Source organism: Centruroides vittatus, unplaced genomic scaffold (genome assembly GCF_030686945.1).
Source record: "Centruroides vittatus isolate TY-2023 unplaced genomic scaffold, ASM3068694v2 contig_786, whole genome shotgun sequence".
Classification (NCBI taxonomy): Eukaryota; Metazoa; Arthropoda; class Arachnida; order Scorpiones; family Buthidae; genus Centruroides; species Centruroides vittatus.
The window spans coordinates 209,758-353,936 of NW_027122506.1; the positions used below are offsets into that span (position 1 = coordinate 209,758).

The window sequence follows — 144,179 nt, forward strand, 5'->3', positions numbered from 1 at the left end:
TAAACTTAAAATCTATCATTAATTTCTAATGAATCTACATTGGCTGCCACTCTAAACTACACATCCCTAATTAACAAATTTGCAAAAGTTAAAGTTAGAAGAGTAAAACTGTAGTAGATTGTTGTAGTTGATATCAATATTTCATAGTAGTTTATATTTTCAAAATAAAAATAGGATTTGTACATTTTGTGCAATTTTTTTAAAAAAAATCACAATCGAAGGTTATTTTAAAAGAAAAAACATTTAAGGGGCGGCATTTTGAAGACTTTCGAAAAATGCATCATATTGAGAAAATCTACCACACGGCCCCGAATGTGAAAGGATAACCAAAATCGATAATGCACTTTGTAAAACTCATGCACCCGAATCACAGCCATTGTTATCTTCTAAAGACCCGACAACACCTACGCAGTCAACCACCGGAACGGGCATTGCGCACTAATGTTTCACATCACCACAAGTAAGGCAACCAGTTATCCTTACACGTCAAGAATGGAGTCGTTTAACAATACTTCTGGTCAAGACGGCTGGCCTAAACTTGCTCAGATGGATTAATCACACACGGATTTTGGCCAGAAGCGGTCGACGATAGACACCCCACCCTATTCTTTCAAAGTGTCTGAATTGACAAGTAAGATTCTAGCTAAATTATGAATGGGGATTTCTATCCATCATTTAGAACTAGAATCTTAACTTTAAGATGTTTCAATGTCTTTATGTAATTTAAAACAAAGAAGAATCCAACTTACTTACATCAATTAATACATTAATAGAAATCAATAAATTTATACCATTGTATAAGCAAACCTATTACTAGAAATCCTGATAATTACCAACAACAAACTGATGCGTAACAAATAATGTCGAATTATATTTAATATTAATCAAAATAACTTCTAATTAATTTAATTAGTAAATACAATAAACAAGTTTAAACTTGGTAAATAATAATTAAGAATTAATAGTAACTTGGCAAATAAAAAGTAAAATTCAGAAGAAACTTATCAACAAAAGTTCGTCTGGTTTTGTATTTAAATACAAATAAAAACCTTTCGATAGGAAATAAGACAGTAAAAGACTATTAGATAATTAAGTAAAAGTGCCATTTATTCCATAAAGCAATATACTGGTAGTATAAAATGAAAAAACAACTTACGAAAAATTACACCCTGCGTCATTACACTTTGATCCTTATCCAATATGGCGGACGACGGAATTGTGTGGAGTCGAGAATATATTTTGAAAAAATATAAAAATATAAAATAGTAATTATTCATTTTTGAATGTATAAAATTTGATTGCTTTAATAATTTATATTATTAATTTAAATTAAAGTTTAATATTTTTGAATTTTTTTGAATTTAGAATTTAAAATTTATATTTGGAAATTATTTAAATTATCTACGGAAGTAGCTTCTATTGTATATTAAGCCACAAAATAAGGAAAACGAATTTAAAATCATCAACGTATTATAGAACTGATTTATTTATTATCACGACTCTCATCAAGGAATCTATTCACTTACCGAAACGTCTTCGGGAAGAACGTCTTCGCATCATCGGCGGTTTTCAAAAATACAAAATTTTTGGAATGTTCAACGATTCAGTTACAAAAATTCAAATTCCTCATTTTAAAAAACGTTGGTTTTATGTTCATTTGTATACACTTCAAGTTTTTGAATCCCAGAAACAGTTAACAATAAATACTATTATATTGTATTTGTATTGTATAAATATATATATATCTATTGTGTCTTCACCCAACCCGCATTCCTTATAACGCGTCATCTACACTACCTCAATCAATCGCTAACCCTAATTAAACCTTAACTAATTTATCAACTCCTTCCTCTTCGTGTCAATCGCTGGTTTCCGAATTCCGAAACTGCATCCGCATCATTTTTATTCAGACTATGACATTACTCCTCAATAATTTAATTTCATCTTGAGGAAAACGTGTTTTATGTTTTCTTTCTTGCGTAGACACAATGCAGTATAGAAACGGCAAATATCATCATTGGAGAGAAGAACATGGTTCAACATCAAGATAACGGATACCAAGAAAAGATAAAAGTATACAAGATCTTAACACTCAGGAGGTAACAACCCCCAACAAATGCTGCGCTGTTTGTACACATGTATTTGTATCACGTACAGACAATTTTAAGTTGGCTGAAGAGGGGCATCGGCCCGAAACGCTCAATGTAAAAAGCGTTCCAACCGAATAAAGGATGAAAATTTGCCCAGTGTTTTAAATCAACTGTCACTGCATTGTGTCTACGCAATAAAGAAAAAAAAATTACTCCTCAAGCTTGAGAAGTAAATATACATCAAGTTAACAATTCTTAGCCAATACTTATATAAGTATCTTCCTTGTATAATGTCTTTTTTCCTCCCATAATATTTTCGCTCCTTTCATTCAGTAACTTCCTTTCAAATTATTTTGGTTAAACGAAAAGCTAAAATCTAATGACAGATATATATCACAAAGCACTAAGAAAAGATTTTCTGTATCAAAAAGAAATTGGAAAAATAATGAAAAAGAAGACAGATTAAAACACAAAGAAAACTACTTAGACAACTCCCAAATTTTCGATATTGATAATAATATTGAACCGTTTAATGATATTAGAAGAGCACATAAGAAACCTTTGATAAACAAATATTTATACATTAAAAAATTTGATCCGGTTTGGAATAATAATGGACATAAATTATTTTGGAAGAAATCAAACAGGAAACAAAACAAAATAAGTGCTCGTTTGTTAAGGAATTTGAAAAATGTCGCAAAGAAAACTAAATATAGTAGTCCGAACACATCTAATATATTTCAAGTGAATGAATATAAACGTACGAAACGTAGTACTCAACTACTATATATTGTCGAAGTGCTAGCAATAATAGTCATGGCAATTTTTGTTGTTCTTTATATTTTAGCACTGATCATATTTTTAGTACAAAGAACTTTAAGACAATTACGCAAAATAAAAGGAAAGCAACAAATTATGAAAAAAAGACAGCCTCTTAAATCCACTACTAACATACAACCTACAGAAAAACCTTTACTTAGAAGCTCGAACACGTATCGAACTGAAATGCCATTGTTTGAGATTGACTCGCCCAGTAAAAATGATAAGGAAGAATTATTTATATCTAAGAAGGGTCCAGCTAATAATTATGTATCAAAGAAATATAATGTTTATGAGAATCTTTCCAATGCATCGTCGTGTGAAAAAAATACAGAAGAGCCTGTTAAAGTCACATTTGAAGTCAACTACTTAAATTTACCTACAGAGGATGATCCATTATTAATTGATCAAGATGATGATAAATTAGGATAAATAAAATAAAATAAATAATTTTTTAAATTTAGTAATTTGTAATTTTAATAAAAATAACGACGACGATGATATTTGTCTGTATTACTTAACAGTAGACCCGGGTTCACACGGTACTATACTGAATATTTTTCCGGTTTGGCAGGTTTCCATTTTGACCAGATTTTTAACGCAGAAACTCGCTGAGTTTCGAAGAATTTTTTCTGTTTTATTAATTAAGATTCCGTTTTGAACAGGTTTTATTATATATATGTTTTTTTTTTTTTTTTTAATTTTGACTCTTCGCTCTGTGGATAGTAAGATGGTCTTTTTTCCATACCCATCGTGCGTTAAGTCGAGCTCACGGGCGCCGGATGACCGAGCTGTCTAGGTGGCAGCCTACCGCTCTGGGGGGGCCGGGATCGAATCCAGACGGTCGGAAAATCTCCAGAAATTTTTCAGGGTGTTCAGTCCGGATAATGTCAGAACCGTTCCTCATCACCCTGCTGCCCCATTGTGAGCCTGGCCTAATCCCCCTGTGAGCCCTTTTAGTGCCCACAGGGCGGAAAGAGTTTTTAAAAAAGGCCGGGCTCACGATGGGAGAGACCGGATAGTAAGAACGAGAGCTAATACATCCGGGACAGATTACCCCGAAAAATTTCCTGTGATCATCACTCGGATGCGATCCCGAGTCCCCAGAGCTTGTAGGCCATTCGGCCGTCATTTTAAAAAAGTAATAAACAAGTTTCAGACGAAGAAATTTTTGTACCGCTTCGGCCATCTGGCAACAACAACATATTAGTATTAATTAATTAATTAATTAAAATATTTGCGAAACTTTCGAACTAAAAATTAGACATAAAAATCAAGTACTGTATTTATATTTATTTAGCATATCGATCTTATTTATTAGATAAAATTTTATGATTATGTCACAATGACGTCAAGTGGTAATTTTGAATTTATGTTTACGTTTATTGAAAAATAAAGAAGTTATGGATGATTCTATTGCTATACTTCATTCGAAAACTAAACTGTATTTATTATATAACTAGCTGTTACCCGCGGCTTCGCTCGCGCGGATTTTGCAAGCAAACCGTATTTACATTCAATATTTCAACAACCATAGTAATTGTTATATAACACCTACCGCTGAGAATTGCCGAGAATCAAATCAACTGTTTTTAAGTTGAATAAATTTCTGAACGTTTACAATCGTCCTATAATCGAACCAATATGCAATAACAAATTCGAATTTAAAACGGTTCGAACATTTGGTAAAAAAGTCGAAATATATATAAAAAAAAAATATTTATAACAATGTCTGAAATGTTATCAATTTAATACCCCTAAGTACTCAATGAAGACTAAACGTAGTTAAATACAAAAATTCGCATCTAAAATAGTACAGTAGAAGCCGTTTCTCAGGTTAGAACTTAATGCTCTCCCTCTCCCCCCGCGGAGGAAATTTCGAAAAATCCCTTCTTAGTGTAAATTTTCATGACGTACCCTAACTGAGTACCAAATTTCACCTCTAGGTTCTGGAAATTTTTAGAAAAAACTGTAACATTCTCATTGAAGTGTCATACATTTTTGTAGTCAACCACTTTCAACCCCCACATCTCCCACACCTTTATAGCTATCGAGACGCAACCACCATAGTGCACGATGGGAGACTTGGGGCTACTACCACACACAAACACTATTCATGTGCGATATGTAGTTTTGGCTGCAGAGTGAGATATATGCACAAACACGTCTATATCTATATATATATATATATATAGATAGATATAGATATGTGTAAGGACAATCTGTAACAGAGGGGAAAATGAACGTTACAAGATAAATAATGACATTAACGTGGTAATACGCTGATTTAAGTATGATACATTAAGCTTTCATTTTTACTTTTACTATTTATTGCAATATTATGTACTAGTTATGTTTGAGATCGTAATGGGATATTTTGTTAATTGGGTTAAATATTCAGATGTAATAAACATTGTTTTAAACTTTTCATTGTCTAAAATTCAGTGAAGTAACTGATATAGTGTTAACAGTGTGTAAGTTAAAGAAATGCTACATTTTGATCTAATTAAGAGGCCATCTATAGTTATGAATGGATATAAGGGGAATGCCAGTACCAGATAGGAAAGATTGGAGCGCACTGGCATTGAAAATGTTGGCATTTCTTCAATCTTACTCATTGTTAAAGGTATATTGATTACTTCATTAACTTAATTACAGTGGTTACTTTAACATTATTGTCTAAAATTCAGTATCTAATTATATTTAAGCTTCCATAAGATATTTTTTATTATTACAAGCAATTGAAATTCAATGTAATTTGTTACAAAAGAAAGATTCTGCATAATATTAAACATAAATGTTAAGTTTAAATAGCTTTGTCAGCTGAGAATCATCAGTTGTTGATCAATAACTTATTTATATATTTTCATTAATGTAGATTTTAATATTATTATCTCTTTATCGTGATGTACTTTCAGGTGGAAAACTTGTTAAAGACAAACTGTGGAAAAATTTCAAAAGAATTTCTTAAAAATTCAGAAGAAAGTGCTGTTTTAATAAATATAGAATTTATCTTGAAAGATTTAAATGCCATCTGTGATCTTAAAAATAATTTGTGTGGAAAGTATTATATTGTAATATATTACATTACGTTTGATGTTTATCTAAATTTCTATTTCTTCTTTGAAACCGTGTTTTCGTAATTGTTGGACTATGAACTCCAAAGTTGAGTTTAATTAAACACTTGGCTTTATTTCCATCTTTATTTAGTTGATACTCAACTAAATAAAGATGGAAATAAAGCCAAGTGTTTAATTAAACTCAACTTTGGAGTTCATAGTCCAACAATTACGAAAACACGGTTTCAAAGAAGAAATACCACGCAAACCGCATTTCATGATTCTTCTATTCGCCTACCTGTATATTTGTTACCGGCCAAACTAGTTTGTCCTAGTTTGTTTATCTAAATTATCAACACATGTTACTGTTTCGATCTGTTGGTAAGAGTATCATGACACTCTCCTAGATTCCAGATGATGTCTAGACATTTGTTTATATAACTAGATTCTTGTACTTTGTACCTTATCTATCTTCGTTTTTAGTATGTGTAGTTATGTGTAGTATATACAGCTTAAATTAAACTCTGTGTTCTGACCCTTTCACATTTTTGGAATTGAAAATGCTACTCGCCTCGAGGAAACATTCAGCCATCCTGACAACCTGCACTTTGCAGGTGCGGGAATTGTTGCTTTACAAAATTGTGTTATAGCTGTGTTGAACATTTGTTTAATAAAGACATGAAAAACAATATTTTTATTCTCATTTGCCGTGCTTTTATATCTCAACGCCACTTATCGGTGACTTTTGGAACTAATTTCCCGTTAACAAAATGCAATATTCACCACGCAAACCGCATTTTATGATTCTTCTATTCGCCTACCTGTATATTTGTTACCGGCCAAACTAGTTTGTCCTAGGCCGAACTGATTTAGAATTATTATTCAAGTATATTAATGAAGATTTTGGAAAGGTTTTAGACGGAAGGTTGAGAGCAGAGGTGACCATTGCAGGAGAGCAGTTTGGATTCATGCCAGGACGGTCAACAGTCGATGCCATTTTTGCCCTTCGGCAAATGTTGGAAAAATATTGGGAGAAGCAAACCCAGCTGCATATGGCATTCATTGACCTGGAGAAAGCTTATGATACGGTGCCTAGACAAGAACTCTGGAGGTGTCTAAGGGAAAAGCTAGTTCCTGAAAAGTATGTTAGATTGATACAGGAACTGTATAGGGATGTGGCCACAAAGGTTAGGAGCTGTGTTGGAATGTCCCGGTGCTTCAAGGTAGGAGTTGATTTACATCAAGGGTCAGCACTGAGCCCCTTCTTGTTTAACATGCTGATGGAGGTGATCACGGACAAGGTCAGAGAAGAGACGCCTTGGACCATGTTGTATGCAGATGATATCGTTCTGTGCGCCGAGACTAAAGAGGAGCTGAGGGTTAAATTGGAAAGGTGGTTGGGCACGTTGGAAGGGAGGGGCTTGAGGGTGAGTAGGAGTAAAACAGTGTATATGTGTAGTGGGGAGGTGGATGGTGCCCGGGAGAGGGATCTGGAGTTGAGGGGAGACGTATTTCGCAGAGTCAATACCTTTAAGTACCTGGGGTCAACTGTGGCGGAGGATGGAGGTGTGGATAAGGAGGTGCACAGGCAGGATTCAGGCTGGCTGGAGGAATTGGAGGGATATGTCAGGTGTGTAATGTGATAAGAGGGTGCCGCTTAGGTTGAAAGGGAAAGTTTATCGGGTGGTGGTCTTTTTTTTTTTTTTTTTTAACTCTTTCCGCCCTGTGGGCACTAAGAGGGCCTCTTTTAGTAGGCCCATTATGGGTTCGGCCAGGCCCACAATGGGGCGACCGGGTGGTGAGGGACGGGGCCCGACATATCCGAACGGACCACCCCCCGAAAAATTCCTGGGGATTATTCGACCCGTTCGGATTCGATCCCGGGTCCCCCAGAGCGGTAGGCTGCCACCTTTACCGCTCGGCCATCCGGCCGTCTATCGGGTGGTGGTGAGACCAGCTATGCTGTATGCTATTGAGACTGTGAGCTTGAGGAAAACCCATGTCAAAAGGATGGAGGTGGCGGAGATGAGGATGCTCCGCTGGATGTGTGGGGTTACGAGAAGGGATCACATTCGAAATGAATGTGTGAGGGGGACTGTGAAAGTTACGAACATAGAAGCAAAGATACAGGAGGCAAGGTTGAAGTGGTTTGGTCATGTGGTACGAAGAGAAGAAGAGTATGTGGAAAAGAAGGGTTATGCAGATGTCAGTGAGGGGGAGGAGGAGGCGGGGACGACCGCGGAGACGGTGGATGGATCTTGTGGCGGAGGACTTGAGAGGGAGGCATCTGAATGTGGAGGCAGCCCAAGACAGGGAGCAGTGGAGGCGACTCATCAGAAACAGCGACTCTACATAGAGTGGGAAAAGCTGAGGAAGAAGAAGAAGAAGAAGATTCAAGTATATTAATGGTTAAAATAAAATTAAAAGGCAATCAATTAGATGAACAATATTTATTCAAACATAGTCTACTTAATTATAAAAAACGGTATTGATTAGAAGTGACACAACACTTGTACAAAACTATAAAATAAAAATAAGCTAATCAGTACTTATCTGTTTGTATTTCTTTTTAATTAAGCCATGCACTTTTAAAGGTAATTAACTTCAGAAAATATTTTCAAAAATTCAAACGAAATAATGAAAATAAGTTTTAGAGTCAAACTAAAATTAAAAATGAACTTGTTTGTGTTTCTCACTCAGCAAAATTAAATCACAAACAACCAAACACCTTAAGTTGCTGAGAAAAATTTTAATAAATAACAAACGTTTTCAGCCAAATCTGTTGGCCATCATCAGGTTAAACAAATTCGAATGCAAACACAAAATGGAACAAAAAATTTAAATACAAATAAATAAAATAACGGATAAAATATACATATAAGAAAGTTTAAAAATTAAAAATTAATTTTAATTAAAAAATTCTAAATTAATATTTATTAATTAATTAAATTAATTAATAATTTTTAATTAAAAAATTAACAACATTCGAAATCAAGTTCAGATATCAAATTTATATATTTTTGTTATTTATATTTAATTTTTACTTTCTTATATGTATATTTTTATCCGTTATTTTATTTATTTGTATTTAAATTTTTTGTTCCATTTTGTGTTTGCATTCGAATTTGTTTAACCTGATGATGGCCAACAGATTTGGCTGAAAACGTTTGTTATTTATTAAAATTTTTCTCAGCAACTTAAGGTGTTTGGTTGTTTGTGATTTAATTTTGCTGAGTGAGTTCACTTCAATGTTAAAATGGCGGCACCGGTGGATTATTACAAGAAATATAGGAAGATTGCGTTAAAACTTGTCAAGGCAGAATGCAAATTTACGTTTTTGAAAGAATGTTTGAAAAGCAGGGTATTTCCGATGTCGATTTATAGGATCAGCATCCCTAAGGAATGTGCTTCATTGAAATTTAAGTTTTGTCTTATGTGCCTTCGTAAGTCCATTAGAATTGCTAGGAATAAGAAATATGGTGTCCTGCATGAGCTCATCAATCTAGAAAATGTTATATACAATGAGGATCCTGAAATGTTGGTAAATATCAACCGAGGAATAGTTAAGTTAACGGATGCGGTACATGTGAATTTAACGAATAAGTACATTAAGAAAATGAAATGGATCCTTAAAAAACAGGCATCAAGAGCAACTAAGGATAATCCTTCGACATTCGTATTATGGGACAAGGTAGAAGTCCCGATGAAGATCATGGAGTTTCTAAAGTGGGGACCGAACTATGTCCCTGAAAGTTCAAACTCTTGGGACGCGTCAATTCAAGAAATAGAAAGAGGAATATCTGGGCTAGATCCTTTAGAAAAAGAATACCTCCGATGGAAAACTGTCATTAAAGACCGGATGGCTTGGAGGAAAGGATGTGATGCCGGTAAATACATCAAACTTACTAAATGCTGGCTTAGAGAAAACGATTTGGTTACTACTAGAGCGGACAAGAGCAAAACATTAGTCATCATGAAAAGGCAAACGTATAATGACGCTTTGGATGATTATATTAAGAAAACCGAATGCGAGCGTGTTGACGAAAAGATTATCGATAGCGTCGACAGAAGAGTTAAGAAACTTGAAAAAGCTAAAATCACTAATTTATTACCTTTTCTCAAAAATTGTCGGAATCCTAGGCCAGGTATGCCGAGATTATTTGCGTTTGCCAAAACCCATAAAGAGGGCAAGGAAGTAAGACCCATAGTTGAAAGATGCAGAGGACCAACCTTTTTTCTTGAAAAGAGATTACATAGGTTTCTCACCTCTCAGCTCGAGAATAACGTATATGTGGCAAAGGATCCTAGGGATGTGGTTAATGAGATACAAGATCTAATTTTAATGGATAATGAGGTTGGAACCGTAATGGACTACGAGAGCTTATACCCCTCTATAAAAATTGAGTCATGCAAGGTAGCGCTTTTGGATTTCATGCACAGCAAAAGCCCAGGTTTGGCAAATTACAGTAATGATTTGATAGAGCTAGCTAACCTTGTCTGCTATGAATCTTTTTTCGCTTTTAATGGCCGTCAATACAAACAAAAAAGGGGAGTCCCAATGGGAAGTCCTATGTCAGGATTGTTGTGTGAACTTGTATTGAGAAGGTTAGAAAAGAGTGTTATTTGTGGCTTCATGAATGACATTATGTATTTTAAAAGATACGTAGACGATGTCCTTGTAATATGGAAAAATGACCGGAAAATCGAGGAATTTATTAATAGAATCAACAACAACGATGACGGCCTCATGCTAAAGATTGAACAGACGTGTTCCTCACGGATACATTTTTTAGACATTGACATCGAATTCAAGGAAGGACATTTGATTACTAAAGTGTACGTAAAACCAACGCATAGCCCTTTGTACATTCCATCGCGTTCGAATGATCCTTACCAATACAAAATGGCTGCTTTCCGTGCCCTTGTTCGCAGGGCTTTTCTCTACTGCAGTAGTGTGGTTGATAGACAAAAAGAAATCTACAGGATATCGCATATCGCTAGAACTCTAGGGTACAGGGCGGATATGATAACCACACTAATCAAAAACTACAAGAATAACAAAACAAAAGCTCAAGGAAGGGATTTCCGCAAATTCACAAAGTTCACGTATGACAGAAAGAAAGAAGCTATCATGAAGGAAATCTCAGCTCGCAAAAATACCAAGTTAATTTTCAAGAGGGCTCCCAACTTGTACAAATTATTAAGGAACGACAAAGACCGTATTGATAAAGAAAGAATGGCTGGAGTGTACAAAATTCCTTATGAAAACCAAGAACTAGGCATTAATAAAAACTACATTGGAGTTACTAATAGAAGCTTAGGGATCAGATTGAGGGAGCACAAATACAACATCAGCAAAAGATCTAACGCCACAATTCTATCTCAGATGGCACAGGTTGAAGGCTCGGTAGTCAAGTGGGGTGAAGCAGACATCATTAAACCTGTACACTCACCGACTTTAGCGTTTTGCGCCGAAAAAATTGAAATATTTAAGAGCAGATTACATAATGCCTGCATTAATGCCAGGGATGCCGAAGGGTTGCCTTCGGCATGGAAATATTTAATTAAGAGGTTTGATAGCTCTTAATTTAATGCCTTGATTTTGTTATCACTGCATATCTTGTATTTGTCAGAATTTCGTATAATTTATTGATAAATGCACTTCTTGCATTTATTAGAGTTTCGTGTAGTTTATTATTTAACCTATACATATTTTTTTATATATTTTTGTTATTTATATTTAATTTTTACTTTCTTATATGTATATTTTATCCGTTATTTTATTTATTTGTATTTAAATTTTTTGTTCCATTTTGTGTTTGCATTCGAATTTGTTTAACCTGATGATGGCCAACAGATTTGGCTGAAAACGTTTGTTATTTATTAAAATTTTTCTCAGCAACTTAAGGTGTTTGGTTGTTTGTGATTTAATTTTGCTGAGTGAGTTCACTTCAATGTTAATCAAATTATCCTAATCGAAGCACCGCCATTGGGATTACCTAGGTACACTTTAACCACAGGGTGTACTGTGGTGACATTTCGAATTACACAATTTTTTATTTTTTACACTGGCACCTATTTGTAGTACATAAATTAGTTCGGCCTAGGACAAACTAGTTTGGCCTGAATCGGGTTTGGCCGGTAACATTCAACATTACAACTTTATGCTAACATGAATATTTAATATTTTAACAGTTCCTATAATTTGACGTAAAAGTTGTGCTGAGTGGTTCTAATCTTTGACTTATTTCGAAACCGTGCCTTCTGTTAATGTTTTCTACTTCACAACTGGGTGCATAGGTAATCACTGGGCATCTTTAACATCACTCTTTATTCAGGAATAATCGGTGTGTAAGATATTTCTGTATAAAGAGCAATGTTAAAGATGCTCAATGTCTACTTGTGCTCCCAGTTGTGAAGATAAAAAAGTTCCATGCTCAATTTTGGTACAATTTAAAGCAGCACAAGAGAAAATGTATGTAACCTCGGTAGGAACGAATAATAAGCAATTTTAACATCATTCTTTAAAGGTAAAAACACTGCGATGTGAACTTGCAACAATTTGATCGTAGGCTAATGTTAATTTGCTTTTAACACTTAAAATTTTTGTTTCGATCTTAAAACTTTTTAAGGTTAAATGAAGAATCCAATTTAAACGAAGAAAATCGGTTTGTCTTTTACTTGGTAAAAATAATTTTAAGTACTTTTTAAAAAATCAAACACAATCTTTTTTGAAATTTTAAAAATTGCGGTCTAAAAGAAACTTTTACGAAAAAATTCGGTGTAAATGTAGAAAAATCGAATCGTATTCGTCAGTGGCGTGCCGTCATTGGAAGCGATGGAAGCGCCGCTTCCACCTTCCAATGACCTTCCCTTGTATTTTATAAAATATAAATTTTCATATTTTAACCCACTTTGCATTAATTAAAAGTAATATTTTATTATAACTGCATTATGTACCTTTTACAAATTTTTATACTACATGTGAAAAAAACGATAAGATTGCTATTGTATATTCGAATAACTCGGTGGCGGAAGGAATGTCGAAACCGGGTCAGTTTCCAATCAGCCAGATTACATAGGCATTGGCACATGCGGTTTACAGAGCACCAACCTCACCCGGTTTAGCTGGTAGATGCTATCACACATAAAGCTTCTAATTTTATATCCCGGACCGGTTGTGGGCTGTTAGCCGTCCGCCTGCTAGATATTCGGCCGCCCTCGCCCGATTATGTGAATCACGAGTAGAGTAGATCAACGGCAGGCAACCCCCGGCCCGCGGGCCAGCTACGGCTGGCGAAAAAGTTTCTATCCGGTCCGCGAGATCTTTAATAGATTATTAAATTGGAAAAATAACTAATTAATAGTTATTTTTCCAATTCTTTGTAATTTTCGATAACGATAAGGGAAATAAATGTAGTAATTAACTTTTTACTTATTTATTTCATATTTGCAGACTAAAAAAATTACAAGTTACAAGAAGGCGTCAATTAACTACTACGGCTCGCAGAAAAAACGTAAAATTTATTCTGGACCATGTTATAAAAAAGGTTGCCCACCCTAGACTAGATTTATAACAACCCAACCGATAGGAGTTTACTGGCATGTTTTTTTATGATAGTTCTGTATAATTGACAGGAGTTTTAAAAAAATCCATTAAAATATTTAATATATTTATTCCGCGTTTATTCTGCTCTCCCATCTTATATTACTTACGGATTTCAATGTTAAACCGGTGATATTACGATTTAGTATGTCCCATCCGTAAGGGGATGCAGAAAAAACGTGTACAATTCTAGTACAGTGTTAAAAAATTAACTGTTACTTTGGCAGCATCATTTACAACCAAATTTAATGAATGAGACGTACAATGGTGCAAAAAAAGCTCTAGAATTTATTTTCCTTAAATTTACGATTTATGTATCGGTTGTCATAAAAATTTCTTTCCACTTCTTTCCCAAGACTACAAATATTCGAGTACAAAGTAACCGGTTTCGACTTATTTCTACTTAAGTAGTAGTTAAATAATTAAGCGATTAGGGAATTAGAAACATAAATAAAACCCTGATGAAAGAGCCGAAATTTTACTTAAACAGAAGCTTAACCGAACCAATCTCTTGCCGAGTACAGTAGGGTCTGTTCTCTTCATAATATTAAATGTAATAAAGACAGAAATTTTTCCAGTTCAATGAGAGTGACCGAAAAGTTGTAAATTTTGGAAATTTCCGCAAACACTCGGTCCTAAAACGAATTAGTTAGAAAACGAACGACGGACAATCTGCTAAGTTTAACATATTTAGATTTTTACAGCTATGGTGAGAAACGTTTAAAATCTACAACATCCCTGTCGCGTCCTTTGATGTATACTAGTAATGCGACAAAAGAGGCATTTGACATTGACCGGTATCGGCACCCTCGGGATTTGGCACGCACACACCTACCTGGACCGTCTCTGATTCCATTCATTAGCCACTCGTAGGGAGCTATTTCACTAAGTGGATTGTTTTAAGATTTAAAAAGTAAAGAATATTTTGTTATTTTTATGTACGTTTCTTCACAAAGTTATATTTAATTATAAGTTTCTTTAAAAGTATATTCATACAATTGAAGAATTTTTTGTACTAGACATGTATATTCGTCACACATTTTGTTTTACCAAGTAAGTTTTTTTTTATAATTTTAATTTTAGCCCTTATATCGTGGCTAGTGATTCAAAAATTTATTTTAAAAAAGTTTTGGCTCAAGACCGTATAATGAAAAAGAAAACATTATTAAAAGAGAAAGACCAATGCCTAAATTAAATATAAATACGTCGACAAAAAAATTTCGACATTTTGACGATAAAATTTATGACGAATGACGATTCTTTCGTAAAATTGAAGCAATTTGGAAATCAAACCGGAATAGAATTTAACATTGGTAGACAATATAAAATAAATATTGAAAATTATAACGAGATAATTACGCTTAATAGATATATCTAAATTAATAGATGTTATATGTTTTTTCTCAAAGCGAGAATTTGCATTTAGAGGGCGTAGGGAATTTATCGAATCTAATAACGGAGGTAATTATATTGAACTTTCTTATTTATTAAGTACGTCGGATAATCTATTAAAAATGCATTTAAAGAAGTATATGGTTTTTACTGGCTTATCGAACAAACGAATACGAACGGGCCCTGACGCGCAATTAATTGGTTGCCTCTGTAAGTCGGCTTCTTACAGGAACGCAGCTTCCCTATCATCGAATGTCACGGCACGCCACTGGTATTCGTGTTTACTTAGTACAAACACTTCCAGAAGCCGATTTCACAGGCCTTATAAATACGGAACATTTTTCTAGGAGGCATTTTCCTTAAGGAGATTTTTTTTATACTCTTTCCGCCCTGTGGGCACTAAGAGGGCCTCTTTTAGTAGGCCCATTATGAGTTCGGCCAGACCCACAATGGGGCGACCGGGTGGTGAGGGACGGGGCCCGACATATCCGAACGGACCACCCCCGAAAAATTCCTGGGATTATTCGACCCGTTCGGATTCGATCCCGGGTCCCCAGAGCGGTAGGCTGCCACCTTGACCGCTCGGCCATCCGGCCTGTTCCTTAAGGAGATTGTCAACTGTTGAGTGGCATCATCTCATAATTCCATTCAACTATTCAATTGGCTCCGAAACATAATCTGACATCATTAATAAACGAAATCAACTGCCAATTTGAAAAATATAAATATCATGCAATATTTTTAAGAAAAAAAGTCGAGTATACACAAAATAGATATTCATTGTGTTGAATAATAAAATTTATACTTTCGAAATAACACGTAGCAGAGAAAAGGAAGCCGTATGATTATATACACGAAAAGTATTTTAATAATGTTTGACTTTATTCTGTTGTTTTTTTCTGATGACTATTTAAAATTTCATTTATTGATTCAGATGTGATATGCAAGATTATTATGGAAGAATTGGTGATTTGAGCAAATATAAAGAAAAGAAAGTGTGGTTTGGAAGGAGAATTATTCACCCAGATTACGTTTTAGGAGAGAATCTCCATGATATTGCTCTTCTGATTCTTCAACAATCTGTCGAAGATATAAGTTCAATTGCTTTACCTGGAAGAAACGTAAAGTTTACTAACGGTTTGGCGAAGATTGTAGGTCGGGAAAAAAATAATTCCCGTAAGTATTTCAATTGTCTGTATTATTTAAAATTTAACACGACAATAAAAATAAAATAAATCTTCTTTTCTGCAATGTAGATACAGAAAATGATAGAGATTTTCTTCGGGTAGCGGAAGTGAAGTTAATTTATCCAGAAAACGTTGCTGATACGTTTAGCATAACTGTAACTGGTGAACAAATTATAACAGAAACACATGGAGTAAATGCAACGAAAGTAAAGCAGTTACCATTTTTAACATTCACTTTATAGTAATGTTATCCTGTTAATTTTAAGAGTTTATTTTTGTTTACAGGATGATTCTGGTTTACCATTGATAGTCACAGATGATTCAGGAAGACGAATTCTCATTGGCATTTTGACTATTCCAAGCAATGATACTAATAAACCGGATATATACATATCAACCAGTGCTCATTCTTATTTTATAAAACAGAACAGCGTTGGACGCCTCATATACGTCAACGAATCTAATTAAAATATTTGAAGAATATTTCAAAATAATCAACAATTTATATATTCCAATTTTTATTAATTTAAAAGATTTTTGACAGGGATAATTTTGTTTATATATTTACTGTTTAAAATATGAATGTGCTTTCTTTAAATAAAATGTGCTTATTTTAAATAAAACGTGAAAAGGATCCACGTTGAATTTGTGAAGTGAATTGGACTTATGTTAAATATTTACTGCATATATAAGTAAATCAAGACTTGCGCTATTATACAAATTTGTTATTATGGGCATAGAAACTGATTTGTATGTATTCAAAAACATAAAAATATAAACTGTGTAATTTTTGGTATATTTCTCTTAGCCGATGTTTCATGACAGCAGATTAAAAATATAAAACACTAAAAATCCAAAAATTAGAAACTGAAAAATTTTTCCGTGCTACCTCCAATTTTGCCAGTTTTTTGCAGCTCTCCAAAAGTCGAAAGGACAAAATCACCAAACACTAGTAGTTAATGATGGTTTTTACAATAATTGACCAGTGTTCATCCAACTATGTGTGATTTAGTGTTTGATAAGTCTAACACAGAGCCAAAAGTTAGCGCTAATGTATTCAATTCTAGTAATCTAAAGATATAAAACTAGGCTTACTAGACGTCCCGCTTTCACTGGGACTGTCTCTGTTTGATGATGTGGTTTCTGCGTTTTGGCCAATTTGTCATTCTGTCCCGGTTATTTGATAAAATTTTAAAAGTGTCGAATAAGAAAAAGTAAAAATAGTGCATCCTCGGGTAAAATGGTAATTTGGCAACCAAAACATTCCCTGATACATTTACTGTTGTCAATCTATATATTTCGTATGTATATCTTAGTACTTTTAATGTTGTCTAGATGTTTTTCCATAGAATTTATATTTTGTAGCCTATGACATCCAGATATTCTAATTTCACTTTTTAGATATTTTGTTTCAATTAGAGTTGCCAACACTGAAGCTACACTAGCCATGTCATTGTTGCTCATGTCCTATCTTAGTCGAGTTTAAATTGATAGTCGGCATTTGCCATTATTTTGTATTGTATACATTAAATTAGTTTAATCTCCAAAATGCCAAAAAGAAACTGTGTTTACTGATGAATTAAAAAAAGATTATCCGTTTTCGAAAGAAGCTTGTAATCGTATTGAGAACGTGAAATGTAAAATGTGCTTTTCAAAATTTTCAGTAACTCATAGTGGGCGTTTCGACATTAAAAATCACTTGAAATGTTTGAAACATAATGCAAGCCTAGTAGCAGCGAAAGGAACTTCCTGAAATATATAGTTAGTTATATTTTTAAGGTACCGATTTAAGTGACAAAGAATTCTTCAAGAAAGTGATAAATATTAAGACAGGATTTATGATGGCTCCACGTTTGTCTGGAAGTAATCCTTCTGCATGACTTGTGGTCTTATGATGGCAAAGTTATTTTTAGCTAGATGTACTGTACCGTGCATTGCATGGCTGGTTACCCATTCTCTTCTTAAATTTTCATCACGTGGCAACGAATATAATTGGAACGGTTAACGACTAGAAGTATCTTGATGGCTGACAAGATATAAATTTCTATTAATATTTAAAAATTCGTTTTCAAACTGAGTTTTCAATCCACAATTTTTTTTATTTAAACATAATTTTCTTTATCCGTGAACACTGATGTCGCTTAATTCATTTAATTTATGCTCTCCACTTTAAATTTATAATGTCTTGCTCCCAGGAGCGGATCTACATAGAGACTAATAGGGCTTAAGCCCTGGGCCCCCAAGTATCAAGGGCCCACAAAAATTGAATTATTATTATAAATTTTTAATACTTTTACATTAACAATGAGCACTCATCATCGTATAGTAAAATATAGTTAATGTTAATGATATAATAATAATGATAATTTATAGTATTATTTGTTTTATTGTAATCAATGTAACGTAATTGTCAGTAATTAATCAATGTAAATATTTCTTTATATATAAATATGTTTTTTTTATATATAAGATATAAAAAATGAATTATAAACCCCAATCTAAAAATTTTTAATTAATCACAAAATGGGGTCCCATTGGACTTCAATAAGCCCAAGGTACCGAAAAACCTAGATCCGCCTCTGCTTGCCCTTAAGTTTGCCGTTCCCTAAGTGTAAACGTGTTATAATTTTGGAGATTATTTTTGATCAATTGCCATTTTTTTACCCTTGTTATATGTAACAGGGCCGGGAAAGTACAAATCAAAACGGATATGCATCACTATCCTGGGTGCTCAAAGTTGTAAACTGTTGTTTTAACCGCTCTGCCATCCTCACCGTTAAATACCCCGTAGAATGAATTGAAAATATCTGAAGTTTTAGCCGGAAACGTATCACATGTCATATTACAGAAATAACCAATGTGACACAAATGACATACTGTATATGGATAATATTGAATATCGTAACACTAAACTTAAATTGCTTCTTCTGAAAAGTTATGCATTTTAAATCGTATCACTCTTTTTAAAATAAACGTCATGAATTTTCTGTGGTAAGAGAAAAAGAAGTTGAGATTTTAAATATTGAAAAGTGTGAAAGCAATGCTAATTATAAAGCAAGATTGTGATTTACAATACGATAAGTTGTATGAAAAAATTTCGAGTCATCAGAACTTATTAAACGAAATAAGTTTACTGGAAATATTGATTTGATCCTAGGAAACCTTCTACATGAAGATAACTATTACATTTAACTCTTTTCGCCCTGAGGGCCTCTTTTAGCAAGCCCATTATGGGTTCGATCAGGCCCATAATGGAGCAGCCGAGTGGTGAGGAAAGAGGCCCGACATATCCGGACGGACCCCCCCGAAAAATTCCTGGAGATTTATCAACCCGTCCGGATTCGAACCCGGGCCCCCCAGAACGATAGGTCGCCAGCTTGACCGCTCAGGCCGGATAGTCGAGCGGTCTTTTGTCCTTTTTTTTAAAACTCTTTCCGCCTCCTGGGCATTAAAAAGGCCAGCAATCTTTATTTATTGATTACTAATCGACATTTTCCATTTACAAATTGATTACCGTAAGAGGGAAAATTTGATTACCCCCTGGTGGCCTATTCCAACATAAATTCTTCCGACGATTTAATTAATTAAAAAATTAATAAATGCTTTAACAATATAATTTATTATTTATTAATTATAAAAAATTTATATTAATAAATAATACAGAAATAATATTTAAAATCTAATCGCATATTTTTTTCTCCCTTCGATATTTCTGATTAAGCGGGACATACGAACTGTTGTTTTGGTAGTGTCGATGTTAACGATTCTTTCCAATAGGTAATTTATTAATAATTAATTAAAAATATTATTATTTAGTTTGCTTTAAGGTTATGGAACAATTTAAATTCATTGTTAGCCCGTGTTGTAACTTAAATATATTGGAAAATTGAGAAGAAAGCAAGAATATCGCTTCATTTTGTAACTGTTGATAGGCCTAATTTCTAGTAGGAATTACCTTTAGTTAATTTGTATATATGCTTATATATACATAAATTACCTAAAAGTAACCTACCCTAATATCCCTAATGTGATAAGTTAACTGTTTATAAGTTTGAACTGTATGATATTTAGTATATATTTATGTCTTCATGGTTTAAGATAAACATAAATATGTGCCAAATAAGGGTAAAATTTCAGTTCTGAATGAGAAGTTTGGATTTCCTCCCCAAATTTTGGGCTCCAGACGTCTTGGATATTCTGGATTGGCTTATTTCGGGGCTGTATCTCGTGAAGGATAATGGCTGTGTTCAGCAGAGTTGACAGTTGTAACTGAGCAAAGGTGCTGTTATTTAGTTACATCTGCTGAACGATGAGTGACATATGTGTTGGAACAAAAAGCAGTTGTTGTTGGTCAGTTTCAGCTAGCAATAGGTAGCGTAAATGAAAGATGCTACTAAATGTGATGTCAAAATACCAAATGTGTTCTTAAACAGTGCTACTGTAGAGGGCAGTCTTCTCATTGGCTGCATTCAGCAGACTCAATAGCTCTGGAGCTGTTGAGTCTGCTGAATGCAGCCAATGAGAAGACTGTTTATTTCTTTGACTTTTTTACTCCTCAGAGCATGGTCTACACCTCTGATAAGGTCGCAACTGCTTCATTCAGTGATGTATTTGGGTAAGATGTGAAGTCTGAATGAGGGATTTTCCATCCCCCCAGAGTTGTACCAGCAAAAACATCGAACGAACCGTACCCGTGCGTGCAGACCTTTGTAAGATAGCAACCCCCAAAGCTTACTTTTTATTGTGTACTGGTACTGCTGCCTATTCTTTGTGCTCTGCAGGCACAAGTCCCCACACCTCTTAAAACTATATAGCATTGCATACTTTGTGAACACTCGACTGGGATTCTCAAAGCTGGCATAGTTCTGTAGGCTAAATACTTAAATGTGATAGTCTTACTCCTGTATTTACCAACATGAGTTAGAGTTAGGGTTAAATCTTGAGTTAACCAATCACCGTTTGCTTTACTTTTAGTATGTGAATGCTCATTGGTTAACTTTTAACTCTAACCTTAACTTGTGTTGGTGAATACAGGGTTAGTGGAGCAACATGACTCTCGACCGACTGTGACCTGGAAGTGGCCCAATTTCGGGGAACTGTATCTCGCCAAGGGTTGCTTGTAGAGGTATGGTTTTTTTAAAGCTTTTCTGCTCTTCTAAGTATGGTCTACGGCTCTGGTAAGGTCCCAACCACCTTGTTCGAAGGTGTAACTATACCTGCATTTGTACCCTAAATAAGAGTTTGTTATATCTTTAATCAAGATTCTTTTTTATACATTGATATTCATTGCACAAAGTGGCATTTTGGTTTTAAAAAGATTTATTTTCTTAAATGAACAATTTTCATTTATTAAAACATTTAGTTTGCATAGCTGCTCTTTTAAAAATTGAAAACAATAATTTGTTTGGAACATCTAATTAAAAACACTAAGTAGATTAATTTATGGAAAATGTTTACTAATTTTTTAAAAAATTATTTGTGTTTACCATTTCTTGTATTGTACATAGAATTTTTAAAAAATGGATTCCTGTGGGTACAGGTACTGTACCTGATGATTAGCACTAGTATATACAGTACCTATAAATAGTGTTATTTTTTCTAAAAAATTACTGCAAGTACACATGGTGACAGAACATGTAATGGATGAAAGAGTGTAAAAGGAAGAGCTGGTGGATGGTATCAGTTCACCAAAGCAGAAAAATATGAACATGAAAAAGTAAAACAATGTGATAAAACTGTATTGTAAATAAAGACCAGAAAAAACTACATAAAAAATACAACTAAATCCAAAAATAAAAGATTAGATCTAGTTTTAGGAAGAATTACCGTATTTTATGGACTATAAGATGCATTTTTTCTTCAAAAAATTGCCTCCAAAATTCAGGTATGTCTTATAGTCCGTAAAATACAGTAAATGGAAACACTGATGACCAAATCCACACTATTTGCTGTTTGCCGAATGCCAAGTAATGCGGATGGACAATACAAATGCTTGGAAGTGAATATTTGTCTCCTTTGATTTGGCACAATTTAGTGAGAAGAATTGGGAAAAAGTGAAAATCAAACGTTTGTCACAATTAAACCATGTGCATTTCTATGTATTCACCAAATGTTTATTCAGCATTTGATGAATAGTGAATGTGTGAATGCACTCTAAGCATTTTGTCCAGCCACAACGAAGGAATCATATGTAAGCAAATGTGTTAGGGAAATTGCTTTCTTATTCCCTTCTTGCTGCTGTGTCAGAGCAGTGGTTGATTAGGTTTTTTTTCACACAACAGCCATATTGGTTAATCTGTTCCATCATGGACAGATTAGCCTATATGGCTCATACCTAACAATGAGAAGGGAACACTGAAGGGACTGGCAGTTGTTTTGTGGAAACTCACATTCATCACTTCTGTTGCCAATTTCAAATTGTTATTGCCATTTCTTTACCATTTTTGCATTTTGCAAAACTTACTTAACAGCTGGAACACTGAATACAATATTTTAGAATAAGTATTATATCAAGATTGAACTTTTTCATCTATATAATGGAAGAACTGTGTTGAGACAAAAACAAATGCATTCTTCATTCATTCTGTCTTACTTTTCTTAATCACTCGTGCAGCTTCTCATTTTAAATCTTTTTAATAACTTACTCTGTTGTCTGTCTGTTTATCCAGGTAAAAAGTTGCAGTTCATCTACTTCCTAATTTCCAATCTAGTTGAAACTTTGCACATATGTGTATTGCCAATGACAGTACATTTTTTAATAGTTTGCAAACATTTTTAACAGTTAGCAAATAATTAAAATCTGTAAATAAAATCTGATAACAGATGCACTGCAATGTGTGACTGTTATTTGCTGTCCTACAAGTGGGAACAAAAGTGAAGACAGAACCACATGGTCTTCCTGTTACAACAAATCAGGCTCTGAAGTCCAAGCATTGGCTGGATAATTATAGTAATATGTAACTTTAGTAGGAAGTGGCAAAAGGTAAAGATATTAATATGGTTATTCTGCCAAATATGCTAAAGTATGCCTTTGATCTTTAAGAAAATATAAAAAATATACATAAAAGACGTCAGTCTTCACTACTATTATTAACCACCTTATCATTTTGCAGACTATAGAAACTATTGTGTTCAAGGTAGCATTCTACCAACAAAGTAATTAAGAGGATTAATCACTTACTTCATCAAATTTAAATGACTTAAAGCTTTGTTTGAATCAAAACAAATGTTGAACAATATATATAAGTGTGGGGTGTTTCTGTTTAGAAATATTCTATGTCCAAAATTAAAAGTGCTCCATTCTTTTATTTTTTGTTGCATAATACCAAAAATACTGTGAAAGCTGGAGAAAATTTATTTTTTACCTTTTAGTACATTTATCTGAATAAAAAGTGCTACTTTAAAATGTTTTTTTTTTATTTCACTCTATACTCATTCTCACTCACATTGCTAGAACTGTAATATATTAGTCAGTATGGTGAGATTTTGTTTGGAAGGATCAAAAAGACTGTACAGAGAAATCATTTAACCCCTACATATAAGAAATACCTGTACTTGAAATTATTCAGTCTATTGAGATCTCTATTCTATAGAAACATAATAAGAGTATGTTACAAGATTGTATATTATGCCGTAGCTGTGTGCGATAAAGCTGATGAAAACTGTAAAAGCAAAAAGAGGCAAATTACGTACGCTCATTAGTACTTCAGTTTACGATTTATTAGATAAAACTCTTCCACCTTGGTTTGTTTTGATGTTTTTTTGACAAAATTTTGGCACTATACTTGGACCAGAGTCAGAATGTTCACTAGATGGCTCCTCTCTCATCAGTGTGCTGACTCTCTTAGTAGAATTCTTCCATCGTACTATACATCCAGATGTAACAATTACATCATCAAACTCTACAAATTCTCAGAAATACTCAAATATTAACTAAACATTGAAAAAACATGAATTTTACAATAGATGGAGCTAGAAAAAAAAATTATTTATTTTGAGTTATGGATCTGCTAAAAAGAGGTAAAATTACATTGATTTGGTAGGACCTGGGGAAAAAATCTGATATTATTATAAATCTGTTCTGTGATCTGTTAAAACAAGAATGTACTGTCTAACTCATCCAAAAACCTTTCACCGGTAAAAGGTTTTTGGATGAGTTAGTGGTTTCAACCTGGTGTTTTTAGGTGATTATTCAAGATTGTACTGTATTTAGCTATCCTAAATCATAACAGAAAATTGTATTTTCATTTATTGTACAAATCATAAATTTTACTTCTTTTTGGCTCACTCATTTTCTACCTAACTGAAACTATTTACAGCCAAGAAGCATAACCTAGATATGACCATGAACACAAAGAATACGTTCCATTTCTTAATTTGTTTTTTAATTTGTTTAAATTAAATTTCAATAGTAATTTTAAATATTTAATTTATGTATTAATTTATTGAATTTTTTTTATCCAAATATCGTACGGGGAATGGGCTTTTTGTTTAATATTATACAATGAAAAAGAAAATTGTTTTAAGAAAATAAAAAGTTTAAAATATTCCTAGAATTAAGATTTTTTTTGTTTGAAATTAAAAATGCAGTAAAATATTAATTTATTATTTTATCTTTGCAGCTGACAATGTCCAATCAAACTGCAGATGAAACAAATATTGGTAAATATATCATGTTTAAAATGATTAACCAAAATAAATAAGCAAAAATGTAGAAGATAATATAATTTATGAATTTATGCTTAGTTAAAGAAATTTATAAAAAATGTAAAATATAACAAAAGAAGACAAATACAAGTAAAATTTGTTGAAGTCTTATAGTATTAGTCACAGAAACACAGAACAATAGCAAATAAAAGACAACGGCCATAAACTAAGTGTTTAGCTAGAGGAAGAAGGGGAAGGAGAGGGCAGAAGAGAAGAAAAGGAGGAAGATGAAGAGATAGAAAGAGGAGAAAGGAAGGATCCCCCTGAGCAGCATATATAAGATTAATATTCCCTCTATGTTTAATGTTGGCATGCAGTTTTAGGCCGTGAGGCTGTGGGTCTAAAAGAAAACCTGAGTTTTAGCTTACACCAATAAGTAGTGCAGCTACATAAAAGCTAGAGTAAAGATTAAGGCTTAAAACTATAGTGAAAGCTTAAATCTAATACTAAAATTAATACAGAACCTAAGCTAGCAACTCTTTAGGAAGCTGAATAACAAAACTGAAACAACTAGGAGAAACACCCAAAAAACTGATAACATAAATTTAACTTAAGTAACTTAAAATTAACTTAGTAATAAATTAGATTTAAGATAACAGTTAAAACTGATTATACTAATTTATTACTAAACAAGAATGCTGGCAAGGACAACAACTCAGACAGATAAGAGCATGCCATGACAAAGACCTATGAAAGATGCCAATTTTTTTTTAATATATATATAAGATGACAAAAGACATCAAAATAAGGCAATGGAATTAAACCCAAGGGACAACAAAGAAACTAGGGACACAACACTAAAGAACTACAAAAAGTATAACAGGAAATAGAGTAAGCAAGAAAGGAAACCTGGGTGTTGTGTGTGCCATGAGGGAGAGAAACTTCAAGAGCTTTGATGTGGGATATGAATGAAAGTAAGTGGTGATAAATACCTTGTTGAGGCGAGTTCGATAAATCCGTTGGTGTGGAGGGTGGCGTTTCTTCTACTGATGACGAGAGTCTTAGTCCTGGCGTAAACGGCAGCGTTAATCCAGCTATAGACACAAAGGAACCGGCACATACACACTGTGAAAAATGGCGCACTAGGTAATTTTGTTACTTGGCACGAGTTGATCAGGGCGGCAACTGATGAAGTCTGGAGGTACTGTTCTTCTTTCGATGCAACTTAGGGCGAAAGTGATGAGAAAGCGTCATTTAAGCGTTTGAGAACTAAACAGATGGTTCGTTCTCATGTGTAAAAGTTGACAGTTAGTCGTTAGGTAGTTGACAAAAGGCGACAACTATGACGTCATGGCATAACATGGAAAATACACTGTAGGTCCATAATTCAGATACTCACATTAGTTAGCTGAAGAGGGGCGAAGGCACGAAACGCACATGTAAAATAGCGTATTAACTAAATAAAGATGGAAAGCTCGCCCAGTGTTGATTAAGTGCCACTTCATTGTGCCAGTATACCAAATATAAATAACAGCACGGTTTCGATTGTACTAATAATATATTGTTAAATAATAATAAATAAATAACAACTATACATTATTTAACAATACATTTATATTCAAATTTAATTAATTGAAAGAGATTTTTGATTACAATTAAATCATTATCAGCTAATGCATTAATTATTTTTAATAAAAGGGAGTTATTCCTTTTTTTTTTAATATTAATAATCACTTCAGTCCAAATAATTAATTTAGAAAATGTTTTAAAAATATTTTGCAGATTCTGCTCAAGATGACATGCATAAATTGCTCGATTATATTCCGCAGGTGGATAAAGTGTTCAATTTACATGGAAAAATTGGAGAAGGTAAATATAAATGAAATTTTCTATTATCATTACTTAAGAGATGCAGACACTAAAAATGAACTTTTTAGACTGAAATATACATATAATATTGAAGGTAATTACTGTACTTTTTGTATCTTGTGGATAATCTGTGTTTAAAAGGCACATGTAATAGTGTACAGGATATATGCCAGTTTTAAATTGCAGTTATGAACTTGTGTTTGCAGAACAATGACTGTGGGTTACACACCTAAAAATATCCAAATATTCATATAATTTTCTGATATATATATGTTATGGACAGTGATTAATCGGGCATTATGAATAATGACCAAAAAGGGCGCGCAGTGTAATAAATATTGATTAATTTATCAAATTGACCGGTCATTATGAATATTGCTATCACCTAGTCGGGCAATGTGATAATAATAAGTTGAGGAATGATCATCTGACATACGCTAGCTAATCTGCACTCAGTTGCGTGTGCATATCGTGTTTAGTACCGAATTTAAAATTTGATTAAAAAACCTCCACTTATTTCATTTAGAAATGTTTATTTTTTGTGAATTATTTCAAAGTATTTTAAAAAGAACATGTAATCTTTTAAAACTAGGTACTATTAACTATATTAATTAAATGGCAAAATTTTACCTATGTGCACCATCTTGGTGGTGGTCGTGACTGTTTGTGCTCTCGACAGACTTCTCCTGAAGGGGAGCCGCCGGCAGGCTGCCGATTTTTGTTTAACGTTACTAGATATTGATACATACTAGTTATTGATACGCGTGTTCAAGAACTACTGTGAATAAATAAATAGTGATGTCAAACAATCGGTGGCCTGCCAGCGGCTCCCCTCTGGGAGGAATCTGTCGAGAGCACAAACAGTCGCGACTGCTGCCAAATTCGGTGCTAAATGCAATACGCACGCACAATGGAATGCCGATTGGCTAGCATATGTTGTATGATCACTCCTCAACTTATTATTATCACTTTGCCCGACTAGGTGATATCAGTATTCATAATGACCAATTTGATAAATTATTGAAATTTATTACAATGCCCTATATTCCTATGATAAAGAATAAACTATATCTTTGGATAGTTTTATAATGATAATTACAATTAAAATGAAGGGAACATTTTTGGAAATAAAGTTTGAATGAAATTTTAACTTCTGATAAGATTTACTTATTTAAACTATAGTCAAACCTTGGTTTTTGAACATAACTTATTCTTAAAAGTTGTTATAAAACCAATTTGTTTAAAACTGAAACAGGTTTTTTCATAAGAAACAATATAAAAAAGACTAATTTGTTCCTGACCCGCAAAATAAAGCCTTTTTTTACCTTTTTAACTGTAATGTAATAATATAAAATGAAATGTAATATTATATAATATATAATATTACATTGCATTTGTAAGCATTTTTATACATGAAATATTATATATAATATAGTAATATTACATTGAAGGTGCTTGAAGGTACAGTATCTACAGTACTCTTTAAACACAAATTCTTAAATGCTATTTATATCACATGAATGTCAAGTAATGTAGTTGTTATTAATTAATTTGATTTAAATTCAACTGCAGTGTACCAAAAGATAAATGTAGTATCTTTCCTGCTTGTGCATCAAAATTTAATTTAAATAGCAATGTCATCAATGATTTATGTTGTGACATCTAATTACACGAGACAATTTCGGCACCACTAACTTCTGAACCAGTAGTCCTGTCAGTGATTGGTTGGGGTGTTGACTTTTTTTAACTATCCCATATTGAAATGTTTTTCTGTTGCGTGTGGCTGCCATGTTGAATTTTTGCCTAATGAAAAATTATTTTTTTATTTTGCACAAACAAAATAAATAGTCGAGTCCGCATAAGTCAACACCTCGAGGGGAAGTGAAAATGTGTCAAGTTATCCAATATGACGACTAAAGTGAAGTTGAAAATACAGTAGTGCAATGTATACCTCTCTGATCATCCATCACTGGCACTAAAGTTGGTTTCTACTCCAAGTACCCCAGCAATTTCCATCTCCTTTTGTTTCCGTATCAGTCCCAAAACAGGAAGATTCAACGAATGAATTTGCTTTAGCCAACGTACCAGATCATCATTGATATCTTTGTACAGCGACTTTCTCTGGCATTTTCGAGACAGCCGCGATGAAAATCCAAGAATAAGTTTCTTAATTTCCTCTTTTTTCTTCAGGATTCCCACCAATATTGTTCTTGGAAGGTTTTTTTGTTTTGCAAATTCAGCTTGCAAAGTTTTCTTACATTCAAATTCAGAAACAAGTTTGTATTTTTTCCTTCAGTGTAAGCGTTGTTAACTTTCAGACACTCATTTCTAACAGAAATGTGAAACATGTGCTACAAATAATGCATGATGTGAGAAAATGCAAAATCAGATTCTGCTGTGACGTTGATATAGATTGTATATTTTCTTTTTGTTTGTCTGTTATTATTGTATATAAAAATACATAAAATGTTAAGGCATTTTTATTAATATGTATATATTAATAAATGAGTCGACTCACCACCTGAAAAAAACGAGTTCACCCCACACAGTTTACTTTAAGATGTGAACTCATTTTTTTTCAGGAGGGGAGTTGACTTATCAGACGTCTAAATGAGTGTGGGACAGCAAAAGTGTGTCGTTTTATCCAGTGGTGTCGAGTAAATTGGAGTTTTTTAACATTATTGTCTATGTAAGTTGGCCAGGATCACAGAAAACTGACTACTTAACAGGCGGTGTCGAGTTATACCTACAACGACTGATGCAGACTCAACTGTATATTGAAAAAAATAAAAACAAAAAGAAATTATATTTCGAAAATTCGTTTTAATATAAAAATTATGACACACAGCAACATCTAGTATCAAAAACATTCTGATGCAAAAATGAGTATATTCGGGGTCAACGGGTTAGGTCAAATGAGGTCAACATGAAAATACTTGGAAACAACATGGGATAGATTAATATAGATTAATATAGAAAGTATAGTGGGGCGACCATTTGTGTCTGTAATCTGTGTCTAGCTATTGCCTAGTAGCATGTTTGACAAACAAGTTGCATATAAAAACAGGAAGAAATATGAGTTTGAAATTCTGTTCGTGAACTGATTTGTTTGCGAAGTGAGTTTTTTGAAAACCAAGGTTTGATTGTATTTAAATTTCACTTCGTGTAATATTAATATATTTTTACTCATAATCATCCAGGTACTTTTAGTAAAGTTTATAGAGCAACTATTAAATCTGATGATTCAAATCTTTCCAAACAAGAGTATGCATTAAAGTATTTGGTTCCAACAAGTCATCCTTCTAGAATTGCAAATGAATTATATTGTTTGAAAGAATTGGGGTGAGTTCTAGTTCAAACAGATTTATTCTTTCATTAAAAATGATTTATATTTATTTTTTTAATATATATGTTCATATAGTGGAACCTGCAATATCATTAACGTTGAAACTTGTCTAATGGAAAAAGGCCATGTAGTAATAGTTATGCCAAATTTTTATCATGATAAATTTCAGGTAAGATTGTTTATTAAGATAAACTTTGCATCACAATCAATCAATATTTATATATTATAAAATTTAAGTTTTAAATTGACAAACTGCTGGATATTTATCAGGCCATTACAAGGCTAATTTAGTGATTAGATACAAAGCAATTTGGCTACAGGTAGGTGTTTAGACTGCCATATAATGATAAATCTATATATATGAGGATGTTTGTTTGCTTTGCACTCCTATGCCATTTGATCTATTTCTACAGAACTCAACAATTACATTAACATACTTCTAACTTACGATGGGACAGCATGATGTTTGGGCCACCAATTTCGATCAAACTCTGTGAGGTTGCTTCCTCAATGATTGACATATGCCAAACAGTAAGGCATAATACTCAAAATTAAATGAGAAAATTGAGGTTAAAAATTGCAAATCATTTAAAACCTTTAGAATTTTCACTATTTGCAGAGTGGCTGCTGGCTCAGTGGGGATGTGCTGGTTTTGTAACCATGAAGTTGGTGTTTCGAACCTTTGGAGGTATCAATATTTCCCCCCAAACTATAATTTTCACTTTATTCTTGGTATTTTTAAATTATATTGTCAAAGAGAAAAACAGGCAAATATAAAATTTTTACAAAACCACAAATTTATTTTTACTGAGTTATTTTTAGAAAACTACAAATGCACAATATACAGTGTAATAAAACAATAAAATCCATCCCTTTCAAGTAACAAGTCAATGTCAAAAGCAATTAACAAATGCTACCTAAAAATATTTATTTAAAAACAAAACATTTTCTGTATACAGTGGGTGATCAGTTAATTAATTAACCTAAATATGTGTATAATTGCATCTTTGTCTGCTAAAGAATGAAAAGATGGCTTTGATATTTTGCGCTAACATTAATAGCATAAAAATATATTCTGCAGAAGAATTGCTGCATGACAATATTACAAAATTTATGTATTGTGAAAGCATTCTTCCAAATCAAGACCTAATTACAGCCGAAGGTTCTTCATCAATTTCAGAAGTTGCAAAGACATTAAGCGCTCTGATATTTTTCAATGTGCTATGGTAGAAGTGATTCTTCTCCAAATTAGTTGATGATGGAGAAGTGTTTTTACAAATTAATCAAGTTTGTTTTTTCAGTGACATATAAATCTTATTGTAAAAATCTGAATTTATTCAATGCACACACTGCAGAAATGTTTATTCTTTCATGTGCTACAACAATTATCATCCACAAAATTGTGCTCCTGAAAAGCAGGTTGAATAATGTTAATTAAAATGCCTTTTATTAACAAAATTGGCCTTGAAGAATAATAATTTTGTTTATATCTAATCCTCTTCCCAAATATGTGTTAGTACAAATCCATTATGTACATGAATCTTTGAAAATAATTTTTAAATGAATATAATAAATTTTAAAGTATCGGGAATAAAGTGAAAATTATAGTTTTAAAGGGGGGAAAAATAATAATGATACCACCAAGATTTGAAACACCAACCTCACAATTATGAAACTGGTACACCCCCACTGAGCCACCAGCTACTATGCAAATGATGGAAATTCTAAAGGTTTTTAAGTAATTTGCAATTTTCACCACAGTTTTTTTTGCCTTACTGTAAGGCACAATACTCAAAATTGTGCCTTACTGTTTGGCATATGCCAGTCATTGGGGATGCAACCTCACTGAGTTTTGATCAAAATTGGTGACCTGAACATCATGCTGCGACCCCTTGTTAGATAATGTACATAACACTCCAAAATATTGATATAATTTTTATATACAGTAGTCCTGCTAGTCTGAATGTCCGTGTAATTCAAACGTTTCAGTCGGTGGAGAGGAAATTTTTTAACTCACAAAATATACATTTTTGTATTTTCCAGTTGAATTTAAATGGTATTGATAGTACAAAAAGATTTAGAATTCCACAACAAAAAAAATTGTATTGTAGTACGGTATTAATTCTGTACAAAATTAATAAATTAGTGTTTGACATAGTATATTAAAACAGCAAATCTGTACTGTATTTACACACAAAAACAGAAACGAAAGTCATTGATGGTGTTGGATCTATATAAACTGGACCTGTTTTACTGCTTGCTTCTGCACTATTTCAATTATTCGGCTAATCCGAACAGGGCTCAGTCCCAATTAGTTCGGATTAGCGGGACTCTGCTATATCAATTAATTTCTGTCTGCTTTTGATTTGCTGGCTTTACATGTAATGCCATCTGTTGGCAAAAAATTTTTTAAAAATAATAAATTAAATATGATTTATACAAAAAAGGATATAATTAGAAAAAAAAACAAATATTATATTAATTACTGCGACAATGATGTAGTGGGAAGTAGACACACTATATCATTACTGTGACAGGTAGCGCACAGCACTCGTGTCGAGTGGAAAGTGTTACACTGTGAAAACTATATAAGTATTAAATTATCCACATCAAACAATTCTGGTATTTTCATTTTGGAATTGTACTCTCTTAATTTTGATAATTTTTCTATAAATTTGCTATTTACAAGGACATATTATCTACATAGTTTATAGGCATTCTGATGATATTCTTAAAATGGGTTTTACCACCAATTTTTTTTTTTTTTTTGAAATTTACTGTTTATAACGCCAAGTGTAACAGTTATTGTACAGGTACTTTTATAAATCTGGGCAATGCCAGGTGTAACAACTAGTTTAATATTATTAACCAACTCACAACAGAGTTTTACGACACCTGCCAGTTGCCACAGGCCAGCTTTATTTTTAAATTAAGCTTTGCGTTAAACATTTATTTAGAAAAACTATTTTTTTGAGTTATTTTATGAATGAAAATACACCAATTTTTATATACATTTAATGTGTCATTACAAAGCTTTGTAATAGCCTGATAAATAATTTGGCAGTTCATTTGGCATCACTAATTGAATTGGGTTGATGTATATGCTATTATATAGACATACTGCATTTTATGCAATAAAAATAAAATTATTGTATTAAAATTGTATAAAGACAGTTACCCCAATGCAAATACTTGTTTATTAATACATGAATCTTCGCTTATCTGACTACCTAGAATTATATCCTAAAATTTTATATGAATATTTGATTCAGATGCATGGTAAAACTTCAATAATTAAACTAGAAAATACTGACCACTTAGGTAGAGAAATCACTTCCAGGGCTTAAAGTGACTCTCTTTTTTAGCTTTTTTAGCTTTTTTTCATAGCTCCTCTCTTTTTTAGCTTTTTCTGAGAAAAACTCACTTTTTTAGCTTTTTTCACTTCCCGTGTGAAATTTTTTTTTTCATAAATGCGCTCAGGAGCGAAATAGCGACCAGCACGTCCCCGTATGCCTTATGGACCATGCGCGACATGATAAGGCACTGTCGTATACACATGTAGTGTACTACATTTATATAGACTAACAAAACGAGGAGCTTCCCAAAGCTTGATACTCTGCACATGCTGTAGGAATTTGCACGTGGGTACTCCTTGCTTGTATCCTTGTGAAATACCGATCTCCGCGGCACTTCGATATAATCACACTGCATTAAGACATAAGTACACTTCTAGTTCGGTGTTAAGAGTGATTTTTATACAGCATTATTTTTAGCATTTGTATTTATTTAAGCGCAGTGGACAAAAGAAAGAAATAGATTTTATTTAATACTAACAGTAGAAACTCATATTTTAGCAACAGAAAATTGTGTAGGACCCAATACTTTCTGAAGTAAGTTGCTAAGCAAACTTCTTCCCAACTGCCTGCTATTCTTTAGCTTAAACGATGACATTACTTGTTTTTGACTACCGTAGCGATAATAAATTTGATTTCTACTGTTATTATTAAATAAAACATTGTAGGACACTCGTTTCAAAGCTTGTATCTTTCTAGCACTCTGTAAAATTAAAGATTGAGTGAATCTTGTGCCAGGAAATACAAGATTTTAAACTAATATCCTAAATATTAATAACTTCTGTAGAGACAATCTTTAGACAAAGACAAAAGTTTGGTTTTAAGTGGGTGCTTATATATTTGGCATGCACCATGGTTTTCTGCATTCTAACGGTGTCCTTCATTTTCCATTTCAACAGAAACTATAAAACTCGTCATGCGCGTGCGCATTCGAATACAGCTGCGGTCAATCCGGCACCAAATTAAAAAATTAATTTGTAAATATTTAGTGTCAAAAAACCGCTATTTTCACTTTAATCTAGCTTTTCGATATGCTTCTAGTCGAACTCAGTCAAAAAATTAATTTAATTATAATTTATTGAAGATTTTAATTTTTTAATATTAGAAAGTAATTAGCATAAATTACATGGTGTCATGTCTCATCTTCGCTCCCGTTCAAGTTTATTGTCCTATACACGCGCTGATGTTTGTTTTTACTTCTGCTGGGGTTTTATTTCAACCTCGACCGTTTGGTTACGCAAAGTGGGGAGACGGGCGTCACGTGATCGCGTACCTGACTTTTTACAAGTTTCCTTACCTTGAAAGAAACTTATATTTTTTCTCAATTTTAATTATTATTAATTAACTTTTTTGATGGATTCTTATATCTTTGTATTATCTAAAGTTGCAGATATAAATGCGTAAAACTTTATTTAAAAAATTGTTTTTCTTATATTTTAAAATTCAAAAATAAATTAAATATCGGAAATGCTAAACTATAAGTACAGTGTGTTTTACATTATCATTGCGAACAGATACAGCCAATTATTTTATAAACGTATTTATTATTTTAATTTTTATAAATTATTTAATTTGATGCAACGTGATCAATTAATTACTGTGGCGCATTAACATGGGCATAGTCAGGAAGGGGCATGGGTGGGCACGCCCCCCCAGTTAACCTGGTGCCCCTCCCCAGAAAATTACAGCCTCTACTAGGCCTCCCATAACAAACTCTGGCTACGCCAATGTGCGTTAATTAATATGGAGGCGAGACTGATTCAGTTACTGTTACTTTTTCATTTCGGACGTTAATTACAGTGTTATTTTAATGTAATTTTATACATAATGTATGTTTATTATAATTAATAAATCTATATAGGAATAATATCTGTGTCTAATAAAACAAAGCGATTATAAAAATAAAAAGTGTGCGTTCCATCTCGATCTTTTGTAAGCGAAATTTTATGATTTTAATTTTTAAAAAATGAGATTTTTATTTATAATTTCTGTAATTTGATCTATAAGAGCAAAAAACTAAACTTATCAAATATCAACTCTCTGTAAATAATTTCATCATTTACTTATTAATGTCAGATTTGTTAAATTTCATGGGATTGTATTATTTTTCAACTTCAGGGTAGTAGAAAGCTTTGTATATTTTCTCCCGTGAAAGTAATAGACTCTGCTAATAGACTCTGCGGATTCACCACTGTGAAGGACAACAAACTGCTAAATGTTTAATTACATTGTTTTCATAAACTCTCTTCTCTGTCAGTTTTGGGTCGAATGACTAACAAATTATTTTATTGTATTCAGGGGAATAGATTTGGAGACTAGTATTACCAGTAATGAATTCTGTAATTTTATTTTTAATCATTTAAAAAATATTGATAAAATTACCAAATAAATGATTGGGTCACAATTACTAGTGGTATTGCTATATAACAGACATGGGCAAATGCGACTCCGAGAGTCGCATGCGGCTCATTTTGAGTTTTATGTTGCTCTTGCCGAAAGTGTTAATTTCTGCTTTTTATTATTATTTTTACAGTTTTATTTCCACAATTTTGTGAAAATATGTTTATTAAAAAAATTCATTACTTGTTTTATATTATATAATAAAATCAAAATACAGAACTGCAGTACAGAATAAAAAAAGTACAGAACTGTGGCTCCCATGCATTTTGCAAAACCTACATTTCGGCTCCCACTGAACTTTTGCTTGTCCACCCCTGCTATATAATGAACATGCAACCCACTGATTCTACCAGAAGTTGTTTTTTTTTCCTTCTTTAATTACATTTTTTTTATGAAGAAATCAAAAATGTGCCTTGAAATTTGGCATGTTATATGGAAACACATTCTGGTAGTTATGTTACTATTCCATTTGCTTTGCTGTGTAACGGTGGGGAATTCTGTACGGGGCACATGAAAACTTAATGTGGGCCTGTTCTGGCTTAATGCAGTCTTACTGGTCACTTTTCTGGAGTATAAACTCAGCCCAACTATTTTCATATTTAATCTTATCAGTCCACTTAATCAATCTAATATCATATGCAATGTTATTGATACAAAATATGTGTGCATTTGTGTGTTTTTTTAATAACGCCTGTTTTCGTTCATTTTAACACTTAGCTTTTTTTCAGTGTGAACTCTCTTTTCTCACTTTTTTTTTATTGCCATGACTGCTTTAAGCCCTGCACTTCTTAACTACAGGCAAAATATTTTCTACATAGATACAGTACTCTGTCTTCAGATATATAGTTATAATTATCTGTTAAAATAATATTTATATTATATAATAAAATAAATCTACATTTTTAATTTTGATTTATATACTTTTAATATTCTGATTCTGAACACATGACTGCAAGGAAAAAAATCTCTTAGTGCCTATACAGCAGAATGAGTTCAAAAAATATTGAGATAACATTAGAATCCTTAGCTTACAGTCTTGTACTTTTGTTAAAAGCATACTATCACATTTTTTAAAAAATCAGCATAAAAAATATTGATTGATCTAAAGTTTTGTCAGTTAACTAGATTTATGATTGGTTCTAATGATGAATTAATGAGGATTTAATTATATTAATCTTTATGATTACATTTGACCAGTTATCCGGATGACTAGTTATTGGAGTTTAACCGTACTAACTCTTCTAATTTGTAACTGTTTTCATGTTTGACAATATCAATTTTTATACTTGCAAATTATTGCACTGTAACATATAATCAGTTTTCAAAGAATGATATGAATAAACACCACATTTGTATGAATTCAAGATTGTAGTTTGTTCAGCGTATGCTTTATATGTTATCTAAGATGGAAATGGATAGAAGGGTTAAACTAGGACATATTCTCAAAATAAAGTTGGATATTTTGGTTATATTGAATAATGGGAACAAATATATTATATATTTTTTACAGCAAGTCACACACACATTTTAGGGTCTGTTCAGAAATGCTTACCAGTTCAACTGCAAAAGATTTCAACAATTTACTGGTTGTTACCGGACTTCGATCTTTCCAGGCCAGTCTTTGAAGATGGATTAGAGAATGATCAAACAAATACTGACGACATCATTCGTTATCAACCAACCGACCGAAAAGTATTTCTGAACAGTTGATAGGTTTTCTCGTGTATAAATTTCTTACAATAAGTATGCATAATTAATGTATCTTCAGATTGAAAGCCTTATTGAATGGCCTTATATCAAATGGTGATCTAAGGCTTTTTATCTGAAGATGAGACAATTAGTCTTGAAAACACTTCATTGACTTCAAAATATGGACTTCTTAACAGTATAATGTTTTATGAATGAACTATTACCTGTATTTTTCTACAACGTATTAAATGCTGAAAGGATTTTATGGGGTTTAATAACTGTATATTGTTCAATAGCAATATCAATGATATTCTGTGGATGTGTTTATGAATAATTTTTCACATATTTTATACCCATAACAGGATTATGTTAAATTGATGAATGTTGATGAAATGAGAGATTATATGAAGAATTTATTTATTGCCTTGGAGAAAGTTCATTCTCATAACATCATTCATCGAGACATAAAACCTAGCAACTTTCTTTACAATCGTGAAGAGAAAAAGTAAGCTTTAATTTGTTTTATTTTTTAAAAATTTTTAAAATAACATATAATAAATGTAACGTACCACTTAATTAAAGTTAATTGTTGGTGTCAACAATTTACGTATATGGTTAATATAGGCTACATTATATCAGGGCTGTTCAATAGTAAAGGTACAGGTATAGATTACACATGATCTATGTGCACAGCCTTGATGTTTTGGGCATGTATGGTTATGCAGTGGAGAGTAATAGTAAAGATGTAATCAAAAATTATTCCAAGTTTAAGATCTGCACACTTATCAGATTTTTACAAGCAGAAGAAGTTTTATTTTATTTGTTAAAATATTATTGCCTGTTAAATAAGATGTACTGTAAATAAATTTTTTATTAAATTTAAAAACACCTTACAATTTATAAATGGAATAAAATAAATTCTAAAACTTATCTTTTATGAATATAAAAATTGAAACCAGTGTTCTAAAAAGAAAGAATATATGAGGGGTTGATTGATAAATAAGGTCCACAACCAAAGTGTTTCAAGTACGGGAATAGAAACGCATGATGATCACTATCTAGTTGTGTGTGCAAAGTCTCTGTTCGTCAAGTTTTTTATTTGGGAAAATACAAAATAATGATCTTATTTTAAGGCAATTATTATATACTTTTAAATATATACAAAGTTTGTGTATTAAATTATAGAGTAAAAAATCTATATTAATTGTTTAATGATGATGATATGTTTTCAGATATGTTTTAGTAGATTTTGGTCTGGCTCAACGTTTGAGTTCTTCGAGATTAAAAGAAAATTGTGCCGAAGAGGTCATAAAGAAAAAAAGGAAAAGAACAGAAAATCAAGAAAATGAAAATTTGGTATATTTGATTTTTAATTTGAGAAAAAAACTTTTCAAATACATAAAATTATTATCATTTTTTAAAGATTTAATTTTTTTTTTTTTTTTTGTTTTGCAGAAAATGAAATCGCCGGGTAAAAAACGTCAAGTAATGCATGATGTCAGCAATACGTTCCTTCCTCTGTCTCAAGTAATGCAAGAGGTTGGCAATAACCAACTTACTCAGTTGTGTTCACTTCAGAATACCAAAAAGTTTCAAACTCATCCAAAATTAAACAGAACATTATTTGTTCATAGCTTTGACAGTAAAACTACTAAAATAAATTGTAGTAAAACAAATGATTTGGCAAAAAATAGATGTTCTTGTTATGGAAAACAGGAAGTGTGCAAAATCTGTTTAAATAGGTATGTAATATATAATATAAAAATAGTCTATAATAATCAAAGATTATTGAAAGGAACAAATTTTTTATGTCGGGTTGGTCAGATAGTTACATAGCAAGGATAACTTTGTTCTTTCATTTGGGCCAGCACTACAAGGTGTCTTGATTTGACCTGACTCAGATTTTCATAGTACAAGATTATGATTCTTACAGTATGAGTTCTCATCTCTTACCCATGCCGACTGACTTACTACAGATTAGACCTATTCATAATGAGTGCAATTTTATCTAGCCACGTCGATGTTATACTAGTGCTTTATATTAACTAAATCAACCATTCAGTCAATCATTTTTACATAGAATATATTCAGAAAATTAGTTAACTCTCTTTTGACAGAACAACTGCTTTTTTCATTTTATCTCAGAATTATTAATGGTCTTTTAGATATTACGGTAAATGGTAAATACATATAAAACAATCAAATCCTAGGTTAATCAAATGATACATCCAGATTCTTATTAGGCTATAATAGCTAATTTGAACTAGAGATAAAATTTTAACACAAATGGCAACTTAACTGCTTATATCTAGTCCAAATTACTTGGTACCTTAATAATTAATTAGCCATATTATAGCCAGATAAGAATTTGACTGTATCATTTGATTGCAATAAATAATTAAACTATTATTTTGATGATATATTATCACTTAATGAAGAGCGCGCTCTACTAAGTTCTATGTCCAATTTTATTTCTTGACGATACAGTAGTTTGCTATCATTTAGTACTGATGCCTTCCAAGCTGAAAAAAATAACTCGTGTGCTAAGTTTTAGTATAATTAATTAAAAGAAAATTGAATTAAACTATATAAGTTGTTCTGTTTTTAATTGGGTGTTTACAATTACTGATAATTTCTTTAATTAAATGCAATTTACAGGAAGTTGTATGTTGTTTTTTTTATTCTTAAAATGCAATTGTCATGTTTTATTGCATTTAAACGTATGTGATAACTTTTCTTTTATTAAATGTTAATTGATTGTTCTAAATGTTAATTCGTTTTAAAATTAGACCTCCAGAAATTGCACCACGTGCTGGGACTCCAGGATTTAGAGCACCAGAAGTCCTTTTGAAGTATCAAAGTCAGACTACAGGTAAATTCTATAATTTTAAGAATTTTTAAAAAGAAAATTAGTTTGTCTTCCACAAACAAGTTGATTTTAGTGGATACTATATCTAAAATGTATTATAAGTTGATTAAATGTACTCAATTAAACAATGGACCTTTTAACAGTAGTATAAGATTGGCAAAACACTAATATTTTTGATCCTGTTAAGTCCCTCCATGTCTGAGGATGGCCCATTAACTAGGTCAAAATATTAGTGTTTATATAAATAACATCTCAAAGCCCGAGTAGTATATAACTCAACACTAAACGATTATAGCCCAATATTTAGGCAATTGTTTGGTGTTGAGTTATATTAGTGTTTCTCGAACTTACCCATAATTAAAGGTGCATTGCTTAACTCAGTAGATTAACTAGTTCAATTCAAACATTTTCAAGATTAAATACCATATTTACCCAATTGCAAGCCAACTTTTTTACTTTTTTTTTGTGATTTAAAAAAATGTCCCTCAGCTTAGAATCAGTATTATTAATATGATAAAGTAGGTGATACCCTTTACCAACGTAATCAAAAGTTTGGGAAAATATCACCAGAAGCTGCCACAGATAAGTTTCTGCAAATTTTGTATGCATTGTAGAGTAGGTGAAAGTTGAGTTACCAAGTCTGTACTATTAAGTGGGAGTTTTGGCTGTTTTATAATGAAGTGCTGTCAATTATACTGTTGATTTTAAAAGGAAAGTGATTTTGTTTGCTGATGAGACATTAAATCTTGCTGCACAGTGGTGATATAGGATTGATAAAAGCAATATCAGATGGTATAGAAGACAGAGAGACCAAATATTTGCATCCTCCATCAAAAGAAAAACATCTGATAGGCCAAAATGTGGTTGCCACCATGCAGTAGAAGTTGTTTTAAATAATTTCATAAAGAAGCAGTGTAAGAAATGTCTCCCAGTGAATGCTGAAATAATTTCAATTAAGGCTAACAAAATTTTTTGAGCAGAAAATCAGCAATTTCAAGGCAAGTCAGCATTGGGTTCAACTCTTCATAAATCACTGGGAGTTCTTGCATCTTAGGCATATGTCAATTGTGCAGAAGTTGCCAGAAAATTATGAAGAGAAATTGATAAAATTTCAGTGCTTCAAGATAAGATAGAGCACTAAAAAGAACTATCTTCTCAGTCAGATAGGAAATGCCAACCAAATTATGGTGTATTTTGATATGATAGAAGAAAAGGGAATGAATGAAGTAAAAATCCTGTCAACAGGAAATGAAAAACAGCACCTGACTGTTATGTTCACATGTACCGCTAATGGAGCATAAATTTCCTCTATTCATTGTTCAAACACAAGATATTGCTGAAGTCAGAGATATTTCCTAAAAGTTTAATTGTATGTGTGAATGAACATGGATGGTTTACTGAGGACATGGTGATGGAATGGATTCAGTTTGTATTGCAACGATGCCTTGGTGCCTTGTTGAGGTTTCCTAGCTTCCTTGTCTTGGATTCTTATACAGGCCATACAACAGAGGCAGTAAAGAGAAAGTTAAAAGAGGAGAAAATGGACTTGGCTATTCAATTCCTTAATTCTTCACCTGCTCAGCATGTTCATCAACAAACATTCAAGGACAAGTTGAGAAAAATATACACAGACTGGCTCCAGAGAAAATTGAATGCGCATGTCTACAGTACAAGTGATACAGGCTAGTCTGTCTCAAGCATGCACATGATTGACAACATGTGGAAGAGTATTTGTAAAGTAGTCATGGTGTGTTTAAAAAGTGTTTAATCTCAGACGCACTTGACAGCACAGATGATGATGCTCTGTATGAAGACAGCAACAAAGAATCAAGTGACAATGAGTCTGAATCATTGATGACAGCAACTGAACAATTAAATGGGGTAAACTTTATTCCTTACACTCGATAAATAAATTTTCATTTTTTAGTTTACTTTTTTGTTTTCGATTTCCCGGGATTAGCTTATAATTGAATAAATATGCTAACACAGTTATATGCAAATAATTACACTTAATCAACAAGATTAATTAAATATAATTAAACATTAAATGATGTAATTGATTGATTAAACATAGTTAAATAACATAATCAGGGGTCATGGCAGTGATATCCCGCCAAGTAAAAAGGTGACTGACTGACTATATATATACAGGAATCAGAGTTGCTGATTTTTGGGGATCAATTTAGCTGCACCCAAACACCTGAAGTAATTCCGAGTATCTTGTTTGAAAGAAAATTATTTTTTTAGGTAATGTGCAAAATTTCAAGATTTTCTGTAATGCGATTGCCAAAATATAAGCAATTGAAAAATGCAAAAACTTGTCAAAAAAAGCTGTATTTTCTTCTCTTCCTCTTTCTTCATCTAGCACTGCAAACACTCATAGAGAAAAAACTACTGGGTCTGGAATGCTCAAATTTTAAACTTAAGCTTTTCTTGCTATCAGTGAGGTGCTTGTGAAACTTCCAGGTTGATAGGTCAAAGTTTTTGGGGATTTCCCATAGAGCTAATTCAGTTTGACAGCTTGCTTTTATGCCTATAAGCATAAAATTGCATTGAAACAAACAAATTTTATTCAAAATGTTACTCAGAATTACAAAAGTTCAAATTTATGCCAGTTAAAACTTTTTATAATGATTTTTCTGAATGGCATATTAAAAGTGTTGGTCGACAACATGTTCAGTCAGCACCGACTGAAATGAATATTGAAAGCATTTGGTCATTGGTGCATTTAGTTGCTGAGCACCAAGTGAATTGTACACCATTGTCTTATGTCTTGTTTAACAATTGTACGATAATGACAAGAACATCTGAGATGTAAAAAAATTATGCCAAGTAAAAATCTATGACATTTAGACAATGGTCAAAATTTTTCTTTGGTAAGATAAGCTTGGCACATGGAAGTTACACCTGAAGATTTTTACTTGTATTATTGTTTTCTACATTTTGCCTCCAAGCGTCAATCTTATCTTTACCATAGAAAAACTGCTAAGAAAAATAGTATAAATAAAACATGGCTGACGGTAATTTACATTTAATAAATATACAAAAAATATAAATACAATGTTTTTCACAAAAACCTTTGCCATCGTTTGTCTTCCATCCTTGCATTGGTGTGAACGACAGAAGACAAACGATGGCAAAGGTTTTTACTTTTGTGAAAAACGTTGTGTTTATATTTTTTGTATATTTATTAAATGCTAAGTAAAATTTTGACAGCCATCTAAATTGGTGTAATTTTTTTACATCTGGGATGTTTTTGTTTGGATTACAGTATATGTAAATAATCTTCAATATAAAAATTACCTGTGAAAGACTGAATACATTTTGAATTTTAAAAATTACAGTGAGTGTAAAAGTTTTGTAGTGTTTTGAACAAAACTTACAATGAAATAGATTAAATAATAGAACATATATAATTAATTATTAACAGTCTGCTCTTCTCTGACAGTTTAAGGATTTTTCTGGTATTGAATGAAATAGTTTGCACACCTGTTTGAGTGCCATTGGAGCTTTTAATCAATTTTGTATTGATTGGAAGAGAAAAGTTTGGAAAATAAAAAAATTTTGCAAAATTTTTCTCTGAAAGTCTCCATGCAAGCACAGGTTAGCATTGTAAATGATGAAAGATTACCTTCCAATGAATTAAAACTATCAAAAATGGGGAGGACTGAAGGAAGCTCTCTCTTCAAAGCAATTAATGTTAAATGTTTGGTAGATTGGTAGAGTAGAAACTCATGATTTATCTGTTTTTCTGAATTTCATCAAGCATATCATTACTGTCTTTTGATGAATGTTTTCTTTACACATGTAGTTTATTTATTTATTTATTTTGCAAAATAACCTTTCTGGTGATTACTGTTACCATATACAGTTCACTTTTCATCACCAATGATTAGTCTCTATAAGAAAAAGATTCATTTTCATGTCTCAACAAGTAAAACATGAAATATGCTGGTTCTATACACTTCTATTATGCAGTTTCTTCTGCAATTTGAGACATTTATTTTCATCAAAGCACATAATTCTATCCAAAAGGATATCTGCAACAAAAATGTGCCACAGATATTTGTATAATTTAAGTTCTGTTTTTATGTTTCAGTATAAAAATGTTTTCTTATATATTTAGCTTTTATATTTATTTACACATATTTTACAGCCGTTGATATGTGGCAGCTGGTGTGATATTCTTGTCGTTACTAACAAAAAAGTATCCTTTCTTCAGAGCTTCCGACGATTTAAGTTCCTTGGCCGAAATAACTTGCATCGTAGGAAGTAAGAGACTGCAACAAGCTGCACTAAGTATTGGTGAGTGACAGATATAAAATTCAAACTTGCCGTTTCATTTAAATTCGTAATTTAACAGTTAATTTTTCAATACTTCAGGCAAGAGGGTGTTTTTGAGTATTCAAAAACCAAAAGTAGATTTTAAATTATTGTGTCAGAGGATCCAAAGCATACAAAGAAACAGCGAAAATGTGCCAAACGAACAGGAAAATACAATACCCGAATCTGCCTATAATTTACTAGGCAGACTTTTGGATCCAAATCCACTCACTCGTATAACTGCGCAACAGGCTCGCGCCCATCAGTTTATAACTACAACAAATTAAATTGTATTTAAAAATATTTATAATTATGTATATAAAGTAAATAAAATAAAATTTATTTTACTTGAATCGGATTCTCCTCTGTTTATTCAGAAATATTACTCGTACCAAAAAATTATTATTCGTGAATACGTATAATGAATCTTATTTAATAATTAGTTACATAAACATTTTTCATTCCTAACAAAATTCTGAAAGACCACACAAACCGGAGCTGCAAATAAATTTATGTGATGTTATATCATAAAAATAGCAAAAATGCATAAAACTTTGTTACATAATATAATACATTTTGTTCAGTCTGAAGTGAAAGAATTGTAACAGGTTTCCATGTTACGAGTATGAGAGCTTTTCATAGAGTATTAACTCTCAAGCGTATGAGAGCTTTTCATAGAAAAGCTCTCATATGCTTGAGAGTTTAAAAATTATGACTTGAAATAAATGAAAAATTTTTTTATTCATTTGTGGCTAGAATTAATCTTTATTTTTAAGTAAATTAGTCAAATTATCAAGCCAAAAGAAAAGTAAAAATTAAATTAGCTTTATAGAAACATATCAGTGTGAAAAAGTAAAACTTTAATGTACAGATATTTAAAATGCTATGCTTCTTGTGTGTGTTGCTGTTTAAATTTTTTATTAAAAGACAATATTTAATTATTAAAAACAATTACACTTAAAATTATGGAGAGAATCGTATATAAACTGCAAAACTAATCGATTGTTACATGCAAACCATATTTAATGAGAATTGCGATAGGAATAATGGAAATTATGAATGATTTGAATGTAGGTCTTTAGAATTGTGGGTGATGATTACTCTGATTATATACACAACATATTAAAAATTCAGGAATAGGATATATCCAGCAATGATAATTTTTATCATCTACATGTGCTGGGTGTCTTGTAATTCATGACACATTTTGATTGACAAACTTTCTGACGAAACAAGATAATTTGTACTGTTAAAAAAAACCTCCTTCCCATTCTCCACTGCAAAGTCAAATTGAGTACTGCAAACAAAGTGAAACATCTTTGTGCCTTTTGGAAGAGATTGACACTAATTGCTTTGAATTATCATATCGCACAATTCATATCCTACAGCCTTAAATTCCCTTGCGAAAAAAAAAGTCTAGTGGAGTCGAGACTGCCGAGAGTTTTGTCCAACAATGCCTCCAGAATGTTTTATGTAACTAAAAACAAGCAAACTCATTGCATTTGCTGTTGTAAGCAGTGACACTGACATTGTTCATAAGCTGGATGGCATCTAGAAATTAAAAGTGACACACTGTCTTGTTTCAGTCAAAATGCCAATACAAAAGTATTGATACCGGTATCACGAGTGGTTTTAAAGTATCAGTATCGGTCTTAAAAGTATCAATCCTGATGCCAGTATCGGCATCAGGTATTGAAATTGGAAATCTTGCTGGCTGTCGCATTGCCTTCCAGTTTTTTTTCCTGCTGAGATGGAACATCTATCCTTCGTTTTCAGTGGTGGATATGTTCCAAAGAACGCCGTGTAAAAATAATTGCGTAAAAATCTATAGTACGTGCATCGCGTAGAAAAATGCTTTTTAGGATTCACAACTTCAATAGAATAAAAAAGCTTGTATTTTTTTTGTTTCTTCATAATTTATCATTAGCATTATTTGTACATCAATATAGCAAACACAAAGTAGCATAGGAAACATAAAATCAACATATATGCATCTATATATATAGTGCATATAACTGATTGAACAGAATGTTCTTGCACTTTTGGATGCATTTTATTTAGCCAAGAAAATTTTATATAATCTCTGTAAAAAGTTCACTGAGTACAGCGTTAATAAGATTCCTCTATCGCAAGTACGTTCGATGAGTGTATAACCGTCGTCCTCAGGCGAAATGAACAAATTTAAATAAGCAAGCATGCAGAATGTTCCAAAAACAACAGAGTTTCTTAAATTCAAACCAAGCATCCGGTAAAGACTGTTAAGAACGCGTGACGAGTTTTTAACTTGTTCGAAATTATTGAAAAACTACGGTGCAGACGGCGCATACATGGAATTAAAACCACATTGGCAATTCGATGTTTGGCGCATTTCGCTGCTTAAACGCTGATACAAAGCTACCCATACACCGGGCAATTCGAGGGTGGGAGCGTTGCATGCATCCACAGTTGCTGTGAAAAGGGCCTCCCAAATGAACACAAGCCTTCAATTGTTGCAGCATTTAAGGTATTAAATGCTGCAACTTATTAATGCTGTACTCAGTGAACTTTTTCCAAAGATTACAAAAATTTTGGCATGAGTTTTTTCAGTTCTATTTCTAAATTTTATATACAGAATTGACTTCAATCATCAATGTAATCACTATTGTTGTTGACTCACTTCCTGCCAATGCTTATGCAAGGAATGGATACCATCTCGATAAAACTCTGGCAGCCGCGACTCGAAGAAGTTGGTCAGGCTGGCCTCCAAATCTGCTTCATTGTTGAATGCCTTGCCCGCCAGGTGATGGTCAAGCACGGCGAACAGGTGGTAATTGGAAGATGCAATGTCGGGGCTATATGGCAGGTGGGGCAAGACCTCCCAGTTCAGATCCAGTAGCTTCTAGCGGGTCTGTCTAGCTGTATGTGTCCATGCATTGTCATGCAGCAGGATGGTGTTCCGGGCGGTCTCTGCCAGTTTCTGCTGCAGACGTAGAGTCATTTGCAGTAAAAAGTTGCATTGATGGATGTATTTTGCGGCAGCAACTCAAACATGAAGATTCCTTTAGAATCCCAGAAGAGAGAGAGCATGATCATCTTGGGTTAGGGATCTCCACTTTTGAAGCATTCGTACCAATCATATGCAGTTCTTCTGGCGACAGTGTCAGAGTCTAATGCGGCATTTATGCCAGTGATAGAATTGGCTGCTTTTTTTGTTGAAACGATAGTCATAAACGAGGAGCAGGCAAACTTGCTCTTTGGTTAGCGGATGTTGGTTGGTCATGGTAAAGTAGAATGAGAGGATTGGATTTGGTATTTTCTTATAGCACGCATCCTGATCTGTTTATATACTAACATGGAACATTCTAGATTTTTCCAGAAAAAAGTTATTCTAGAAAATTCCAAAAAGTGCAAGAACTTTCTGTTCAATCAGATATTAATAGTACTGTACTATGCTTACAAAAGAATAAAGATTTTTTTTAAATACTGAAGGTCACAAAAAAATAAATCGCATGAATTTAATTTATTTCGTATTTCCTTAAAAATGACCAAAGAAACATTTTTTCCTTATATGTGATAATTAACATTTCAAAGGTATGATGAAAGATGTTATAAATCATTGAAAAATATCAGTCTGGATGCAAAGAAATACAATTTTTCAATATTTTGCCTTTAATTTTTTTTATAGAAATTAGCGAGGTTGAGGCTGAAGTTTTAAGCGTGAAAATGTGTACGTCAAACGTTTGGCACTGCTCTCCCGTAAGCCTAGAAGTTTGACAATGGTGTTTGGAAAGCCAGTGGAATCGTGCTCGACATTCCAAACTCCATTGTCAAACTTCTAGGCTTACGGGAAAGTGGCGCCAAACATCCTCGGCCTCAACCTCGCTATTATTTAGAATTATATTACTTGAACAATCTGCCAAAAACATTACGAGCCACACACTTAAAATTTTGGCTTTATGGAGAAAATTTTGCCAGATTGCCATTACTATGGTAAAATGTATCGAGTAAGCTCGTAAGTCTTTGAAGAGCTAAAAACTTTGCAAAGTATAGCACTCGCTTAATTTAAAAATAATAAATTAATTAATTTAATTTTGAAATTGGAGATAATTTTCTTGAAAAAAATAAGTAAAAACTGCAGTGTACTATTTGTAAATTTGCTTAAGGGTGCCATTCCTGCAGATTATTAAAAAATTTTAATACTTTACTTACATTAATTTATTTTTAATCATAATGCACAAATTACAACATAGAATGTAGAAGCATTTATTGTGCATACATTTTTAATTAAACAACTTAAAATTTATGAATTGTTCTTATAATTTATTATTCTGCGCATCTAACTTACCCACCGATGGTTGCATGGACGAATCACCAAACACTGGGATCCGGTCGTGGGGTTATGCCCGATCTGTGGGTCAGTCACGAAGTTTCTGAGCTTTCTCCACACACAACACCTAAATGGGCCAATTTCCCATAGAAGCAACTCCAAAAAGGCACTCCTCTCTTGACAGATTTTCTAGGTGTTGCGTTGCTCACTAGTGACCACCAGATAAAACTTGCCAAACACACTGGTAGTCGGTCGCAGATTTTCACCCGATCGATGGGTTGGCCACGTGGAATTTTCCAGGGTTTTCTTAATGTGTAACACTTAGAGACTTCCCCCCATAAAAAGTACTCTTGGGAGAGTGCCATGTGTTGTATTGTCTATGCAGATATATCTGCAAAGTTCACGCTAATGCCTCGTGCCTAACTATGGCCATACTTACACTGAATAAGTATTATAAATTATATGTTAGTAAGGTTGCAATAGAGGGTATATGGTACACATCCTACATTTCTCTTTTATAGAAAAATTGTATAACCAGAGTGCAAAAATTTTGCAGAAACAAGTTAGAATTAAAGATGGAAATCTGGGCATTATTATAACGTTGGAATGAACAAAAAGTATATTATCTTTCCACCATACCACAAAGGACCATACCTCACTCTCTCCATTAAACAGTGGTTTAATGGAGAGAGTGAGGTATGGCCTTTGTGGGTGTGTCAGGCCCCGCCATTTGTCACCGGGCTACCCTGGAAAAATGGCCCTCTTAGTACAGTAGAGCATTGATTATCCGAAACAATTAGGGACTGGGGTTGTTCGGATAACTGATCATTTACGAAAAATATACACAGTACAGTTTTGTGTTTAATATAATTTATGTCACATGTCTTACAATACATACCTTACATTAAAGTAGGCCTACAGTTTAGGTTGGCAGGGAGGGGAGAGTGCTGCAGTGCCATAGCGCTAGCGGAAATTGGAATGCTTTCGGTTAACCGATGCTCTACTGTATGAACTTAGATTGGTAACACAAAGGTAAATACCGATATTGTTCAGAGCGGTATATATTAGATTCGCGTGAATAATCCGTTAGAATTAAAATAGTGTGATTTATATACACGAAATAACAATACAAATCTTTGGACTGAGTTTAGATTTTATTGCAAAATAACAGTTTAAAGAACTATTTACAGTTTTCCATAGAGACGTACACAACGTGAAACAGAAATTTTTCTACAGTACATTTGTTCTTTACATGCTCTATTATTATAAATCAGCTGTGAACATAATATATAGTAATATAGTATCATATGAAATCCTGAGCAATGCCTCCAAAAATTCGACGAGGCTAAAATATAGTTTAACCGTATATGGTTGACATTCTTCCATCCTCAGATGCGATAATTATTCATTCATCTCACGATACAAGAATGTGCAAATGCTAATATTGGAATATATACACATGCACACACACACACACATGGGAGATAATTTATGACAGACTAGTTACAGACTGATCATTTGCGCTTGTACTATAATATCGAGATTCAAATTCTTTGTGACGTACGGATTATTGACTAGTATTGTTTTCGTTATTAACAATGGATTTATACTGTTAAACAATAGTCGAATTTTACTAAGTTCGCTATTATCGATAATACTGTTGAAACCAACTGAGTATTTTATAACGTTAGGATCGTTAATCGTATATACAGCACATGGTAAATGCTAAAAATATCTGAAAAAATGTGTGCAGTGCTTACACTCGATTCTGCACACTGCGGTCGGGCGTCGTTAAAATTAGATAACGGAAGTCGGATTCGCCCAAGGTAACAAACGTATTGCGGGATTTTCTTTTACGTAGAAACATTAAATACTGATTCGGATGTCCGTGCCCGACCGTGTCGTACAGAATGAAGTGGAAGACTCGTTATTCAACAACCTAACTAAACATATTTTCTCTCTCGTTACAGATAATGAAGTACGTTTCTGGACAAACACAACTAGGTACTTTTAAGTACTTCACAACACAACAGACACATGCTAATAAAGCCACAATTATAGACCGATTGGTTCCTCTAAACTCAAGGTCGCGTTAGACCAACATATCGATATTTTTTTTTTATCTTACTAAGATAATCTCTATCATACAAATAGTCTCTCTTTAATCATTTAAAAAACATTGAGGTAATACGAAATATATTCAAATTAAGATAAAGAATATATGGTATATTATTCTATATATCGTACACATTTAACGACAAAACATTATTCTCAAAACGACGCAAGAGCTATCGGAAATCGAGAAAGAATGGCTTTATCTAATAAAGAAAATGGCTATGTAACATGGAAGCTCCTTCCTACAACAAAGCCACGTTGCACGTGACCAAGTCTCGCACTCGGCAGACGGGTTAAAATACCTAAATTTATTTTTAGCGTCTGCGACAGACGGCATAAATAGGTGCCAAAAAAATGAGATGCTAAATCGATTTAAAACCACTTTTTTTCTTTCCAGATTTCATTGCACAAGGCTGTTAAAGATAATTGTAATACCTTTTACATGCCATGTTACTTTAGCCAAAAAAAGGTAACAAAACCTGGATCCAACCATCAGGTGTTATGGCATGGTTGAGTTTTCTTTGGGGGAAAAGTTAACGAAAAAACTCGCTCCACACAACATTTTTCTCGAAACGCAGTCGACTTTTCGCAGTCCACTCGCTCCGAATTACAATTTTTTTTCATCATAATTTTCTTTTTTATAAATAAAATTATTTAAATCTACAATGCATGTACATTAATTATAGCTTTTTTTTTATTATAATAGAGTTGCATCTTTTTAAGTTAGAGAAAAAATATTTTTTTTATATTTATATTTATTTATTTATTTATATATATATATATTCCAGCCAATGTTGGAAGACTACCATCTAAGCTTAGCTTTTAAAAGCTACGTTGAATTGGACAACAGTAGTCGCACGCTACTCCTCTACTGTTGGGAACTAAATTAGTATCGGGTAATAGTTCTCGACCGTTAGAAAGGGTCTATTGCATTAACAGTACGACTGTATTCTCTGTTTTCTTTTTTAATCTGGTCCTATATCACAATCTCCGGTCGGCACTACGAATTCAACCAACTTAAGAACTGATATAGAAGAGGCACGGGAAGAAGACTGACTCGTAATTCGGTCGAAAGACGCCAGAGCGCAGGCTACATATATATATATATTGACATACGATAGTGATGTGTATGGCACAAAGGTTTCTTTGTTTTTTAAGTACATAAACATAATGAGGTTAAAATAACTACACAAACAGTTTTTTTTCTTTTCGTTTTCTTTCTTTAATGGAATTTGCATTTTTATTTTCAAGATTTGTTTATTAAATTCTTTGTTTGCAAATCGAGGAAAAGCATTATAATTGTGCGTTGTGATGGCAAAATGTCGCTCACGTTCAAATTAATGAAATTTTTGGCTTCCTTAAAAATAAAGCTGTCGGGATTTTGTAATGGCAACCGCACAGTAGAGCTCGAAATATCCGATCGGAAATAAAATATTAAGCACTTGCTTTGCCTGTAATTTTCTTTATTAACTGCAGTCGACCTTCGTTTGGTTGTAAAACTTAAAAGTTGCTTTTTCTAAGAGATACGCGCTTAGCAATAACTATTCTTTTTTTCTTCTTTTGCCGTTACATTATCTGGCTTCCCTGACTTAAGCAAATTTTATAAATAATAAAATGCCAAAATAAAATCTAAAGTAAAATTTTAATTTCTTTACGTATCTGACGATAGATGCGCAAAGAAATTAAACGTCTCAAGTAACCGAGAAACGATACGATAATAAAAAGGATGCAACTTTTTTTTTTTTTGGCTTTGTACTACAAAATTGGACGCTCGTTTATCTACGGGATTGGAATCTGCGAAAAGATAATGGGTTCGACAACAGTCGGCTTATTGTATTTTGCGTGCGAATCGGACGACGCATGGATACTAAGGGTTCTACTGCATATATATATGGCAATATGTAGACAAAAAACAAAATGTTTTTTGAGCAGTTTTATGCATTAGAAATGATATTTCCACTACGAAACTGCTTGGTAAATAAAGCGATGAAACACTTTATAATTAAAAACAAATTTCCAGGTACTCTGATGCCTTATTACGAAGGCATTTAATGCCAAACTATGAAATATTTTTAAAAAGTAATAATAATAATAATAATTAATAATAATAATAATATTAATATAATAATAATAATCTCTCGAAAGTAAATACTCATCTGTTATAACGAAAAGATAAATACGATTTGAAATTCGACTGCAACGTAAGGGAAAAAAAGTATTTACGGTTAAGTCAATTGTACAAGTTTTGTAACAAAATACCTGAGAAACAGCTGCCGTACGAGCCTCTACCGGCGACTCTATACGCTGCTCTTGGAACAAATAATGTTAACAATGGTGATTTAAAAAAAATGGGGGCATAGATAACTATTTTATATACAAAAATTATTGGAATGAGACAATCTTAGAACCATTTTTTATCATCTTTGAGTAAATAGTAACTGATATGCTTCTATTGTTTTGCTATTATGTTATCTAATATAGTCCTGACAATTATTATGCACATGCGTGGACTGTCATAGGTGCTTGAGAACTTGGAGTTGAGCTGCCACTGTGACCAGATAAGTCGTAACCTGAGTGATGATGGTGGTGTGAAGGAGGATGAGACATATGTTGTGGAGGATTTCTTCTCTGTCTCATTGGATCTATTCAAAAATAATCTGTCAAATATGGGCAATTCTACCGAATATTCGACGTTAGAATAATTTCAAATACAGAAATGTTACCTGTTTGGAGATGTATGACCCAAAGAATCGCCATTAATCCAGCTCCAATGACGAATGATGCAAAAGCGATGCCGACAATAGCTTCCGTCGATAAGCCAACTAATATTATCTGTTGCGAGACATCTTCCTTTCCTCGAGACCATTCATTATTCTCTACAGAAGACATGCCATTTTCAGAATCTGCAACGAAAATTTAATTTATCAAGATATAAAATACATAAAATCAAATATACTTTATGTATATTCAAGAGAAGATGGCACGTTAATAAAGAAGTATTACCTTTCTTATCGGAACGAGGTCTCGACACAACGTGAAACGGTCCTCCCACTTCCAAACTGAAATGTCGATTCGGAGGACCGTCCAAAAATGGTTTCAAACTTTGCGTCACACAATAATCTTGAGGATCGAAACACTGGATATAATATAAAAATCTATTAGCATGTTTTTTTATTACAAATTATAGACGATTTGTTCCCACGGTCTGAGTATATATTTTAAACATTACCTTTTTGATGCCTCCGAGTTGAATATTTGACGAGGTGGTGCAGACGGTTAATCGACAATGGAGGTATATATCTTCGTTAACAAAATCCTCACTCAACTGAAAACTGAAACGCTGTCCCGAAGGAATTCTCCTGAGAGAAATGCAGGATGCCGCTTGAAGTATTTCAACACTCAGATCAGCCGGACAACTATAAAATAAGAAAAATGTCATAAAGATAGCCACACATACAGGATCTTCCATTTTAAATTACTGTAATTATGTTCATTAATATTTGAGATGTATGCAATGTATACCAGTCAATACAGTAACTGTCTGAGTTTAATCTCTTATCTGCATTTAAACATCTTATCGTCTAATGCCTCTAGGAAGGACCGTAAATCACTCGTCTGCAGGAGCTTTAAAGTTGTGGCTGTTATGGGAGGAGCAACAACAGATATGCTGTAGTAAATATAGGAAGAATTTAAGTATTGGTTGAATGTGTGCCGTGTGAGGGGAAGTGCACACATTGAGAAATTGTAATGGGCAAATGTGAAACTCGCACAGTTTTCCGACGTTCTCGGATAATAACATAATTACAACAATTTAGAATGACAATTCTTTTTGGAAGACCCTACATTAAACAAATTTTGTGTGAGAGAGACAGGACATAATATAAATTTACCTATTCCTTATGAGTATGCTCTTTTTAGCTGTTGCGTGATAAGGATCATTTGTCCGTGATAACCAACACTCGTCGACCAAAACACACATATGTGGTCCTAAGCGGGAAAAATAGAACATTTTAGAAGAAACATTTAAAATTATCATCATTAGTAAACTGTAGATACACACCTGCTTCCACCGAGGTTTCAACAAATACATAATCATTGGCCGTTATTGTTATCGGAAATACATGACTAGGAAGAGGATTGGTAAAATTTTTATCCAGAAATAAATTCATCTTGTAAATATGTGGATGTGCCATCTATAAAGTTAAAAAATATGGTTAAATATAACCGAAAGACTAAAAGAAATTTAATTTTAACTTCAAAAACCTACCCCTTCGCTATATTTATATGAATCACCCATCCCACTGATATTATATATACATTGGAAGCTAAGAGGTACTAATATATGTGCATCGTGACGATTTATGGACTTTGCTGATAGAGTATCAGATCCCGATCCATCTTCCGGTCCTACGTCCTCATCGTCGATTAAAGTCTCTAAGGCATGAGGAGGTTGAAGACTGTTAAGAATGGCTTTACTCCTTCTTTCGGCCCAAAATATTACCTGAAAATATTTAACAGGTTTGTTAAACATACTCTTAATAATAATTGGACTTAACAGAATATTTAATAATGATTTACTTGATTGTAATACGCTCTGTTTCTGCCTTCTGTCACTAATTTAGCACCGCATCCGTTCCATGTAGATTCTAAGATAATGTGAGTCGAGTTTCGAGAAGCACCGCATTTTGGATCCGAGAGCGTTACTTTGAGTTTTCCGTCGTCTCTTCCTAAAAGCTGGTCCATTATGTTTTCGACTCTGTCGCGTGGAAACGACACTCGCACTCTGTCGCCGAGACAATCCATGGCCATTTCTCGAATAAGTTGCATACTGGGCGTTCTCTCTAGATCTATAACAAAAATATTTCGTTACGTAATTCGTAATTATTGTTATCGATAAGTTTTAATCACATTTTTATATTCTTATACCTCTGTTTTCCCACTGAGTTTCAAACTTGGGAAATAAATATGGCGTATTGTCCGCGGCTTTAATTCCCGGTAAATCTCTCATTTCTTTAAGCAGCTTTTCCTTTGATTGCAGAAAGTGATAGGGATGAGTAGGAGTGCTAGCATCAGGATATGGTTGAGGTGATACTGAAGCTGCGGACTGAGGTAAGTGTGGCGGAGTATGACTGAGAATAAGACTGCTGTCACTTTGAATATTATATTCGTTTCCATCTGACAATAGAAAAAGTTACTTTAATCCAAAAACAATTTTCTAAGCAGAAGACTAAGTAATTTAATCATAAAATTCACTTTACCTGCTTTTCCAACAATGATCATATTTACACGATTAGCCACGTGAGCTTTAGTAAATGTAGTAACTGTGCCGTAAGCGAGCTGCACGTCTTCCATTATACCCGGTGTGTCGGCAGCCAATTGCTGAGTCTGGACCCGTAGGATTTGATACTTTGGAAGCGATACGCCTTTAACTTCGTGCTCGGCCTGTCGACAGATAACATTTTGTTTGTCAGAAAGTTTTATTTTAAAAATATATCTATCGACGTTTTATTTAGAACATCAATTACCACAACATCCAAAGTTCCCTGTATGCCCCAAGATTCAATTAACCAAGTTAAAGGGACATGACATTTCAGAACAAGTAATAAATTTCTGTGCAGAACAGGTGCATCAATTGTAGTTTGTACATGACCCTGAGGTTGAAGATGTACAGTGACTTCAGAGGTAGCACTAGTGGAAAGTAATTCCACAATATGAATATCCCTGTAAAAAAATAAATGTAATTATACTTTCAATTAAGTAAGATACATATAAACTATTATTTTTAATCAGATTAAAATGTTGGTATTTATAATAGTATCATATTGGGGTGGATTTCCCACACTAACTCTCTTCTGTACATTCAAGTTTAGCGAGAACTTTCTCCGTGCCTGTACTTTCTTTATCTTTCATGTAAATATTTTATTTTTTCAGCTTAAATTTCTAGTATTTACACGATACATATATAAATTTATAAACACAAGTAAGACAGTTACTTCTGACCTATTAAGAAGCCAATAGATCCTATTTAGTAAACAAATATCGGAGGTTCTTAAAATAATCTTCAATGCTATTAATGTATACGAGTAATATCGACATTGCGAAAAAAGTTTAATAATGATAAAGTGGAGAGAGTTCAAGCTTGTTGGTTCGTGTTTTTTCCTCCGTAACCGACTCGCCGAAATTGATGACGATTAAAATAATAACAAGTTAATCACACTGATTAATTACTTAAACTTGACAGATGCATTAATTATATAGTTTAAAAGGTTATTAATTTTAATCGTGTGTTTAAATTAGAAAAATAACATTGAAATCACAATTTTTTCGTCGACTTTCGGTGCAAAACTCGTTAAATTTTATTTTATTAATATACAGGCATTCAAATTACCTTACGGATAAGTACAATAACTTACCATTGGATACCGTTTTATCATTTGTGCATTGAACATCTATCCCTTTGCGACTATTTTCTATTAATTAATGCATTTTATTTTTAATTTTATACATTAAAATGATAAATAACTGCTAAGATTTGGTCATTTATTTGATAAAACCTCCTTTACTTCTCAATAAATTTTAAAAATTGTGCGGTACAACCTGCGTTTCCTCGCTAGCTATAAAAATCTCTCTACAAATAGTGAGGAAAATTTATGTAAATTTTAAATCTTGTTGCCTCTAACATTTGTATAAACATTTCTACTAACTTAAATCAGTTATTTATGTTAGGGCTTAAGTTAGTAGAAATGTTTAATGGAATTTAAGGGCAAAAAGCAAAAGACGACATTCGTATAATTGCTTTATACCTAGACAATCGCTAATAATTTCCGATCTACTTACACGTCATATAGAACAATTGAGTTAATACTTAATTAGATAGTTTCGAAGTTACCGATTTCGTAAAAATTAGTAATGCATCATTAATTTCGTAGCCGGGATTATAATTATGAAAATTTATATAACTTCATTATTATAAGAAAATCAATTGCAAAGTGGGCATATCGGACGAAACGTGCAATTGCCGCAATTAACAGAGCAGAACGGGATCTCATGTAGAAGATTATTTCCAGAATAAACCACCTTCGAGTGATATGAACCTTGCTAAATATATGTTAAGCAGAATGTTACATTTTAATACATATCATTCTGACAGACAACCATTTATATATTATCTTCGTAATAGGAAACTATAATCAGAAGGTAAATTTATAGGAACTGCAATACATTTGTTAATCCGTCGACGATTTTTGTTTTAATTAAAATAAAATAACTAACGGTATTTAGGATGTACGAGGCTCTAGGCAAGCGTGTACTCGCGGCGTCCTTTCGTATAAAGACGTGTCGGGTTCCTAGATCTTATATAGTATCTAATACCGGTGCGCGGATCGAAGAGCGAATGTCGACAAGCATACGTTAGGGACTTTCTGTACCTTAAGAAAGCTGCAAAAGCAGATATAGCTAGAAAAACTACAGACAGAGTATTCCTATTGTGTCGAATAATAAATCAAGTATCACGGCACAATTCCAGAATCGACGAGCTTCCCGTAAGAACTAATTAGTCGAAAACAATGCTTGCCTCAAACACCTTTATTCATAAATTACTATTCAATAGCCGCATTTATCGTTTATACTCCCGAAAAAAAAAAAAAAAATGTATTTCTTAGCCATACCGAGGAGGAGATAAAAGATCCCGAAATGTGTCTATAGCTACTGAACTGTAATTTATAAAATAAAGGTGTTTGACAAGGCAAGCATTGTTTTGGACTAATTAAGAAACTCAATAAAACATATATCATATCTAAAGGTCCTAAAAGTGCAAGGTCGTAGACAAAAGCTTAGGTTGTTGATACCCGAGTCATCATTGATGATTGATAGCATCCACACTATAAGTTTTTCTGTTTGTAATTAAAGTAGATGCCAATGACAATCGTTAATTACTCAAAACATACTTCACTTGAATCGGAATAAAACAAAAAAAAATTATTTCGTTACAATGCAGCTAATGTTATAATATAAAAACGACTTACGTAAGCTGTTTATAAAGTCTGCTTAACGTCTTTCGTGCATTGTTTTACATACCGAGTTAAAAAAACGCTCGGTTATTTTTAATTCGGTTTAAAAAATGCCACGTAATTCTCCTCGGCAATAAATTTAGGAAATATTTATCTATTCGTTTAACGTTAACTCGTCCGAGTTACGTCGGACGCGACGTATTAGATTTCTACTTCGTGCGTTCGATATATTTCCCTTAAGGACGTCTTTATTTATAACTACGTATGAATATCGATTTATATTTGCTTGAAATGTTTATTATATTTAAAAGATTGTAGTTTAAATGTTAAAAAAATGCAATTTTATTTTCATTAGTATGTGCTGTTTGGTATAAAATAAATCCAATATGGAGAATTTCCCACAGGTGATCAATTATCCTGACTGTTTTGGGATTTGTCGGACAAAATAACTACCGAAAGTCATTTAATATTTAAAAAGAAGGAAAATTTTAATCGTAATTTGATGTTTATTTTCAGGTTTTAAACTAAATTCTAAAGCGAGTAAGCTTTTATAAAAAATACAATTAATTTTAATCATTTATATGATTAAAATTAATTGTATTTTTATTTACTACATTTTATAATGTAGTAAATAAAAATTTAACGAGTAAGTTACGCTACTAAATTTTACCATAGGATTAATGACGGCGACAAAAAAATTGCCAATCGAATAAACCAATTATTTAAGAATCTAGTCCGATTTTAAAGATATAAAATAAACAATTGTTCGGATTACGTATCCAAAACGTCAATCAGAAGTTTGTTAAGAAAATATTTATTTTAAAACATTCGAGAATCCAGTCGGTGAGTGACGTATACCGAGGTTTACATTCGTGTATCTGAATGCCAATTGACAAATTTAAGTTTCAAAAGTATCGTATGTAATAAAAAAGCTACTATAAATACCTATTTTATAATTAAACACCTAAAAATATCCTAAAATATTGTTTTTTTTTTAAATATATTTTTCATAAAACTGACATTTTGTAGGATTTTTTTTAAAAATTAATGTCAAAATTAAAATAATAGATAAGTATTTTACTTTATTTGAATGATTTCTACAAGTTTATCAATATTAATCAAGCTGTATATGTACTGTTGCCTATGGAACTTATTCATTGTAGACTACATGCTCCAGTTACAATATTTATTCAAACGAACCAGTTAATTTGCTCTAATAAAAAATGTATTGCTTGTATTAATTTCTCTTATTAATTGAATTTCTATACGGTGACGACGCTTCCTGATCATTCTGACACGTCCTAGAATGGTTTTTCTGGGGCGTGTTGTAGATCAAACGTACATTTTACACATTTCTATTTAGTTTAAGTATGAATAATTGTCGTTAAGCTAAGCAGATCTTTACAATATTTTAATAACGTTACAATTTAAATTAAAAACAGGGCCAGATTTTCGTGTAAAGCTAAACGAGCTGCAGTTTAAGACCTCGCATTTTTGCACGAATGATTATTTGGGCACGTTACATGTTATAGCTTAGAAATTTTGTGGATCTGAGCCCAACTCTGATTAAAAATAATATATTTTAATATGTTAAATGAGTCGGCATGTATAATTTGGCAATAAATTGATTCTCGTATATTGTCGTCAAAATAGCGCCGAATATTTAATAGACGCTACGGAAACAATACCTATTAAATAAGATGATAGTAACGACAGTTGTTTTATTAAACGGAAGCATTTTCCGTAATTTGTTTTATGTAGTTAGTTACTTATTTACATTTGAGGCAAATAAATTTTAAATGAGTGGCTTGGAGCTAACCTATTAGTTTCGATTATGCTTAGCAGTTAGTTAAAATTGTAAGTTTAGTTGACGTTATCTAAATCGAAATTTTACATGTAAATTAAACAAAACTGTGCCGAAAAAGTAAAAATACAAGCTCCAATGGTCCAAGTGTTAATGCTTGCATTATATATTTATGTGGATTTATAATATTGTACAATCAATGTGTGTGAAGTGGATCCGGTGGAGAGTTTCTCATCCAGCAAGGAATAAACTCGTACAGATTAGTATATAACAATGTTACTAGACGTACATACCATTCAAACTCAATAAAGTGTTTTGATGGTAGTTAAAAAAACTAGGAATTAATGGTATATTTGTACTAATTCATAAGGGGCACAAAAATAGGACTCGCATGCAGATGCAAGTTATCATCTTCAATACTGCTGCTAGGGTGAGGGTCAGGCTGATGTCTGTGATACCTCACACATTCAGTCAATATATTTTACAGTTAAAAATTACGATTAAAGAAATAAGTAAGTTGTTGCTATTAATGGCACGTGACTGAATGTTGTCTGGTCCGCCAATACTGTCGTCACTTCAGTTATGTATATTGATAATATTGCAGGTATTGGAATTCAATTAATATTTGGATTATATGCACCTAAAATGTCTTCAAAATACATTACGTTATGACACGACATTGAAATAAAATCATTTTATGTATTTACGAAAGTATAGATGTTTTGGAGCGTAACCAGATATTATTATATTCATTTACGACTAAGTATATGCTATTGTAAGTTACTAAAACTGATAACGAGCTTTATAATCTATGGTAACTTAGAATTAAAAAGATATAGTAAATACGGTAGGCTCTCGACTTAATGGACTTTGTGCTTAGCGGACAAAAGAATTTCTGTTGCAAAGAAGTTGTTTTTTTATTTGTGAATAGAATTCATTAAAATATCAAGTCGACGAGTCGGAATTAGTAGTGACGAAAACACTATCGGATACAACGAATAGTTTTTGACATTCGATTAAAATAAAGTTTGGTTCCTGTCGTATAACATTGTTTTTAACAGATTAGTGATGCGTATAAATTACTCAATGTATATTACACAATAATATACCATTCGTGCTTACGTGCTATAACAATATTTTAATACATTGCATACATTGTAAGTTCGTTAATTTATTCGAACTAATGAAGGCGATGCTCCTTTTCCCCAATTAGTCCATTAAATCGAAGCTCTACTATGACTCGATAAAGATAAAAATGTAACACAATTATTTCTTAAATTATAATTTATACAGTAAAACTTCTAATAAAACATATAATACAATAGAGTTTTATTTGCATAAATTTTCTGAATTTTCTCTTTCTACAGAGAAAAATTAAATTTTCTCTCACTTACCTGATGATAAAGTATATGCGTATATCTCGTTCTAATATGATTTATAAGAAAATAAAATCATATAATAATATTTTATCTTATTATGTAAAGATTTTTAAATTAGATTTTCGATTCTTCCCGCCGAAAGAATAAAAATTGATTAAAAAAAACCTTGACATCTTATACGGAACGTGTCGTAATTCGTATGTGCAAAAACAATGCGAAAAATATATAAACAAGCTTTTTTTTCTTATATCTTAAGTTCGACTAATTCAAAATAGAAGTTGCTTCAGAGTTGTAATCAAGACTTGGATCAAAACATCTTATTAAATTAAAGATGTCAAGGTTGCAGAGCTTTCAATTACGACACAGAGTTAGTGGAAAAAAAAACAAATAAAATAAAATTTGTTATTGTTTAAACTCATTAAAAATGGAAATATTTTTAAATTATGTAAAAATATATTTTTATTTCTTACCGATTAGGATCTCTAATGCTTCTATCTGTTACACAACCTGAGGTTGCTTGAGGTTGAACGTGAACAGCCCTTATGTTTCCTGATGGAATCGTACTGCTTGTATTGCAGGTATCTGCAGCTTTATCATCTACATAATAATGACGATACGTTTATAATTCATAATATAAATCAAAATCACATATTCTAATGCTAATTTTATGCTTTATAAATGCTATAACGTATGCAAATTTAATGTATAAAATGAACAATTTCCCGGAAAAAGTTTTTACGAATTAAAATAGCGTCGGAGTCGAATTATTTTAAAATATTCGGGCGTTTATTAAATATTGTACGCAAAGTACGACAACTTTATTGTTTTTCTTTTTTATATTCTATAAAACTTCGACTGTTTTCTTTTTGTATTTTTAGTAAGATGGAGTGCATAATTTTAAAAAATAAGTTTTTTTCTTACGTATTTTAGATTGAATTGCCTCACACCTTACTAAAAAACTCGATACCTTTTACTTAAATAGAAACTATAAATTAGCCGATAATGGAAAACCAATTTTTTTAGGTGTCGTATACGTTAATGTTTTTGACTCTACAGATAATATTGGATGTAATTCAAACAAGATAATCAGTCACATACTGCAAAACTATAATCTTATATAAACAAATAATGTACTTCAGATTCTTCTTCCTCTTAACTATCGTTTATCACATTAATCAAAATCATAGTAATTCTTTGAGAATTGTAAATATGACACTTGTAACATGTGTCAAATGAAAATTTTTTAAATAATAAGGTAAATTGTTTACTAAAATCTGACTGAACAGATTATATATATATGCGTAAATATAAGGGAGAGATAAAGGATGACAACCTCTATGTTTTTAATTAAAAATTCACTAGGATAGAGTTTTGAGGCTCTTCTCAGAGCCTCAAAATTATTCCACTGTATGGCTGTTTTGTTCCAGAGATATGTAGCTTGAAAAAGCAATTATAAAGACACTTATAAGTGCATGCATGCATGTGTGTATATACAGTAGAGCATTGATTATGCAACCCCCGATTAACCGACTGTGTTCTAGTCGGCAAATTCAAATGTCCGCTAGTGATGTGGCGCTACAATATTTGGTTGTCTTGGCTACTTTAATATTACTTTTGTTAAATTTTTGCATGTTTTAGCTGGCAGCACTGGCTCGACCACGAAAGGGAGGCTAGTATTTAAACCAGGCCTAATACACTATACTAACAATGTACTTTTTCATACTTTTCGGTTATCCAACCAACCCCAGTCCCCGATTAAGTCGGATAAACGATGCTCTACTGTATATATATATATATATATATATTTCTCCTGGAGTGTTTTTAATTTTAATCGCGTATTCATCCTGGATATTTGTTACACTTTCTGTCCATCTTTTCTGGTATATTCTATAAAGTGTATGATACATACATATAATATAAGTATAAAACTATATGTTTAAATAATAGAAACAAATTTCAGACATTTAAAATAAGGTTTATGTAGCTTTTAACGTGGAAATTTATAATTATAATGGATAGATCTTGGATAAAATCTATGTTTATATCGTTTGTTATCACACAAATGAAATATTTAAAAACTACAATTTGATAATCTATACATATAAAAAAGTTGCATAATACTTTAAAGTTTAAAATGATAAATTGTTTTAGAAAAAACTATGTCACCAAACCTCTCCCAATGCTGATTTAGGTCAAATTATTTCATGAATGTTTAGAAAAAGTTTTACGAGAAGAAAAAAAACAAATAAGTTTCAGCATATTCTAATTAACGTGCGTGCAAGTAAACAGATTACGGTACTTTATATGTCTATATTAAATATATATAAATAAAATTAGCATATTTATTAGACGTGTGGACGTATGTTAATTTATTTTAACGCCACTAATTCATAAATAAATCATCTTTTACTATATTTTCTAATATTGTTACATAAATGTCAGAGGAACGTTAAACTTTTCTTTATCATTTTAAATATTTTTGAAGTTTAAGAACAGTTAATGGCCGAATTAATTAACGCACCTTTAACAGTGCACGAAGTTAAAAGAAAGCTAACATTTCAACCCGGTTAAAGGCCATGTTCGGGCAAGAATCAAAAGGGGGAATGCTAGCGTCAGAAGGAATAAACTCTAATAACGTAAACAAGAGGGGCGGTGGCTACCATACACGAGGATGGCCCATTAACTGGGTTGAAAATGTTGCCATTCTTTTAACTTCGTCAATTGTTAAAAGGTGCATTAATTTACTCGGCTGTGTTACAGAAGTGGCAAGCTCATCACCAATATTTAACAGATTGACTCATAATACACAGGCATTCAAACATTTAAATGATTTGTTTGAAATTTCCAAATGCTCAAAGGATTTTGAACACTTCTTTGATGTGTTTGTCGCAAGTCTGCTATGTTTGGTCGCAAAAACAAATCTCAAATAAATCTTGGCCTCCTTCGGTTATTTTAGAGTTGTACTATTCTTTTTTAAGGGCGTTATGTATAATTTCCATACATAAAATCTCACTAACCTCAAAAATTAGTCCTAAATTATCACCTTTATAATGTTTTTACCTATTCCGAAGGTGTATCGGGTGATCGAGATTAGTGAGATTTTACGTACTAAGTCGTCCGGTTAGAATTTGAGGAAGTGTTAATATAATTTCCATTTTAAAACATTATTATTTGCAAAAACTTTAATTTAAGACTTATTCCCTGTATTTAAAAAGAAAAATTCATAAGGTCATTGTCCATAAAAAATAAACAGGTCACAAATTAGCCATTAAAAAAAAGATTTGTTTTTCTAACCATTACTGTTTACCTTGTTTTTATGGCATGCATTTCCTGTAAACAGTAATATCTGATAAGTATTTAGGTACAATCTAAACGACATATCAGATATTAAATTTATATATTTCTATTGTTACTTTTACAAATATTTTACGGATTAAAGTAATTATTATTATTTAAAATGAATACCGTATTTCCTGGTGTATAAGACGACATTTTAACCCAGGAAAATCTTCTCAAAAGTCGGGGGTCGTCTTATAGGGCGAGTATATCCCAAACTATATTTTAACTGTAAAAATTTGCAGGTCAAATCTAAATCCTTCAGAATGGTAAACAGAACCTTTATTATCTTGACTATCCGGCCAATATTATACTATTTATGAGACATGTCCAAAAAATAAGCTACAGCTTATTATGTGATAAGTGTAAGCTGCCAAGATGTGTCTTAAGAGGTCCAAAACGGTAAAAATTAGCGAGTGCTACGTTAGAACTATGTACAGAATGGTCCGTTACTTCCCATCCACACTTTTTTAGTCGATCTAACGTCTGGAATGCAATATGGAAAGTTGCATTATCATGCAGCAAGTGTACCATTTTTCACATAGTCCAGACTTTTTTGGCATTTTTTGACCTATAAAGACACATCTTGGTAACTCGCGCTTCTCAGATGATGAAGTCAAAGATGCAGTCATGGATTTGTTCAAATCATTAAGCGGAAAAGCTTTCCAGAAGGAAATTTTTGCCCTTGTCTCCTGCTGGGAAGAGTGTTTAAAAAAGAATGGAGACTACATAGAAAAATAGCTTGGACTGTGTACTTTCAAATGGATAATTCAAGTTTTTAATGTAATTTGTTATAAAAGACTGTATCTTACTTTTAAGACGTACCCTGTATGATAATATATCAAGTAATAACCAAGACACTCGAGAGCTTGTAGGAGGGTCCAGAGTTGAATGGTCCCTATTGCTCTTTTTTGAAAAAATGAAATATATAAAATGTTTCTTTATTAATTTATAGTGGGAACCCATAAATTTAGGGAAATTTCCCAGCCCCAATATTAATTAAAATAAAATACAAGTTTTCCTTATAAACTTATGTATAATATTTAACTCAAAAAACACATTTAATACATAATGTAAAACTGTAATTATAGTCAATTTAAAACATTAAAAACAGAAAAATAAGTCAATATATTAAAGAATTATCAATAGCCTTTGTACGCCGAGTCGTTTATAAAATTTTTCCGTTGTATATCAGAATTAAAGTACCGATTTACGATGAAAAATTTATACGAAGATTTCGGAAACTCGATACGTTAAATTATTTATTGAATTCGTAGAATTTTCCGTATAAATTTTTCATCGTACGATCAAATATTTACGCGTATGCATAGTTATATACGGTACGAAAACTATACGACCCTCCAGACTAATAGCATTTCTTTTTCTTGTATTTGCCGAAAATACGAATTCTTAAACATTTGTATTTTCGACGAATATCTAAACATTTTATCAGAAAAATAGAACGGTTTACGTCCGATCACGTCGGCTCGCAATTAACGTGCAAGTTAAATTTATAGATTTAATAGATTGTTATCTGTCATGCGATGTAGTATATGATTTATCGCATAATTTATTTTTAATTCCTAAATTTATTTTATTTATTTGGGATAAAATTTTAATAAATTAATCGAGTAACGTATCGGGAACTCGGTATTTTATTACCATAGCATTTATTCGAATTTTAAATTTTACAAAATGTATTAACTTGCGTAAGGTATAATGAATAATAATATTTCTCAAATTTATTACAAGTTTAAGCTATACTGCTTGTTATTTACTGCTATTTTACTGATTTATATTATTTAGATGTATAAAGCAATGTATCGAAAAGTTATATAAAGTATACTAAGGAATATAAATTACAAGCATTTCTTTTGTAAATTATTCTAGTTATTAATGCGCGGATCGGCGTCTAATCTCATTTTTTTTTATATATCGTCATTTTTAGTAGGTTTCTTATTATATTTATTCTAAGATAAGATCTAAATTCTGTGAAATTGAAACTTTATTATACTCTGATTGGTATCTAAGCAATGACAAAACAGCCAGGGTGACTGTCCTATAATGCCGAAATAGAAGAGGCATAAAAACTTTAATTTTTTAATATTTAATTATTAAATTTTTGCTCTGAAGTTGCTACATTTTTTCAAAATTATCGATAATGTGCTATTGATGTCATTCGCGTGTACGAGAACGTACGTTATGCCGTTAAATTACGGCGGCAACGATTTCCCATCCGCACTAGAGAACGGCAAGGTCTTTATTCGAAGCTACGCCGCAGAGGAGATTATAAAAATACTTAAAATATATTGTTATTTTTTTTTTTTTTGTAGATGCACCGTAACAATGCTGTAAACTCATTATCGCAATGGGATTAATTTTTTAATTAATTATGATTGTAATCAAGATATTGTAATGAGTTTTTCATTATTAATGAACATTATCATTATCTAAATCATTTACATCCATTTTGTTTGTTTAATTTGATGAATTTTTTTTTTTCTTTCTTTAAAAATTCTAAACAGATATCGAGCGGTCGTATTAACCCTGTTACAAAAACAAAGTAATTAGAATAATATTAAATATCGTAAGTAATAAGTAGAAGTAATATCACATGTGATACTGTTGATTGGTTTGTTTAAGTAGAATTTATTTCAAATTTATATGCATTGCGACGCAATAATTCAAGTGTCGAATGCATTTACGTAAAGGAAGTTTAATGGTATTGGCAGTTTAACTAGAATTAACATTAGAGGGTTCACATTAGAAAATGCTAAACCTGCATTCGTCCCTGTACTAAAAACGGACCTTTAGATATTGTATACGTGTGTGTGTATAAGTGCATTTGTTGCGTTCGAGTATTCTTTCTTTATTTATTAACAAAGGTAAATGGAGGGTCCTCTTCCCGGTTCACTATTAACAGAATTACAAGAGAGTAGAATTTAAAATAAAACTTCTAAAATCAAAATAAATACTTAGTTATTGCTTTTAGATTAAGCAGTCGATATAAAGGAAGAGGAAGCGATTGTGAAATCCTGAAAAACATTTGAACAATTCGTTTTTTTTTATAATTATCATTAAAAATAATAAAACTGTAATTGGTTAACTGGAAAGGATATATAAAAGGATAGTGCTGAGTAAAAATGTTTTTTTTTTCTTTTCTGCTAAGAAGCTAGGGGCTATGTATAATATTAAAAAAAATTCAAATCATTACATAAATATTCATTAAAATTGCATATTTGTTAGAAATTTACGGATATTTTTGCTAGTGTTAATTCGTTAAAAACGTCATCTTTACTTTATTTATTCGTGTTATAAATATATATAGATTTTAATATATAATATATACACGTTCGTGCGTGTATTTTTGCTTTAAGAAATTCATTATTTTCATCCCTTTCCATTTAAAGAAAATAAACATTTAAAATAAAAAGACATTTATTTAAGAAAAATACATTTTTCAATCATCAATTTTTATTTGTAAAGTCAAGCACAAGAGGAGGAGAAGAAAAAAAAAAAATGAGAAGTGGAAATTCATAATTTTTACTCACTTGAAAATTTACCTCAAGTGCACTCAACTTTCTCTGCACGTTGAGGCAAAGATCTTTATCAAATAAATATTCTAACACATTAATTTTAACATGTAATGTGCCTTTCATTAAAAATACATTTATTTAATGAGTGTTGTTTACGCATTCACACGATAGCAACGATATATATTTTTAAAAGGTTTCAATGATTATTAAATTAACGTCTATGTAATACAGACTTTAATCCTTCAATAAAATGTATTACGTTTTGATTATTTGTATATAAATCGATAGCAAATTTCGTGAGAACGTTTTTAAATTGAATTAAATGATCCCTTGGGGCAAATTACGTAGCATATTCTAGACAATATACAGGGTGTCGTAAGTCTGAAACCATAGGAGTTACGTTGATCTTTGTCTATTCTTTTACAGATAGGTGTCAAGTAAGGAGGAACAAAGGTCTAGTTATTTTGATCACGGGGACTCGTTTTGACGGCGAGTCTGTTCAACTCTTTATACATCCCACAGTTAGTACGAGCGTGCCGAAAGAGTTTAACAGACTGCATCCAGACTTCCGATTAATCCGGTGTAGATGCAGCCCGTTAAATTCGTCGGCAACTTCTCCCGGCTGCATATACCCATTATGAAAATAACTTAAAAATTGTTCCTCCTTACACTGTGCTTTACTTCTGAAAGAATAAACAAAGATCAACGTAACTCCTATGGTTTCGGACTTATCGACACCCCGTACGTTACGTTTAATTATTATTTATTAAAATTATAAACAATATAGAAAACCAAGCAATTTTTTGATAGATATAAATCAAAGTAAGAGGTTTGTGTACTGAAGACGTGTGTAAAATATTTGATCCCGTCCGTATCACGTTTCGTATATTTAAATTATTTACATAAATGAGATGTCTAATACTAAATGAATGTACAAAAAGTTTACTTGAGAGGAGTCAACTTAGCAATGCAGTTGGCTTTCTATACTTGCTGCTGCCTTGGTGTACATCACGAAAAACATGTAAACATTCATTTACTATTGACTCGAGAAGTAAAATTTCCAACTTTTTGCAGACATTACCGAGTCTACTCCCAAATAAGCTTCTCATTTAATCACCCTTTCATATCAAAAAACCTATCGACAGCTTAACTGTTAAGATTCAACGAACTAAATACAAATAAAAGCATTAATATTTTTATAAGTTTTCCCGTAAACAACTCCCGAAGTCATAGAAGCACTATCAAAAATTCTTCGCACCAAACTGTATAGGATGATTTAACGATAAAATATCTTAACATAACATTAGAGCAATTTAGTAAATAATTTTCCAACCGTAAACTGTGTACGGTCGACGACACAGAAGAGCATTTCGGTTACTAATACAGAGTTTCTATTTGAGAAACCCGGACCGAACCCTTCCAAACTCGCGACCGAAACGAAAATCGTGGACGACTTTCCGTCGACGTGTCGCAAGAGTTAAAAACAGCAAACAAATTAATTCTTTCCGAAACGGCGGTCACGATATCAAACTCGTCTCTTCTTTCGGTAGAGATTTAATCAATCTTTAATTCTTCTCCTCCTTACAGTATTTACTCTAATGAATGAATGGAGTAGTATCGACCACTAAAAGCGCTAGGCAATTAACATGACCTCTACGAATCCATCCAATTAACTTTTTTCGAGAGGAAACTTCTATACAAAACATTAATGACGCTTGTCTAACAGTGGGGAAAAATCTTAAAGAAAAAAAAGGGGGGGGTGGAAGAGAAGAATTTACATTAAGAAAAAGAAAAAAAAAAATTTATATATGAAATTATTATTGATTAAACAGAAAAGAGAGGAGTAAAAATATATATATATATGACGAATATATCATCATTATTATTACATCTTTTTATGAGTTATAAATGAATTAAAAACAAGGAAAACTGAAGCAATTTATAGTTTTACACAATAGCGATAAAATTAACTTGTATGTACCAATATATATATATAAAAAGGTACAGTACGCTGGGATATATAATAATTTACTAAGGAAAATGGCGAAGAAACAGAAATTTTATTAATTACGTGACAAAAGTAAGCAGATTTTGATAATTAGAAAAGCCTGTTAGGCAATTTGCAGATGGTCTGTTGAAGAAAAACTCCACAGAACTAACGCTATTATATTGAAATATAGGGGGGGTGTGAGAGAGATCGTTCGGCGTACGTCAGTTTCTCATTTACGACCTTTCCGCAGATTAAACTAATTAAGATTTTCTTATTAGAATAATAATTCTTTCGCTACGATTACTTAGTAATTTTTCTTTTCTTATCCAAAAACCCCGTTATTAGGAAAATTCCAAGAAAGAGCGCTCGGCAAACTATAGGATCCGGGTGAGTTACCTTCAGAAAAAAGGGGGGGAAAGCATTGTTTCGACACTTGTTGAGCTCGTAAACAATTTGAAAATTAATATTTTAACCGTCGATTAAGCTTTTAACCGATTCTACAGGCTTTTAACTATATTAAACCATTGCAAGAATGGATCTCACGTCGCCATCTGTAGAGATTTTGGCATTTGTAATGAGGCATTACGGATAATGTCTCTTCGTTCACTTAAACCTGCATTAAAAACTTTAAAAAATAAAATAAAAATTCTCATTATCGATAGAGCGCAATTTGATAAGGAAGTAGCCTTAACAGAAACGGGTTTCTATACCAGAACAGGAGGAGTTATGGACGAATGCAAACAATATATTAGTTAAATAGTAAACCGAATTCTATGCTTGAGAATGTTAGAAGTCATGCTGAGAGGTTACTAGCACGAGTAACGATGCGGAAGCTGTTAAAATTCCTCTTCTTCTTTTCCTTTTAATTTTTTCCTTTTTTGTTCTCACCGAGCAACGTATCCTTCTGTGTTGCAGGTTTTTTTGTTAACTCCTCTTCACGATTATAAAAAGAACAAACATAATAAACAGATATAAATCGCCTTTTTTTCCGCATAAAGATGATACTCGATAGCTTATTAAAGCATTAAAATGGGTTGAACGAAAATTTTCAGTTGCGTAAAAGCGTGCAGAATTTACATTCGAATTTCTTTGCATGGTCAATGGACTGCAGGGGGGGGATTTAGGGAAAGTTAGAAACAAATTTATTTGCATAATTTATTGCATTGATGACTAAGCATCCGAGGAATCAAATTTTAATAGTGTTTCTATGGTATAATCGGCCTTAATTTAGGCGAAACTTCGTGCAACCCACGCGTAAATTACCATCTCGCTTTATCCATAAAATAATAATAATAATATTCTAGAGCAACTTTTACGCCTAGAAAAATTCCGTTTCGGGTTCTAGTAACGATGTATCAACTATAAAAATATTATTACTTCAGGCACGCAACACGACATCCTATTGGTAGGAGAGTTTTCTAACTGGGTGGCCCCCATTAGACAATTGTCAATAGGATCCCGAGTGACTAAAACAACACGGCTCGGTCATTATGCACGTTGTGTTTACATAATTTTCAACGCAACGCTGAATTCTTCACTTTGCAAAGCCGTAAAAATCGGTAATAACGAACTAAACCAGAGTCAAAAAAAGGAGGAGGAACCGGTTGCGATTTAAAACAAACGTTATTTCGGGGAAGATTACACAAACAAAACGGTCCACTTACCCAATCCAACGTATAGATTAACACTGTTGGCCATGCTAATTCGCGATAACGACGTCAGAGCTCCATACTTGTGACGTACCCATCCTAATAACCTTCCAAGAGAAGGCGGGCGTTTTCTCTGTCGTGATAAACGTGACACAGCAGAAACTACCTGAGACTGGTTTGTTACCTGGAAGAAAAGAAAAAAAAACAATTTTTTTTTGCCTATTTTCAGTATATTTACACAAATATAAACACGTATGAATGTAGCAAAGATGGGGAGGGAGAGCGGAGAGAATTTAAAAAAGGGGAGAAAAATAATAATAAAAATAAAAGCACACCACGCTTTTTAATGGCATAGTAAATTTCCGGTCAGCGAGATTGTCGTAAAAATCTAGCCCAAGGATGAAAATCGATAGATTTATGCTTTACTTCTTACACTTTTTTCGTTCGTGATTCGCCGAAGAATCACGAACAAAAGAGGATGTCCGGATAGCCAAATCGGTCATGCAACAGAAATGACCTTTAGCGTCGGGCCCTGGGGGTTACCTGCAAGAAAATTGTCACGATGCCAGTTTTTCTCCTCCCCTCCACTCCCGCAACGCATCCCCCTTTTCTTTTTTTTGTAGAAGTGTGAACACGTTTAACTCTCGATTATCGCAGAAACTGGGACGATTCTATCAATTGCACAATTCGAACGGTGTCAATATAACGTACGCGTGTTGTAAATTCGCCTACAAGTGTCGTTTAAGTGTCACGTGTAAGGATAATCCGCTGTTTTGTTTTATTTTCCAGGAGATTTTTAGGGCATTAAAATCTATATTTACTATTGCGTAAGATGCTCATTATTATGCGAAAAGATTAGGAAACGTCATGATGTCATCCACTGCCCAGAGCCAGTAAAATTTCAAATCTTAAGATCCTGTAAGAGCGATAAGCGCTTTACAAGGTCAACTAGTAGTGTTGTTTTTTTTCCTCTATCTCTCCCCCCCTTGTTTTTTTATTCTTTAAAACTGCATTACACATTCCACGCATATCCAAGAATCACAGGTCAACGCCACACATATAGGAATGAATGGCTCAGCTGTTCAGAAACAGAAGGGAAAGCGCCCACATAACAAACATGGCGGGAAGTCACGTATAATTTAGCTTCTTAATTTAACCTCATAAAAAAAAACTGTTTACGTTAAGAAACGACTTTCTAAATTTAGAAAAATCGTGTTTTCATCCGGGCCCAAATTTATATATTTCCCTGTCTCTCTCCCCTTTTTTTCCCTCCATCTCTCGCAGTAGACTGAACACAATTGATTTAGTAGGGAAAAAATGGGGATACGAGAAAGACAGGACGGAGGAAAAAAAAAAAAAAAAAAAGATAGAAAATCTGAATCGACTGGGGGAAACCCTCCAACTATTGCTTCTACTGTTAATAATATAGCAGCACTGGAGCGACTGAGCGATCATAGGGAGAGAGCAGCAGGAGGAACCAGACCCTACAGTCTTGCGTTTGGGCCTTCTGCATCGATACAAATCGCAAATCATCGACATTGCCCCACTAACAACGAAATGGGGGAAGAGCAGATGGTGCTGACACGGTTTCCATGGTAACCTAACTGGTTGCCTCTTCTTAAGCATCGAAAAGTGATATAATACAACTGCCGTGTTTACTGGAATGAATGTAGGACTGAATTTTAGAATATTTTGTTTAATTTTTCCCCCCTTCCCCCGACGTTACAATAGACGAATTCGGCGAATACCCCCTAAGTTTAGAGGCATCCTGTGCACTTATCCTAGTTTCTGATTCCAAAAAACGCACTAAAATTTAACAGTGCAAAGGCTTCTGTCATTAAGAGGAGTGTAATTGGGACAGTCCCGTGTATAAATGAACGCCGTTAACCCATTTAAAAAGTCGATATTTGCAGTTTGATTTAACCTCGTCCTATCAGAGAAGAATTCCCTTTCAGTTCGACAAACGCGGTGTTATGTTACAGGAAGATGGGGATGAAAGATAACAAAAAAATAAATAAATAAATAACGAAACAAAACAGAGAGAGAATAATAACAACTTACCACGACGGCAATGCGGGAATTTTCAGATAAACGTTCCACTTCAAGCTGCCACATCACAGGAACAGTCGAATGCAGCACCAGAACTATTGGACCTGCGTGGGTGCTGTGTTGAATTTTTGGCATAACTTTCAATCCAACATTGGGTAAATAACCAGAAGGAGACGAAACATTAACCCCCGTATTCTCCAGACTCAAAACATGTACTTCCTGTAAATACACAAGCAAAAAATAAAACACAGTTAAATGACAGCAACGTACACAAACACTTCTTTGATGTGTAGGGTAAAAGAAAAGATAAAAATTAGTTATTAACCTGAGATTTTGAAGTAATTTCTTTACTGGTACATCCACTCACCGATGATACATGTTCTAATAGTGGAGTCACGTAAGGAGAATGAAACCTTGATCTCACATGACAACCAGATGATCGACCTGAGAAATAAAACAGATTCAGTTCCATCTACAGATATTATTAAATGAAAATGGTACCAAATAAATAAAAAGAAAACAGCATAGAAAAAAATTATATATATATATACAGGACTATTGGAAGTTATCCAGTTAGGTAGGTTATACACACACACACACACACACACACACACACACAACACAGTACCAGAAGTGTAATAAGAAACAGCATTAATGGATTTCACAAATGGAATTGATAAGCTTGTTTCAGGAAATATTGAATCCCTTAAACTTTTTATAACATAATGTGACGCTTAATTGTCTATTGAGAACATTACCATGGCTTGTTATCTTAAAAAAATAACACTTGGCTTTGGAATAGCCCACATTTAAAATGTACTTAAGGTAATGCGGCGAAAGATAGTCACTATTTTTTTTTCTAGGAAGATTGCACATAAACAATGAGAGACCATGGGTTTTTTTCAGAGGTCATACAGTTTAATTTTATTGTGCCGGAGCATAAGGTCAAATTTCAAATGTCTGACTTCCATGTGATGAAGATAATTATGCATAATGGCACTTTCCAATGGATGATGATTAGGGAATAGCTAGAGTTGATGCAATAAAAGAATAATGATGCTTTAAAAAGAATGTAAAGTCATTCAGAAGACACTTTTTAAGTGGCTAAAAGGATAATAATGATAGGTAAACCTATATTAATATAATTTCCCCTCATATACATAAGGGAAAAGCTTAAAGGATAATAAGGAAAGTAATCTAAAAAGGATGACAAATCATTCCGAATAAGAAGAATCAAGCAGCTGTAAAGTGGGAATTGATCATCTTACAAAGGCTTTTAACATAATTATCACTAAACAAATGCTTTTTTTCTTTTTAAAGGCATCAAGTTGTAAAATTTGGGAAAGTCACCTGCGACCTTTTAAAGTCTCTGTGACTGTAATATTAAAAGGTTATCTACCTATAAAAATGTCTGAAAGAAATTCTCAGAAGACTTTTGAAGGAATTAATCAATAATTATATATAAGTTATATGAGAATTTAAGATGATCATCAATATAACTTTAACTAATTGAAGAACAAATCTTCACTTAAAATATATATATTTTTTAAGTTATTAAGCTATCAAAAGCTATAAATTTAAAGGGTAAATCAATTATTAAAAGCTTTTAGAGTTTAAATAATAAAAAAATGGCCACCAGCAAGTTTAAATTATGAACAGATGTAAAGTTAAAGATCATTATTTACTAGTTTTTAAGAGTGATTAAGTTAGTATTGGTCTTATAAAAAAACGTTATGTTATCATATGTTAGATGTTTTTAGGGTATCAACCATTAAAAAGAAAAAGAGAATCACTCTTATATATTCATCTCTTAACATGGATTTGATTTAAAGAATGTTTAATTGTTCGAAAATTGCAGTGTTTTCATTATAAAAGTGCTTCTAATATTGTTAAAATATACTTCAGTTTGTACATTAATACCTTTAAAATTAATAAGTGTTGCAGTAATACTCTTAAGTTTGTCAGTAGTGACTACTGATACCGATCATTAATTTTAATGAGTAAATATGTAAAAAAACTTAATTAAATACCATTTGTAAATTATATTTTAATGTAATAATCACATAAAATAACTTAACAGGTGTCTCATTCTTTATTAAACCGTAAAATATGGTTAATGTAAGGTAGATTAAGTTCCGAGACATATATACTAACCTAAGGGATTTCGTATTATTAACAACCACCCTTTTCTAACAGGAATTTTATTACAAATAAGGTTTATTTTCCATCTACTCGTCCTAATAACTATTATACTCGAAGCGATAAGTGTTAAGAAAACCGTTCCAAGCAATTTAATGAATTTCGGTGGCTCAAACTCATCTTGAGGGATAAATAATGGTTTATCTTTCGCTGTTTTTACTATCAAAACATTATTTTTCCTCTTAAACAAGAGCATAAACACTCATTATAAAGTAAGAAAATTAACTTAAAAACTTCCATTAATTCGAAAGAAAATGGTACCATGCAGTTAATAATCAATCATACCGCAATAACAAAACCCAAATGACATTTTAATCTATAACAGAATAATTCAAACAAGCGTAAACAATAGAAGTGTTTTACTATAGTATTGTGTATTCATAAAAAGTGATACAATTGATAAACAATGTTAACATTTGTACAAGATATTATCTATTTCCACCTATCTAAAAGAGAGACCATAGTCCACTTCTAAAGATCTTGGACACGCTAACAAGCAATCAATATGTAGTACACACACATGTGTATATATATATATATATATATATATATATATATATACTATACACACACACACACACACACACACACACATCACAGTATATAACAGAATTGGCACAGTGCCAATTTAATTACATATCTCTCCGGTAGGGGTGCTACTGTCTGTTGGCAGATACAGAACAAAAGATTTGTTTCTTTTTTACATTGTCAGGAGGAGGGAAAAAAAGAACACAAGAAATATCATTTAATCCCTCTATTATGGCGCCAATTGTTAGCATCACAGTTATATAATTCTTCAAAACAGAAAGTAAACAACTATTGTTTTTTTTTATTGTTTTAACTGGTGGAATCGTGTTTAAAATCAAACACTACTACACAATTTTCAGTTATTGAAGTATTGTTCTTATAATACATAAACTTGTGTGTTTATTGTATAGATACGTCTGTGTCTCTTCACGTGTAGAGAAATATGTATGTAAAATTACGTATAACAATGGATTGTATGTGTATAAAACACTAGAAAAAAATAATTAAGAAAACGTTTGTAAGTTAAATATACGTAAAAAACGTTCGATTATATGAATAATTCGACATTATTAACGTTCATAAGCCACTTTATAAGCTACAGTATTATAGAAAAAACACGTTAAAAACACAATACAAATACACGTTTCTCGTGTGTAAAAAGACAATACATTAACGTTTACAAACGCAAATGTATAAAAAAAAATCACGTGGCACTGTCGTAAAAAAAAACGTTGACAAATTTTTTGTAGTGACATCATCACGATGGAGTTTATGTATTTAAATACGTTGATACATTTTTTTTCTGGAGGGAAAAAAGCGCAGTGTTTCGTTGTTGTTTTAAGGGGATTAAACGACGTTAACAATCCGTGTCGGCTTAATCGTTTTTTTATGGTTTTAAAACGTTTCCAATGTAATTTCTAAACATTGTAAGCTGATAAAAATCGATATAAACTCGTTAAACCTCAGATTATCTCAATTATTAATGGTTAAGTTATTGAAGTAAAGATGTAAAACCAGGAGAAAAAACAAGAGGAATGAAGTAGTAAACTGCACGAGAGCCTCCTATTGTTTTTTTTTTTTTTTTTTTTGTGGTTTCCTCTTCTGTTTTTAGTGTTAAGCACCTAACACAAGGATAATCAATTGGGATATTCAAAATGGAAGAGAAGTTCGCTAGAAATTTCTTAACAGAATTGTAATCTTGTAGAAAGAAACAACAAACTATAGTATTTCTATCGATTTTGCTTTTCCCCTGCCGAAGCAAGAGAGTGGTGGTAACCATACCGAGCACTTGTATCTTTTGTGTATCAATAATTACAGATACACGGTAAATGTAACCCATTTAAACTGCATTGTATCGCTAAAGGAATTAATATAACGTTATAAAAATATAATTTAGCAACGTAAAAGGCGAAGGGCGTTCCTATTGTCATTACGAGGAGAAGGGGGTAGTCGTTGAGTATTGATTCGTTCTCTAGCGAACATTCGTTCATATTAGCCCATTTCCAACTTTGGCATTTTGCCTCCAATGCAGTTTGATATAGTTTTTTCCCCCTTACTTTACCCCTCGAAATACCCCGAACGTTGGAAAAAAAAAAATAAAATTATTTCTTCTTCTTCCAACCAACAGCAGTTGGGTGTGGGGGATTTTTTTTTCGGTTGTATGAAAAGAAACACACTACTATCAAAAAGAAGCTGAGCGTGAGAAAGGGTTACATACAGGCACACACGTTCACCCCTGTAACCATAGTGATGAGGTGGGGTAGAGGGAAAATTCGCATGTTTTTTGATACGAAACGGGAGAGGGATGGAGGCCAAATTTGGGTAGGGTCGGGGAGAGGAGGGTTCTCCCCATATTCTAATTTCCCAGTGGGAAGATTGGACAGGGGGATTTTTTTTCGATCTGCCTTTCTTTTCTCATGATTGTGACTAAGCCCATCTGCGTCTGGGGTAGGAGAGGGTCGTTTATCAGTGGGTGATGTCATCCCCGATGCCTGACTCACCCCTTTTTTCCGGTGAGGGGAGACTGAAGGATTAACGTCCCGATATTTTTTTAATACTTTTTTTTTTGTGGCTATCCCCTGTGCCAACTCTTTTATTCCCAGCTGCAGCAGTAGCAGACAAAGAGAAAGGGAAAGGGTTGGGGGGTTTTTTGTGTGAATGCACGAAAGGGGTTACGCGCAGTACAACCTGAGGCCATGAATGATGACAAAGAGAAAGTGGAGAGTTGCTAAGTTAAGTTTTACAGCATTTTAGAATGGCGAAGTTTACTAGGTGCAATGTATAACAATGCATTAAGACTCGTTTTATCCTACACCACTAGAATTCAACATACAAACTCGATTTTTAAATGTACTATTTACTACGTTTTCTGGCTAAATATGTATTTCCTATAACTTAATATATTTAAAGATAATTAAAAAATATTAAATTTTCGCTTACTTTAAACAGAAAACTAATTACATTAAATCTATATAAGCGATTTTATCAGTTCTTAACTAGAAATTTCAGCGTAACAAGATTAAATGCGTACCAAGTAACTCATTAGTCAAGTCATTATCTAAAAAATATAACATTTTAAAGCTTGGTATAATCATTAAATTATAAAAATTCATATTTTACCACGTAGAAAGTTTAAAAATACACTAAAAAATCGATAGAACAGCTATGTGTGTGTATATATATACACACACACATAACCTTCCACTCGAAATCGTTCGGATTAACCTAGATTTTGCCAAATAAAACATAAAATTCTAACGAAATACGAGAAGTAAGGCATGTAAACAATTATAAATTGTAAGAATAACTAAAGACACGTGTAGTTATTCCAGTAAAACAATGACAAATGTAGATACTAAGATTGATGAAGTAGAATAGCAACTGATATCTCCCTTTAACTGCAGTTGTACTTTGAACACCTGCTGAACTGAACAAACTTATAGTATAAAAACTTATTAGCTGTAGAAAGTCTACTGATAAATTTTGACAAGCCTACTAAATTCATAAATCAAATGTTAAATGAATGAGTGTGTGTGTATAAGTTGGCACACCTATTATAGAGTTCAAGTGAGAAAAATAAAATTATGGATAATACAAACATCCAGCACAAACCACTTAACCACAAGAAGAAGAAGAAAAGAAAAAAAAATCACTGAAGTATACCAGAATAAATCTACTAACACACAAAAGATCCAAGTTTAATGTTTTTTTCCCCAATTCTCCCCACGCAAATTCAATGAGAGGAGAATTTTTTTCCCTCTCTAATTTAATTTTTTTTTTTTTAATTCCCATCTGCACCAGGTGTGGAAAGCCATTCGACTTTAACTCTTTATTCACGAAAAACTTTCCCAGCGGGCCAGAAGGGGAAAGTGTCCACAAAAAAACAGTACTGGTTATTTTTTCAAGCCAGACAACAAAGGGTTAAAATCCACCCCCCCCCAAAAAAAACACAATTTACTGCAGGATGTACAGAAAAAAATATATATATATATACCCATTGGGGTCTAACCCTATGATCACATCTGTCTGGAAGTAGCAGACTGTCGAAAAAAAAGGGGGATGATACACAAAGCCCTCGTATTTTTTAAACCTTTCCCCTTTCCCGAGTTCCGTTCCCAGCCCTTTAAGGCCATCTGTCACAAAAGGGGTTCCAAGCCAGTTTTTTAATCCCCCGACGTTTTTGAGGGAGCACAAAAAGCTCTCCCTGAAAGGCCTCTCGCCAATGAGGGACCAGGCAAACTGTCTGTCTCAGACATCCAGGGGGAGAAAAAAGCAGACAGAATGTTAAATCAGGAGGAAAAAAATATATTACAAACACACACGTATATATATATATAAATCCATATAATAAACTTATTAAAATTAATAAACAGCTGTTAATCAGATCTGCGTACACCCAACGCCTCGTACAGTTTCCTGTCGTCTCCCTCACTATAAATACACGTCTTGGTGAATTTTTATGTGTAAGTGACGTCAGAGAAGACAAATCGGAGTAAAATACACGTATAAATTCTGACGTAAAACGTACAAAAATACGGTACGAAAGATGTGTTTTCGGGGGGGGAGTTGTTCGATGGGCAGAAAAAAAACTGCTTTAAAAAAATTATTTTTCTCGCTAACTTTGATGTGGAATCGTGTATATAAACAACAAATAACGTACCCGGTCACCTCTCTTTTATATATTAACGATGAAAAACGCCGCGATCATCATTCTGTCACGCGAATCGAATACCAAGACCGGAAGTTGTGTTCGTGAGCGGTCACGCACCGCTCACGACTGATTGTCGAGAGGATAAAAACTCACCAAAACTACTATACAATTCTCTCTCTCTCTCTTTTTTTTCTATATTTTAATCTCGATTTTTATTCGTACGGTCGAAAATTCGATATTTTATTCTCCCCCCAAAAGTACAGAAAAAAATCAATAAACGACACGAAAACTAAACACGAAAAAAAGGGAGAGAGAAAGAGAGAGAGAGAGAGAGGAGGGATTCTGAGTTAGTAAAATGGAGAAAATTTTATATTAAAATTTTAGTACCGTTAGAAAGGAAGAGGATTACTGGCACACACACAAAAAAGACCTAGCCTTGGGGGTTTTTAGTGGGTGACGCCGTTATACCCCTTCCTGGCCCCAACGCCTAAAAGGGTGTATGTGCACCCTTCAAAGCAAGCCAGATGTTTAACTCTGGGATAGTTCGACTGGGTTTTTTTTTGTGTGTGTGTGTAAAGAATAAATCAACTTCTACCAAAAACTGCAATATATATATATATATATAAAATGGCATATAAATTCGTATAAAATGTAGAACAGAATATTAATAATATACATACCTTCAACATAAACCATTCTAGATGCCAGGTGACTTAACTGTACTAAAAAGTACAGAGTCAGGCATCTTTCCACATTTGTCCCCATGGTTATTTCTTTTTATGGAGGTTTTCCCCCAGATTTGGAGGTAAAGGTCACACTAGACCCCAGTGTTACTCCTTAAGTCTAGCAGGGATTAAAGAATCAGCTGAAGAAATGTTATCTGATGTAAGATAACCTGTAATAGAAAAAAAAAGGAGACAATTAAAAAATAGGATTTACACATTTTAAATTATAAAAGAATATGTATCTGTTCAGTGTTAATGGTATATTCATATATAAAAATAATATTTAAAGGTCAAATGGAAGCTGCGATGAAAGATCAAATGCTATCTACGGCAGTTGTATGCGCATTTGCCAAGTGTTAACCTAATTAATTATCAGCTGTTACTAGCTAATGATTTATTATGTGATAAGAAAAAAAATAATAATTTATCACTGTTTTCAATTCCAACCAGGCAGATAAAGAAAGAAGAAGGGGGAAAAAAACAATAATCCTCAGAGAACATTGCTAAAGACATTCAAGCTAAAGTATGTATAAAAATACTACTCAAGTTACTGCCACTCTCTCAATCTTTCTCAGTAAAAATAATTGCCACTGAAGAACAATTGTAAATCAAAACCTTTCTCAGAGTATCATAAAACAGTTTCCAGTTAAACATAAAATATATAGACATATTACACAAGCTGGTAGAGAATATGGTTTCCCCTTCTCTTCTTGTGGAGGAGATAAATGTGAGTGTGACTATAGGAGCAATCAGAGTTCACATTAAAAAGAAAACCCCTTTATGAAAAGTACAGAGAAAAATTATAAACACTATTTTTGTTTTGTTTCTGTTCTTCATTTAGCCTCCAATCTATTGCTTTCTATAATGGTTACTATTTATAAAGATACTTCAAATGTGTGCTAGTAAAATGGAAGTAAAACAGCTCGGGTGGAGGGCATTTAATTAATAAAAGCGGGATTATGGATTTAATTTGCTTCTTCCCGCAAAATTCCCATCCTTCGATTAAATCGCCGTCGGAGTATTGGTCGAACAATTAGCAATTGTCATTTTAAGCGGCCGGGAAAGAGTCGAGTTCCTATTTATTGTTTTTCTAAAGGAGAAGAATGATATCCTTTAGTCGGCATTATGAGATTCTCACATGGAAGAAGTGTATAATCTTTCTACAAAATTCCTAGAAGACATTGAAGGTATCTATGAAGAAAAATCATCTCAATTACAATCCCATCTGAAAACACAATGAGCTAGTGTTTTATTTATGTATCCCTTGTAGTAAATTTTTGTTATAGGTAATGTAATGTCATACTAATAAGTGGATAAAAGGTACTGCCATTAAAGTTTAATAAATCAAAAAAGAGAAGGGACATTAAAATAAGAAACCTAACGGAGACGAGCATCCACTTAATAGTTTTTTTTTAATGCCGCGGCCAAAAAGGAGTGCTAAAATTTTAAGTAACGCAACACCGCGCGTAGCGGGCGACCCTAATTACTATTAAAAATAGGTTAATGAACAGTAACTACACGCTGTCCATCTGACATTACCATAAAACATAAGAGCATGTAATTGAATTCTTTTTATGCAAAATCTACCCACAATGGATTGTAAAGTACTCAAAATAATTCATTCTTTAGATAAAGGGTTAAAGACACCCCTTTCATGACTAGATTTTTATGATAAACAAGTTATTTTTGAATGTAGTATGTATATACATGTTCCAAAGCCAATTTTATATTGTCTGAAAGATAGAAATCTGGAAGAAAAACACATGCAACACACAACAACACATGACATATTCCATGTGTGATCAATGGAACCCTTTGGTTCCATTGATCACACATGGCTTTGGTTCCATGGATCACACATTTAAATGATCTTATTTAATGTAGAAATTCCTGTAATTCAATTCAAAAGCTTAATGGAATATATATTTATATATACATATGTAATTTTTACAGTAAAAAAACATTATAAACAATGTATACAAAGTCAACCATGTATAAAGGAGTATTGGAAACATGACTCACCTCAGTTATCTTGACACCCGATAACACAACCCAAACAGATTCACTTCAGTGACGTAGAGCAATAACACAAGATTCACAAAACCAATACTGTTATTACTTTATATTGATGCATTATTCCATATTTACCAGACAACTCCGTCCTACGTCTTTCCTCCACCGACTCCAAACGTCAACTGATTGACGTCGGTGCAGGCACGATGTCAGAGGAGACGTCACACAAGAATTCCTGCTTAGCGCCATCTGGTGGACGTTAAATATTTCGGGAAATCGAATGCGGTAGGTCGATGTTATAAGGAAGTAATAAATATTATTTTTAATGTAAACAGAAATAACTTATTATTATTATTATTATTATTTCTTTTTTATGTTTTTATAACCTTTAAGATTAGGCGTTGATAATAAAAATATTACCAAAATTTGAAAATTTAAATTCGAACAAATAAATTTGATTAATTGGTCGATTAGCGGCGTCACGTGATACCGGCGTTTTCAAATATTAATTCAAAACATTAAGTTTAAAATTGAAACAGGGAAAAAAATATATAAATATCGTTAATTATATAATTTTTATAAAATTATTCGTTAATAAACGGAAATAATTAGTGGCGAATTATAAATATCGAATTAAAACTGGATTTTAATTAGGTTTTTAATCATCGAATTAATTAGTTCAGCAACTTCACGCTAATAAAAGAAAAATATTTCATAACAAAATTGTTACAAAAATAAAACTTTTACGTATAATTTATTTCTAGATCTAAAAAGAAAAGGAAAACGAGAAGGAAAAAAAAAATACGTAAATAAATTTTAAAACTTTTACGTAATCGGTTGCGTGACGGAACATTTTAACTTTATTGGCTGATTTAAAATTTAAATTTTTAAACAATTTAAATTGACCAATTACATCAATTAACCAATTATATCGATTACTACAACTCACGTGATCGATTCCGTAGAGTAACTCGCGTTATTTTTTTCCTGTTACATCGATTTAGTAAAAGTGAAATAAACTCGGAATTCATTTTATTTATAAAAATTTTATAAACAAGAATGGCAAGAGTATTTTATATACGTCTTGCTAGGCAACCCGTTCTGGAGTTTTCCTGTTAATTCTTATTGGAGAAAGGATAGCTCGTTTCCATGTAGGGGAACCATTCTTTTGTGTTAGAGGCCTTGCACGGGAGGTGAATGGAAGGTACCGGTAAATAGACAGTGCAGGTGTGAGAGGTTATGCTGTTACGGTCATTTTTTTGTACAACATATACTTGGATCCCTATGGATTGCTAAGGATAAAAAGAAGTGAAGTCTTGTGTTAGAAGTGTTGAAACTCTTTCATACCTTTTTTAAAAAAAGGGTATATATTTGCTTTAAAACAATAATATTCAAGAATAAAAATGATCTTATATACTCATTTTTAGGTAATTATATATATATATATATATTGCATAAAACTGTGTAAAAGTGTATACAAATACTGTATTGTTTTTTTTTTACCTTTTAAATAGATTTAACACAGAAAAAATGCTTTTCGTATACTGAAGTTTGTATACGTAACAGTACATAAGCTTCTGTATATGCTGTTATGCATAACAGTGTGTATGCTCTTTAGAATACTTTTTATACTTATTTATTTATAAATACACTCAATAAAATTAAATTTATGTGCGATCATATACACAGCAGCACATAAACGTATAAATACAGTATATGTTGTTATGCATATAAAACATAACAGCACGTGTACACCTGTGTTTATAAGAATACTCAATCTTTGTTTTTTATTAAAAAAAGGTACGTTTTTTTCAATGAGAAAACGTAAAGAAGTGTTTAACCTGTCATTTAATCTTTTGGTTAACCAATTTTTCTTTAATTGACCAATTAAAATTTAAATTAACCAATAAAGCTATTAATACAAATCATGTGATTGAAACATTTTAACTTAATTGGTAATTTAAATTTCAAATTGACTAATAAAGCTATTGATACGAATCACGTGATTGAATCGCTTTAAAGTAATTGGATAGTTTAAAAGTTTAAATTGAATAATATATTGATTAGCATGATCGGACATGTTTTTATGTAGGGTGGTGATCTTTGCATCAGGTGTGCCCTTCGATCTTTTCTTTTTTTTTTGTTAAGGAAAAGCAATAAAAGTGTTGAAGTCAAAGATACACAAAATTTTCTCTAGGAAACGTGCTAAGTCGTCGCTAACAATTCGAGAATTTTCAACAGCGATCGATACAAATGCAATCTACTAGATTTGGTTTCTTAACGAGAACGATTAAAGCCCCGTCTAAGCATTGTTTAGTTTTATTGAAGGAACCGGAGATCATAACTTTCTTCCTAAAATTAAAATTATGACTAGTGACTCCGGGGTTCGATTATTCATCGAACTTAAGGGCGATATTTTCCATTCTAACATCATTTAAGGATTGCCAGAGGTGAAATATTTCCTACTAAATCTTCAAACGTCTAGATTTACTGACATTAAAAGCAATCGGAATTAATTTAAATACCAGATAGGAATATGTGGAATTTAAATTAAAGTAATTCTTGATAAAGCAAAAGGGACCTTTGACTTTACGTCGAAAGGTAGGTACTGTACAAAGTTACTTCGATACTTTAAAATTAAATAGTTTATGCGAAAATTATCGATAGGACCATCAAGCGTATCGCTCTGAATCCAACTTACAATCGGCGATGCACTGCATCGCTAGCAAAAATACGCATCGGTACCTTTGATGACATCCTGTTTAAACTTTTTATACACATATTTAGAGATGAATTAGTTTGATATAAACTATAAACAGATATATTCTTGAAGACAGGTGGGAAAATTGCTTTATGCTTGGCTAGTTGAGTCATATTCGGCTACCGTTCTTTAATGTCTCGGCATTTTTATTTACATTGTGCATAAAGACATATTATACGAGTTTATGAATGAATTAACTCTATACGATCTGTGAATTACTTAGAAACGAAGCTGTAAGTGGTATCTAATTTATTCTTCTCCTTTATGAATGCATCAGAAATTTGCTTTGACTCTCGGCATTTATGAATAAAAGTGATTTACAGTGTTAAAAATGACTCCAAATGGCACAGTTTCCATTGTTCTAGGAGCCGGAATTGCTTTATAAATCTGGTAAACTATCAGCATACCCGGTTGCAAAAACGTTTAATTTTATCCAATGTAGAAAATAAAGGTTTTTCTTTACGAATTAATTCGGCGTTATTTGAATTATTTTCTAAATTTCTAAATAAGAAAAAAAAAACAACTGACACCAGAAAACACACAAGTTAAAATACAGATACGAAATTAACCAATAAAAGTAGTAACACGAATCGTACGATCGGAAGATTATTTTTCTACGTAATTGAATAATTTAAAATTTTAAATAGGCCAATTAAAGCCATAAATTCGAATCACGTGATTGTCGATTTTTAAATTAATTGGCTAATTTAAATTTACACGTTAAAAAAGGAAGGATATTCGAGAAGCGATGCCAAAAATACGAAGTAATAATATTAAAATGTTTTATTTAATTCTACAAACACTATTATCGTAATTAACGAAGAAAAATATATATATATATATATATTTGCACGTTTGCATATCAATTGAAATATTCGCCATCTTGGGTAATATCGCTCCTGTATTTGTAGTAATTTTTCTATAATTATCAAATTAATTTAAAACAACAACATTAACGATGCTGAGGCCTTGAAATGGGTTGTTATAATTCAGCATGAAGAACAGAAAACTCGCTCACTCAGAACATTTTAAAATAGCACCTCTCTAGTGTATTCTTACCTAACATATATTAGAATTCGAGACAAGAAAGATCTGTTATGTTAGTTTTCCTAAATTAGGCAAGGATTTCTATTTTTATCCTTTTACATCCCGGAATTTGACGGTGAAGCATAAGCGAACAGAAGAAGAAAAAAAGAAAAAAGAAAATACCCGGTGTTCTGCAAAGACAGAAACTCAATATTTGAAGGCTGGTTAGTGTCACGTATTGAAAGCTACACATATATTTCCTCTTTCAATCTATGCATGCACAATTTCGATAGGGTATACCTTTTGATTTGTAATGCAGGAGGTCTCGACATGATATATTTGATTGTCTTTTTTTCTGCGCTTATTGATTTATTTCGAATTGCTTAATCCTTAAATTGTAGAGGAAGCAATTTAATCCAGAAAGTACTGCCAAAAACAGTTCCAGTGAATAATCAAAGAACAGAAAATATCCAATTCGTGCTGCAATCGTTCACGCGTATTATACTTATAGCGTAGGAACCGTATCGTGATATTTGATTGTTTTCGTGACTGATAAAATACGTGACGTCCATATTAAACCGAATTCTTCTATTCTCTTTTTTTTTCTTCTTTCTTCTACTGCTTTGGTATAGGATCTGTGGAATTTTTCTAATTTTAGCGCATATCGATTTAGGTTTAATATTATTAATTAATATTTAATTTAATCACGTGATTAACTTGTATAAATAGAGCTACGTAGCTACCTTCTTTACATGAGAAATTAATCAAATTCTCTTATAAAACATGCAATATATATACCCTTTAATACATCATAAACTGTTAAAAAGCATTAGGTATTGCATTAGATTTCAGTAAGCTTTTCAGTAGTACAGATCGTTTTACACGTAAGCTAAACAATTTGCAGCGTAGGGCCTCACTTATTAGGCCTCACATTATAGTAGAGGCAAGGGCATGTTATATGTTACAGCTTAGGGCCACAAATCCAGCCCCGGGATTAATACAGTACAGGGAATACACTAGTTTAGAACACTACTTGAAGTAAACTTATTACACTGTGAAAGTATTTCTCGCTTTCTTTAATGATACGTAAACAAAATACTATCCGGTTTCCTTTTTATTTTAAATATTTTTAACTTAAATTTGTATTTTCAATGGTCCTACTCTATTGTTCTGCTAAGTGTAGCATATCTTTCTAGCAGTAAATAGATCTATTCTTGCTGTATCCAATTGCTGTTATTCACCTTTTTTTCTCCCCGTTCAATCAGAGCCGTTACAAGTAGCTTAACGCTCTCTCATACCGGTTTAAAATATATGAACGTATGTGTTTTATATTTATTCATTCTTATCTTTAAAATATTCTAAAATCGCGCCATAGTTTCCGACGAATGCTTACATCTGCTGCAGGCCTACATAATAATTTTACTTTTAGTGTGTAACAACTGTTGAAAAAAATACGAAATTTTTCTCAAACACCGTTTTGCTCCAATATATTTTGTATATAATATCCGATCAGTTTTCTGCCTTTTTTATCTTATGTTTACTACCGAGAATTTACTGCTGTAAGCTTACTATGACCATTGCATCCTACTTGTAACAGAATTATTCTTTCTTTGTAACGTTTAGTACTTTGATATTCGGAAAAAATATAAAGTATTTAACATAAATTTACGCTAGGCAATGTATTTTTTTTTTTTTCTTTCCGGAGATATGAAATACAATTTATATCTGTGATATTCCTGATATAGGCCTATGTACACTAAGTAGAATAAATTCCTTTAGGTCAGTGGTTTCATCTTCAAAGAGGAACCAAAAACTATTAGTTTTATGCAGTTGAACCTCTAAACAGCGGCCATTTTTTCGAGAACTTTGTATTATAAATTCATTTATAAAATGATTCAGAAAATCATTCTTGTTTTCAACTTAAATTTATATATATTTTTTTTATTTCTTATACAGTAAAACCTGTCCGAAACGGAACCTGAATAAAATGGAAATCTGCCTGCATGGAAAATATTATTTGTAACGGAGCGATTTTCTATGTTAAAAAAAAAACTGTTCAAAACGGAAAATATTCAGTACAGTGAGATTCCGGCTTACACAGGTTTTAGTGTATCAACATGCCAACTTTCAAAGTAGCTTTATATATATATATATAAATTTGAGTTTTAAGCGCTGAGAACGTTGCAAAATCGCAATTAATAATATGCAAATATTGCAGAAGTGAAAATAAACGAGTTGAGAAAAGCCTCATTTTAATAAATCTTTTTGAATAATTTGCCAATAAATTTAATTGTTTTTTCCCCATAAATAATGGGTTCATTTTAACTAATAAACAAATTATTCGGCATGTTCGTGCATAATATAAGTTAAAATTTGCCACTAACCATTTTTAGGATGTCTCTTTCTGTCTATTGATAGGGGCTTTTTTCATACCCATCGCAGTTTGGCCAGGCTCACAATGAGGACAGCCGGTTGAATGAGACCCAAAATATCGGGAATGACCGCCCACGAGGAATTTTTTGTGCCTTTCCCGAATACTTCAGGTCTCATCTCATCAACCTGCTGCCCATTGAGGACAGTCATTTTGGAAGTACTAACCCAGCTGTGATCACTAAAAGGGCCTTTTCTCCGGGCACACTGCGAGTTCGCCCAGGCCCGAAAGTCGATGGTTGTCTGTAATTACGGCATAATTAAATTAAATTTACATAATACATTATCTGTGTTGTTATATTATCTTTATAATCCTGACTACCCTATATTATCCTTACTATAGTCTAGTTTTGTATCCAAGAGGACCTATCGTGTATTAAGGTCAGGGGTAATCGCTAATCTAAAGACGACCCTCCATACATAAGAGCTATTTTTGTCTACAAGTGCTTACATTTATAGTCACTTTGTTCAACGTTTGTGTTACAAAATTAAATTCTTTGTTTTTTCTCCCTCTTTTAAACATACAGAGTTTATTTTAATATATTTTTAAAAAAAATAGTTTAACTATAAAGAGTAATTGGCTTTTAATAAAAGAAAATTAAGAATTAAGTACAGTCGAACCTCCAACGACGGCCACCTCTCAACAGCGGAAACTTTTTGAGATCTCCAAACAGCTGCAATTTTTTACGTTCCCGTTAGTTTCCGTTGTTCAGAGGTTTGACTATATTTTATTTTATTTCTTTTGAAAACATAATATACAAAAATATGTGTGTATTTGAAAAGTTATTGTCAATGAACAAGGCACAAGAGAGGTGAAATGGGGCCTCACTCCCTCTCCGAAAATATACGAATAAAATCAATAAAACAAATACATACTGTAATTCGTATCAGTCTCGTATTATATTTTATATATAAAATATTTGAAGCGTTTATGTGTTTGCGGTACGCAACAACACCATAAAACCACTAAACACTAGTATTTGGTAGCGGGTTCGCGCCTGACTAACGTCTGACCACGTGTATTTTTCTAGATTTTCTTCACGTGTTTAACACCTAAATTGGGACCAATTTCTCTGTATACACACGTCGGCCCATAGTTAACTGTGTTTTCGTATTCCAGCTTTCCTGGTATTAAGGATCGCAAGCCGAATTTGTTAGTGTATTGAACAGGAGTAATACCATTTTGAACATTTATTCAAATGGGCATCTTTTCGAAACACATTCCTTACATTTTATGGTATAAAGAGCATCTATAAATGAAAACTGTCAAAGAAAATAACTCAAGAAATTTCACAGTACATATAATTTTGATTATTTTTATACGTTTGAATTTATTTAAATATGTAAACATAAAAACACATCTAAAATCTGCTGCATAACTTAACCTTTACACGACATGGCTCATTTACATGAAAATTCTCTCAACATAATCCAAGTAAATTCGTAGATATTTTCGTATTATATCCGCGATATTTTGTGTGAATGTTAGCCCAAAATTATGCAAAAAAATATAACTGTAAATTAAAAAATACAAGATATAGCCCTAATACAAAAATCTACACGATAATTAAATCATTACGACAATAAATGCCTCCGTTATCGTAACTAGAACCCACATTACAATTAGGGGGGCCCGAATTAGAACGGTCAACCTATATTAGCCCCCGTGCCGTACACTCAGATACCGTATACACACGCGTATAAGTGAGTCTATCGCATTCAAATCCGCTGTACACTACTTATTTATTTATATACAAAGGTATGAAGGCCCGCTTCCCTCTCTTGGTTATGTTTAATGCACGAATATCGCGGAGGAGGATAAATATTTAAAATATAACACGTTCTAAACATAATTAAACCATCACTTTTCCTTGTAGTTTACATAAACAGTAATAATTTTACGTACTGTACAAGTACAGTAGATATACAGCGCAGCAATTCTTCATCGCTTCCGGTGCCCTGTACTCAAAAGAGAACTAACAGATGTTAAGTCCATATTCAAGTTACGCATGTTTATGATGAATGAAACAGAATGGAGCCATTCATATAAATTTTTTTTTAGTAACAGTTACTTTAAAAAATGTTTTTGTGTTACGTAAGCACGTGGTGTACTAAACACTTCCGTTACTACGTAAGCGCTTAGTACGTCGTGTTTAATGGGCTAGTTATATGTAAATTAAGCGAGAATCCTTTATGTAAAGCTAATGTACATTATTCGCGTACACGTAATATAAGCCACAGATGTATAAATACACTCGTTGTACACACATGCAAACGTCAAACGCATTCTTTATTTCACGCTTCACAGAACATAAAAAGGTATACGTGAGAAAAATAATAATAAAGATTTTTTTTTTTTCCTCTCTTGACTTTTCAAATTTATCTTTCACTCGTTTGACAGGATAATTTTCTAAATATTATATAAAAGTCATTTTCTAATAATAGAATATATTGATTATTTATTATTATTATTATTTTTTTTTTTTATTTCTTCTATACGTTTATTTGTTCGTCGTTGAAGTGGAGGAAATAATATAAAGTTACTTTCGATTTTATCGTGATATATACGATTTGTTTTTATTATATAATAAATTATTGGTGTCATTTTCCTTATATATATTATATTTTTCCCCCCCTCTCTCTTATCAGTTTCCTGTATTTTTTTGTAACAGTTTCCTGTAATTTTCCCTCAAATATGCTTCAAATGTTGCAGTCCCTTAGGTTTTCGTACGAAAATCTAATAGTTTGCAGATGTTTTTGGATGTAAAAAACCAGAATTTTTTTATTTTGGAGTCGTTGAGGGTGTCTTGTTACGAAAACACACCTCTTTTTTCTTCCCTGTTTCTGAAATTTTGACTGTTTTTGACTGTCAAAAATTGTAATTTTGGCTATTAATTTTAAATTATCATCAAATAATATTATTTCATTATACGGTTATTATCAGTAAAGATTGATCGATCGATCGATCGATCAATCAATCAATCAGCGGCCACTGATGGGAACGTAATAAGGGACGTTGTTTACAGGTTATTTTTGTGTTTATTTTATAAAGAAATGCTCCTGAAAAAAAAAAATGACCGCTGCTTGGAGGTGTCCGTTACTGCAGGTTCGAATGTACTTTAAATACAGTTTAATGTATATAAAATGTGTTCAAATTGTTTTTATTTATATTTTATAAGCATTTTTATTACAAAAATTAGAAATTTAATATTTATTTATTTTTTTAAATATATTTTTAGACTCTAATACAATTTAAATAAATAAATAAATTTCCACTGTTTTTTTACTTTTATTTTGTGGAGAACAGTCGTAAATCGAGGTTTAAATTCCTGCAGACTTAATGTTATAAGACGAGGTTCTGTTCTTTACACAATTTATTAATACGTAAAAATACGTTAATTTTAATTATTGAAATTATACTTTTACAGTATTACACAGTTTAAATTTGTGTAATTTGACAAATTTAATAATAAATTCTAACTTTTATTTTGTAAAAAAAAAATTGTCGTAAAGCGAATCGTCGTAAAACGAGCCCTACTTTCTCACGAATTTAACGTCATAAAACGAGATTCCGTTCATAAAAATTAACTTCGAATTACATAATATCACACCGAGATACAAAAGGATACAATATAACACTTAAACACATCATTTAATACATTTAACAATATAAAAATGTACACCCGTCGTAAAGCGAAGGTCGCTTGTATTACGTTTTAAATATTTATTTCCATGCTGACAAATAAAAGTAGTAAGAATAATTTTAATTTAATGTATTAGAAAACAAAATAAAGAAATGTTTAGATATATTTTTTACACGTAAATTAGCCTTTATAGCCTGTATATAACGTTACTTAAGTGGCCCAACAGCAGCAGGATAATAATTGTGTATTGTGGACTACAAAAAAATCAGTAGATAGGGGGCCCTGATGGTACTTTGCATCCGGGCAAGCTGCTAAGCGCAGTTGCCCAACCCCTCAGATAGATTTATATGAATATTTTACATGCAGCACAACTAAAATTATTATATTTATTAACATAACAATTTATATTTTAAATTTGAATGTACAGTAAAATATTTAAGAATGTTACTATATAAATTTTTATAAAATATTCTTGAATATAATGAAAATAAAAACAAGTTTATATATTTTTAAATTTATGTAAAATAAGAAAAAAATATTACAATAATATGTTTTGAATGTAAAAAGCATTTTAAGGTTCTTCCAGAAAATAGCACTTTATAACTTTTCTTTAAAAATATATAAATAAAATAAAATAAAATATATAAAAATTTAAAGCTATTTGACTATTTTCACTTCATAAAAAATAAATATAAAGAAAAATAGTTTGTGGGAAATGTAGTATAAACACCATAAAAAGTACATGCTACTTGTAAGAAAATACTTGTAAGCCATTGATTAATATTAATAAATCATGTTTAACCACCAGTTAATGTTAATTATTCACAATTATTGTAACTGTTACAGGTATAAACCTTTTAATTACATATATAATTGAGTAAGTATAAACTGGTTAAGTATTAACTGGTTAAGTGTTTTGAATATTGTATTGATTAACATTGGTAAGTACAATTGTAAATCATGTTTAATTATCAGTTAATGTTAATTACTGACAATTCTTGTATCTGTTACAGGTACAAAACTAATAATTATACAGTCAATAATTTATTACTTAAGTATAAACTAGTTAACAGTACAATTTATATATTGTTAGCTAGTTTAATAGTTATTTAATTAATTAGTGTTTTGTTATGTTAATTACCTTTTTAAACCATTTATTTTGAATATTTAATCATATTTTAAACCACCTTTTTTAATCTTTTAATTGATAACATCTATTATTTTGTCACCATCCAATTGGTTTAATGATAAGAACTGGCAATTCCTTGGAATTTCTTACATCATTTTTTGCCTGTTAATCCCATTTATTACACGAAAACTTTATTATTTTTAATTTAACAAATATTTTGGAGTAGTTTATGTGTGTATTATCTGAAACTTTTGTCAATGTAAATCTTAATTAAATTATCACAAATAAGATTTTAATGTCTTAAGCTGTAGAAAATGATTAAATTCATGATAAAGAGTTGATTAAAATGAAAATCAAGAGAAGGTAAACAAGATGTATTTGTTTTATATAAATTAATAAAATATTTTATAATTCTTTATATATAAAAGTAATTTAACAAATTCAATTCCTGTTCAAACAAATCGATTTGTCAGTTTAAGGAAAAACAATATCACTAACTTGATTAATTATATATGAGAGGCTCAAGAGGAAATGCTATCATCTATCAATAGATGAGAGTATTTAAGAGAAAAAAATTTTAAAAAAAGTAAAGAAAATCTAGAGTAAAATTAGAAATGGAGCCGTGGTTTTATGGCATTCAATGTATTTCTGTTTTTAAATAATAAAATCGATACCACACTTAGAAGTATCTGCATACATCAGGCACGAGAGCATGGAAGAAAAATACGATACCTAAATCTCGTACACGATCGATATATTCACGTTCACATCAGTATTTATCGCGATAATGGGTCAATCAGAATGAGGAGAGAGTAATTATAAACGGCGTAAGATATATTGGAATTTAATGACACAGTCTATTGTTCGTTACAGACATTAGATCGGGATCAAAGTTTAAGATCCTTATACCATTAACTGATGGATTTTAGGGGGCTTAAGCTAGTTTAATTCGCGAAAAAATAAAGGAATTTTCGTGTTAACGGATCCACGAATGCGATCGTTAAAGAATAAATACGGTAAATTTGAATGTCTACTTGTATATTTACTGTAATAGAAATAGAAGAGTTGTGTAATATATTATAACGCATTATAATGGAATAGTTTGTTAGAGTATAGAGCCGTAAAGTAGCTTGCAAAATGATGTAAATCATGTCATGCGACGTTCTAATTTAATATAGTTTTAAGTTCGAATTATAATTAAAAAAAATTTCTGAATATTTTAGAAGAATTTTACTGCAGATCTACGAAGAACTGTATAGAGAAAAATAGCCGTTTTATCAAATTTAAACTCGATTTTCTACACTCGATTACACAGTATAAGAAAGCTGTAAATTTAAAAATGTAATCCGTAAAATATCATAAAATTTAAAAAAATACAGCGCAAAAAATAATACGTAAAGCGAAGTTGCTTCGTAATTTATGTTCGCCATTATAATTAGGAAGTGAAACTGTAATTTGCGCTAACTTGTACACAATTCCTTAGAAACTTTAACGAATATAATTATATACAGTAACTGTAACGATAGTACTACGTATAAATAGGGGGTGGAATTAAAAAAACTGCAGTACAATAGAAGTAACACTCGTATAAATCGAACACGAACTTTGCACTCCTAAAACAGGATAAAAAAAAAAGAAAGTGTAAGCGATAAATCCTACCATCTTAGGTACACTTTGCAGAGGCGTCAGGGCACGAATCCCACTAAAAAAAATTGGCATAAAAGAGATGTTTTTTAGTGTTTTAAGTGCGGTGATGTAACGTAACATACGTACCCACCTCCGAGTTGATTTCAGGGTGTGACACTGTAATTAGGAGTACCGTAAGTAGGCGTACTAATAAAAAAGGGCGAACTACTAACTCAAAAAAGGAAATATGATAACTCATTTCGACAGTCTTTAAAGAAGGAGAAAGTTAAAAGAAAGTGAATATCTGTTTCGTATTACGGTTATTTCCGTTAAGAAAAATAAATCATTTGTGGGTTGGATCGTATTAAAACAAGTTTTATTATTACAGGAAATAATATAATATATATATATATACATATAAGAATAATTTAAACTCATTTATATATATATTTTATTCCATTAAAACCAAGGATAAAAGGGTAATTATGAGTTTACTAATGAGGAAACTTGGATTCCGATCCTTAATAAATTTGATGAGGAAATGACGAAAGGAAAATGTCCCCTTTAAAGAAAAAAGAAATTTTATGTATATTATAATAGTTATAAATTCAATTATCTTAATATATATATATATACACTGTTTTACTATTTAATAATGGAAACAATTTATTGTTGATGACTGTAAATTGTATTTAATATTGTTTTATTAATGTGATTAAATTTTTAAAAAATAATAACGTTAGGTTGTAATTGTTCTGTTAAAGATGGAGATTGTATACACAATTGTTTATTATTATTATTAATATTTTATAATATATTAATTAAATTAATTAATAATTTTTATATTTTCCACTTTAATTTTGTAGCTAATTATAATTAAATGTGAAATTATTCAAACTGTAATTGTTATTGTTACTATTTTACAATTTATTAATTGAACAGAATTAATAAATGAATAAAATAATATACTAATCATATTTATATTTTGTAACTAATTGAAACAATTAATATATTGAAGAAAACTATAGTTATTGTTACAATTTTTTATTAAATTAAAACAATAAACAAATTAATATCTCCATTTTATCATAAGGTAATTTGTTATACTGTATTTAAAGTATTATGTATATATATATATATATATATATAAGTTATATAGTTATATTTTGTAAATAATTATAGCAATTAAATCCCCTATATTATATATTTTTCCCTTCTCTTAATTGTTGGAGATGAAACTGTTAAAATAATTGAGAGAAGAGGGAAAAGACAGGAGAAGGAGAGAGAAAAAATGTTTATTTTGCAACAAAATTAAACAATTAACTACTTACAAACAATTATATATGTATATTCTTTTATTATACCTTTATAATTAATTAATTATTCCATAAAATTGATACATTTCTACATTTTTCTCCATATTATTGATGATTTATCATGGAGAAAAATATAAAATTGGAATCATTTATAACTTTATTACACAGAAAACAATATGGAATAATATTAATTTAGTGAATTAAGTACTCATAAAGGTATAATATAAGAATAAATTGTGATAGTTTAGCAAATTATACATATGAGGAAACCATTGATGAGGATAATTGAAGGGTTTGACATAAAAACTGATAAACTTGATACTTGATATAATGTGGATAATATATTTTTTTTCCAAGAGATTTATATATATATATTTCTTATTTTTTATGGTAAAAAAAACTTTGGTATCCTCAGCAAAAAAAATGAAGGCAATAATATGTAGTGCTATTAGATGTATTGAATTATAACAGGGTATCAGTTTTCTTTACACTTTATTTAAAATGTTAAGAAAACTTGAGGGTTTAAGAAGTAAAATTTGTAAAATTGTGGGATAAACTTCACGAAGAATCTTAATTTATTACAAAATATGTTTTAAATATTTATTATTTTCTAAAATAAAGTAGTATTGTGAAGTAGCAGCAACGTAATAACGATTTGTTGGTATAGTGCACGTTTTTACGTCAATTTGACGTCATTACGTCAGTTTTATAATGAAAACTTCGAAACTATGACGTCAAATTTACGTAAAAATGTGGACTGTCCCAACCAATCAACAGACTTTAATTATATAGAACTGTTCCGCGCTCAGAAAGTTCGTAGCGCCATCTGAATTATTTTTTTTTATTTATAAATTTTGACATTAAATTTTTTTTTATTTTAAAGTTACTTAAAATTATTCGACAAGTTTCTAAAAGTGTTTTATACATCAAAAATAAAATTTAAAAAATAAATTTAGTGATAAATAGCGTTATTTCGTATATAAATATTTTTTTAGTTCCATTTTTTATACAGTTCTAATGGATATTTGATATGTTTTGTTTGCATTAAAAATATAATTTGTTTATATAATTATTATTTTAAAAGTATTTTAAACAAAAAATAAAGCTTAAATTCAAATTTATAATAAATTTTTATTTGCTTGTAGGAAATTTAATAATTTCTTTTAAATGACGTCATTATTTTCTAACCAATTACATGGTATTTTATGTACAATATCGGCTATACATTACTTTAACGGAATTGATGTCCAAAAAAATAATTTGATATTTAAGTATTCGTTCAATTAATAAATAATTTTTATGATATTATTAAATAACAACATTAAAATCAAGATAATTTAATTATAATCGTTTTTTTTATATGCCTGCCACAAGAGTTTACTATCACGCGATGTTATCGACTATTCTATTGGATGTTGTTAATGTTTCATACAACGTCATATTTATGAAATGACGTTTTTCAAAATTATATATGAAAATTTGAAGCTCTATCGGAAGAAAATTTCGTTTGTCACTTCTAAATTAATAATAGAATTTTATTATTGAATGTATTATCATCGTTCCATATAGATTAAAATTGTTATTTTTTAAAATAGAAAATCAAGTGGCGTCCTCTAGTGGTTAAAAATTAAAGTTAATTATAATTTCAAATCATATTTGTAAGAAAAAAATATGTTTAAAAAATTTATGAAATTTTAATATTTTATTTTATTTTTTAGATTCTAGAGTAATAAAAAATGTTTTAAAAAATATACGGTATTAAATTTTAAAACTTTATAACGAAAATAAAATAATAATATATCAACAATAATACACAAACACCTAATTACTTGCTGAGCTTGCTTATATCTTTATTTTCAAACGTTTTCAACCTAGTTATTATAGGTCATCCTCAGGAAAAATTTATTCCATTTTCACATTCGAATATATAGCCTTCGATAATAATATAATATAATTCTTAATAATATATCAGAATTTTTGAAGAAATTCATTTCAGAAACTTGTTTCATTTCAAATTACAATTTAATATGCTTAAAACGAAATTAGATTACTTTAAAATTAATTATAAATCATTAAAAGTTATAGTCGCCGCTTATTGTAATCACTTTGGGACACGCCTAAATCGATAACATTATGCGGCCCGGATGGCCGAAGCGGTTAACCGGGATCCAGAATAGAATCCAAGCGTTTAAAAACCTTTAGAAATTGTTTATGAGTGGTATATTCTGAATATTTCGGCCCCTTTTCTCATTACCCACTAACCCCATTGCGGGTCTGGACGAATTCACACGATTAAAAATCCCACTAACACTGTGTGAATGAATAAATAAAATTACAATTAGAGGAAATTCTGTTTTATTTATTTATTATTATTTTTAAACTCTTTGCCGTTTGGACAATAAGAGGGTCTTTTTTTCAAGCCTATTGCTGGATCGGCCTGGTCCACAATGGTGAGAGACGGGCCCGACATATCCGGGACAGACAGTCCTGGGGAGAGCTCTGAATCAAGCTGAAACCATAACTATTAGGCCATTCATCCTTAAAAGGAAAATATGGTTTCATTGACATGTTGAAACAATTTAAAAATCTATAACTTGAAGATTAATCAGTTAAAATAAATAATTTATCCAATATTGTCTATCTGCTACAACTTCAACAACAGTTAGCAGCATTGCCAAATTGCGACAATTAAACTATTGGATTGCCAACAAATCTTATAATATAATCGAGATGGGTTGATAATAATAATAATAATAATAAGCGCAGAGCCCAAACGGTTAGGAGTTGAAAGTTGAAATTTGGAACACAGGGCACGTCACAAGAATGTACACTAAGAAGGGATTTTTCGGAATTCCCCCGCGGAGGAGAGGAATAGGATTAAGGCTTATCCTAAAGAACTCAGCTTCTACTGTACTATTTTAGATGAAATTTTATACTTTTAACTGCATTTTAGTAGGGTACCACGTGGGGATGAAAGAAGTGTATTCCTTAATAATGGAAGTGTTAAGAGAAAGCGATGTGCAAGATTTACAGGCGGAGATGCAATTTTTTGCGTTTTTGCGGGAAATCGAACATATTTTTAGACCCATCTAAAATTTTTCTAATTAGTCTGGAAACAGGAGGGACCCAATTCTTGCATTCTGTGAAAACGGGTAAGATTGGCTATAATGTAATAATTTTAATTTTCACTATCGTTACTTTATGCCTGAGCAATGCCGGGCTTATCTGCTAGTTACAAATAAAGCACTGGTTAAGACCTATAACAATATCTTATAACCATTTTATGTTATCAGCCACATATTGAGACTGGTAACACGAAAATAAAGCATAAAAAAGGCCAATTTGCCCGAAGACAACGATAACAATATCCAAACTAATGATTACAATAAGCGAAATATATTACACAAAAATTATCCATAAGATATGTTACGCGTGGGATTGTTTAAAAAACGTTACATATTGCTAAGGTCTGGATCCTTGGGTAACAGAATAAATCAGTTTTGTATCTAAAGCGTTACATAGCGTACCGTAGTGTTTATGTCATTGCTTTGTACGTTACACATGTAATTAATAAAATAAAATAGCGTTTAACACTTCGTGCTTAGTACAATTAGAGGGATTGACCGAAGATATGCGTTACGTAATTTTGGGGTAGATACATGCAACAGTGTTATAGAGAGTTACAGGGTTGAATAATAGTTGGAAAATAACGTTACGTAATTTATGGACGATCCCATAGGATACGGTGTCATCATCGAGGCAGATTTTCATTAGCATTTTGCATTATTCTTTCTTTTCAATTAATATTTTTCCTAAGCATTTTAATTACAGTTCCTTTCTCTGTAATAGGTCTAGTATCAATTGGTATTGATGATTCCACTACGAGAATGAATCTGCAAACTGCAAATATGGCGCCATCAATGAGAAAAATTTACATTATTTCTTCTTTGAAGTTAGTATTTCATTTAAAAATTTTATTTGCGTTTCTGTGTTCCGCATTGGTATCAACTCACATTACTGACTCTGTTACGAGAATGGAACTTCAAATCAAATGCAGCTCTTCTGAAATCTCTAGAAGATGCTAAATAAGTAACAAATGACAATGAACCATTACTAATTTCTAGAAGATTTGCAATAGTTCTAAATACTTGAAAATCATAATTCTTCTGTAAACTGTCTCTCGTAATAACGACCAAAATGGCAGCTGGTGTATTACATATAAAGAACATAAGGGACATCCCACAAAGTAAAAACATCAATCTTCTTTCCTCTTCTTTAAGTCGGTCCGAAGAATTTGTTTTGCTCAATTTAAGCCTTTTATTTAATATTTTTCTATATTCAACAACAATTTTTAGATTTAGAGTTGCTATCAGCAATGTCGGACCAATTCGAAATATAGACTGCAACACTAAGAGGTACAGTTGATAGAAGGTGGCATTTCTGGTATTATCATCATCACGAAAGTAATACAACGTTACGTTAGAAGAATTATAATCATATTGTATATAAAAATTAAGTGTATAAGGCACGTGGAAGAGTACGGTAAATACAGGAATAAGAATAATAACAATTAAAATTCGCTTTCTATTGTTTTCCTGAAGGACCTTCAATGGCTCACAGATTGAGATGTATCTTTCTATGGTCAATGCTGTGACGTATAGAGAACTGTTGCCTACTAGAGAGTTTACAAAGAGCAGTTGTAATTTTGCAAAGTAGAAAACAATGTAATAATTATTCCATTCTTCGTCTGGTGTTAAATTCTGTATTGTGAATGGTATAATTGTTAAGAGTAGTAGTAAATCGGAGACAGATCTTGCTTTGATAAACATGTACGGAGTCTTATTCAATGATGGCTTACTTAATGTGATTATGTTTAGGATATTGCTGATTATACCGAATGATACTATGGCCGGTATGATAAAACCATAAGAGATTTCAAATAATTGGTTGATATCCGATCCTGTATCAGAAGTTACATTTGAAATAATTTCTTGAAGAGTTTCATTGATGCTGTTAATATCCATCTGAAAAGAAAATATAATAAAATAATTCTGTTTATATTGAAGCATAAAAACTATATTTTTATATTAGAATAGAGGTTTGTCTTTGACCAGATGTTAGGCAACTCCATTGTGTGTCTGACTGATTCAGCTCGAGTGCTTGCATGGGGGTAGAGTGCCATAAAAAAAAAAAAAAAAAAAAAAAAAAAAAAAAATACATAGAATCTTCCTTTATTAATTAAAAGCAGTCTTAAAGATTTTCTGTTAGTAAAAGTAACATTAATTTATAGAGATATGAACCCTTTTCTTTTGGGTAAACTTTCCTTCTCGATGGTCCTGGTCTGAACCCACGATAGCATGTAAAAGGCATTTTATTGATTTTGATGCGAAATTATATTAGAATTTATATGTATTTGTCAATTATTTAAAAATTTATATTATCATCGTGTTAATCGACCGTATAGAGTACGTACAGTACATGTACCGTTCATCACGAAATGTATATTCAATAATAGATTTATGCCACTTATTCATATAGTTTGACACTGTTAAGTTTCCTTCTAAGGTTATTTAATTAGAAAATAAATATAACTTATTCACACTAATCGATTTTTCGTAAATTTTAGAATTTAGTAATTTAATTATTATTTTGTAGAGTGAACGTCCATTAATTACGTGTACAAGTTTAATGGGGAGAAAGGTCTCGGAAAGTACATTATTGTACACAATGGGAAAGAAGAGGTCGAAGTATTATCTACGTGGACTTTAGTGGCACACGAATTTGTTCTTACAAGCCTACTTACTAGTCGTACGAATGTTTGCAGAATTTTTTAAAATCATTTCTTCAATGTGAAAAGGCCCATAAACTATTGTATACGTAATTAAGGGGGTTGCCAAAAGCACACTATTGTAAATAGGAAGGGGGGAATGAAAAGTGGCTGAAAAACTTTAGACGTAATTAACGAATGGCCAACTAGTTAAAGTTACAGCTTATCCTCTAGAGGACCCGGAATCGAATCAGGACGGACGGAATAAAGAAAACTACAGGAATATTTCGGGGTGTGTTCCATCCGGATATGTCAGATCGTCCCTCACCATCCGACCTCACTAGTAGTCCTGGCCGAATCCATAATGGACTTGCTAAAAAAAAGGTCCTCTTGTAAAAAAGGTCTACAGGACAGAGTTAAAGAACGGGTGGCCCAAATATAATTCAAAAGTATTTTATGCGCTAGATACACGTAATAAATCGTATACGTAATACGTAAAATGATTGTTAGGATGAATCATTGGCATACATTAAAATCAAGGATTAAAGTATAATCATACGCGAAGGCCTTCTGCATAAAGTTACAGATTTTAAATTTAAAAATAATTGTATAAAACTATAGTTAAAATCTATAAAAGTAACTTACGTATTATTTAAAAAATATTTACTTACTTTCTACGTAAACACCATGGAATGATGTACAGAGATAGGCGCATTAGAGCGTACAGCGATGATACCTGTACTGTAAAGTCTTCTGTAAACGTTTACAAGTTATTAAAATTCTTATTAATTTTATTATTCGGGATTATAGGTCAATAAATTTCTCAATTGTCTATCACAGGATGAACTAAAATTTATAAATGTAAAAATAATTTTTGATCATTACTTTTTCCTGTAGCTTCTAAATGTGTTTAAAGATTTGCTGATTAACTATTGTGACATAGAGGTTTGCTGATGCATTATATTGCTATAATTGTGTGGTAACTTGAATATTAACGAATAAATATTTACTTTTATTAAATATTTTATACATAAATATATATATTTTTAAAAATACAGTGACTAATAAACAGTAAAACAACTAAAAATATAAAATATTTATTGTACATTATATTGTATATTAAATACAGTAAAACCTGCGAAGAGCGGCCATCGAGAAAAATATAAAAAATGGCCGTCATTGAAGGCTCGACTGTATTTATTATATATAATTTATACCATAGTAATACTGTATTCAGAGCCATCTTTGCGGCCCATTTTGCCCTTTTTTTTTGAATAAAATACCTTACTACTTTATTAATAACACGCAGTCTTAAAGATAATATTTCTTGTAGTAAAAACAACATTAATTTATAGGGGTAGGAACCACTAAGGGCCCCTAAATTTCTTCCTGGTTTGGGGAAAAATCCCCAGCTCTCCCCTCTCACCGGCCCTGACTGTATATTATACGTAACAGAAGTTGCCGATCATCTTCGCTTGTAGAATTCTTTCTGTACCGAAACAAAATAATAATAATCAGTAAGAAAGAGGAATTATAAGGTATATTTTACTAAAATTTAAATTTTAATATTATTATTTTTTAAATTATATTTTAAAATTAAATTCGTTCGCCGACTCCCAACCCTTCTCTAGTAATTTATCGACCCTCCAGACAAATCGATTGACTCTTTTAAAGTCGTTTTATCGGGGTCCTGATATGTATTAATATATAATATAACAATGTATGAATTTATAATGATAATTTCATTTAAAAAGTAAACAAATAAAATATATATATTTTAAAAATGAATTAATTAAATGAAACATTTTATTAATTAAAATGTTTAAGAAATATAAATTAATATTCTAATTAAATATAAAAACATTTAAAAAATTCTTTCAAATGTATTTATAATTTGAAAAGTTCTTTTATTTTTTAACTTTTTTTTATTCTTGTTAATTAATGTAGTACATTAAACAGGTTGCCAATTCATTAAAAATGATTTTTAAAATATTTTTAAAATACTTCTGGATTATATTTTTATTTATTAAAATTAAATAATATTTGATTTTAGTTAGAAAAAAAATAAATTAAATTAATTTTTTATTAAATGAAATAAAACATTTATACAGAAAATTTAGTTAAGATTTTTCATACGAGAGGGCGATACAAGTAACTAAAAACACGTAAATCTAATTAAATATTTTATTATTTTAATACATTATTATTATTATTTATCGAGTTTTGGTCATTGATTTAAAATATTTAATATTTTAAAACATAACTAATTAAAACTTGAGTATTTAACTATTTAAATACCGTTAGATGACGCATATAAGTCAACAACGGCCTCTAGTGAAAAAGAAAAAAATAAAAATAATAAAAGATTTTTTTTTACAGTCGATTCCAAATAATATCTACAAATTAAAATATTTTAATATTATAATATTTACGTAATGAATTATTTCATTATATTTAATAACTACTTATTAAATTTTGCTCATCGCATTTTAATATCAGATATTTAATAATGTAATGTTAGAAAGTTTGAACTTTCTGTTAATAAAATCTACACATTTTTTATTTGTTTAATTATCAATAAATTCATTAAAAGATATTAAAATTTAATTTTTAAAGCCACTTATAACATATTTTAGACATTTTTTTTAACGTTTAAAACATTCAAGCCGCGATTTAAAAAATGATCACAAAAATAAATAAAATAGTAAAAATTGTGTAAATTTAAATATTTTAAGGCTAACTTTTATAAAAATTTTAAATTAAGTTAAATTTATTGTTCACACTTGTTAATAAAATCGATAGAATAAAAAATAAAAATAAATAAAAAAGCAGAGGGCGTAAAAGTGTTTCCAGACGACAAACCACGAGTTAATAAAAAACACAAAAAACTGAAAATAAAAATAACATTCCGAGTCTCGATATTTTTATTTTAAATTACAAACTAAATATTAAAAAAGTATTATAGGCTTATTTTGAAATACTTATAAATATTCTAAAATAATATTACTTTTTAAATCTTTAACAATTCAAAAAATACCTAGCGAGAAAATACCGAATTAATTTTTATATTTATAAAAATTAAAAAAAAAATAATTTATAAGCAACGAAATATAATATTTAAAAATTACAGTTTAATCTTATTTAAAATATTAAATAGCACTTTAAAAAAAAGTTTAAACCGAACATAGTGGGACTTGAAATAACGGCCACCTCTAAGCGGCGGCCATTTTTCTTTTTGTCAGAGAATTTTTTAGTATACAAAATAATCCCCCGTAAGACGGCTATTTGTTGTGTTTGATTGTATAATGCCGTATAAAAATTTCAGAGTAAATTAAATTAATTTAATTAGCATAATCGATAAAGAAAAACAAAATTAGGAAATGAGAATTATTTGTTTTTGGGTTACTCTTCGAAATGTATTACACGTCATGCAACAAGTTCGAGAAGGAAAATAGAAAGTGAGAGGGGGGAAAAAGGAGAAATTTAAAGATAAGCAGAGATTAAGAGAGCAAAGAGAAAAATCCTGATCACGCTCTGTGACATCTTTTATATGATAACCTTAGCATTTAAAGTGAAATATTTGAAAAATTCTGACTCTCATGTTCGAGAAAGAGAGCAGAAATGATGGAAAGAAGACGAGGGAAAAAAAGATGAATAAAGATGAAAAGTAAAGAGAAAATCCTGATCACATTCTGCAGCATCCTTCATGCGATAATTTTGGCAGTAGAAGTAAAATGCTTTTGAAGACAAACTGATTATACAATAGATTTTATTATGTTCTAGAAGGAAAGAAGAAGAAGAAAGGAAGAAAATAAAAATGAGCAAAGATTTAAAGTAAAGAGAAGATCCTGATCGTGTTCTGCAGCATCTATACATGATAACATAGCAATAAAAATAAAGCGTTTAAAAAAATTCTGTCTAGTAGACAACAGTCGATACCGTCAAACTTAGAAAGGGAGAGGGGGAGGGGAGAAATAAAGCAGAAATTAAGGATGATTAGAGACAAAGACAATCTCGATTACATTCTGCAACATACTTCCAATGAGGAACGTTAGAAATAAGAGAAAATATCTGAAAAATTCTGACTGTTCGAGAAAGAAGGAAGAAAAGATGCAAAGAAGAAAGACAAGAGACGAGCAAATATTAAGAATAAATTCTGATCGTGTTTTGTAGCATCCTTTACACGATAACGTAGCAATAAAGATAAAAATGTTTAAAGAAATTCTGACTGGTACACAATAGTCAATGCTGTAGAAATTAAAGATGGTCAGAGATTAAAAAAAGCGAGAGGATCCTTCGATATCTTTCGTGCGATAACAGCAATAAAAGTAAAACGTTGGAAAAATTCTAAAAAAAAAATAATGGATATTTTCAAGTTAGTAAAGTAAGGGGGGAGGAGGAGAGGGGATAATAAATTAAAGACAAGAAGAGATTAATAAAGAGCAAAGAGAAAATCGTGATCATATTCTGCAGCATCCTTCATGTGATAACCTAACAGTAAAACGTTTGAAAAATTCTGACTAGCACTCAATAGTCGATACTCTCGCTAAGCATGATGGGATGTGAGACCTAGTGAGCGAATTTTGCGCTTACTGTTCAGGCTGCGTCCGATGTCTGCGTGTGATGCTGGTTGTGTCCTTTCATCCAAGCCCACCCCTCGATACTTATGGGTAAAGGAAATAGTAAATTGAAGACGGAAGTAGTGGCTAAATTAGCCAAAGAAACCTACTGTAAGTAATATCATCCAAACTTTATATTACTTATCTTATTATATCTACGGAGGGGATTTTTTTTTTTTTTTTTTTACCTTTTGACAACTGAAGATTGTCCAATCTTGTCGCCATATTTAGCTTATATCGTATCGAATTTTATCTGTTTATCTTTTTTTTATTAAATAAAAAAATCATTTGTTAAACTTATTACGTGTGTTAAGATACTTACGAAGCGCTCGGATATTTTTTTTACGTCGGGGTATTTGAGAAAAAATCATTTTTTAATCGTACTTTTTAGGGGGAAAGATGTAATTAAATTAAACATTTTCTTCATAATGGAAGCTATTTTGATAAAGCTCATTAAGAACATATTCACATTTTCTATGTCCTTTATTAGCATCATAACGCAGCGTGAATGTTTAAAATATCATTACCATAAATATCGCTTCCATGGCTTTAAACATTATTAAAACTTAGATCCACCTTAACTTTAAAGATGTATATAATTAGATCGATTCTATAATAACAGTCATTCATTTTAATTCTTAGTCGATTAGCATTTACCGCTTAATTAAACGAAGGTTTTATGCCTACCCAGCGTATAGATTCGACTTAAAAGATTCAAGATTTAACGAGATTCAAGCTGAGATTTATCTAATTTACGCCTGATTTATATCAAAATTGATACTTGCCATCTGTTATGTAGCATCCTCTTTAAGTAATTTCACTTATTTATAGCGGCATAAAAAAATAACGTGCATAAAATTTCATTAGGACATAAAACTCTTACAAATAGGAGATTATAAATGTGATTTTTATATATTTTATACACTTTCTATAATTATAGAGCCGCGAATCTTGCCATTAAAAGTTGCCTTTCCGGATATTTACATTAGGATCTCCTACAACTAGGTCAAGCAGGAATTAACAAAATCAGTTTATTTAACCCGCGATCCGATGATTACAAACTCTGCGGATAAATCATTAATATTACAGGTATTAATAATTAATAATATAATATTAAAAAATGGCGATAAAAACCTCCTTTATCAATCCTCAACACTTCTCGAATCTAAATGACTTTTTCAACTTCTTTCCTCCTCAGGGATGACGTTACACGAAATTTCAGTTTGGCTTATATCTTTTAATGATAATTAATATCATGCCAGACATATTTATATCTATGGTAATGTGTAATTTACAGTAAAGGACACCATACGAAAGAAATTTAGATAGTTGTATCACGAAGGAAAGAAAAGTTGTTGCGCTAGATTTCCAGACTGCTTGACGTTGTACAGCTTGTCTCGTCCCATTAAGTAAATTGCCACAGATTCCTCGCCATAAAGGGCATAAATGGTTGGCTGGTAATATATAGACATTTGACACGATTGTAAAATCATTCCTCCTGCAACTTTATATACACGTATAAATCTATTTTAAATTATTATTATTATACATTTTAAAATATTAATTTATATTACTACTGTACGCATTAGCGCGTTATCCTATGGACAAAAAGAGCAATTGCTTGAGATCCCCAATAACAGGGGACCTCAAACCAGTCTTTTATATTCCCCTGAAGTAAAATGTCTGTACTATATATGGGTCTTCTTAATTCAAAATTGCCTGGGCCCCGTAAAGCTATATAACTAGTCACTGATGTACAGTACTATATAACGAGTCACCGATTTCATCTTTATGCTGGACGAAAGTATTTTTAAAGGAATATTCTCAATATAGGAAGCATTATAATATTAAGAAATCTCTTTATGTAAAATATTTATTGTTTTTTTTTGTATTTCTTAAAATAAATTTGATTTCTTAAACTAAGTTAAATACCAAAGAGAGTGAAAGCGTAGGAAGGAGAAGAAGAAGAAAAAAGTTTTCAGTTCGATCTACATGTCAAATACTTATATTATTTGGCTTACTGCCACCTGAACGAGTACTTTGAAAATAAAATCCGTAAGAAAATTCTAGATTTTTATCAATAAATAGAATTATTATTACGTTAAAAATTCGATCAGAATTGATTTTTTTCTTTCCCTCTATAAATTAGTTCTCGTTAATGACAACTTATGGCATGCCAGGTTACTAATCTGACAAGTGGTGCCTTCTTGTCTGTCACTTTCTATTTATTAATGATATGCCTTTTATGTAATGATCTTCTCAAGAAGCCCCTTTCCTGAATATTAAGGAAACGCCCAAATAATAATTTAAATATCGTATAATTACCAACAAAAAAAATTTTTTTCTATTGTTAATTTTTTAAAATGTTAAGTGGCATTTATTGAATTTTTACATTTTTCTATTAAATTATTTTTTACTAATTTCCATTTTTAAATGTCACGTGATAATATAAATTTAAAGTTTAAAAAAAAATATATATATATCCGTCCACCACAGGATCGGATGTATAAATTAACGCAAATTATTAAAATGAGTCTCGAGTGATTAATTCGTTAATTACTTACGGCAAAAAGGCGAATTAAATTTTTAAAAATTCAAAAAATAAATTTAAAACGAAAACGATTCATTTGATTGGTTGAAATTCGAAATTTTAAAAACCGATTAAACGATTTTTCCCTCTAACGGTCGTTTTCTATAACGATTTTTTCCTTTTTAATTTTTTTTTTTTTTTTTTTTTTGGCGAAGAAAATTAAATTTAAACGTTAAAATAATTTTAAAATATTAATATATATATATATTAAAGCATTAATATCTCGTTTATATTAACTTATATGTATATATAATATTAAAGTACTATTCGCAAGGGTTCATAAAATATAAGCTTAAGTATTCCGTACGGATAATTTTCTAGTAGACTCACGGCAATGGGATGGTTGCTTATAAAGTCTTCTCTTGTTATTATTGTCACGTTTTGATAAAATTCCCATGTTGGGCACATAAACACGACAAATATAAAAAGTAAAAAAAGTAACAGTAAAAAAGGGAATAAAGTTTGAAAACTTTCGTTGATTTTCGCGTATAGTTTACTAATAAAATATAAGAAAATAAATATATATTCGTCCCTATAGGATGTACGTACGCCATTTTTTTTTTACTGAAATGAATCTTTGTTACCATAGTAGCATTGATAAATTATCTCGAATTGTTCTTTTTTTAAAATTCCATCACATACAACAGATCGATGCTTTTGGTTTCAGCATCATTCGCTACTATTATTCTGATTGCTTTATTGAACGACTTTATTCCTTACAAATCAATGGATTTCTTTATTTCCCCTGCTATAAACGTAGGTTTTTTTTATTAAAAAAATAGAAAACATTTATAAATTTCACAAATAAACATAAACATAAGCATTTCACTAACTATTTATTAAATTAAACAGTGAAGTTCGCCACACCGATACCCGCCTTGGTATGAAATAATGGATAAATATTTACTTAAACTTTTATATTAATGTCAAACATTATTAAAATTTAATGCCTTCCAGCATTTTATAACGTTAGAAATTCCATTTTTAAATGTTATTTTTGCCCAATATTTATAATAATCTAGGCATAAACACAAACACCACAATCATATTGCAGTGTTTGTTACATGAATGTAATTAAATAATTCTTTTTATTTAAGAGAATATTCTCATATTTTATGCAATTTTATAAAATAAATCTATATTTTTTTTCTCCTTTAAAATTGTAAACTTTTACATTATAATTTCATCACAATTAACCTAAGATAAATATTTCCGGAGAGCTAAGACATGTTTATCTAAATGAAGCCTTATTAAATAAGTGTGTAATTATTAATTTGGCTTAAAGATAAATTAATAAATATAAATTTATTTAAATTATAAACGTTATTCCCTCTTGAATCCATTACAATCATCACATTCCATCATCCGTTAAATCGATTTTCCGGTTCGTCAAATCTTTCGATTAGTACGGATAATCGAAATAAGAAAATTTACACTAAATTTTTTTTATATTTATTTACTTGGTAATTAGAAATCAAATTGCTTATCGGATGTTTAAAGATGTTAAGAACCGCTTAAAAAAAAAAAAAAACGGTCACCATGTCAGAAATTCAAATTTTAAATTTAACTTATCACAGCGAAGCATTCCGTTTCGACCAATCATGAAGTGATAAATGATATGACGAAATTAAAATTGAACGGATGGTTACCTTGGTAACCGGATGCGATGATGTTGACCATTGACTACTAAATAAAGCTGAAAGGTAAATTCAGCGCTTCTCTTATATATATATATATATATATTATTTATATATATGGAAGAGAAAACCAATTCATTTTATGGTAATTTAGAAAATCTCTCTAATCCTAATTAAAGAACTGAAATATAATTTTATGGCATGCATTTTTTAAAAACATTTTCAACATTTATCTCGTTAAAATTACATTTTAATTATGCCCCGATCTCAGGGACCGGCTCGAATTTTGCGGGGCCCTAAAATATATCCTCAAAAAAAAAAAAAAAAATTTTTCGTGGAAATTTAAAAGTGCGGGCTCCTCCGAGACCCTAAAAAATCGATGCCTGAGCCGGCCCTTTTGACACGTGAAAATCCTTTGTTTACCATTAAATAAGCAATTTTAATTAAAATTTTAAATGCATTGATGAGTTATAAATGCAGACTTACTTCATTTAGTAAAATATTTATAATATATAGATCTGTGTTCCATAACTCTTACTCAAGAGAGTAAGTTGGAAAAAATAAAGCAATTTCACAGTTACAATTGATCATCATTAATTGCAAATAGCTGTATGCTTACAATTAGACGTTACGATGTCAAATTATATAGAGTGGCCCCAATCTTTTATGCCCAGGGGCCCATCCGCTACAGTTTGTAAGTAATATTGCTAATAGATGGGTTAATGTTATCTATGGTTCCAAAATGGCGGCTCGTCTCTGATTCCAGCAAATAGAAGAAAGGAAACAGTGGAGGTGCACATTCTAACCTAACCTATTCTAATAATTTTGTTGGTAATAATTATGGTAATTTATTAGAATAGGTTAGGTTAGGTTAGAACATGCGTCTCCACTTTTTCCTTTCTTCTATTTGCTGGAATCAGAGACGAGCCGCCATTTTGGAACCATAGGTAACATTAACCAATAGATGAAATATTTGATAAATTGGCTTGGTTAATGCTCGTTGCTTTACCTAAGAATTTTTCCTATTTAGTCAGGTTTCAGTTTTATTAAGGTTCCATTTTAGACAAGTTTTATTGTAATTTAAATAAGTGAACATTTTCTTTTATAAACTGTAATTGAGAAACATCCAGTTATTAAAAAATGCATTATTATTTATATTTTAATATACTTAATCCTTGTAATTGATCCGTCATTTTGTTTTCTTGAGTGTATTGCAATGGTTAAATGGGTAAAGAAAAGTGTTAAATTGTACGAATAAAGCAGCAGAAAATCGTTTTATACGAATAAACAACAACAAATTTTCTTAATTATATTAAAGAGATGTTATTATTTCTTAAATATGCTTAAATACCATGTTTTTTTTTTAGTAGTAAAGCTTAAATTTTTGCATTCTCTAAAGGCAGAATCCTAACTCAAGACCACATTTAGGCTTGTTGTGGGTTTAAGTTATAATATAATACAGGCCCTTTCCCTTCACCAAATAATTTAAATGAAATTAAAAGGGCGAAGCACTAAATTCAACTTGCAAATCCAGCAACGAATTGTGTAAATTTTCCCACTAAAAAGTTAAAATTGCGTGTGGCGCCATCTGTTTTGATACTTTATTTTTAATAAATACTTTTTATATTATTAATTATTATAAAATGACAAAAAACTTTTGAGGATAGAAATGAGTTTAATAATAAAAAAAAAACTGTAAATGCTAACTAATAACGAATAAAGTCTTCATTAATTTACCCCATTCCAGACACCACACGTGACTCCCCGTGTCTCCCCACCCGCTTGACCTTTAACAACAAAAATTTAACAGCATCAATTTCTCTAATACACAAACCTCCTTGCAAAACTTTAGAAAATTTCGACGAATGGCCCGGGAGTTATTAAGCATCAAATTTGGCTAAGAAAATTGTGCCCTTACACACGTATACAGAAAAAACTCCGAATGTTTTATTACATTTCTCCACGTTTCTCAGTCCCAGAGTCCTGGGGTCTTTTTTTGACCAATCGCCATACTTTTCCTTCGTTATACACAAAAGCCTGGAAAGTAATACGTTATTATTTTATCAAAACATCTTGTTTAGCATATATATAATTCATTTTCAAGATATATATTTCTATAATAATATATATATATATATTAAATATATCCTTTTTTTTAAGATACCTTTTTTATATATATAAAGAACGTATGAATAAGATGGTGCTCTTATTTCTCTTCATGTAATAACAACAAAAACATGTTCCTTTATACGAGATATGTTTGCCGAGAACATATTCCTTTGGTTATAGATGTTATTCTTTTCTAAATAAATTGAACTGTGTTATTTAGAATACATTTATTTCGTAAAATTTTTAGAAAAATACTTTCTTTTCTACGTTGTAAATAAAGAATTTGCTCTTTCAAAGCCTATAAAAGCTTATAAATTCGTATTTGTAACGTAGGTAATTGATCTAACGTGAAGTAAACATGGGAAACTTCACGTGACCAACCTTTTGCGAGGCACGAACCCACGACCAGTGTGTTTCGTGGTTTTACCCACTCGTCCACCGGTGGGTCCTGGGTCCCTAGGTCGTGCCTAGTAGGAAATTTGGCACTGAATATAAGATGATAGCTAAGTAATTTTATTGATAATTTCATATATGCTTATATGTTCTATAGTTTTTTTAAAAATGTTTTTAGCTCAAAACACCGAAGATTAAACAACTCTTCCTCTTCTATTTATATAGAGATGGCAAATTGAATTTTCACCTGGATAAATCAATTAATTATCTTTTAAAATCTATAAAACTTTAGTTTTAAAACATAATTTACTAAATGCATTTTGTTGTAAATCTTAAAGCTTTGTAGAATCTAGATTTTTTTTTCAATTTTGAGACCCCGAAACCCGGATCCTTACGTGCCTAATGAGCAATCCGGCACTGCCAATAGTAAAGATTACAAATCTTCTTTAAAAGAGAAGGATGAAGAGAGGAGGAAGAGAAGGAAGAGGAGGAGGGAGAAGAAGATTCTCCCTTCTCCTCTTCTTCCCTATTCGTTTATATAGTAGAAGTAGATTATAAGTTTTCAGACGGATAAATCAGTCAATTTGCTTTTAAAAATTCTCGAAAATTTGATTTTATAAAACATTCATTAAATGCATTTTGTTGTAAATCTTAAAACTTATTAGAATAATAAAGTCTGATAATTCTTTTAACGACATAAAATTCGGCATCAAAGATTTAAGAATTTCTCGAAAAAGTTTTCTATGTCCAAATTTTAAATTATGATTTATGGATATTCTTATTTTTCTTTTCTTTTCATTTTTTTTTTATATGTTTTGTTTCAAAATTCGCTACAATAAATCAAATTTATAAATCGATAGAGGATTTGAAAGGACAAGAAAAACTTTTGGCATATTAAATATGCAAATTAGTCGCAATGTAAGACACTAAACTCCGATGGACTTGGCCCTGTTTCAGTTCAGATTTTGGTTATTCCTTTTAAATTCTCTCAAGTAGAATGCGGTCTTACAAAGTTATTTTATTACCCAGCAGAATATCAGTCTGATATCTCAACTTGAAAATTCGAATATTAATTTATCTGATTGCAATTCCATGAAGTATTCAGTTTTGATCCATAAAATTAAATTTATTTCCGACGTACTAATCCCGCTTCTAACATTTATTATTTAAACTAGAAAACAAATAATTTATTCTCATGGATTTTCCAAGTTAATTCAAAACGTTGTAAAATATATATAAAAGGTTATTCTGTTAAATCTGTGAAATGTCATAATATGTATTAGTTATTCATCATATAACATATCAAAACTTGAGGATACAATTGGAAAGGTTGTCTTTTTTAAAAATTCATTTTATCAATTTTCTCTTGTTGTAAGTAAGTTACGATGAAATCATTTAAAATTCTTGTTTGTTTTTAATTATAAATTAGATTTTTCTAACTGAATTATAATTAAAAACAAACAAGAATTGTAAAATTCAATTCTGCTCACCTTTACTGAAGATACCTTTCTCTGTATTAAAACAGCCCACCAATAGTCTAATATATAAAACCACTGAATGCTGGCGAGTTCGCTCCTCACTAACAAACTGGTAGCGTGGAGTTTTCCGGATTTTTTTCACGTGCCTGACACCTAAATAGGGACCAATTTCCCACACAGCATCCTCCCGGCAGGCACCCCTCTTGGCAGATCGCCACGTATTGCCCTCCGTCTCATATCATTAATCCTGTATTAAAATAACCAATTTAATATAAAAATGTTATAATTAATGGTTTAAAATATAAATTATTAGCAGGTTTAACTAGTGGATACGTTCTTTTATTTATATGCAACAATATATATATATATATTTTAATTATTGAAAGGAGACATCGTGAGTTAACAGCGAATGGCATGATTGAAGAAGATATATTTGCTAAAATTATTAATACGAATTTAAAGAAATATAAGTTATATCATATCGTTTTATCACGTAGTAGTCATTATGATATCAAAAGGATAAGCACGTTCATATTTCGTTTATGTCCTCTGGTGATATCTTATCAGATATGTGTGCATTTCTTCTTACGTGACTTGATTCCTTCTTAAGATGTGCATTGCGATGTTAAGTAGATTTTTCTTTTGCTGATGCGGACATTGCATCAACTAACGGTGAATAATGTGCAAATATATTTTTCAACACTCCTGTTTAGGACACGTGGACGTCCATTGAGAGACTGAAGGAGCACAAAGTGATATCTCTTCCAAAAATGTATCGCTGAAGATAGAAAAAAGTAGTGTTCACCATTTTTCTTTTCACTCTCCTGATGCACTTTTGTGTAATTTTTACCGATTTCAATTCATTCTTAATACATTAGGAGAAATTATTGCATTGTGTAGAAACAGGTGAAGGTGTTTAAATATAAAAATAGCCATAAATACCATAATTTCTATTTGATTAGGATTTTATTTAAAAAGCTTTCTATATATTATTAATTATTATAAAATGGCGAAAAAACTTTTGAGGATCGAGATGAGTTAATTGTAAATTGTTATTGCTAATAACGAGTAAGTCTGACCCCACTCCAGATACGACAGGTGAACCCCTCTATCAACCCACCCCTCGACCTTTAACCACCAAAATTTAATAGCATCAATGCCTCTAAAATACAAATCTCATTGCAAAATTTCAGAAAATTTTGACAATAGGCAGGAGAGTTATTAACCTTAGAAATGGATGAACAAAATCATGTCCCCCCACACACATCCATATACTGTATATAGGAAAAAACCCAAAATTTTTTTTGCATTTCTCGACGTTTCAAAGTGCCCTGAGCTCATAAATTTAAAAATTTTAAATAACTTTTCAGGTGGTTTTTATCTGTAGAAATAGTAATTCTTTCATTGCATAAAGCAAGCAATAGAAATTCAATACACCATAAAAAATTTAGGCTTACTTTAAATATAGTTACTTTTCATACCGGCCTTATATATATGTATTTTATTTCTATGATATACTTAATTTGTTTTATAGAAAGATAACTGCAAGTTTGTCTTCTGTTACCTTCAGCAACGTATCCATATTGGAGTCTGCCGGCATCTTTGAAATTTAGATTAAAATTAATTTTCTGAGAATTTAAAATAATTTTTCTTCTATATTTTAAAATAAAGTAGCTATCTCTTATCGTTATTGATATATATAAATAATGCTTAACGTCATATGGCAAATTATAGACGGCTATAAACCTGTAGTAAACCTTAACCGCAACCTAACTTAATAAAACAGTTATGTTACGTTAATTATGGCGAGTAGGCAAGGGGCTACCTGTTCACGTAGGTCCCCAAAACTGATGTTTGTAATTTTTGAACGGGGATATTGCTGCTTACATCCTCATAATACAGAGAAACTGGAAAAGTAGTAGTAGTAGTACGCTGAGTACGTTTTCAAAATGGCGGCTGTTCCTGTCACTGTTTTTGATGGAAACGCGAATCACGACTGATCAAAAGCAACTTTTGGTAAATAGTGGAAGTTCGCTAGAAGTTTGTGAGCTACAAAATGTTATTGAGGTTCAATTATTGCGTTGCATCTTCGTTTATTTTTGCTATGTTTTCGGGCATAGAAAATGCCATTTTAGATTGCATACTTTTACTTCGGACGACGTGAAATTATAATTAACATGTTCACTACGCTCTACTTTAATACAGTATTGTGTTTAGTAACAATTTTTATCAATTATCTAATGCTAAATGATGTTAGAGTGCATTCAAAATGATCAGAACTGGCTTATACTGTATTACCGTGGAACCTACTGGCAGGCAGCGCCGTAACTAGCCTTTTATGCGCCCGGTGCGAGCATCTGTAACTACGCCCCAAAACTTGGTCCAGGTCATATCTGCTCCCCCCCAGGGTCTACGCCCTGTGCCTGGGCACCGCTGGCACCGCCCTAGTTACGGCACTGCTGGCAGGTTCTAGTTACGTAGTTTAAATACTCGTTCGTTGGCTTACCAAAAAGGAATAGCACAAGGGTTTTCGTTCATTCAAATTATCATCAAACCATTATAAAAATATACGACATACTTTATAGTAAATATACAGACTTAAACCATGAAGAACCAAGTAAAAACTCTTGTGAATAGACTACTTTTACGCTTATAGAGTTGTAATTTGCAAATATACTCCCATAACGATATTCAGATTGATGTAACGGACTAAATCCGTCAGCTAAAAGAAACAGGAAAAATAATGATGCGGAACTTATCAAAGGTTCCTGTTCATTCCACGAAGAAAACACTCGCAAAGGATAAACACAAACAGTCACTAGAACAAACTCCAATAACACAACGTCAATCCCTGACATTCCGTTGCTAAACATAATTAAATTGGCATTTTAAATATGCAGATCTTCGGAAGATGTTAATAAATGTGCTAATTATCTAAATGTATTCGCCTTTTTTAAATATTAATAATCAATTTTCTCATTTGACACTTACCATATGTTATTCATTATCATTGCATTGACTCATGAACAGAAGAAATATGCTTGAAATGTTTAAAAAATACTTAGTAGTATACTTAAAGTGTTACCTTATCTTTTATGCTTCACAATCAATTCTTGTTGTTCCTCTCAATTAGAATTAAATGTAAACTTTGGCATATTCTATGATAAAATTAGTAATTACACTACAGTTATTGAGGAAAATCAATGTGTGTGTGGTTATGGCATTTAAAGCATTGGATAGAAGAAATGTAACAAAGGTGTATTATTCAAGAATTGTCACATTACTCTTACACAACAAGTCTTTCTCAGACCTGATTTAAATGTATAATTATTATATGATTAATATTCAACAACATTACTTATAAAAAGGAAGTGAACGCCTTTCAAATATTCATTTCCTTAACATTATAGGTGTGGCTAGTCTCATTTCCTACCTTTCCTTCCTATCACTTAATTTTATTTTTTAATTTTTAAAATTGTTTTTACATAAATACAAGAATATAAAACAAGTTTTTAAAAAATTTTATATATTTCCTGTAATTTTTTTCTTAGTTTTTCTTAAAAAAAAGAAAGAATGTTTTAAATAAAAATTTGATTAGTCTTGAGTACACAAAAATAATTATCATCTTTGTGAAAGGAACTAGATAATTAAAGGATGAAAAATTGATTTATCTTTGTCTTCAAAGCATGTGTAGATTCAGTAAATTAAATTTGATGGCCAGATAAATCAAGTGACTTTATAAGAAAGGTTAAAAAAAAGAACAATCTGATAAACTTTCTTTACAATTTATAACTGATAAAGGAAGAGAGAGAGAGAGAGAAAAATTAATAATAATAAAGTTAATTTACTAAAATTAATTAATGATTAATTGTGAATACGTTAGGTTATTTACACTATTTAAACTTATTTGTAACTTCTTTCATTATTAAATTATGCTCAGTGGTGCCATTAACTAATTTAATGGAAATTATGATTAACATCATTATTCATTTAGCTTCTTTAAAGTGTTTTATTTTGTATTAAATATTTCACTTTTTTTTTTAAAAAAAAATCTTCTTCTTCTTACAAATATAATTGTTATTATTAGTTATTCAGCTGTTGTGACATGATGAAATTTATGAGTACCAGTAAGAAATTTTTAGTCATAGTTTGTTGTTACTATATTTATAATGATGACTCCACTAATACTTTTTTTGAAATTTTATCTAACTGTACTTTCTTATGAGTCATTTTACTGAGAAAATTGCTGATTCTATCCACTTTGATGTTAATGATTAACTTTCTCCAGAAAGTATTTAATCTTTATGAACCATTTTCACTTTTATTTTATAGTTTCCTGGCATAAATCTGTTTAATTATCAGACTTTTATATATTTAGCATGCAAATTTGTTCATGTAAATTTTGCAAACATGCCACTTTTATGACTTTGCAATTTGTTTTATTTTATTACAATTTTTAAAACACAAAGTTAAAATATATATATATATATATATATACACACACCCTATAATCAGTAAAATATTATGTTAATTTATTAAATAAACACTTTTATTCTATAATATGGAATAGAAAATGAAAGGGGATGATGATAAATTTAAATGTTGATACTTAATTATTTATAGATTAATATTTATTTAACTTTAAATATTTTATTTAATTAATATTTATAGAGGTATCTGTTTAAATATATTTAAATATTGTATTATATTATAGCAAACACAAACAGAGAGAAGCTTGGCTAACCTGTTGTCTCTCTCTCTCAAGGCCTGAATCTTATTATAATACCAGAGACTTGTAAAATTTAAAAATATTATATTATAAATAAGCCACAAACAAAGACAAACTCAAAATTCAGTATTTTAATTAAAAAAAAAAGTATGTAAGAAGTAATGAAAAATCTGTTATTATTTGCTTTTTTCATGTATTTTTATGGTTAGGAGGGGGTAGAGGGTCCATAATTCTGGCTCAGGTCTCACCCCTCTCTCTAGCATATTATAAATAAATAAATTATTAGGATATAAACCCTAGTTACAATAATTCCGAATTGCGTAAAGTAGAAATGTCCATTCTCTTACAAAACAGCTAAATAACATTTACTGTAATCAAACAAGAGAAATCCATTAAGTAAAACTATATACATGTCAATTCAATAAAAATAATTAATTCCTTATAAAATAGCATAAAATTACAATTAAAATATATTTTATACATTAAAATTAACATTTTTAAAATGATACAAAAAATAACCTGTAAATTAAGTATGCATGTTAAATTAATATTAAAAACAAAGGTATGATAAATTTGTAAAAAAGTGATCCCAATTTTAAATTTAATTATGATTATAATTAATATTCATTTATGCTTATTTTTCAAAAATTAATTAAGTTATTTGAATCATTAAAAAATTAATTCTGGAGCATATTTTGGTTTATAATTCAATTAAAAGTCGGTTGTATTATAATAATAAAAAAGTTTTAAATCTAAATATTGGTTCCTAATTTCATAAAAGTAAATGTCATTAATGAAGAAGGAAGGAAGGAGGAGGAGGAGGAGGAGGAGGAGGAGGAGGAGGAGGGAGAGGAGGGAGAAGAGGAAGAGGAAGAGCAGAAAAACTGGATATTTGCACGATGATGATGATTTTTCTTAAAGAAAATATGATTAAGATTCATTATTATTTATTTATTTATTTAAAAATAAACCTAAATTGCTTGAATTATTGAGTAAAACTAACTTTTTTAGTTTATTTTATTTATGCATACATCAGAGAAAATATTAAAATGCAATTTGCAATAATTTAAGAACTGCTTGAAGCAATTCTTGTTAGTGAAAATAAATTAAAATAAAATAAAATTCATATCTTGGCTACATTTTTATAAAATAATCATTAAGAATTTGTTATTTTTAAGGTAAAATATATAAATATATTTTTTTCGTAAACTGGAGGCTGTTTTTTTTAACCAGAAAGTGTTAAATGGTCTCACTGAAAGCGTCGTAAAGACTATAAAGAGCTTAAATCTTTATATAGGATGCTATATTCGATACATTATCAAGAAATAAGGATTAATCTTCAATATCAGAAGTTGCTATCTTCTATCTCATGAATAAAATGGAAATTTTATAGGGGGTGTTACCTTGGAGAACGTGTAGAAAAGTATTACAAGAATTAGAATTTTACAGCTATAGTGACGAAAAGAATTGTTATTACCATTTAAATACGTTTAAAAATATAATTTACGTGCGTAAATATGTTATAAAATAATATAATACAATAAATTTACTTAAAAAATAATGCTTAAATTTGTAAATAAATTCAATTTTTCACGGTTTTTATTATCGGATTTACACGTAAACTTAAGGGCCTCTAGCTATTACAGGGCTGGACTTAAACTTTTTGTGGCCCTAAGTTATATTATATGACAGGCCTTTCTCCTCCATACGTATAAAAATGTGAGGCCTTAAGCTATAAAGTCATAACAGACATGTTTAGCTTATTTGCAAATTAGACCCCGAGCAGATTGGGGCCTGCATTTATGAGTTACAGCGAGGCCTCATGCGTTATAAAGTCACAAGAAGTTTCAATTTAGTATTTATTTACTCAATTGAAAACATTTATACAAATCAGGGCCGGCTCAGACGTCGGTTTTTCGGGCCTCAGACCCGAGGATCCCCCGCACTTTCAAATTTCTAAGGATCAATTTCTCGTAAAACTTTCAAGAAAAATATTATATTTAGCAATAAAATTGAAGTTTTGCAATTGATACTTTCAAAAATTTCAAACTTAATGGAATTGTAATACGAGATGGCAACATTTCATCAGAGGAACATTAATGATTCTCGAAAAGCATTAAGATAAATAAACGATTATCAATATTTAAATATATTAGAAATAGTAAATTAAGTAAACAATCTTGTAGAACAATAACAAACTTTATTAATTTCACAGAAGAAACACTAGAATTTATTAAAGAGAAAATCTCCATTTAACTAGATTAAATGACAGCATTTGATACTATATTTTTGTAAAGTTTAGCATTATTTTAAATCGCCGTTTTAATTCAAAAACAAAATGGAAAATTAAAATATGACGATATTTAATTTAATTTCGAATATTTTAAAGAAATTCACGAGTAGAATATTTAAAGGAAGAACTTATATAACGAGATATACCAGTCATCCTAACAGCACTTTTACACCCGTTGTAAAGTATATTAAAATGGCAAATTACGGGAAATGACATAGAAACAATCGAATTAACTGTTAAAACAGAAAAATTTCAATAACTTACGTGTTTATTAAACCAGAAAGCATTGTTACCCAACTGGAAACCATATGATATGCAAGAGCTGGAAATTTGCATATCTGGTGCATTAAGAGGGAAAAAAAGATAAATAAATAAAACATTTGATACTTTATCGAAGAGACGGATTAATTTCTAAATATTCCATCTTTATTTAATTCAAAGAATAAAATAGAAATGGTAAACATATTTAAGAATTCCAAAGGTATATGAGATTGTCACAAGAGATACCATTTTGTAAATGATCTGATAATGCCAGAGAGTTTCTCTCTTAAAAATAATATAATATACAACTTTAAAGGAGGGGAAAAAATACAAAAATCGAATTAAAAATTAATTTTTAAAGTTTAAATAAATTCAATAGATCTTAGGAATTTGATTTTTTTTAGAAAAAAGAGGCAAAATAAATTTAAAAAATCGCATTGTCCTGTGTCACATGCGAAGAAGTGTACCTTGATTAAAAATTTAAAGTTGAAGGATTCAACACACGATTCAATTTAATTCATTCTTTCTTCATTGAATTCGCTCAATATATAATTGTTTTTTTTTTAATTATTTAAATTATAGTTTTAAAGCTATTTGGGTGAATAGCCTCTGTATTGTTAACACATCAAATATTCTATTCAGGAAATATTGTATAATTTAAAAAAATAAAATTAAAAATATACTTTTATTTATGTCTAGAATAAGGTATTAATTTAATAAATTGATATATATATCAATACATAAAAGAAAAAGAAAAAATGTGAATAGAATTACTAAAATACATGAATGTATATTATTAAATAAATAAGGATTCAATAATTAAAATTAATTAAAAAAATTATTTTTAATTGTTCTTATATTTACTTACTCAATTAAGTAATTGTGTGTGTTTTATTTTAATTACTTAATTAAAATTAAATATAATTTCTTTTATTACACATACAAAACAAACTCGCTTTTGTAACTAAATGATTAATAAATATAAGAATTTATATAGAAATAAATTGTTTTTCTTTCTTTTTTTTTTTTACATTATTTTCTACATAATTTCTAATTAAGTTGATGATTATAATCAAAGTATCATTCATTATCTACATCATCAATGTAAAGAAAGATAATTAAATGCAGTCACATTTTAATTCCTTTATATTATCAATATTTTCTATCATTCAATTAATATTTAATTAAATATTCATTGGAACACATCAATAATTCAATATTAATTGCAGATTATTATCTATTCCTCAAGCAGTAAGAGAATAGAAAAATTCAGCAAATAATTTATTATTATTATTTTATATAAAATTTATTTAAAATATAATAAAAAGGTATTTAAAAATTCTAATTTTTTTATGATTTAAAATATATTATAAGACATTGAGTGATTCAGTTGTAAACTCATTGATATTGATGAATATACTTAATCTTGTACATTATTGATGATATCAGGCTTGAATTATTAGAAAGATAATTTAAATAAATGGATAAAACTTTAAAAAAAAATTTATTAAAATATTTTAAACAGGAAAAAATAAATATAAAGGGTGTTGTAATATTATTTGAATTTTTTTTTTTTTTTTTTGAAAATCAATAAAATGATAATCAAACATAACTTATATAGACAAGCTCTTTGGATGAAGAATCCCAAGAGATTTGATTCTCAACAGATGCACAGGAGGAGCCATTCAGAATCGATCCAGCAGTGAAGCAAGTAAATTACTGGCGTACAAAGCTTCCTTATAAAAACACAGTAACAATCAATAATTGTATTTTCTCCTGTAAAATAATGTACTTTTTTTTTATTTTCATTATTTCAATAATGTTAAAAGATGTGAAGTGTATAATTGTCAAAAAAATTAATTCATTTTTGTTAAGAGGGGGGAAAAAATTTACTCTCATCATTAATTATTGTTAAGAATTTGAGGGTTAAAAGTTAAATATTTGCTAAAATTAAAACAAGGAATAAGATGTAGTGTTATTTATTTTATAATTAAAAAACAATATATATATATTTAATTTTAATATTATGGTAAAAAAAAATTTATGTTTTAACATATTTTACTGTATTTAGTAGCAGAAAGAATGGTATTATATGTGTAAAAATTTGATTTAGTATTGAATTTGCAAATGTTATTGGCCCATTGATCTTGACTTATTGACTGGTCACATGGATAATGTTTGGGTAAATAATGTTACAGTAAAGTTACATTTAATTTAATATAAAAATTATTAAATTTTCTTATTAAAATATTAAAAGAATCTGTTAAATTTGAGCCTTTTTGTATTATAAATTATAATTACAGTAATTTATAACTGTATAATTTTTAATTAATGTAAACATTTATAAAAGGTTTCTGATATAAGAACTATATGAAAATGTTATATAATTTTTAAAATACTAAAAGAAAAAACATTTATAATATAAATATATTATATTGTCTCGGTGTATGTTTTTATATAAATATATCACACTTCTAGAATATATTTTTGAATAGAAAAATACATAAATAAATGAATATTTTACTTAATTAATTTATTTTAATCAAACTTTTAAAATTAATTAAATTTCCCTTTTTAGTTACAGAAAAAGAAGTTAGACAATGGTTAGTTTACCTTGTTTTTTACATTATTTTTTAAAAAAATTTACTTAATTGAAGAAGTAAAGTTAACATTGAAGTATATTAATTAAGTTAAATATATATATAATTTTTAAATTTTGCAGGTATAAAGGTTTTTTGAAAGATTGTCCAAATGGCCTTCTTACTGAACAAGTGAGTTGAAATTTTAAAAAGTTTTTGAAATTTTTTAAAAAGTAATTTAAAGTTTAAATCAAGAAAATGTAGGAGAGAAGAGTTTTGTTCGCATAATTTTCCCAAAAGAATTTCTTGTACTATTGTTTGACGTCAAGGATTAAAAGAAATTGAATGGAATAATAGAAATGATATACCAAAAAAAATAAAAAAATAAAAGGAAAAAAATATTATCCTGGCAAGAATTCACCTCGTTCAAATCGATTAATGTTTTCCTTGAGTGAGTACTCTATATTTCTGAAAGTCTCAATGGATCTCAATTGATTCCACCATCAATCATTTGTATATTGTTCTGACACAATATATTTAATTAAAACATGTCACATTAAAAAGGATCTTTTATAAAGATATTTAAGATTCTGACAAGATAAATCTTATACTACTTAATTTACAATTCATCAACATATTTTATATATATTTAAACTACTTTTTTTTTTTTTTGGCAGGGATTTCTTCGAATATATAAACAATTCTTCCCTCAGGGTGATCCTTCCAAATTTGCATCTTTAGTCTTTAAGGTCTTTGATGAAAATCAGGTAAAAGATTACTCTTTTAAGAATCTCTTTTGTTAAAAATATTTAATCTCTGCTTAAGTAGCATTATCTTTCTTGTTAAACTTAACAAGATTGAACCGTGGATGTAATTAAGAACAAAGTTTGTTGTTACTCTCCATTAGGATGGTGCCATCGAATTCGAAGAGTTCATTCGTGCTCTTTCCGTAACATCCCGAGGCAGTTTAGAAGAGAAATTAGTCTGTAAGTCTGTATCATATGAAAACATTTAAGGGATTAATTTATAATTTAAAAAATTAGATAATTATCTTATATAATTAAATACATTAAAGCATTGTTAGTAAGGCTGTGTGATGCATATTTTCTTAATTTATGCTATTTGAAACTTATTAAAAATTAATTTAAAAAATGCAAAAAATTTAATAAAATTCAATACTATAGAAATATTTTAAAATTTGAAATTTCTACAATATATTTTTTTACTGTTTATTTACTCATAAATAATTAAAATTTTATCCTTTTGTTTGTTTATAAAATATCTTAAAAGTATAGAACACTTTGACAATAAAAAAGTTATTTTAAAAGTAATAAATTTTTTCTGAAGATTTAACAACATAAAGATTATTTGGTTCCAGGGATTTTATTTTATTTTCTCTAATCAAAACAATATTATTATTTTTCTCTCAATTTAAATAATAAAATCTTATGTTTGGCGACACTTTATTTTTTATTTTTAAAAATTAACTTCGAATTTTTGAATTTTTATTACAAAAAATAAATAAATAAAAGTAAATTCCTGAAGGTTTTAAAGTGAAAAACAATATATATATATATATATATATATAGTTGTTCTAAGAAATGAACACAAATCACTACATATGGAAGAGTTGTCTTGGTCTGGTGATTCCAGCTGAAATAAGAAACAGAATTCTTTGCTTTTATTTCAGAGTTTTTTTCTCTTCTTTTTACTTTAGAGACTTTAGAGAAAAGTGTAATTTCATAGAATCTTACATTCTCTCCTCTCTCACTATATATATATATATATGAGAGAGGGAGAGCTGCACATATATACAAGTATATATCTGCAGCCATACATTTATATCTAAGTTTACATAATATACTTTTTGGAGGGAGGATTTTATACCAGTTGAAAACATTATATATATATATTTTTTTTTAGAACATAGTAGAGAATTTTTCTATAAAAGCATTTATAAATTGTTAACAATAAATGCAATTTTAAGTAAATACAGTAAATAAACAAGTTTATACAAAGGTTTTTCTTAAATAAAATTAAGTTTTTAACCTTAATAAATCTCAATAAAAATAACTTTATATATATGTATATATATATTGAATTATTTATAAATGAATTTTATCTTTTGATATATATATATGTATTTTTATTAAGGGGCTTTTAAACTTTATGATGTCGATAATGATGGTTACATAACGAGAGAAGAAATGTATAGCATTGTTGACGCTATATACCAGATGCTGGTGAGTTTTCATTGTTAAAAAGACAGTTGTAAACCTTTAATATTGCTGAAAAAAATAGGAGAGAAAAGAAAAAAAATAGCTTTCTGAATCTAACGTAATATCATTTACACGAGTTTCGTGTATTATTTAAAGAGTGTGGATGTATACAGAAAAATACTTTCATAAATCGATATGTAGTAAAGTGCTTTGTATAAATAACAAAAAAGAAAATTACGATTGTTTTTTTTAAATGATAATTTAAATAAAAATCACAATTCTTAAAGATGAATCATCATAATTATCGTTAACTTTAAATTATGATGAGTTATATACAAATATTTCGATGATTAAAATTGTTTCCATGGAAAATACGTTTAATTTCCTGTATTTAAATCTGATTGGTTACATTTGAATTTTAAATTAACCGATCATCGTGTCGGTTACTTTTTTTCTTTTTATTTCTCTTTTCTCTCTTTATTTGACGAAAGAATAGGAAAAGGAAAAGAAATAAAATATATTTTTTTGTTAAAATAAATATGTTTACTTGTTTAAAAAAATAGCATTTACAATTTAAATATACATTTAAACGATATATTTGGGCAATTTAACTTATGTTATAAAATAAATTTTTATAATATAAGCAATTATTATGACTGATATAGATATATTTCTCGGCATTTAAATCTGATTGGTTAAATTTGAATTTTAAATTAACCGTCGTGCAGATTAAATTGTTGTTTTTCTTTTTTTAAATATATTTTTTAAAATAATTTATTTGAAGTTGACTTCGATAGCTATTATAGTTTACAAGTGTAAAATAGCATTAAGTTAAATAGAATAAAACTATAAAATAAAAATTACCCCACCTTTCGTAACGTAAATATTATCAATTTTTAATATAGGGTACCCAAACTAGATTTGAGAATGAAGAAGATAATCCCAGGCAGAGAGTTGATAGGATTTTCGATCAACTGGATAAGGTAATGACGTCAGCAAATGTATTACCTTGTGTAACTTGACAAGAAAGATCTATCCAATTGTATTAGTTGGCAATAGGTGCTATTGACTTTAGTCTTCTTTCCATTACCTTTAACTCATAATGTCAACAGGATTGAAGTCCTGGCGTGGTATTCTCTAATAACAAAAAGGAGTTCTAATTATATTTAATTATTGGCATTAAGTATTTTAACCTCTTATATCATTTTATAAGCGTATTTATTTTATTTTATTTTCAGAATCATGATAATAAATTGTCCTTAGAAGAGTTCAAAGAAGGCTCAAAACATGATCCCAAGATCATTCAAGCGTTGACATTATATGCTCCCTAGGTTGCACATTATGCCTCTGGAATTTTATTACATATCATTGATATAATGATTGTTTTTTCTCTTCATTCTCCCATTTGTCATTGGCCAAAAAAAAAAAAAAAAGCAAAAGAAACGTGATTTTTATTCATCCAATTTTGTTTAGATGGTGTATTTGAATGTTAACATTTCTTCTTGTCGATGTTTTACTTGAAAAATTTACTAAAAAAATATATAAAAAAATATTACATAAAAATTCATTTGTTATTTGTATGATCGACATTATTTTTTGATGCTTTAAATATTTGTTTATATTAAAAAAATTATATATATATATTGTAACCACTTTTTAAAATATATAAAATGCTAGAAAAAAAATATTTAGCTGTTAAAAATTAAGAAAAAATTTTAAATATTAATATGCTGTAACGATTTTTCAAAAAAAATAATAATAAGCAATTGAAATAACATCTTTTCGGCATTTAAATCTGATTGGTTAAATTTGAATTTTGAATTAACCGATCACGTTCGTTGTAACTTTCCGTTAGCTTAATTAATTTCATTTTGTTTATTGAAATTGATTGCAATTTATGAGCAATTAATATGTAATATAGAACGCAATTTAAAACCATTGAATAAAATTTTTTTAAATTAAATTCTTTTTAAAAAAAAAAAAATTATTCAATTTCTATTTTTGTCGTTTGAGCGTGCGTCGCGTGTTCGTCGCAATCGATTGGTTAGATTTGAATTGGCTTTCTACCAATGAACTTTTGCCAATTTTTATTTCAGGAAGTTTAAAAATGGAGAGATTTTTCTTTAAAGAAACTTAAGTTTAGATTTATTTTTTATTATTTTTTTTAAATAACAAAGTTGAATTAATTCCAAGTTTAATTTAATACGAATTGAAAACTAATTAATTTCTAAATATATTCCACGGCATAAAAAAAACTTATCAAAATATTAATCAATATTACAAATTAAAAAAAAATTGTTTTTACGGAATATATTTACAGTTTATTAATTAATTTTATGAAAATTCTTTTAAAAAATTACATTAAATCGATTAAAAATGTCTCTAATGTAATATATAATACAAGCGAGATTAGAATAAATGAAATGCCAAGTTTTTATATACAAATTTTAAGAGTTTTAATTAAATAATAATTGTTTTTAAAGTATATTTAAGAAGTTAATTAATCAAAATACATATTATTTCAAATTTAAAAAGCCGTTTAAATTCGTAATAGATAATCGGCTTTCATTTCTAAAATGAATTTAAATTAATTGGTTTAATGGGAGATAAGTTAAAGCAACAGGTGGATGATTTTCTAAGAGGGAATTTCTATATAAAATGCATTTATACTTAGGTATTACACGTGTAGAAAACCCGGAAAACTTCACGCGCAAACCTGTCGGTCAGGTGAGAACTCGCGACCAACTAATGGGCTTTTCTTAAATTACGTGCAGGTAATCATTACAATGCGTTACGAAGGGGGTGAGATGTTTACAGTAACGTTACGTAACGCTACGGTCTTAATCCTTGCGCCAGTACCGCACTTGTACTGTACTGTCTAGTACTCCCCACGTGGTGTATTATTCCTTAGTACAATTAAAGGGGGTTGATCGAGTATATGCATTACGTAATTTAGGGGGTGGGCACGTGCGACAGCTTTATGGAGTGTTACAGTGGGTGGGTGAGTACGTAATTTATGAACGTTCCTTACCGGTGTTCGAGGGTTTTTATCCACTCGGTCATCACAAGGGGGCAAAATAAATTTCAGAAGAAATATTATCTTTACAATAAAATTCTTTATTTTTACTAATACGAAAGAATGATTCTTTTCCTGTATAAAAATCTAAGGACGTAGCCTATTTATTCAACTGCGCTGATGGAATTTAAAGTTGGAAAAGGAAACTTCCCATAGGAATTCACTAAGAATTAATTCTTTACTTATTATATCTTTAAAACCATATGATTTATATAAAACTATCGAAGTATTTATTATAAAAACAATATTTAATATTTGCTTAAAACATTGTTTTCTTTTTGGTTCTTGAATCTCTTACGAGTTTTATTAAATATTTAATCAGAGATCAATTTTTCTTTATATGGTATAACCTATGTAAGTGTATGTAAGCACATACGTGTGTATAGTGGCCCAAAAGCCACCGTATATACATTTAAATTAACATGAAAACAGTATATAATATTATTATTTTATAAATAATAAAATAGTGATTTTACTTATAAATTTTTCTATCGTTTATATGTTCTGATAATAGACGTGTTTTATATTAAAATAAAGTCATAAAACGAATTCCGGTAACGAGTTGCTTAACTTTCCCGGTCGAAGAGTAAATAAAAATTGCGCGTGAAGGGAGACTTTATTTTAAAATCTTCTGACATTATTAATTATTATAGTATGTCAAAAAGTTGAAATGTCTTTATTAAGTCCGACTCCATTCCAGATGAGACACGTGAACCCCCCTCTATCACTCCACCCCTTCGACGTTTAACCACAAAAATTTAACATCGTCGACCCCTCTAATACCCAAACCAACCCGAAAAATTTCAGAAATTTTCGACAAATGATACAGGAGTTATTAAGCTTTAAAGTGGGTGAACAAAATCTTGAATACACAGAAACACACCTAAACACACACAAACACAGAAAAAACACCCAAAAATATTTTGCCTTTCCCTACGTATCAAGGCCCCCCTAGTCCAAAAATGTAAAAATCTTGGAGGGAGAGTAATTTTTTGACCTATAACCCCCGGCTGTTATGTATAACAGAGAGCTCTGTTATACATAACAGACGGGAAAGTAAAAATTATACCGTATATTTATATATATAAAAAATATTTAAAAAGATTTGTTTTGATTAAAAAGAAATAAATAAAGGTTAATGTTACCCTTGGTGCCAAGATGGTGGCTCGTCTCTGATTCCAACAAGGAAACAGTGGGGACACACGTTCTAACGTAACCTAATCTAACCTATTCTAATAAATTACCATAACTATTAGCAACCAAATTATTAGAATAGGTTAGATTAGGTTACGTTAGAACGTGTGTCCCCACTGTTTCCTTGCTGGAATCAGAGAAGAGCCGCCATCTTGGCACCAAGGGTAACATTAACCAAATAAAATAAAGAAAGAAATTTGGAAACTTTTCAAAATATAATCATGTTCGAGGAAAGTTTAATTTAAATAATAATAATAATAAATGTTATTCCTTCTTCTTATTATTTTTAAATAAAGTTTTATTTTATTTTTGATATTATAATTTGAAATAAATTTTTAATATTGTCTTTAATATATTTAAATAAAATAAAGACGTAGTAAACGAAGAAAAAATTAATAATTGAGGAAAGGAAACTTTTTAATTTAAGTAGTTTGATGACAAAAATCTCGTAATACCTTCCGCTGTGTTTTACGTTCTCCATCTTGATTTTTCCAATCTCATTAAAAATTTTACTCCGCTATTTTTAAATTAAATTAAATAAGTAAATAAATAAGTCAAATAAACGTAGTTAATCTAATGGAATTTTAAATTTACGCAAAACGAGATCAAATAAAATTGTTAAATAAATATTATGCAACTTATTCTAAACGATATCGTTAGAAATATATGCCTTTTGGGCCTTCCCTTATTTAAATAAAGAGACTGAAACAAGACGATGGAATTCGATATCTTTTCTTCTAGAAATTTGAAACATGAAAGTAATAATTTGAGACGATAAGCGTTAAATAAATAAATAACATTGTTTTTTTGGGGCCTTATTGCATCCGAGACCCGAACAATAATGGTCCCGATGGGCCCCCTCCTATCTCAGTTTGTCTATCTAGACAAAATCTCTATAGGTTCGCGCCCCCGCCTTTAATTTTTAATTTTCTGGGTTTTATTTACGTGTCTAACGCCTGATTAGTGTCCAATTTCTCATAGAAAGTTCTCCAGAGACACCATTTTTTTTTATTGCAGATCGCCCACGTGTTACGTCGTCTTATTCCGTCAATCCAAAACAGTTGCAACCTGTCATAGGGTCTCAACTGTCTTTCAAATCCATTTCAACCCCGACGACCTGCCAGTGTTCAGTGGTTTTATCCAATTACTTACTGGTGGGCCTGACTGTTTATGGTCCCATCTAGCTTTTTCCGAGACCTGATCGATATAATTATTCGAGTAAATATACATTTGTAATAAGTAATATTGCTAATTTTAGCTTCGTACTATTGACATATAGTTGTATATGTATGTCCACCAGTAGCAGAGCGGATAAAACCGCAGTTGGTCGCCTCACCAACGATCGCTTGAAGTTTTCCGCTTTTTCTTCACCTGTCTAACACCTAAACAGGGTCATTTTTCTGTAGAAAGTCCTTCCTTTTGCCCTGTCTTACATCACCAATCCAATTCCAAATTTTCACCTGTCTAAGGGTCTGGAAAACTCATCTTCAGCAAAAGTCTAGTTTGACTCTATCAGAAGCAATTCCTAATCGTAAAATCTCTGGTAATGTCGATAGGAAATTTCCATAAGAGTCTAAAATGACAGATACTTCCTCCGAAATCTCTAGAGATGGAGGAAAAATGACCATTTTGTCAGTCAAGACGGCATTTAAAATAGAACAAAAGCCATACCGATAAACTCAATTCAAATTTTTTTATATGTTTTTTTAATACCCGAAACGTAGAAAGGAAACTACAGTAACGAAATTTCTGTATTTCATGACAAGAAACGATTTGAATATTTCTTCATTTATGCAAGTGAAAAAAAGGAAACAAATTGATTACAGAAGAGGAGAGATTCTGTCGCGCGAGATTTCTCTTCGCTCTTCACGCAAATTTCGCTTACAGAAGATTTACATACGCGCCAAGTATCGAAATGAGAAATTTTCTCACCAAATCGCCTATAATTATAATTTAAATTAATTAGAATTTATTTAGAGATATTGAAAATTATAAAGTAGAATCTTGTATTTTAGTAAGGTTCGTTCTATCAATAAATATCGCATGTAGAAAACTAGATGAAGATAGATTAATTCAGAATGTTATAATTAGTTTTGCCAGGAATTTTGTCTCGTTTCGTAGCATTAATTTATGGCTGCATCTGCTATAAATTAACCCGAGCTGTGCTAAAATCTGCAAAGATTTTTGGTAGAATTTTAAATGATATCCAAGCGGATATTTTTTTAAATTTAATTCGATTTCATCTGGAGTAGGAATTGATGAAAGTTTTCTAGTTTGATGGATAGAAAAAAAAGTATATTTTTCATTTACAATCTGGCTACTTGAGTGAATTTTTCTTATGACAAGTAAAAATATACCTTTTAAGCGATTTTTTAAAAATATTATTTGATATACTGTAGTTCCTATTCTAGGTTCTGTTACAAGACAAAGCGACCTTGTTTAGTACCTTGTGATAGAACCTGTAAGGATAGGAGTTCCTTAGATCCCAGTGATAAAACCTGTAACGAGAGGACTTTCCTAGATCCCTGTTACAGGACCTATAAGGATAGGACCTTCTTATATATTTTTAATAATATACTAGGAACCTAAAAAGATAAATCTCTTGACCCAAGAGAAATTCTAGAATTTCATCATTTGAGAATGATGCATTAAATATCTTTCGCTTCGTTCGAATTTCTCGAATCATTATTTAATTCATGAATACGATTTATAATATAATATACGATCAAACCTCCAATAACGGACACTCCTAAACGGCGGCCATTTTTATCAGGAACGTTTCGACTTGAAGCGTACACAAAACAACCTCCGAACAACGGCCATTTTTTTAATGTTTCTGTCGGTGTCCGCCGTTTACAGGTTGGACTATAATAATGTTGATTTATTTGCATTTAAATTTTTTGAGTATTTACTAAAGAAACGGCATTTATTTATTTATATTTTTTTTTAAATATAAAAAAGATTAATGTACCGTAAAAATCGTTACATAAATTTATTCATTCCGTCAAAAATTCGTCTAAGATACTAAATTATATTTGTACAATTGTATAAATTATACAGTTTAATATGGTTTTATATATAAATAAACTTATTTGTCAACTGTCTAACATTATTATTTGAATTTACAGCATATTCGCCGAGGATTTGTACTGCAAAACTCAATGGAATATTTAGACAACTGACCAAAATTCTCTCTTATTACATTCTAAGGAACGTAACATACATTGTGCTTACGTACTTTTCAGATTAAACTGGGAAATGCAAACATGGGAGTAGTACAGTACAGTACATGCCAATGGCTATTCTTCGTTAATTGGAAGAACAGCAGGACGAACCGATTAATGTTTAGCTAACCGATTTAATACACAATAATTTGACTAACTTTACTGCTTTTATTTTTATATAAAGACTTTATTAATATTTATATAAAGCTGTATATTTGTTTTATATATTAATAAAATATTTTTTGACAAATTTTCCGGCTTGTTTATAGAATATTTAAATTAAAAGCAGCTAAACTTTCTAGGTATTATTTATTTATTTTCATCCCTAATAATTCATACCGCTACCTTTCAAGTCTTTAATTTAGTTCGGAAAATATTAAGGATTCGGGGGTCATATCACCAGAACTAATGGTCCGATTTTCCTGAAAATTTCTGGAAAAATTCCCCTCTAATACACAAACTTTACTGTAAAATTTCAGAAATTTTAGACAAAAGGCACGGAAATTATTAAGCTTTAAAGTAGGTAAACTAAATCTTCCCCCCACACACTAACATTCATAAATACAGAAAAAAACTCTAATTTTTTTTGCATTTCTCGATGTTTCAAGGTCCTATGAGTCCAAAAATATAAAAATCTGGGGGTGGTCATACTTTCCTTCTGTTATATAACAATCTGAAAAGTAAAAATTAGATATTTCGATACAATGATTACTCTTGTTTCTACAAGAAATAGGTCATCGCTCGATACTTACAGATTTATTCATTTTAGCAATACGCTTCGAGAACACCTGAAAATAAATAATTCAGACAGATTAATGCAATTCCTGAAGGTATATATATATATATATTTACAATGGAAGATGTACTGTATGGTTAAATGATAATCTATTCCATCATCAGGAGAGTAATACAAATTGAAAATTTTCTCTAAATAATTCTATTTCTTTACCTTATTAATATTTATACTGTCTAACGTATTAAGATGCAAATTTATACCTTATGTATACTTTATATTTTAATTTAAACGTGTTTATTAATATCAAAATAAATAAATTATTGTTATTTTAAGTTCTTAAAGGAGTAAAACATGCAATATATTTCCGAAATGTGGCTATTTAATAAGTAATTTTAACGTTGAAAAGTGTAGAAAGATTTCGTAGGAAACATTCGAAATATTTATAGATTTTTTTTTATTTAAAAATCGAAGATTACTTTTAAACAAATTTACTACCGTCAAAGGACGAAGAGAATATTAATCCTTGAATAATTCCGAGCCTTTAGTAGCATCGAAAGAGTTAAATATAATGTAAATTTTCTTATTTTTATCACATATGTACCGTTAGTTTTCTGAAATAACTCAATGTTAGTCCTTTGGTGTGCCTTGTTTCTAAGCAACCAGCTCTTACGAACAACCAGGGGTAATTTTACATAAATAACGTTTCTGTAAGTAAAGCTTTCATTTAGATCGATATATACGTTTGTAATACTTTTACTTTTTTCATTATCGTCAATTGTACGCTTACTTTAAAATTCTCATCACGAATATATTGTCAGATTTAAACGTTGTAATGAATTTCCTAATTGCTGTTCGGCTTTCTTGCATGACTGATGTAAATGCAGTGAAGACCAATGTACAGGGGCAGTGGCTGATAGCTGATATAATAGCTTTTTTTTTCGTTTTCTTTATGTTGACATGTATAATTTCACGCAATTATGATATTAACGTTATATCGATAATCATAAATGCAGTTAAGTATGAGAAATGTGCATTTTTAATGTCATTGTTAGCAATATAAAGACATTTATCAATGTACGAATTTTTATATTTATGGATAGGTTCGTGTCGTGTCGAAAGATTTGTAAGCTATTTATTATATAATATATTAAATATTAATATATATATTTATTTATTTTATGCATAAAACTCTGTAACGTTTGTAAAATCTACCAATAGATGGCAATAATATAAGAAAAATAATTTAGAATTTAAATAAATAATTTACATGTAAATTGCATAATCACATAAATATTATTTTTTTTTTTAAATTATTATTTTAGCAATGTCATCTCATGTCAGAATGCTAGAGCAATGGTTTAATCCGTCTGTACGTCCGGGGCACGCTAACTTTCGTGTATGTGTCCACATTTATTTTTAAAATTTTTGTTAAGGTCAAAGGGGATTAAACAGAAATTAATACAACGTTTAAAACATTATAATTGCTAAAAATAAACGATAATTTTTTTTTATTTTCGTTTATTCTCACCGGTTATAGCAGAGTTCAATTGTATTTATTATTATTACTTTTTTTTTAATGTTTGAGAGTAAAAATACTAATTTTGTAGTCGAATTTTAACACGAAACTTAATTGAATTTAGCACGTTTCTTAGATTATCCTCTTTTTTATTATCTGAAAGGAACATAAAGTGAATTTAATCTCGTTTCTTTCTTTGCATAGAGGAAGAATAGAAGAGAAAAAATTGTTAATATTATGAAAAATATACATATAAGAAACAACAATACTGTTCGAGGAAGCAGAAAACAAGATGGCACTGAGAAAGATCAGTTATACTTTACAATTCCTTTTTTTTTTGTTCTCTTACAAGAGCCCAGAGATTCTCTATGACGTGTTTCAAAGATAAATATACCATTCCATCCTTAAAATAAACATAAAATTTCCCTGCGCCATGGGAAATTTGCCTGGAAATTGAAGCTCTAGTTAAAGATCGCACGGTTACAACTTTATGTGTCGTAATATATTATAAATGAATGCAATCCTGTTTGCCACAAAATAAATTGGCTACATCATTATGAGATAATTTTTAGATGACGTCGTACGGAACAAATAGCCAATTACTAAACTGCTCATCCGGCAAACAATAGAATTTATATAAGTTATATAATAAGGGCATCATTTTATTATTATCATTTGTGATTATCGATCCTTTGTATCATTAACTATTCAGAATAATTTAAGGCTAAGTAGCAACGAAGAAAATAATCAAATATTTATTGCAAACTGCTTACAAAAAAACTATTCTCTTTTAATTATTATATAAACAGGTTGTTTGTTTGTGTGTATGTGTTTAAAAAAATGTTATAACAAATTTAGACTTAATTTATAAATATTTAAATTATAAAAAGAATTTTCGAGCGGAATGAAGTAAATTTTCGATTTAAAAACATTTTATTTGATAATTTCGAATGAAAATAATTTTTTAAATGATTTTTTTTAAGATTCTTTTATAACAAATTAATTTTGTTTTTAACCAGTTAACCGTTGTAAATGATAAATCGCTCTCTTATTCGAGTAATTAAATATTATTTAATTATATATATGTATATATAAATCTCCTAGAATTATACTTGATTTTGTAGAAATACTCTGAGAGCATTTGCCTTCATTATGCCAAAAACTAATTATGACATGTGGCATATAGTTTAATAAAATAGTAGTGTAAGGGAGGGACTCAGAGGTTTGGGCTTCCCTTATCTTTTGTGAATAAATCTTAGATATTGTGTACACGTGTATGCAATACTATATGTATATACAATATTGTGTACAATATCTAAGATTTATTCTGGAGAATCCTGGAAGTTGTCACAAACCTGGAAAATTCTATTATTTAGCATTTTCATTGTCTTTATACATGTGTACATATACGTACACACGTTTTCTAATTTGGACCCCTCTAATATCGGTTATAGTTACGTACAGTACTTCTGGTCCTATACAACTTAATTTATGTACAACGTATGTATAGAATATAATATTTAGATACACGAAACAAAGCTTAACTGTAGTAGTTGTTCAAATTATCAACTATTATTACCACATTATTAATAATAATATTATTATTACGGTTGCACAGCGTAGAACCGTAATAATTCACTATTAAATTTAAAATCTAAATAAACAAAACAATTATCAATTATAGAAATGGTGAATTATAGAATGGTGTATATAAAATATATATACAGTCAAACCTACAATAACGGCTACCTGTAAACGGCAGCCATTTTTTTTTTCATCAAGGTTTCTGTATGAAATGCATAGAAGATAACCCCCGAACAACGGCCATTATCTACGTTTTCGTCGATGTCCGTTGTTCAGAGGTTTCACTGTATAATAAAATTACATAATAATATTCATTTACATCTGTTTTTATACAGGGGGATAATATCTTTAACACAAGAATTTCGCAACAGAGATGTACGAATATATTCATTATCCTTCATGAATACGATAAAACCACTGAAAGCCGGTCGTGGGTTCGCCCCTGACCAAGAAACTGGTAACGTGGAGGTTTACGAACTTTCTTCACGTATCTAACACTTAAATAGGGGCCAGTTTCTCTTCAAAAATCCTCATGGAAGCCATACTTCCGATCTTGGCAAGTCGCCCAAGTGTTGTGTTGCTCACCAGTGACGAAGTAAATAAAAGAACCGAACACTAGTCACGAGTTTGCACCTGATCAAGGAAGTAGTCACCTGGAGATTTCGGAACTTTCTTCATGCTTTAACATCTAAATTGCAACCAGTTTACACAGAAAATCTTCCCGAAAGGCACTCCTCTCTTGGCAGATGGCCTAGGGGTTGTGTTACTCACCAATGACCGTGGTAGTCGATCGCGGGTTTGAACCTGACTCATGTGATGTTTACCGGTTCTTCCTTACGTGTCTATCGCCTAAATATGAGCCAAATTACCATATAAAGTTTCTCTGGAGGCACCCCTCTTGGTAGATCACCCACGTGTTGCTCTCCCTTCTTCCATGAAAGCCTCAAACGAAAAAAATCTACAGTAAATTAGCCATCATCTACAGTACTTTATTACGAAAGATTATCATCAAGATAAATGCCGCTACATATTAGTGATTTTGGGTGAAAAGTAGTAACGCGTGACTTAAATAAATTCGTTATAATAAACTGACATTTAATAAAATAATTATTTAAATTTGTCCTTGACATTTTAATTATTTAATTTTACCAGTTTATAAAATAAAAAATAAAAAAAAAATCCAGAAAGTTGAGAAATTTGTAATTTCACAGGGTAATGTGACAGTTGGACAGAGATTAATTACAGAAAAATCGAGCAGAAAAAAGTAATAAAAATTTTTAATTTGAGTGAAATTTAAAAAGAATTTTTACGGTTTATTTATAAGTATTTAATGTGAAATATAAGTATTTTATGGATTAAGAGCAAGAAGTGATTAAAGTAGTATTTTGCCTTTAATGAAGCTGCCAAGGATTCTACAGCTCTTTGTTATCAACAAGAACCATTAAAAAAAATAAAATAAAATAAAGCAATTTTTCACGATAAAACTTTATTTAAAAAAAAATTAATTTCAATTTATAATCAAAAGAAAGGGGGAGAAACAATGCTAGGATGATAATTTGCATCACTCGCTATTTAAGCAATTAGTGCTCGTGTAACATTGTAATTTTAATTAATCTTATAAGAAATATATAATAATTTCTCTCTAAATTCAAAATTTAGAAGATAAAATTACTAGAAAAGACGAATACACATTAAAAATTGATGAAATAATTAAAGTTTTCATAGGAGAATAGTCTAAATCGTACTGGAATGTTAAGCACTCGTGCACCACGATTTACTAGGTTCCTATATCAATTACATACCTCCCAAAAGTCGAGGGAGGCCAGAGTTGCTTATCTATGATGTTCTAGTATATTAAAAAAGCAGAATTAAAAAGTACAGTAAAATGTAGAACATATGTAACAGTGTTCTTCAAACCTCCGTAAATGTAAAATCCTGGAGAATTAGCAAAGATAATCTTTAATAGGGCCCTTGCCGGTTTTCTGTGATATGCCCTCTCTATATATATACACGTCTGTCAAGCCACAAGTGTCCAAAAACCTGGAAATTATTTACCGAGAGCCAATAGTAAAGGGTCGCTGGTCTAGTAATGACCCGATCGATTCATCGCGTCTGATCCTAAGATTTTCTTTTCCCATTATTCTAAACCTTTGATCGATTCAGAATGTTGCGAGTCGCCGTGATAAGAATCGGTTTAAGAGAATATATATATATACCACACGCGATAAAAAAGAAGAATGTTCGAAAGATAGTTTATAACTTTCAATTTTTTTTCCTCTAAATTTCTAAATAATGCACGATTTAATAAATAAATAATTTACTATTTTACAAAAATTCCTAAATTAAATTAATATTAAAATATTTACGAATTATTTTACAACTTTCTTTTTATAATAAATTAATGGTGTAAAACAAATTGACAGCAGATGGCGAAAGTTAATATATAAAAAAATACGTTCGTGTCGCCATCTGTTGTGCGAAATTTTTAAATTTTTAATATTAAAATATAATTAACACTATATTAATAATATTATAATTTAATAATATATTATAATATTATTAAACTATTAATATTATATTTTATAAAGTAAAAATTAATAAAATAAGTAAAAAACAGAAGCTCGATATTTTAATTTTTATGAATAGAAGAATGGCCACTAGCGAGACTATAAAAAAAATGGCCGTTGTTGGGAGGTAACAGTTTCTAATTGGTCGAAGTCTGTGTTGTCAACAGTATTATAATCATGCTCTTCATAAGGACTTATTATCAGGGCTGGACTTATAACATAACAGGCCCTTTATCTCTACCAAATAATATAAAAAATATAAGGCTCTAAGCTATAAACTTAGAAGAAACTGAAAAGTCACGCATATTTTACAGCTGTTCCAGTCGTAAAGGTTGTTAATACGAAAATTAAGGCCCAGCCTACCGCTCAGGGAGGCACCATATCGAAAAAAACAGGAATTTTTCGGTAATAGTCCGTCTCAGATGTGTCTGGCCCCTCCTTCACCTTATTGGGACCTGGCCGAACCCACGACGGGCTTAAAAAAAATAATAAAAAGGATTTAAAAGTGAAATATAAAATCGAAGTGAGAAATAAAATTTTAAGGTGGAGAAGAAAAATTGGAACAAAAGTTAGAGATTTTTTTCCTTTTTATTTATTTATCTTTCTTGTAAGAAAACACTAGAAAATTTGTAATGGGTGTCAACCTTAAGCCATCTCGTTTCTTTCAATTTTCTTTCTCGTCTTAACTCCAAAATCCTACTTGACACGAAAGATATTCATTAATAATTGTTGCCGTGTAAGTCTTATCACAAGATAGCCAGAAGAACCAGTAGGGCCTCAGGCCTACAAGGGCCTCAAAAAGTAGTTTATGCAAATTACTCGTTGCATTGCATTGCTTGTGTAATTTTTTGCCAAGCTTTATTATTAAGAGAAAAATACAATTGTTTTTTCAGGTATAGGGGCCTAAAGAAAGGCCAAATCTCTCAGAGATTAAGAAAGGCCTATTCTCGTTAAACTAGAGGTAAGTAGCCAGTAACAGGACCTTTCAGAGATTAAGAAAGACCTTTCTTTTAGTATACTAGAAGCCTCAAAAGCAAAGTTATATAATAATAGGGCCTTTTAGAGATAGAAAAAAAAATTGTTAAGTTTACTAAACGTCTTTAAAATGCCAAGTAAAAGGGCCTGTTATAGATCGAGAAAAACCTTTTTTTAATTAATTAGAGGATGAAAAAACTAAGTAGTCCAGTAAAAACGTTTTAAACCTAAATAAAGGCCTATTTTTTAGCATACTAGAGGCCTC

General features: G+C 30.7%; 5 protein-coding genes across 5 annotated transcripts; 3 read left to right on the plus strand and 2 right to left on the minus strand.

The window, feature by feature from the left end:
* The first annotated feature begins 9,224 nt into the window (after positions 1 to 9,224).
* Positions 9,225 to 16,235, plus strand: LOC136981667 (uncharacterized). Its single transcript, XM_067278008.1, has 3 exons — positions 9,225 to 10,573; positions 15,901 to 16,146; positions 16,223 to 16,235. The coding sequence occupies exons 1-3, from the start codon at positions 9,225 to 9,227 to the stop codon at positions 16,233 to 16,235; spliced, it is 1,608 nt and encodes a 535-aa protein (XP_067134109.1).
* A 3,609-nt stretch (positions 16,236 to 19,844) lies between these two features.
* On the plus strand, positions 19,845 to 45,001 carry LOC136981640 (cell division cycle 7-related protein kinase-like). Its single transcript, XM_067277970.1, is given in 12 exon segments — positions 19,845 to 19,930; positions 24,775 to 24,814; positions 26,582 to 26,668; positions 29,869 to 30,010; positions 30,090 to 30,183; positions 37,819 to 37,961; positions 38,689 to 38,812; positions 38,912 to 39,198; positions 40,246 to 40,328; positions 44,482 to 44,493; positions 44,496 to 44,630; positions 44,709 to 45,001. Coding segments are annotated over 11 exon segments (1,368 nt in total). The 5' UTR covers positions 19,845 to 19,930; positions 24,775 to 24,780; the 3' UTR covers positions 44,936 to 45,001.
* A 5,088-nt stretch (positions 45,002 to 50,089) lies between these two features.
* On the minus strand, positions 50,090 to 84,654 carry LOC136981651 (transforming growth factor beta receptor type 3-like). Its single transcript, XM_067277983.1, has 17 exons — positions 84,446 to 84,654; positions 82,379 to 82,593; positions 75,147 to 75,265; positions 74,834 to 75,040; positions 72,788 to 72,956; positions 62,732 to 62,858; positions 56,595 to 56,790; positions 56,328 to 56,511; positions 55,996 to 56,244; positions 55,648 to 55,916; positions 55,337 to 55,570; positions 55,130 to 55,262; positions 54,960 to 55,056; positions 54,299 to 54,485; positions 54,073 to 54,205; positions 53,793 to 53,972; positions 50,090 to 53,711 (listed from the first exon to the last, which is right to left on the minus strand). The coding sequence occupies exons 2-17, from the start codon at positions 82,461 to 82,463 to the stop codon at positions 53,563 to 53,565; spliced, it is 2,718 nt and encodes a 905-aa protein (XP_067134084.1). The 5' UTR covers positions 82,464 to 82,593; positions 84,446 to 84,654; the 3' UTR covers positions 50,090 to 53,562.
* Positions 84,655 to 102,327: 17,673 nt separating this feature from the next.
* LOC136981641 (probable G-protein coupled receptor B0563.6) lies at positions 102,328 to 104,988 on the minus strand. Its single transcript, XM_067277972.1, has 2 exons — positions 104,807 to 104,988; positions 102,328 to 103,392 (listed from the first exon to the last, which is right to left on the minus strand). Exon 2 carries the CDS (start codon positions 103,390 to 103,392, stop codon positions 102,373 to 102,375), a length of 1,020 nt encoding a protein of 339 aa, XP_067134073.1. The 5' UTR covers positions 104,807 to 104,988; the 3' UTR covers positions 102,328 to 102,372.
* A 3,738-nt stretch (positions 104,989 to 108,726) lies between these two features.
* On the plus strand, positions 108,727 to 131,026 carry LOC136981642 (frequenin-2-like). The gene is made up of 8 exons (XM_067277973.1): positions 108,727 to 108,865; positions 126,823 to 126,847; positions 126,967 to 127,015; positions 127,501 to 127,590; positions 127,731 to 127,809; positions 128,978 to 129,066; positions 129,948 to 130,025; positions 130,281 to 131,026. The coding sequence occupies exons 1-8, from the start codon at positions 108,802 to 108,804 to the stop codon at positions 130,371 to 130,373; spliced, it is 567 nt and encodes a 188-aa protein (XP_067134074.1). The 5' UTR covers positions 108,727 to 108,801; the 3' UTR covers positions 130,374 to 131,026.
* Positions 131,027 to 144,179: the final 13,153 nt, after the last annotated feature.

Excerpts from the sequence above, each read along its gene's own strand:
- LOC136981667 (XM_067278008.1), top strand. The coding sequence starts at position 9,225 with ATGGCGGCACCGGTGGATTATTACAAGAAATATAGGAAGATTGCGTTA. Across the intron at positions 10,574-15,900 it reads TGTGAACTTGTATTGAGAAG|ATGTGATATGCAAGATTATT; the intron begins GTTAGAAAAGAG and ends TTATTGATTCAG.
- LOC136981651 (XM_067277983.1), bottom strand. The coding sequence starts at position 82,463 with ATGGGGACAAATGTGGAAAGATGCCTGACTCTGTACTTTTTAGTACAG. Across the intron at positions 55,917-55,995 it reads AACTCAGTGGGAAAACAGAG|ATCTAGAGAGAACGCCCAGT; the intron begins GTATAAGAATAT and ends TTTTTGTTATAG. Across the intron at positions 55,571-55,647 it reads ACAGAGCGTATTACAATCAA|GTAATATTTTGGGCCGAAAG; the intron begins GTAAATCATTAT and ends AAATATTTTCAG.
- LOC136981641 (XM_067277972.1), bottom strand. The coding sequence starts at position 103,392 with ATGGATATTAACAGCATCAATGAAACTCTTCAAGAAATTATTTCAAAT.
- LOC136981642 (XM_067277973.1), top strand. The coding sequence starts at position 108,802 with ATGGGTAAAGGAAATAGTAAATTGAAGACGGAAGTAGTGGCTAAATTA. Across the intron at positions 126,848-126,966 it reads GAAAAAGAAGTTAGACAATG|GTATAAAGGTTTTTTGAAAG; the intron begins GTTAGTTTACCT and ends TAAATTTTGCAG. Across the intron at positions 127,591-127,730 it reads AGGTCTTTGATGAAAATCAG|GATGGTGCCATCGAATTCGA; the intron begins GTAAAAGATTAC and ends ACTCTCCATTAG.